The 131369-nt window shown below is 40.4% G+C and overlaps 2 protein-coding genes across 2 annotated transcripts; both read left to right on the forward strand.

Moving 5' to 3' along the window:
• The first annotated feature begins 618 nt into the window (after positions 1–618).
• RFX4 (regulatory factor X4) lies at positions 619–75310 on the forward strand. Its single transcript, XM_063394862.1, has 19 exons — positions 619–795; positions 5385–5472; positions 7967–8053; positions 14771–14831; positions 20899–21022; positions 31967–32028; positions 36667–36880; positions 37723–37800; positions 39625–39788; positions 41765–41865; positions 43713–43771; positions 45321–45465; positions 48749–48843; positions 50291–50408; positions 54966–55085; positions 56326–56487; positions 62637–62799; positions 65199–65337; positions 73920–75310. The coding sequence occupies exons 1-19, from the start codon at positions 619–621 to the stop codon at positions 74190–74192; spliced, it is 2430 nt and encodes an 809-aa protein (XP_063250932.1). The 3' UTR covers positions 74193–75310.
• A 3451-nt stretch (positions 75311–78761) lies between these two features.
• Positions 78762–110597, forward strand: RIC8B (RIC8 guanine nucleotide exchange factor B). Its single transcript, XM_063395751.1, has 10 exons — positions 78762–78955; positions 81938–81985; positions 89644–90252; positions 92777–92871; positions 97365–97518; positions 97843–97938; positions 100321–100465; positions 100626–100770; positions 102535–102654; positions 109528–110597. The coding sequence occupies exons 1-10, from the start codon at positions 78842–78844 to the stop codon at positions 109637–109639; spliced, it is 1638 nt and encodes a 545-aa protein (XP_063251821.1). The 5' UTR covers positions 78762–78841; the 3' UTR covers positions 109640–110597.
• The last annotated feature ends 20772 nt before the right edge of the window (positions 110598–131369 follow it).

The following is a 131369-nucleotide window of genomic DNA, read 5'->3' on the forward strand; positions in this document are numbered from 1 at the left end:
ACTTAAACGAAAGCGTCACATTCAGATGAACTTCTGCACAGTGCACAGCATAAGAAGAATAGCACATCTCATAAATTCCAGCTTTCCTGCCCAAGTATTCTGGAGGAGTTAAAAAATTATTAACTGTGGTGCTTTTTGTTATTAGTTTAAGCATGGCACGTCAATTTTTAATATGCTTTATCAAATAGTTTAGTAGAAAAATCAATCCTAGGTCTGAAGATCTGGCTAAACAAAACAAAAGAGCTCTCTCACACTCAAGAGAGCTATTCTTTGCATTCTTATGGTATCATGGAGAATCTTTACAATGCTTTACCAGAATCATGAGTCAAAGAAAAAGAACAAAAACATTCCTGCCAACATCTACAAAGTGCCCTGGACCAATGTCCATTAACCCTGAAGTAGTTCCAATAGAATTGTATGCCAAGAAATGAGAACAAAAGAAAGGACTGCAACAAGAGTGCCTGACATTTTCCCCTGTTGGAAATGGAATAAAAAGTTAGATTAGCAAACAAAACACCAAGGTATCTGGCAGCTTGTCAGGGTAGCAGCTCTGCCATCTGCACCAAGGCCATGTGTCACTGTCATCCCTGAGGAGCAGGTCTCTTGGAAGAACAGAAGATGGCTATGCAGGACCAGGGAGGACACTGGCATGATTTCCTGTGGAGCTTGAGGATGTTCCTGACAGCTTGCACGCACTGGCTGAAGGGAGTGTGCCTTGCCAGCCCATGGCACCGAATGAGGCAGCAAGGAGCAAACCCGGGCTCTGTGTGGCAGGTTCTCCTCGATGGAGAGAAGGTTGGAGAGAAGCTGGTTTTGGGAACTAGGAGTGTCTGTGTGCTGAAGCAGTCACAGGGAACAGCAGCTGGACAGTGACCCTTGTGTGGTCTCACAAACCTTTCATTTGGCAGTGGAAAGGAGGAACATTTTGATTGCATCACTATGAAAACCTAAATCTTAGAAAATTATCATGTGATTTGCTGTCCCAAGTAATGTTTATGGCTTGATTTTAGTTGATTTTGGTAAGTTTAATGCCCTCAATGGGAGCCAGTGGCTGCCAAGCCCTGTTTGCTTTCTTTCAAGCAGTGTGGTTCTTTAAAAGCTTTAAATGTGCCAAACCTGTAACCAACCTGCACAGCACTCCAGCAGTATTACACTTCTGAGGTGGCAGATGTGCCTGCAGCCAGCAGTGCTGTGCTGCAAGGTGTGAGAGAGATACAGAACACAAATCTTTGCTTCTGCTCAGACCAGATGTTGTACACAGCAGGTACTAGAATACGTGTTTAGTAGTTTGATGGTCAGACTTCAGGTTTATCTCCTAATCATTACTCCCAAGAGAAAGGGATCCTCTCTTTTGCCTGTAAGGGACTGTTCTAAAGTAGTGATTTCTCTTATAAGCTTATATGACCAATTGCTCCAAGACATTGACATGTTAGAAGTCTTCACTTGAATTTGTCAAAATGTTGCATACACTGGCTCATTTTTCCTTACTTTCGTTCAGATAACATTTAGAAATTAGATCTGCAGCACACTAAGGGATGGCCAAAGCAGGCAGGCTGCTCAGACATTATGAATTTAACAGCTGGGGAGGTTAGAAGTTCTCTGTCCACAGGAGTGGTGCAACATGAAGAACACGAACAGAGAGGTTTTGTGGTGCTGACATATCTCAGGCCATGTTCAGCAAGATCAGCTCAGCAGAGAAAAGCTCAATGGATTGTGCAAACCTCAGCACTTACTCTGAGACAGACCACAGAAGAAGCTGTCAGGGCAATGATGGTTTCTTTAATAAGAAAAGATATAGAATGTCATCCCATCAACTCTCCTGTTGGCACCATGGGCTATCTAAATAGAAATGGGAGGTTCCATGACCTTCAGTCAGCCTCTTGAGATTTTGTGTTACTGCATCTACTGGCTAAATCTGCTGTTAGCAACCATTTTGTCTTGGCCTAACAGATCAGATGAGCAGCTAGACAGGGTTGCTGGCCAGCTTGGTACTGAGACACTTGGCAAAGAGATGCTGCCAGAAGAGATGAGTAACTCTTCCCTCTGAGAACATCGAACAAATAGCTCAGAGGGGTGCTGTGACTCCGTATGCGTGAGAGGAGTTTCTCCTCTGTCACCGGAACTGTAAAATTAAGTCTGTTCTCACTGCTAAATATCAGTTTTTCCAGCAGGTCCTCTTATAAATACATTAAAATTGGGTAGTTCCTTTATGTTTGCATTATCTACTTTTAGATACCTCTGTTCACAGTTACTTACAACTCTCTTAAAATTTGCCTTGAGAAAGTGGGGCAAAAAATTACAAGAGCAATCATGAATAAAAGAGCTGGACTATTGCAGCTATGCCATCCAAGTTGTTATGTAGCTCAGGCAGTGGTTTGGGTCCTAGCAAACCTTATATTCTTTTCCAGTGACTATTTCAGTGATGAGCAAACTTATGTGGAAGAAGTGCTGGGCTGTGCGTAGCTCCCCAAGTAAATTGTCATGCTTGTTGATGACTTGAAAATTTGGAGTATGAGAGCCAGTCTAGAGCTGAAAGCACATGAGAGGGTTTTTCATACAATTGCTACGGCTTTGGTGAAATAAATGGTTGTGGAAATATTGTCATTACCAAAGCCTTGGCTATCTCTCTAGGTCATGGGGATTCTCATCTCACACACTTCCACAAAAATAGTGGTTCCCAATTATGCCAGTGATAATACCCCATCCAGATCAGATGGATCAGAGGATGTGGCACAACTGTGGAAAACCAGAACTGTTTGTACTGCTCTAGGGAATGAGGTAGAGCAGCTCAGATCTGGGTGACCACAGAGCTTTATTCTGCCCATAAAACCTCTTAATCTCCCTTCAGGACACACACACATGCCCACAGGGCTGTAGCCAGCAGCTCTGGGTACACTCAGTCCTAAGCTGTGTGGCACAGCCCCCAGTGCCTGTGGCCACAGTGGCTCACAAAGGCCAGAAGAGCCGTGAGTACAGGTGGTGCTGTCACTGCAGCTACTCTTGACCCTCCTGGCAGGACAGCGGGAGCAGAAGCCACTATGGCTGTGATCAGACCCATCTCCTCTTTTCTGCAGAGAGAAGCCCCAGTGGCTCTGGCTATGGCATGCCCATGTGTGAGTAATGAGGGTTTTGGGCTGCAAAGATACTTAGCTAATAACAATTACACAAACAGGGAGTAATTATCTCATTAAATGTACTGGCAATACACAGGCTCCTCTGCTGCATCACCTCAACTCAAGCTCTGGGGGGGAAAGCCTTTCAAAGATGTATTCCAGAAGCAAGCCTTACCTTCTGAAGGAGATAACATGTCAAAATAATTTGTCAAAAAAATATTTAAAGAACGTTTCTCCTTCTCATTTCTGACAGTTCATGGAAGTTCCTGCCCCGAGCAGCTCTTGTGTGTTTCTGTCTCGAAACTCCCAGGCCTGCCTCCCCAGCTCAATCTTTGAAACACCATACAAATGAAAATACACTGTTTGTTAAAAAGAAGTGGCTTGGTAGGGGTAGGGTAAAGCTTCACAGGCTTCTGCTCTGCCCAGTTTTGAAAACAACTTCAGTTGAAACGTCTGTTGGTAAAAGTGTGATGGACACAGAATGGAAGTGAAATACTCTGGTGCTTGAGTCTCCATGGGTGTGTCAGCTTTAGAAAGAATGGGATCAAAAAGAAAGAGGCAAAATTAGAGCCAGAAATACTTCCATAAGTATTTTAAATTCATCTTTCAGCATTTAATATGGAATTTTTTTTTTTTTTTTTTTTTTTTTTTTTTTTTTTTTTGGTGGTGGTGCTGGTGGTGTAATAGTAAGGTATTCTGTCAGAAAATTTACACTGGGAAAATTATTGTAATTTGAATAATGATTTCCTGTCCCTCATGCAGGAATCCCACAGCAGACACAGTGTATTTATATTTAGTGGTATGCAAAATTATATAACAAAAATTTTAAGGCTGAGGAACACAGTTGTGCATTTCACTACAGTTCACTCTCAACCTGCGTGAAATTAAATAGCCGCTATATTTGAAGATGAATCTTCAAAATGTCATTAAAAACATTATTTTCTTTCTTTGCTAGTAAGATTATGATAGTTTCCATCCTGTATCACAGTTATGAGTAAGTGATTATACTACATTTTACTACTAGCTATTCCTAATCTGTTTTTTTGCCTTTTCACTAGTGCTGATCCTTGTTGTTTTAGTACAATTGAGGGTACAGTGTGCTGGGGCTTCTGATGGGAAGGAGTCCCAGAGGGGGAGAGGAAATGCCTTAAGGCTTGATACACTAAAAACACAGTGAGTTACATATAAAAAAAATACATATAAAAATACAGCCTGTATTAGGATGTAGTTTCTTCTGTTCTCACAAGCAGTTCCCATTAGAAATTCAGGGGTTCTCATGTTGTGTTAATGATTCATCATTGTTATCAGGTCTGATGTGCTTTTCTGCTTAATCACTGCCCGAACTCTCCATCATTCTGTGAGTTTTCCTCCTGTGAAATCCTGCCTGTGAAAACTTTATAAGGTCTAAGTGCAAGAATTAAGCTTTAATCTTAAATAATTTCCATCCCACATGACTCAATGTGTGTTTAGAACAGTGGAGTGATGTGGTTGGTGCCAGCCTTGGGAGAGAGCCACAGCTTCGAGACACCGAGGGTTCTCCATGGGTCTTTTCTTGCAGCCCTGCCTGGGACAGGCACACCCATGTGTCCTGAGGACAAGAGCATTCAACGTGTAGAGGGCTCTACCCAGTGGGTTCCTTAGCTCTGGAACAAGATCTAATGCTATTTACTCTGAAAGAGCTTGTAAAAGTCAAACTAATTTTGACTTTTGATTTTGTTCACTCTGCCTCTGTCTCCTTTTGTTTCAACTGGGGCAGGTGTTACCATGTCTGGGACCTGTGGGCTCCTGATGAGAATATTTAAAATTTTAGAAAAACTGTAGTTGTGTTTTCTTTTAATACCTCAAGATACTGTTATTAATATTGGCAGTTTAAAGCCTTGTAAAAATGTTTTTCTTTATACAAACTGTAGAAAAATAACTACTTGTTAAATGAAGTTACATATTGGAATATTTATTTATACTTGCATAGTTTAATTTGTGAGATAATACAACTTTTAAATAGTTAATTGATTTTGTCACATTTTTTCATCTGCCAAATAATTTGACAAATTTGCCACTCCCTGATATTTTTGCTCAAAAGAGTTAGTTTTCTTCATTCTTTGCTGCCAGACAGGTCATGTATCTCTTCAGGCCTGAAGAATTTCTATCAGTTATTTAAATGCAAGGCCACAAAGAGAAAGCCAGACTCAGGCTGCAGCAGGCTGAACCGGGGTGATTCAGGACCAAAGGAGCTGCAGCACATAATTAAACAGTAACTGCACCCTGCTCCAGGCTTTAGATGTGGCGGTGTACACTGGCTGCTTTTCTGTCAGAAAGGGGAACGCGCGCAGCTATCCGAGACACTGCGAGGACAGAGATGGTGAGAATGGTTACTGAGTGACACTTAAAAAGTTGAGGTTTTTTCCACTACTTAGGCAGGGAATTTGACTAAAGATGGCTGCTGCCAGTTCCCTGCTGCCGAGAGAAGGGGATGCATCCCAGCTTCCCAGCTCCCAGTGCCGGCAGGGAAAGAAAGGGCAGCGCTGGGCATCGGTCTCCCCTTGGCGCTAATGGCAGCCGCCTTTGCTTGTACTCTCTGCGGCTGGGCTCAGAGCCAAGGGAATTATATACAGCCATGGCTGTGTGCTGAAAGGAGGAGGGTGTAGGGTAATCTTTCCCAAGGCTTCTTGCACCTCTGCCTGATGTTGCCCTCAGCAGCAAGTTTCTCTTCACCTGTAAGACAGCTCACAGTACTAAAATGGGACCGGAGAGATGCTATGAGCTCATTTTTAGGGTAGCAAAAGAAATCTAGCACACAGCAGCCATATCGTTGTCTTGGCCCTTGGACAAGAAGGTGATAGATCCCCACCCCATGCAGCTGAGCAGCACAAGCAGGGAAAGCCTCCGAGTTGGAGCTGTCACCGGCTTGTGGGTTTGTAACTGAGCGGGGGCTGATTTCATAGCACAGGCCCTGCTGGCAGGTTTTATGGCGTGGTGTCAGCAGCCTCAGCGTGATTTTTAAACAATCAATGTGTTGAATTTGATGGGAGAAGAAATATCCTTTAAAAATCTATTGCAAACAAGTGGATTGTTTGATGGTTTTCAGAGAAGTACCTCAAAGGAGCAGGCTGTGTGGCTGTGAGGCTTTTAGGCACAAGTGTGATGATGAATGAGGAAGATGAACACAGAGATGTGCTTGTATTGATGAAGGCAGCACTGCAGCATGTTCCTAATGTGAATATGTGGGGAGGGGAATAGCCTGGAGCTGCCACAACACTGCCTGAAATCCCCAGGCACACAAAGCAACAGTACCTGGAGTCTTGTGGCAGGGTCTGGAAACCAGCTCTGAAGGGTTCTCAGCACACCCTTTCTTTCTGAGGTTCTGCACAGGCCCTGTTGTCCTTTTGTTTACATGGCAGTGAGGGGGATGTGTACAGAGGAATATGCACAAGTTTATTCAACTGCCTGGGTTTAAAAGCATTTTTCCTGCAGGATGTATTCGGCCATGACTATTCATTTATTTGTTTATTGGCATCTAGTGCTGAAATGAAGTCATACCAACTTTTATCTTCTATAAACCAGATGAGCAGCTTTCCCAAGACACTGGGCTCCTGCTTTCCCTTCAAGCGTGCTGCTGTGATGGGCTTTTGCTGGCTGGCAGACTACTGCCTGTGCTGTGCAGGTATCCTGGTGTCTGGTGAGGGACTTATGGAAAGGAATCTGGAGCCATTTCCATGTCTTTGAAGGTGTTTCTGGCTCTGGCAGTTTGCTGACAGCCAGGCCTGTTTCCCCTTATTTCTTGTGCATCTCTTCAGTCAGTGGGGTTGTTTCCTGTTGTAACTGCATGCTTGCCTTGCAGCCTTCCCATCTATCCCTTCCTTTTCTTGCCTTGACCACAGGGAGCTCTCTGAGCATAAACTCATTTCTGCTCATGTTCATGCCCTTGAAAAATAATCCTATGAGGGAGGTCAGTTTATTGTAGCAATATGCAGGGATTTAGGCAAACTCAAGAACCTGTATTTCATACTTTGTCCAAGGAAACACATAAGGTGTAACTTTTGCCCTGAAGACCTGTAACAGTATATTCTGCTGAGCTTGGTGCATCCTCTAAAGTCATCAGGGGATGTAAGTTATAGCTTCCAGGAAGAACAGCAGATTCAAATCAATATATGGCTGTAGGTAACTCATCTGACTGGTGGGAATGAATTGGAAAACACGGAGGAACGGGAGTGGTTGCATTTGCACTGCAGAGTGATGAAGGTTTGGGCAGCTCAGTGGCTGCTGTGATGCTACGTTGGACTTACACCAGTGAGAAAAAGATCTCAGGAATGCCTGGGACTCCACCAGTGTGAACGAGATTGTAGGACTGGGCTTCACAGAGCAGAGAGTTTGATCCTCAATTTAACCAAAATTTACATGAATGATTGATTTCATATCCATTAAGATTTCATCCAAAACCAGCAGGAATATTCAAGGATATAAACCTTTGCCAGACTAAGACTTGGAAGCTAGTGCAATTTCCATGTTTCACTTGATTTTTATTTTGTAAGGTATCATGTGATGGGGGACAGAATATCCCGAGGACATTTGTTTTGTACACAGGAGAGTTTCAGCCTCTCTAGTTTAAAAGCAAAAAAAAACCCCAAATGAACAACAACAACAACAAAAACCCAAAAATGACACAAGAAAGCAACAGTTAAGTTTGAAAGCAAGAAAGGATTTTCTTGCTAAATATCCTCAGACCAAGCATATTTTAATAGAAATGCTAAAGATCACCATCTGTTGATTGCTGGCACTTTATTTAGATTTATCTGTTGCAAATTTATATTTTATGCAAAGACAATCAAACAAAAGAGCTTTTTTTTTTTTTTCAGAGAGTTGGATTGAACGATGTCTCAATGAAAGTGAAAACAAACGTTATTCCAGTCACACCTCTCTGGGGAATGTTTCTAACGATGAAAGTAAGTAACTTGTCTTTCCTTTAAAGTGAGTGTGAACATGTCCAAGTGCTCGTTTCCGGCTGTAAATGTTGCTACAGCTCGATTAAAATTTTTAGTACTGTGTATTTTAAAGAGTCAACTCACTTGACATACCCAATAGTTTTATTACATTTTTTTTCTGGGTTATTTGCATTTTTTAAAAGGAAATAATACTTTTTATTGGTTAAAACAATCGGAAGAATTTGTGTGTCTCTGGATAAAGGTTGTACCACTAAAATACGCTGTTAGTTTCAGCTTAGAAGAAAAACCACCTGATTTGTGCTTTTCACTGGCAAACACCATGTGGTCAAAATATGGGAAAAAATGTGCTGTTTTCCAATACTACTCTATCAAAACACAAAAAAAAATTCTTTCCATTAAGAATGAAACAATCATGAGATTAAAAAAATCACTTACTAAAACATGATATTGCTTTCTTTTTTAGTCACACAGACAAAACAATTATTAATCTATCTGATTTAAAAATAGCTATTTTTTTTCTTTTCTAGTGATAGTAATTTTAGATCTTGATTTTTAACAATAGCAGGTAATCAAAATTACTTCAAAGTAATTTAAAATAACCACATTGATTATTTTCAACATTGCAAGAGAATTGTTAGCTTACCATTTAGTTTTCCCTGTTTATGGAATTTCTGTTCTGCTTAATTTGCCTAAAGCAAAATACTCTTCATACTACTTTTCCTCTCAGGACTTCATATATTCACATTATAAACATTAATGCAGGTTGAATTCTTTAATTCAGTAACTAGTAATTTATATTTTAAATAACTTCATTGCTGCAATTCCCTTTTACTTTTTTTTGCATTTTAAGAGAATTATTTATTTTGATGTCATAGTAAAATTGCATGCCTCGTTGCACAATGTTGTAATGGATCATTAAATTTGCTGTATTGGGGTTTTACTATTTGATAGTGATATCTTTTGAGGAAATATTTCTGAAGGAGAAGGAAGATGTTAGTAGAAAAATGGTATTTATTCATGACTCTTAAGCTAAGAACAGTGGACAAGAATCTTTAAAGGTAGACAATGAAACTGGGAGAGGTTTGGGGTTTTCTGTTTTTAAAAAAATAAGGAATAGAAATTAATTTATCTTCTAAAAATTATAGTGGATTGTAGTGAAAATACAAACAACAGCTTGTTATTTTCAATTTTTGAGATCCTGCGAGATACACAAAATTAATTTTGCTCTGATGCTACTGAGAAAGTGATGGAAGAAATCTGTAATGAATGAGATGTGTATTCAGACTCCTAATAGGGCCAGAATTCAGGACTGTTAAATGTGCTTTAAATATGAGCATGAGAAACTTCCACATAGCTGGGGCTGGTAAAACAAGGACCTGTGTGGTTAATAAGAGCAGGTGTTTCAGACAGTGGCATTGAGAGGATAGGATGGAGGCTCATCCTCTTTTCTGGTTCTGGAATTAAGGGGTAAGCAATGATAATGAAAGGCAGTGAATTTAGAACAGATAAAACAAATACATAAATGAATGTGTTCTACTATTTGTGTGCAGAAGACATTGTCACAGCGTATAATGGAAACCCAAATGAGAGGCAGAGTTGATTTTATCTTGCTTCCTTCTTAATAGCCAGTTCTTCCAGATGCTTCCTTTGCACAGATTACCAGCATTTCTGCAGTGCAGATAAGAGAATTAATCCACCTGGAAAGTCATCCTTGTTTTGAGGAGGAGATGAGGGAGGGGAGAAGGTGAAGAGGAAGAAGTAGGAAAATAAGCCACAGCAATAATCTGAAATCCAGAACAAACCAGAAGTTTTACTGTGGAAATCATTATCTTACATGCTCCTTTCTAGACCTCGAGTCCTTTCTAACATTTTTCTAAACTGCCTAAACATCATCCAAGAAATTTCCAAACCATTGTGTCATTCTTTGTCCAGCCTCTGCCATACATTTACAAACAAAGCAGGAGGCAAAATGTTTTGAGAAAACCCACATAACCCTATTTGAATTTTTCAGAATGGTGGTCAAATTGCTGTTGTCAGTGTAGGCCCAATTTTCTTCTGCAACCAAAATAAAGCTTAATCCACCTTTCTCTTGACTAGTTTTTTGTCTCTACATACATGAGGTAGCTGTTGGCTGGACTACCAGAGAAAATGTGGGTTTGGTTTTCAGTTGGGGTGGGCTTTGTTTTTGGCCTTGTCTCCACTGAAGATTATGAGAACTTGTGCTGTGAACTGATAATGTTCTTACTGGGCATAATGCTCGCTCTTGTCACTGTGGTTTTTTTCCTGGATGATTTTAGAGTTCATGGAGTTTTAGGACAGGAATAATAGTTTTGCTGATCTCCTCTTCTACAGCTGAAGTATGTCATAGAACCATACTTGAGGCCACAGGGGTCCTTTGCAGTCTGCCATTCTTACCCCGCTATGCCCAGGCCTCTTGAACCTGCATTACACTGGGAAAGGAAGCAATGACTCATAGCCATGGATTCACATCTTCTCTGTGCTTCCTGGGGTGCTTCTTACCCTTTTGGAACATTTTATGACCTCTTCCAAACCACAACTTTTACATTCTAATACAAAGATTATCATTAAATTTTATTTCACTTTCTAGCTTTTAAAACATTTTTCCTGATGCCACTTCCACATTCCACGTTAGTCAAAAGATTCACAGAAAAAGGGAACGGTACAACCTTGTAGCCAAGAATTAAAAAGAAACCAACTCAATACATTTTCTATGTACTGTGCATTGAACCAGATTATCCAAATTGAAATAGAGATCTGAAGAACACAAATAAAGATTTACCACAGTTTCGACTTCAGTTCCGTGGGGAAGGAATCATGATGTTTCTTGATGAAGTGGAAGAGTTGCTTGTCCAAATTTTCTTGCTTATTTGGAAATGTGAGTGTGTAGGCTTCCTAGGAGATAAAAGGAAATATTCAGACTACTTTTTGTGCTTCAAAAGTGGTGTTCAAAATCCACGTTCATGCTGGCTGTAATGGACTTATCCAGCAGCTTTGGTTTTTGTTTGAACTAAACCTCTTATTTTTCCATTAAAAAATGTTTAAAAAGAGCTACTTGTTTTCACTGAAACTTTCCTTGGAGAAAATTCTTTCTTTTTCAGTCATACCTACTCAGTGAGAATTATGCCCCTATGTTTCTGAGAGGATTTTAAAAAATCCCACTATTCTAAAAGCATGGAATACATGCTAATGAGCCCGAGTCTCATTTATGGCTACATGTAACTAAGAGACAAGACAGCTTTGTACTATAATTTAATTTTGACTAAGGCCAAATCACTTCTAAGAAGTCAGAATCTGGCTTGCAGGGGGTACGGAGGAAGAAGATATTCTTCTGAAAAATGTGCAGCTACCTGAACTAAAGGATGGATTTTATCTATATAAAGACACTAACGGCATATTGCTCCTTAACGGTTTTGAGAAACATGCAGGCAGCACTGGGACATACAGGGCTCTCCAATTACCTCCACAGCAGAAAGAAGGGCTTAGCTCTATTTTAGTTAGGATAAACAGACACCAACACTTTACAAAAAAGGTGTGTCTTTGCTTTGGGTTGTTCCACTCTCTGTGTTTAAGGCAGCAGGCTCAAAGCCTCTGAGCACAGCTCCTGCTGTCTCCATGTCTTGCACCAAGAAGTAAGAAATCCCTTGAGCTGTACCTAGAATCAGACAGCAAAAGTTAGAGGATACCACTGAGAGCTTTGGGAAAGCCACAAAGATACAAACAGAACTCTACCGGGGTGGCTTTGAAACAAAATTTTGGAAGTAAGATGGAGCAGGTAGCAAAGAAACTTCCTTGGAGTTTGGGACCAAAGGATTTTCTGATATCTCTGGGAGCCAACAAATACTATTTTTTCTAGAACATCATTGATTCCTGGTTTTATGATGTTTAAAGACCCCTTCTATGCTGAGAGCTTTATTTGCAATTATCTGCATTTACTAAGCTATTATCTGCATTCAGTTTGGGATGAATACCAAGTTTTCCACCTAATCAGGGACCTTGAAGACACCTTTCCTCAGAACGCTGGTAGTCCTCCTCCTAGCAGTGGAGTGAGCACACTAGATGGGTTTCTCCCTGAGGTGCTGTGTGGGAACACTTGCAGCTGTGAATTCGAAACAAGATTTTTCCTTCAAGCCCTTTGGGATTTGGCCCAGTAGAATTGTCATGTCTCTTCTTTGACAGTGCCTCCCAGCAGGACTTCTTTTCAGTGACTTTTCCTTCCTTTCAGTGACTTATTTCCTTTTCCCACAAAATAGGTCGGATTTTAAAAGTATTGACTTTTAAAAGACATGACTATTTTAATCTACAGTGTTCATGTGAATTGGTAAAGTTACAGGCCAAAAAGTAAGAAATGCTGTTTTCCCTTCTCTCTTTCATTCTAGACAAGGTGATCTGGTATCAGACCAAGTCAGTAGTTAAACATTCTCTGTTTGATATGGACACCATTAGGTGCCCTCCTGCCAGCTAAAATATTAAGTATAGCGATATTTAATATTTTATGCTAGTCAATTTTCTGATGAGATTATATTTTAAACTAGACAAGGTAGAATTAAGAGCTCGTATATGTAATACTGAAGGTTTGTATTTCTAGGTCCCATCTATTCCTGTACCATCTCCTTTGCATCTTTATAATAGAAAAGTGAAACTTGGCTGGCAGCTGGTGCATTGGCAGAAAACGAAGTTGAACTATTTTCTTGTACAGAGAACTGATTTTGGAGCAACAAGCAGTAACTCTGAAAAATTTAGCTTTGTTGAAAATCCAGTTGTTCAAAGGAAATTAATGCTTAAAGAAATTTTCTGAGTTACAGTTGAAGTCTGTTGTTCCCCTTCTTGGTTTTAAGGGACAGTTATGGGAAGATGCTGAGGAGCCTTTAAGAAGGATCCCCGGGAAGCAAACATACCTGAGGAAGGAGACATAAATTGCAGTTTATGACCTAATTGTCAGTTTGTGTTGTTAGAACAAATCCTTACGTGCCAGGAGCTGAGTATGGCTGGCGTGAAGCGTGTCTGAGCGCAGGTTAGGTAAGGCACCGGCCCACAGGAGCCCACTCTAAACGCAAGTGAAAAACAGCTGTGGGGGGAATGGACAGAGTGTAGAGATGTTGTGTAACTTCGATATTGACTCGATGTTTGCTGTCTGCAGCTATCCGGAGGGGAATTCAGCCCCGTTAGCACAGGTGGAAGGCCCCCCGTGCCAGGTCCACAGCGTGAGGGGCGGCAGCCGCGGCCGCTCGGCATCCGGCCCCGTGTGCTGCGCGCCGACCGCCTGCTCAGGAAAAACAAACGAAACCCACGATTTAAAAGCGATTTGAGATGTGTATGTTGGTCCTGTGCGCTGAATAAAAGCGGGCCCTGAAAGGCAGGGAGGGAGTGTGCGGCCCAATAATTAGGGGCTCATTGTCATGCAGATGCGGAGGGGGTTGCGCAGTGGGATTTCCCGGCGCTCAGGGGAGCGGCCGCAGGGTGAGGGATGTTCGGGCGGCACAGCTTCCCTGGGGACGGCACAGCTTCCCTGGGGACGGCACAGCTTCCCTGGGGTCGGCACAGCTTCCCTGGGGACGGCAGAAAATCCTGGGCTGCACACAGAGCCCTCCAAGCTGGGGTGCGCTATTTGTTGTGTGCTTGTGTGCGCGGGTTCCCGGGACAGCACAGAAGGCCTCCCAAGAGGGCCTGATGTTCAGAGGAGATAGCCCGGCCCCCGTAAGATCCAGCATTCTACAGGCTGCTTAAACAACTTCTAAAAGTTAATTACGTGGAGCAATGCGACTTGCAGCGTGGTGTACAGTTTACCTCATTGTTTAGATATCAAAGCCATCTATGCTGAATGCTTTCATCGGGGACAAAGCTGTTAAAAATCTCAAAATGTGTTGGATACAACACTGTTTCCTAAAGAATACCCTTCTGGAGCTGCTGACCGTGCTTCAGTCGGCTTTCACCCAGGAATGTTTTAGCAAAACACGATTAGTTGGAATTATTCTGTACGTATTTCTAAATTATTTCAAAAGATGAAATGCAAACTAGGAAGAATCCGATATTTGAAGTTTTATCTTGATTACCTTTTTCTTTATTAATCTTTTATCCAAATTTTTGGAAAGTCAGCAAATCAGTTGCCCTGGAAACAGTTAATGGGGAAAATTATCAGAGAAATCACCTGAAATAAAGTATATTACAGAATATACATTTCTCCCCGTTCAGAATTAATCTCTGTGAATTTATAAACATCTAACACTTACCTTATGTTAGGATCAAACAATCGGTGTACCCCATTATTTTAAAAGCCTTATCTAATATAAAACTTGTGGAAGGCAACCATTCCCTTTTAGCGAGTGAAACTGTTTACATGTTCTGACATGCTAGTAGAGATCTAAGAGTTGCTTTTTTTCGATATGAATTTATCCTTTTCAATGCCCACAGTCCTAGGCACCATTCTTCTCCTGCCATCAGTGATATTTGCAGGGTTTACTGCTTTAAGCAGTATCTACAGATGGTAGTTTAGGGAACATCATTTCCATATTTAGCAACATTTCCAAAATTTAGCCAAAATTGAGAAAGATTTAGCTCTTGAGCACATTTAATTTTTTTTAAAAATTATTTTTATTAGTTTTTTTAAAAAAATCATACCATTCAAAATTATTTCTTTTTAAAAAACAGATCACAAATTCCTGATGAAATTACATACCTTTTTTGTTTGTTTCTTAACAGATGAGGAAAAAGAAAATAATAGAGCATCAAAACCGCATTCAACTCCAGCTACATTGCAATGGTAAGATGCCTTTAAGAAAAATCAAGAAAATCTATTAGTGTTTTTTCTTATGCATTTTCCAGATGAAGGAATAGAGCTCTTGACCATTTTAGAGTTCTAAAGATACTTTCACTGTAAGTGTTTAATGTGCCTGTTCATAACCTGTACAGCATTTCGCAACAAATGTCTCACAGGATTTGTTTGAACAGAGGAAACTGCTGATACAGTTTAGAAAATCTACTTATCATATTTATTTGCCACCTCGCCAGCCAATTATTTGTGGTTTGTCATCATTGTTACATTTATTACAAAAAGAAAACTAGTATTGAGATTTTTTGAGGGGACTCTCATTTGTTTCAGTATCTGATGAAGCCCACTCTTACCAACTGTTTTACTGACATGAGATCTCTGTAATTTAATGTAGAAGACAAAAGGAAAGAGTTTGAGGTTTGATTAATTTGTCAAAATCCCCTTGCTAAGTTAGTGAGGAGAAAAAAAAAGGAAAGGTAATTAGGAAGAGAGAGAGGGTAGTTGGAGGATTGGTCTACAGTGCTATGAAAATAAACAAGTGCTGTTCCCTGTGATTTGCAGCAGTATTTTAGTCTGCCTGCTTTGTAATGTGTACCTGTAATTCTGACATCCTTTGCTATAGGTCATCTCTTAGACTTTTGCCTCTGTTAAGGTTTTTTAATTCTTCTTTAGATTTCTTCATATTGTAAGTGATCAAGTATCTTTTGAGAGGTTCCATGTATCTGGCAGAACACAGCTTTTACAGTGAAGCCTCTGAGCACACTTATCTGAAATCCCATACTCTTTAGCTTAAGTCTTTTTAAAGAAAGGCCTTTATTCTTAAGAACCTGAAGTACTTCTTGTACCTTCTGGATGAAAAGATAAGATTATTGGTAAAAATGTGAATTTTTTAAAGCAAAATGTTAGCAAACTTTTTTCTCTGCTTCTGTCAGTCTCTTGGGAGATTTCACTGAAAAAAACAGCAAAGAATAATTAATTCAGTGTATTTTACTTCATTTTTTCTGCCTGTGAAATTACATGACTCTGTGAAATATGCATAAAGATGATTTGGATTATTTCTTCTATATTTGCTTTTTAAATTTGATTGGTGAGGTTTTTTGACTAAAAAAGACCTGCGGGTTGATTTTGAATAGGTTGCTGCCAGTATTCAGAAACTTACAGACACTTACAATGCAAATAATGAGATGGTCAAATATAAATAAAGGCATTTAGTTTGGAGCTATTGTTTCTTTGTACCCATTTGTATCACAAAAGTCCTGTTTTTCAGAAGTTTCAGAAAAGTGAATGACTTTTCTTTAACAGACACTCAAGAAAGGGAATAATTACAGACAGAGAGAAAATAAAATAATAATGAAATGTCATAATGGTATTTCGTTATTTTTTATTACTCGTTCCCACAGCTTCAACACAGTTCAAACAGGATAATAAAGAACTATCTAGCTAAAATAAAATAGCAAGTAGGTCTTACCAGTCCCAGATTCAGAGCAGTGTTTATTTTGTAATGAAGTCAGTTAAGAGCCTTTTCCACGGGATCAAATAATGTCGTAGCCAAGAAGCCAGCGTTAATTAGAACATCCAGCGATACAGTTCCCAACAGAAAACGTGCAAATACAGTAAACAGTCTTTTTTGCCAAATACTTTCAAGCTTCATCAGTCATAAAGGTTAGTAAATCCCTAAACTCCTGGGATATTGAGCCCTGCTGGAATGTAGTGTGCACACTAATGCTCATTTAGCAGTGTTTGCAGTAGAATCCTAGAATTTTGGTTTTGAAAAGGTTGCTTGCAACTTCTTCCCTTCTCTCTTGAAAGTGTACTGGCTTACTAGCTGTCTGTTGTATTAGGTGTCTTACATTTTGAGGTAGGTCAAATATTTGAGTCCTTTGAGTCCTTTGGAGCATCTGCCATTTCCTCCATTCATCTTCCACTGAGTTCCATGAGTTAGCAGAAAACAAAGAAGTTTCATGTTTAAAATCTTCAGCTGCTGTCAAACTGAATTATACAATTGGCTGAATTTATTAACAGGCATGTAGGTAAAAAGTTTCCCAGCTTACTAGTCATACCTACAGAACAGATTTCTGGTAGTTTCCATACACTTTTCAACATATGTGCTGCAGCTTTGAGATGGTATTTCCTGGAGAAGTTGATATACTAAATAAAATAAGAAGCTCAAAAGTTAGGGTCAAACTGCTAAAGTGGCAAGCTTATTTTGAGTGAAGCTGTGCGGTTTCCACTGTTCTGGAAAGTCAGACTTTAGTGTTGGGTTATTTGTACAGCAGTAACACCCAGCAATGCATGGGTTGGTAAACTGTTGTGATCAGCACTGCAGAGTTGCTGCACAGAGAACTTCCTGGAGGTGGAGCTTTACATGTTGGACAGTTTTGCTTGCTCAGGTGTGGTGGTTAAACCTCAGCCAACAAATAAATACCACACAGATGCTCACTCCTTCCCTGCTCTCATTGGGATGGTGAGGAGAGTCGGAAAAAGGTAAAACCCGTAGGCTCAGATAAGGACAGATGAATAATTAAAGTAAAAGAACATAATAATAGTAGTAGTGCTAATGAAAAGGAAAAAGAGTCAGAAAAAGAGTCATAAAAAAGTCATAAAAGAGTCAAAAAAGAGTCAAAAAAGAGTCAAAAAGAAAAAACAAGTGATGCACAATGCAGTTGCTCACCACCCATTGACCAAGGCCCAGCCCATCCCTGAGCAGTGATGAGCATCTCAGAGCCAACTCCCCCCCCAACTATTTACTGGGTATGATGTCCTGTGGTATGGAATATTCCTTTGGCCTGTTCAGGTCAGCTGGTCTGGTTATGGGCACCCCCAGCTTCTGTGCAGCTCCTCTCTGGCACAACGTGGGAGACTGGGGAGTCCTTGACTTGGGGTAAGCACAACTTGGCACCACCTGAAAGTGTTATCAACATTATTCTCATACTAAACCCAAAACACAGCACAGTGCCAGCCACTAGGAAAAACAAAAATAACCCTTTCCCAGACAAAAGCAGAGCATCAGGCCTCACACCAAGTATTTGCATGCTCAGGGAAGACTAAAAAATGTATCTGAGTGTTCCTTGGGCAAGCATGTGTCCTGTCTTCTGGATTCAAGAGGTGGAATTGGTGGGGTAAACTATTGACCAGTTTTCAGGATACAGTACCAAACTGCCCTTGTTCTGGCAAATGGAAACCTAGCAATTGCCTGCAGCATCTGGTGTCTGCCAAGTTAAAACTGGTGTTTGAAACTTGTTTTTTTTCTGTTAGATGCTACCAGCATTTAGAGCTAGTGAAGGCAACAGTGTCAAAAAACAGAAACAGCAGAAATGTCAGGTGGAATGAAAAAGAAGAAGAAAGCAGTAGGGAAAGTATAGCAGAGACATAAGGGAAATATGTGCATTTTGTCACATGGTTCATATTGCCATCAGGTTTATTAGTTATTCTTTGTCTGGAATCTTGCTGTAAAAAGCAAATTATATCAACCCCATGGGGAAATATCCTTAATGTTTGTGCCTCTCCAAAAGTGAAATGTGTTGAACATTTTAAATGTGGATGATGAAGAATAGCTGAAGAAGCCAAGAATCATGTCTGGATGACTGTCAGCCTGGCTAAATAGCCTTTTCCTGGAAACAGGAATGATGCTTTTGTTTTGTTTTGTTGATGACACGAAATGAAGTGAAAGGCCTGGTAAATGTAGCATTACTGCCAAACACATCATAATTGAGGAAACTGCCAAATACATCATAATTTGGGAAACTACACAAGCTTGAATGTAACTGTTAAGGCATGAATATAGCAATACCTGGTATTCTGTGCTTATCCCATGTTCCTGTGCTCATTATCATCTGTAAAGCTACAGCTTAGCTCTAAAATGCACATGTTTATTGAGCATAAATAAAGTGGTGAACCAGCTGACCAAGCTGGTATAAGTGTGAAACTTTGTTTTACTTCATTTTGATGTGTGTATGTGTGTTTACTTCCCCAAACAAAGAATTATTACACAGGAATTGTTTGAAGTAAAGACAACCTCATCCCACACAGTTTGCTTGCTTACAGTGTTGGTTCTCTGAATAATAACAGTATTGTCAAACTAAAGTCAACAAAACCATCCTATTTTCTGCAACATTTATAAAAAGACTTTAAAAAGAGCAGGGTAAAGCATAGCTAGGGAATGGATTTTCCCCATATTTGTAATTCCTTATATGTTGTTTTATTCCATCAAAATTAATCTATTCTAGAATCTTCTACGTGATTAACAGGGGTTAACATCACAGTTGTTCTGTGGTCTTGAGATATAAAAATAAATCTGTAACAACACTACAGACTTGAGTCTGATATCTAATCAGAAATCTAATTTAATCTAGAACTATGTAAGTGTATGTGGAGGGAAGCAGTAATGGAGACAGATAAAATTGTCATTCCTGTGGAAGGATTAGGGGCTTTATTCCTGTACTGTAGTGGTACAAAAGGTCTCATTGTGAGATACTGGATTTCACATGGCTTTATTACTACACTGCATAAAATGTATATTTATATATATATATATATTCTATAACTGGTAATCATTTGTTAGGTAGGAGATTGCATTCATTATTTTTCTACAATACTGTAGAATGAACCTGGATTCAAAACATGATAAAGTTGTTAAATAAAAGACAGGAAAATAAAAGAAGTGGAGCAAGATGGGGTTTTGATCATTAAAAAAAAAGTTCAGGTATAAATGGGGTATTGTTCAGTGTCAGACTAATGACTCTCTGTGAAAGAGAGGAGAAAAAGAGAAAAATTCATCAGATATGAAGAGAAATAATTAACTGCTTTTCTTTCTGTCCTGTCTTGGTCACGGAAGCTGACATTCCAATTAGCAGCTATAGTATACAAACGAACTCTCCAGGTTTTGAAAGGAGGTTTTGTTACAGCACTATGAAATTGAGGAAAGATGCCATGATGATATTTCTGTAGAAACCAGGGAAGAGTAGATGTTGCCCATACAAACCGATTCCATTCATCTAGCCGGATATCTTATTAAAATACTTTGCAGTCACAAATGATCACGATAACTGAAATGGAAGGTACGCAGGTCCTGAAAAAGGCAATGAAGGAGAGAAACAAGATATTTGGAAGGTGTTGTACAGCTATCAAATGGCAGGGGATTATTTGATGTAAAACTGGGGGTTTTTGAGACTGCATATTTATTATTAATACAATTAAGAGTAAGTTAACTTCTTCCCTTACCCAGCAAGGCAGACAAGCACCCACGTGACCGTAGATGCCTATGATTGACACTATCAATGACAAGATTAATTATGGCTTAATGTTAAGTGTGTATGTAAATATCTCTTGATCATTTTTGGGTCAGCAATCATAAAAATGGCACTTCAAAGGAATGTTTATTCTAATCTACAGAATTATAATGACACCAGTTTCAAGCTTTAAAGATGAAGCATATGCCTGCTCATATATTTGACATATAATTTAAAATTTTATAGTTGTATATTTCTGAAAGGTAGAAGAGGATGTTATTTCACTGGAGTTTTTTCAGCATTGTATTCAGATTGTGGTTTCTTTTTGTTTTTTCACTTTGCCCATAAACAATAGCCAGAAAATAAGATTTGCACAATAAGATTTTGTGGGCATTCTTGAGTATTAGCAAATTATTTGCTTTAGCCATACCTGCTTCCTCAAGATAAGAAATTTTTCAGCTGGATAGGTGTAAAAAGAGTGTCATGAACCAAAGGTGATGTGTTCTGTAAAGGAGAGAATGCTTCCCCTCAGTGAATATTTACTGTTTTGTAGTTGTACATATGTTTGTTTACTGCAGGATGCTATTAGGGTATAACAGATTGCTGGCAACTCACAGCCTATGGTTTTGATAGCAAGTGTGAACCAAACGAAGCAAGTAAGTATTATGGGAATGAGATGGAAGGAGCACTTAGGAACAAAGCATACAAAATTTAGTAGACAAGAGGAAGTCAGAATGTAGGGTCTTAAAAGGTGAAGCTTTTTATACTGTTTACCATGCAGGACATCCAACATACTTGCAGTTCTCTCTGTTTGATATTTGCTTTTTAAGGCTGGAGGAGAACTATGAGATTGCAGAAGGTGTTTGCATTCCTCGAAGTGCTCTCTACATGCATTACTTGGACTTCTGTGAGAAAAATGACACACAACCTGTTAATGCTGCCAGCTTTGGGAAGGTAAGTCTAAACTGCAATGACACCTTCAAATGTCATCTGGTTCAGGTGAACTTGTATTACTGAAAATAACGGAATCTTTTACTGTTAGAGACAGAGGTGTATGAATGAAATCTCCTGTGTATTCAAGTTATAGGACAAAGGCTGAGACTATAAGTATTTTGATGGTTGGAATAATTTCTAACCATGGCTAGGCTCCAGAGTACATCAGTCCCCAGCCTAGCTGATGGTGCATGGTACAAAAAATTGGCAGGTAAAATTGAATTGGAAGTTGAATACAAGCCAGCATAAACACATCTGCATTATGACCTGCACTGCTTAAACAAATGTATAATTTTTAAAAACAGAAGAGTAAAATTGAGTTCTGGAGCATATCTGTGCCATTCTTGTAAGCATGATATGGAGATCCATGAATTAATGATATCAAATGATGCGGCAAATTCACGTAGTGGAGTACAATGCCTCCAGGTGTGAAAGCCCAGAAAGCATCCAGCTGCTTTTGTGTGTGCACTGCAGGTACAGGCTGCCAAGCTATCCAAGTTATCTTTTCACTGTGATTCCTCGTGCTTCCCTTTCCAGTCCTGCCCTAGGAAGAGCCACCCTGGTTAAGTCCAGATTCACAGTGGAGATGCACTCCTAGCCCAGACACAGCTGGGCATCATCTGGGTGTGAGCAGTAAAGCTCTGCACGGGTAGCAGACGTTAATAACTGGCTAGAAGGTTACGTAAAGTTTGTATTTTGGATTTGCTGGTCAGGTAATATTTTCCTCTCAGTGAAAAACAGGATGATATTTAAAACTGAAATTCTACCATAGATTGTGTCACAGACCTTTAAAACCTGTGGGCTGTGAAAAAATCAAACCATAGAGTTTGCCACTGTTTTTGAAATGCTTGCAAACATGAATCTGAAGCCCACTGTCCCGCAAGCTGTTCTCTTTCAGTATTTGCAACACTTATTCTATAGAAGTTCTGGGCATTTAAAAAAGGAAAAATGTTTCTAGGGTAAGTGCCTGTGTAAAGAGTAGGTGAAGGATGTATTTAATTAAGTGACATTTTCTGTAGTGCATCTTCAGGCAGGCAGTTTGGCAAGGAAAATGAAGTGTGCCATGTTGTAACATCATTATTATGTTTGTTGTGTCTTGAAGACCTGCATAACTCAGTAGATTCTGTGTCAGGTTTCTGTTTAAATACACTGCAGAATTGTGAATGAAGTTGTTCATTGTACATATTATTGCTACCAAGTGATAAGTGTAGTGGCAACATGTAATTTAAGAACAGTGAAAATAAGAAACAGATTTCATGCAGGCTCACACATTTAGAACATGGCTCAAATTTACACAATGCTATTTCTGCTGCTGCTAAAAACTTCCGCAAATTGTAAGGTGTAAATATTCCAGAATTATCCCATCAGAACATAAATTTACCAGGGATTTCACCATTTATCTGTATGTAGCAGTTTTATTACACTTTTCGATACTTCATCCCCCTTCTCTCCTGCCTCTCATACATAGACCTGTTCACAGGTAGGAGTCTCTTGACCTAGCAGAACAGGTACTATGACTTCCATCTAAAAATCACAGCATTCCAATGTGTTTTTCATGTGCTGTGGTCCAAGTGTTTTCCTCTCTGTTGCAAAGGAGTTCTGAAGAAGTGTTGCATGGAAATTTTCACCTTTTTTTGTGGAGAGGAAGGAAGCCAAACACAATCATCATGGTACTGTTTCACACTGGTACTTTGGGTGGCCATAACTTCTGCATCTGGGAACTTGCACTTCTGCACTAATGTATGTCCAGCAACTTCAGACAACAGGGGGGCAAATATTGATGTGGAACCAGCTTCTCCACGTGCAGAAACCTGAGCAGACCCCCACTGATTATTTCCAGCCTGTTACTACTAACAAAATGTACTGCACAGGTACAGAGATCTGCAAGGCACATCTGAATTCTCTCAATAGCTTGCAGTCAGCTTCTCCTTTGGAGCACATACATGTATGAAGTTTGTGACTCAAATACAATATTGGCAAGGTGAGTTGCATGGATGCCTTGAAGGCAGTTGAAGCAGTGAAATAGGTGCTATTGAAGGCATTCTGCACTTAGCTGCTGCAACAGAGACCCTAGGCATGTTTGTCCTCATTGGGAAACATCAGGAGCCCTGCAGCTGTCATCTCCTCTACAGAAAGGAGCCAGTTGTTTCGTGAAATTTTAGACAGCTTGCCTTTCAGTAGACCACATTGAATTTATAATTAATTTCTGAACTTTAGCTCTGTGGGCAATGTTAAATATTAAGGCTTTTTCTTTAACAAACTGGCAGTTTGTAGAAAGAGACATGGGGTTCAGCACATTAAAACAAACTGTAATAAGTAACAGCTTTTTCTATTAAACTTCTAGGACATGGACTAGACCTCAGACACTTTGTAATATTGCATTAATGATACCGAAATTGGTCTGGGGAGTAGCAAGATTAGCAGAGAGACAGTAATAAGGACTGTTTTTTGAGGAAACCAAGCTAATAGCAATTAAAGGAACAAGAAGAGCAAAGAACAGAAATACTGCATAAGTAAACACCTTTAGAAAAGCAACCTGTACTCCTAAGCCACATAAAGAATATATATAAAATCAGGAATACTCTAATATGGCTATTAATGGGATATTAATATCATATTTCTCATATGACAAAGGGAGCTGTAACTTTGTTAGTCAAGATTTTAGTGTTTTACTCACTCATTTAACATGCAAAAATTACAGGCAGTTTTATCTACACCAGCATTTGCCAATCTGCTATCCTACCTAGTCTGTCATTATAGTACTTATTTTCTGCTAAAGACAGGACCCATCATTCTTTTATATACCTTAACTAAATAGTAATTAGGGAGGGCCCTGTAATTCGGTGGTTACAGCTCAGGATCAAGTGCTGAGTCCAGCTATAGACTCCTGCTCTTGCTGTAGACATCCAAGCATATTATATTTTGGTTTTGTGCAAAAGTGAGGCAGAAAAAGTAAAGATGTTCCATGGAACCAGTGAGAAGGCAGGGCAGGTGTGTCACTGAGTTATTAACAATTACATGTTGCATATGAGAACAAGCTCTCTCGCAGTGAACGTGCTGAGACTGTGAATTAGTCTGCAGGCAGAAGGAGTGAAAGCCCTGTTGCTGAGGTCACTTAGAAAGGACAGCAGCCTTGTGCCCCTCAGCCCTGTGCTGCAAACGCCTTGGACTCTGCACTGGGACTTTGGGGCTCTTGAGAGCAGTTTAAGGTGTTTCCAGCTGAAAGTTCTGGCACTGCCTGCTGCAGGGAAGGTTTTGGATGTATGTTTGGTTTGTATGTTTGTTTTGGGTTTTATCTGAGTAACATGTTAACATTAAATGCTGGTGATTATTAACACACTGTGCAAAGAATTATGGTGGATGATGATTCTGACTTCTCATTCTTACTGGGTTTAATTGCAAAACCTATATAATTCTGAATAAGGGCCCTCATCAAATCAAAAAGCAGGAATGTTTTGAGCATTTCCAAAGCCCTCAGTAGCTATTGTGTAGGGGTGGCTGCCATAAGACTCTCCTGGCTCCACCACTCTGCCCAGCTGTTAGCTGGATTGGCAGGTTTTTGAGCTTCTCTTTCACTTTTATTTCCAACACTGATTTTTGTTCTTGTTTCTTTAGTGACCCTGTGTGTACACTTTTTTTTTTAGTCAGGACCCTTGAAGGGCCCTCATAATCTTCCTCATGTGCAGCGATCTCTCCCATCTCCACGTCCTCAGTTCACTGCTTCAAATTTACTGGGCAGTGCTGCTTTCCCTGCCGTGCCCTGCCATAGCTCTCTCCCGGAACACGGAGTGACTCCTGCTGAAACCGCTTTGCATCCTCATGATGCCGAGTTCTTCCCAACTCCCATGTGCCCCCTGGAGGATAAATACTTTCCTCTTCTGGTTTTTGTGGGTTTTCCCCTTTTCTTTTGGGGCTTTCCTGCCATGTCTTTTGACAAGCAATAGTAAATTAATAATTGAAAAGGAAGGTTGCTGACACTTCTCAGGGTGGTTCTCCCCCAGTCTGAAGTCTCTTTACATCATTTTGGCATCTTAAAGAGGTTTAATATGGATGCATGCTCACGCAGATTTTGTTGCTCCCTGACTGGCTTTGCTGTAAGTGAAAATTACATTCCAGTGAATGCATTTCAGTACATAAAGGGCAAAGTCCGCAACAGACTTGTAATGTTGGTTAGGAAAGAACATTCTTTTTCCCAATAGTTTACTTTGCTCCAGGGAGGTACAAGCTGTACCAGCCAGACTGCTTTTTCATCAGGATGCACTGTCTCTATGCCCAGAAGTTTTGCTTGCAGGACTGTTCTCCAAGTATGACTAGGATAAACAAGATTTATAGTCTCTTGCTGTCATACTATATGATTTTAAAGTTTGAAAAGGGCAGAAAAGACCTTTATTGAAACCTCTTTGATAATGACATTGCAAATGTGATTGCATTCTGATTTGTCTTTGTATTGAAATGTACATATCAGGGAATTGCTGGCTGTTGTTCCTAATGAGATACTTCTCCTGAAGATGTGGTTTTTATTTCTTTACTCTCAATTTGCTCTTAAGCAGCCTCAATAGTAACTGGTATAGCAAAGCCAAATTTACTCCTAGTACTCTCTTCTGATAGATTAAAGCAGCACTTGCTCTATTATGAGCAATTTCTGCAACACTGAATGCAAAAATAGAACTGGGGCAAAAATCAACTTAAATGTGAGGATGTGATGTCTCTTATTGCACTGAATCAGTCTGTCAGTGCTATCTGAGCAGTCCCCAGTTTTCCTTCATCCCTTTTCAACAGCTAGGATTCCTGACTGAAGAACAATTACCCCAGTATGAGTTTTCTTCCCAATTCTGAATCTTCTAGGCCAAGCTCCTCTAACGAGACCATAATAGCACAAGTCCTGCAGAAGCAAGCAGTCATGCTGGTGTGGGGAATGGTGATCCTGCAGTGTAGCTGGAAAGGTCTTTGCTCCCCTGGCTCTACTCAGCTGATTCTTGTATTATTGAATGTTGCTGACTATTGCCTTTTTCTTCTTGAGCTTGAGGAGTGAGCAAACCAGTAAGGACACCTCGGTTTCTCTGGAGAGACTTTTCTTTTCTCAATGCCCTACAGCAGTGGGATTTCTAGTGTCTTTGCCACTTCAGGCATCTGGCTTCCAGTTAGGCCTTAAGCATGAAGTGGCCCCAGGGCTGCTTTACCTCAGCCTTGTCTACACGTCCCAGAGGCCGTGCTTACAGCACAGGGTCTGCCAGGGTGCAGGGATCCTGGCACTCAGCCTTTTCCCACAGATAGGCTGGGGGATGGCAGGCAGTGTGCTGGCACCAGTACAGAGCAGGGCGAGTTGGGCAGGGTTTGAGTTCTGCTTGGCTTCAGCAAGTCAGCACCAAAAATGGCTGCACCTCAGCTAAGGACTGAGGCAGAACACTCAGTGCTTGCAGCTTTGTTGGGATGCAGTAATCTGTTTGATCATGCCTTAGGCTGAATTCTGCCTGGCCAGAGGAACTGCTGAAGGATATTGTTTGACATGGATGAATTTGAGGAGAGGTCTTGTGAGCTTCATTGTAGCATCCAGTTCAGTTGGAGTTTCTCACAGGATCTAATCTCCGTAGCAGACAGTTGGGCACAGACACTAGAAAAAAGGCCAGAAGATTTTTCTGCCTTGCTTTGCAGTTTCAGTTGAGCCGTATCAGTGCTAGAAACAAGTTCTTATCCTAGAGCTAGACCATGCCCTATTCTAAAACTTAGGAAAGTAAGTGGAAAGAAATGGGAAGGTTATTGAATCTTAACAGACAACAGGTCTGCAGTCAAGAGTACCGAGCCTGTACATTGCAGACTTCCCTCCTGGCCATGCAAATAAACAATCAAGGGGCAGAGAAGGTACAGACACAGTCACGCCTCTTCTCCACAGTTTGGTGGATTTGAGAGACAGAAATGGTGTTTTGAACTACTTTGATTATCCCTATCAGTGGATATTTCTTGGTGCAATTTTTCTTGACCATTTCCTCAAGGCTATATGATGTTGAATCAGCCCCAAGCCTCTTTGAGCTGAAAGGAACCTCAACACAGGTGTTAATAATAACACGTGTCTCAGAACAGGATTTTGAAAAGCACTGAAGCAGATGGGGAAACCCTGGAACAACCCAGCTGGAACATTCAAAGACGAATGAGCCAAAACCCCTTTCACATGTAAGGTTGAGGACATCAGTGTTGCCTGTGTTTCACAGCAATGAGAATAAGGAAAGCATATCTCTGTAAGAATATAACTGTTTGGTATCACTGACTTCTTTGCTGCTGCCATGGCAAAACACCACAATAGAAGCTGGTAAATAAACACATCTTCTATACCTGACTTCATAAAAGAAAAGCATGCTGTCTACATATGGGACCTGAAACCTGAATTGAGAGAAACAGAACCAGCCCTGTTATGAAGAATTGTTATGGGAGGAAAGAGAATTTATTCCATGGCATGCAGAATCTCTCTAGAATCTCATAGCGCTAGTAAGTGCAGAGCCAGGGATCCGTTTCTCATTCTGGGACTGTGCAATTGCTGGGCTGCAACCTAATTTGATCTTATTTCTCTGCTTTGTGAAGTTCTGGAAGCAAGGCTAGAATTATGTCAAGTAGAAAGGAATGTGAGTAATGAAGAATAACATCCCTCCAGATCAGGTGCACTAACAAAATGATCATGCCTTTTGAAAGGCAGAAATTTAAATTATTCAGCAAAAAGACTTCTAAAAGCCATCCTCTGCCTTTTGTCCCAGAGGAAAACTCAATATTTTGACAAAGGAGGAAGGAAAAAAGTTACTTCAGAAGTTTCCAGGTGTCTCTGGTTTCTTCCATCCTTTTTTGTTTGCGTGAAGACAGACACATAAGTTGCTTTATAAGATTTCTTTTCCCTGATTAGTTTTAACTATCATAGATGATTTTAGATGGAATAACTGGGAAACATAGAGTTCAGAGTTTGATAGTGAATGCGATGAGGAGTGATGGGTCACAGCGTAGTGGTGAAAGCAGAATCCCCATGCACATGGCAGAATGTTTGGAATAAGGTGATCTTTAAGGTCCTTCCCAACTCAAGCCATTCTGTGATTCTGTATTTCCTCATTTTAACGCTAAGCCTGGATCTGCTTTCATTGTAATGTTACAGTTCTGGAGATATGGGGGGAAAGGCAGTGGCAGAAATGACAGCTGGCAGTAATCAGGTTGAAGGAATGCACCCTTGGAGCCATTTGTGTGTAACAGAACAGCTCCTGCAGGTAGCAGTGCCCAAGGTTAAAAGATTGTGCAGACTCTAATACAGACCCTTACAGAAGAATTTTTCTAGTTGTTGCTCATAAAGTTTTCTGTGTTTTACATGGATGTTCAAGTAACCTATTTCATTTTTATTGCCGTAAGAATGACCAAAAATACAAGTAACTAGATATTTGAGTTTATACAGACACTTCTGCTAGGTCTAAAAAGCTGAAATGGGATAAAAATCCCGTTATCTCCCCATGTGATCTACCTGCACATTCCAAAAACCATTTGTCAGGATTGCCTGCAGCAATATTAAACAAATCCTGACCTGGATATACTAGTCCTCTGAAAACGGTAAACTATCTATATGTTGTTCTATAATGTAATGGCTTCTGTCTGCATCTTATGTATGCAGTAGGCACTCACCAGAGGATGAAGCAGTTCTTAATATTATTGATTTTAATCAAGAAAGGCATAGAAGATCTTCTGTAGGCAGAAGGCAAGATCATGTCTTAAGCAGAGTACAGAGAAAAGAGAGAGAGAACACACTAAAGTTCAGTAATTGAGAAAGAAATTTGAGGCACATTTTTTTCTGAGGCTAATGTAGTAGGAACAGAAGCTATTTCCATGTGAAATTCCTGGTCTACCTCTGTTTCAAAACCAGAAAGCCGGGTAGCCTAAAATAATGCCCAACAGTCAAAACAGCCATGTAACTTAGGTGAAATTGTACTTAGAAAATGTAAAACCTCCACCATTTTACTCAGCAGATCTTACAGGGCAGCTGGAATTATGGTCACTTTGGAGAAGTGTGAGATGAAATTTTAGCTCTACTGAAGAACAATGGTAAAAGCTCTGTTCACTCCAAAATTCCCTTGAATACCACCCATGAGATCTTTTTACCACAGTTTCTGTTGAGAAGCCAGAACTGCTGTGAGAACAGGGACTTTCCATTCAGAAAGCAGCTCAGACTGCGTGGTCTGGTCTTGATTCATTTGCTTGTGCAAACCTCACTGCACTGATGGGAGGAAGATGATCCAATTTGGTTTTCAGATCCAAACCTAGATTTCCACGTCTGACAATTAGAACCCACTTCCCTCCCCACACAACTGTAAAATTAACACATTTTGTCTATAGGTTTTTAAAAGTTAATAAACATTAAACCAAGTATGACATATTTGTGCAGTGATTTTTCAGGTTGACAATGATTTAAATTTTTAAAACCCCACATACTGGGTTCTCTGCCTTTTCCACTGATTTCAGTACACAGTGAACTCCACTTTGTCCTGCCTGATCTGACTTCTTCTCCCTTTTCAGGGTAATATTTCTGCCTTTACCAGTATCATTGCACAGAGATTTGCATAAGCATAGCTGAATGTAAACACTTATATGAACAGAGAGTTCTTTTAGTACTTGACTTGTTTTATTTCAAACACAGACATTAACAACCATGCATATGTGTACAAGCACCTAGGTGTAAGTATACCATGTTATATTTTACATAAGCAGCATTAGATTAAAAAGTCCTGATTTTTTTTCCAAAGCTTTGCTTTGGAAAAATTATTCTCTTGTTTTGTTTTGTTTTGTAAATTACTGGGAAATAATGTTTTAAGTGATGCATACTTTTAAGATACATTCTGAGGGGTGTATCTCCTTTCAAATGTGCTGGATTTGAAAAAGAAACAAAGAAAAGAAAAAGGGATCATCTGATCAACTGCTTCATTATTATTCTCTTTTCCTGATCACCTCTGCCCTGGTATGTAGAAAATTGGCTGATTTATTTAAATTCCAGTAACTCCCATGGCATATGGTTCATAAAGTAGCATTTACAGTGTGCATTGTAACACTTCACTGTTACTAGAAAGACTTGAAAGTAATATGGTTTGATGCTGTTCCAAAAGGAAAAATAGAGCAAAACTATCTTTAATATTAAGTCAACTGCTGTAAGAGCAGCTTTTGGAGAGGGGTAGTATTTTCTGAATGACAACTGACACAAAAAACACTCCCAAAAAACCAATCAAAAAACTAACACAACCAACCTTTAAAAAATCCCCTAGCCCAAAAAAACCCTCATCCTCAGAAAATAGTTCTTCAACACTGCCTTTTTTCCCACAGCCTTGTGGAGCCCCCAACCCTGTCTGCAGAAAATGAAAGAGAGAGGGGTGGGATTAATGTGTAATTAAAGGGAATTTGGAAGGCTGAGATGTTGCGGAATGTTAGATCAGTAGCTGGAACAGCATGTGGTGTTCTTTAGGCAGGCTTCATTGAATCCATACAAAAAAAGAAAGAAGGGCTGCTTGCCTGTCTGCTCATTTATCAAACAGCTAGGCTGAACTTTCACAGCTCCACAAAAGTGTTTTACTGTTTGCTGAAGTTTTGCTCCAGAAATTAAAGCTGAACAACTTAGTGACTCTGAGTCTTTGCTGCATTTTTGACATCAGCCACCCTGTGCAAAGCTCTTGGAAACCAACACAGGTCAATTTTTACATTACTCTAAGGGAAGATGGTTGTACCTTTGCTAAAGCCCCTCAAAAAGTACTGAAGAAATGGTCAAATATGTGACATTGTAATGTCTTTATTTATATAGTACCTTTTGATCTAAATACATGTTCCAAAGCTTTCAGTCATCAATCAGGATTAAATATTTATCATGGTGGGAAAATGGCTAATAGAAAAAAATCTATATTATTTAATCAATTGAAATTGACTTTGTTCCTAGTTGAACAGTTATATTCCATCTTGCAGGCTTGTCTTCCTCTAATCTTAGCTGGTGTTACCCCCAAATAGGAAGCATTTATCAATTTATGTAAGAAAACCACAATTAGAATAGATTACAAACTTTGAAAGGGAGTGACTCCTTCGCAAGTAAATCTTCAAGGCTTACTGCAGTTTTTATTGCATCGCTGTTCTCACAGAAAACTTTCCCTCCTACTGCAGGACCCCAGTGAGAATGTGGTTCAATCCTGTGAGGTGCTGAGCATCTCCTTTCTAGCAACAACTGCAAAGCTTTTCCATCAGGATTAGCCTGGTTGATAGAGGCTCTGATGACTCAAGGCACAATCTACATTCATTGATTTATTTCTTTAAATGCAACTGGCACTGAAGGAATTGTTCTTTTAATGTCTGCTAACACACTAGAGGTTGGATTCTTGGTGATATCCTGCTGTTTCTGAGATCCACTTGTTTTCCATAGAGGATAAACTGATTATGAGGTATCTTTAAAAATGCCATGATGGGTTTTCCTTGGTAGAAATGATGCCCCTGTCAAATACCAAAATCTTTTCAGGGAATCATCTTTGAGAAAAATAAGGGTTTCATGGCAGGTTTGTGAAGGTCTGTAGAGAACTTTGTTGATCCCCCCAAGTGACATAAATAAGTAGTAAGGCAATTCTAATTACAGTCTTCCTTAGTTTAGAGGCAGAACTGATCTTAGATTTTTAAAGAAATATGTTATACTCAAATAACTTCTGAAAGCATTTAAATTAATAGTAGTTAATGGAATTATAGTGAAGTTTAAAATCTCTTTCCCCTCTTTCAGTAATGGAAAAAAATCAAGAGCTTTGTTTCTGGTTTCTCCTATCACATATTTTATTGGTTTTTCTGCTTTTCTGTCTTAAAAGTCCATATTAAATTGAGTGTTGGTAAATGTGCTTTTCTATTACTGTTAATATCAGTTCTATTTATTTGCAGATAATAAGACAACAGTTTCCACAACTAACTACAAGAAGACTTGGAACAAGAGGCCAGTCAAAGTAAGCAGTGTATGGTTTTATCATCTCTGACAGGGCCCCATCTGGCTCTGGCTTTCCAGAATGGGGAATAAGAACAGGGAATTATTTGTGCAGTTGAGGACTTAAAAACAACTTTGATGGAGGTTCTATTGTAGTCTTTATAGACTCAGCAGTCTTTATAGATTCAGCAGTGATCCTGCAAAGGTGGTCTAATGGAGCCCTTTGACTGATTTGATTTGCAGTATTTTCCATACAGTTTTTCATCTCAATTCACTTTACACAATGTAGAGGACATTCACACTCAGGAGTAATGGAGCCACTGTTGGAGGCTGGGAAATAACAACTGGTTAGCATCATGTTTTAGGCTAGAGAACAAGTGTCAGAATGCACTTTAGAATTCAGGTAGGAACTGAAATTGTCCACCTAAACTGAAATAAACCACCATTTAACCACTGTATTTAACCACCATTTCCCCCATGTAACAAAATCCAACATACCTTTAGGTGATTAAATAACTAGCTTATTGCCTTGCCCAAAAGATGGTATTTTCTGAAAACACTTCATCCTAATTCCAGACTGAGAAACTGATTCAGAATGCACTTCCTGGGGTATTTGACTTTTTCCTGTTGTTGATAAGATGTGATTCTACCAATTTATGTAGAGGATACAGTGATGTTTTTACACTTTTTTCTGCTTGTGGACCCCAAGAAATTTTTCCAGGGGAGCTTTGAATCTTTTGGTGGCAAGTATAAAGCCCCTCACATAATAAAATCTGCTTTTCTTGATTAGCTTTCACAGAATCCTACAGAGTAGCAAAAGTGGAGTGTCTTGGATCACAAGTGAAAAAATGTGGAAGGGGGCATGAAAATGTGAGATGGTGTGTTTGCAAAATTTTGTTGGTAAAGCTTCTCTTTCAAAGTAAAGCCTGAAAACCACAGTATGGCTAAATGCTGAGAATGAAATATGCTATTAAGACTGTGCTTACATACTAAAGTTAGAATGACCTGCTTTTTAAAGAATAAAGAAACTGAGATGCTAAAAGAAATGCCATTAAAGACAAATTTACTGTGCTCTTCTAGTAAGTGGTCCATACCAAGCAGTATTTCTTTGATGAGACAAAATTCTTCCACCCAGCTTGATATTTTCGTGGTTTTCATAATTATGTTTTCTTTTTCTAGGGCAGACATATTTAAGCAGCTAATTGAAGATTTGATTTTGGGAATGGTCCCAAATGCAAATTCAGAGTTGCCATAACATCACTCCTCAAAGCCACCAGAAATCTCTCAGGTGGAAATTCTGAGCTAGCCCAACAGTACACTAGGAAAGTGTGATAGGACCATAATCAGAGAGACAGGATTTAGTACTGAATAGAAGTTTTGTGGAGATTCATAAAGACAGAGTGAAAGTGTGTACAGGTTGCTTTGTGGACACATTTATATGAGTACTCTGTATTGGCTATCAAATCATCCTGGCACCAGCTACAACTTTTGTTACTTGTCCTTCCATTTAATATAAGGAGTGAGTGCTGCTTTATTCCCAAAGTGGAGCTCCTCCCACAGCTCCAGGAGTCTCTCAGAGGGCAAGATGCTCTTGATCTGTTGACTAGGGGTGTCTTGCACCTCCAAAAGCTGTCTCTTTACTCTCACTGGGACTTAAAATTTCTTGCATAATTTCCCCCAACCTGCCTGCCTGTCAGAGCAGCTTTCATGTCACATACTCCTTTCATGCTTGTGCAGTGGTTCTGCTCCCTATCTAGCAAGTAAGGGGTTTCTGTCATATACACAGAGACTACCTGCATGCTATATTTTAAGATAAATACTCTCCTTGGTAGACCCAGCACAGCTGTAACTGAGCTCTGGTTTTGTTTTCAGAAACATCTGACTGCATTCCAGTTAAGTGTTACGTAAAGAAATTACTTTAGGCATTAACACTTCAGTCCCTTTATCACCAGCTGTGCTGACCAATTGCTGCCAGTATTATTTTCATTCTGCTTCCCTGCTACTGCCAAAGGAAATTCATCCGTAGATGTGGTTAAGATTATCTGACTTCACAATGTTCTGCCTTCAGTCTTTTTATAGCATGGCTGCCCTGTAACATTACAAAGTTCAGAGCTACAATGTGCTGTAGTCTTGCTCATCAGTTCTGAGCTTTCTGTTTTGCAGCTGGTTTATTGATGTGAGCATGCAGCTGTTCTCTGTCATACTGAGCTTAAAAACAGTTCCACCACAGGTGAGCCGTGAGAAGGCAGCTGAACATAAAAGCCAATTTCTTTCTGTACTGTAGTCTGCAGCTCTGCAATTTGGTACACGAGGTGTGAGTTAAACCAGTGGAAGCCACATGATGTGAAGGGAATTTTGCTTTTCTTTAAAGGATTGCTGTATATAACAGATCAATGAGAGTAAAAAGCATTTAACACAAAAACTATTTTGTTGTTATTCTTCTACATATCAAACTTTCAAGCCCTGTTTATTGAGCTAAGTTGATTTTTTTTCCTGATAAAAAAAAAAAAAAAAAAAAAAAAAAAAAAAAGGAAAAGAATCTGTGTAAACTACTCCAGTGAGTTTTTGCCCTTTGGGATAGTAAAATTACTGAAAGAAGCAGCTATGTAGAAAAATTTTGGAGTCAATTTTGCTACTGCTGTCTGTATGGTTTTGAAGCTACATGGAAACCTCTTTTATGCAGTTTACTACCAAGTGAAATATACCAGGAATTAAACGCTGCCCAGTGAAATTCTACTACATTTTCCAGGCTTGATTTTTTTTTAAGACAAAACTTGATACAAGACTGACTCCTGTTCAAATGATACAAGCCTTTCAGTCCTGGTTGCTCAGACTTTTTCCCTCTTCCTGCCTTTCCCTGAGCAATTTGTGCTGCTGGCTCCCTAGAGCATTTCCTTTTGGGTTCCCCAGGTGTAGCACACAGGTCATGAGTGAGTTTTATGGCTCTTATGTGCAGTGCTGGCCTGGCAGCTGCCAGGGACTAAACTGGGCACTTAAACCAAGAGCTGGAGGTGTTACCATTCAAGCTAAAAAAACAAAGCCAAACTTCCACAGTGGTGTTCTAACAACTTGCTATTAGTTACCTGTAACAGGTTAGGAACAGTCTGGAGCCCAGTTTCTTGTATAGAATGCATATTCTGCCCTAAGCTCTGATGGCAAAATTTGGAGCCAATACTGTTGCTTTCTCAGGTATTGAAGCTAGGAAATTCCACTCATACCATGTCAGTGTAATGTTTTAAGTTATGTCACTTGGATTATTCAATATAAAGTTCAAGATAGCTTTTATTTTTAAGAGAAAATAGGGAATGTCCTTGGTGGGTATGGCCAGGAGCCATGTACTAAAAATTTGCTCCAACGCCTCAGGCCTCCTCTCAGCCCATGTCTGCTGATAGAAAAGTTTGGGCTTCCAGCTCTTTGCCACGGTTTTCTGCTGGGGATTATGACATGCACTGGTCTATGAGTGAATGACTGTGAGTGGAAAAAGGGAAAAGTCACTGGTTAGTTTAAACTACCATCACTTACATGCTACTCTTTAATTAATTTGATTGATGACCTTTGTAAAACTGCCTCAAGTGAATTTGTGTCTATTTGAATGAACACAGGTGGTGGCAGCACTCTGGAATTTTAAGTGACTGAAGAGTCAAAGAAGCATCCAGAGAGGGAAACTTCTTGTGCCATCATAGGGGGATCCAGAAGAAAGTGTCTCATGATGATCTGATAGGCTTTTGATAGGCTATAAGGAGAAAAGTGGAGGACCATTGAAAAGTCTGTGTAGGATTTGGCTGAAGCAAAAGTATACCAGCAATGCAATCTCATGATGCCTTTTGTAATCACTATTAATTTAGCTGATGAGTTGAGTGCCTGCAGCTAAGAAACTGAAATAAAAGTTAGGAAATTACAGAAGGACTAAGATAAAATATCTGCTGCTTTGATGCAAGAGTTTCTCTTGATAACCAGTGCTTCCACCAGCACCTGTAATAAAGCTGATAGCTTTAAAGAGTGGTAGCTCAAGCTTGTGCCCCAGAGACAGAGTTATTGCTGTGTCCTCTCCCTTGCCGACCAAAGCCCAGTGCTGATGCTAGGGTATGAGGCAAATAATTGGAACTGTACATTTCCTGCCACTCATTTCTTTCCAGGACAAGCCTTTCCCCTGCCTTCTTGCTGAAGTGCTTTCAAATTTTGAAACATTTCTCATCAACTCGTTTACAGTAACAACTTACAATTTTCAGGGACCAAACCAGCCCTCAACAGCCTGAGAATCAGGGAGCTGAAATAAGAGAGCGGCCAGTCCAGAGGCTCTGTACCTCTGCTTATTGGTGAACTAAAGGAGCAGCTGCACAGCAGAGCTCTGCCAACACGTAGCTTTAGGATGGGTTTTTATTAAGAAGTTAAAAAATGGAAGTACATCATTTTCCTGCCCTAAAACAGAGTCACCTTACTTTAGCACCAGGAATGAAGATTTGAAGCTCAGTATATTACGACAGTATTCTGCTGCTGAATCAATGCTTGTTAATAATGTATAAACTATTGCTCTGTCTATTTTGCTGTAGAAATTGTTTGCTGTAGAAATCATTTGCATTATCAGTTTCCCTTGCCTCTGTATATTTTTCTTTAATTTTCAAACAATCTGCTTTATAAAATATACATCTCTATGTATCAGGTACCATTATTATGGAATTGCAGTGAAAGAAAACTCCCAGTATTATGATGTGATGTATTCTAAAAAAGGAGCAGCCTGGGTCAATGAAACAGGAAAAAAAGAAGTAACCAAACAGACAGTGGCATATTCACCACGATCCAAACTGGGAACATTGCTGCCAGAGTTTCCAAATGTCAAAGATCTAAATCTGCCAGCCAGTCTGCCAGAGGAGAAGGTAACGCTTTGGAAATCTTTTCTCAGCTTGTCTTGGTTTCTTTTTTTCCCCTGCTCTGGATGAAAGCTCTGTCTAATATATAAAGACTTTAAACTAGAGTAAGTTTAATAATGCTTTGACTTGATTTATGGGGGGCTGAATTACTTCATCTAATAGGAAGAAATACCTTCCCTTAAAAAGGGGAGCTGACATTATCAGCTGTACAATATTTCTAATGCACATGCACTTTTTACAAAAGTTACACTACATACAGTAGGGCAGCTTTTAAAATTAAGTGATGTTTGAGGGCAACTTTTAAAATATGTTACAGCCCTCTAATCTGTGAACACACTCGATGGCAAACTGGCAAACAGTTCTAATGCTTTCTTGAGCAGAGAGGGATTTAGTGCATTTCTTATTCTTCTAGACTAGACATTCAGAGAGTCTATCTGCACGTATGACAAAAATTCTCTGGCTCCTGTTGGCTGAGCTTGCTAGGTTTCTGGTTCTATTCACATGTGTAGTATCAATGTGAAGTAGACAAAAGAATAGGGGTTTTTAGTTCTTTATGTCCTAATTAGGGCCACATTCTCGTCTTTGATCTCACTGAGGCTTTTTGCTCCTCTTACATTTGAAGAATCCTATTGACAGAAAAATCCATGAATTCAAAGGGAGAATTTACTTTTGAGAAGAAAACTCATCTTACAGCTAATCTATGTACATTTTAACTGATTTTGTTATTTTTGCAGTTGTGCATAGATAAGAAGAAAAGTTGCTTTTTCTGTGCTCTGCGTTCTGATATTTTAGAAGTGGATTTCTTAAAGCAGAATGATCTTTTGCGTGTCTCCCTCATTCTTTTTCAGGTTTCGACCTTTATTATGATGTATAGGACTCACTGTCAGAGGATACTAGACACTGTAATAAGAGCAAACTTTGATGAGGTATGGTTAGAAACTGCAGTTGCAGTTTAATGATACATAAGGTATCAATGGATTTGAGAGCTTATTTTGTATGTTATATTACAGACTTAGGGGTTTGTAGTGCTCAATGCTTTTCAGGAGCAAGGAACAATAGCTGACTTGGGTATCTAATATGTGACTGATAGCACTAAATCTCACTTATAATGCTGGGTGAGTTGGAGCAACAAAAGCAATGAGAATGTTTTTCCCTCTGTTCTCCAGCAGGATTAAGGTAGCAATATCCCCTTACAAGATGTTGGACAATCCAGTTCTTACAACTTGAGAAGTGTGTCCACCACAGCTTTTCAAAGCTTTTTGTTGGGACTGAGCCATCTGAAGGAATTCCTCTGAGTGCTCCGCAGAGCCAGGGCAGGTGTCACAGCAACAACAGTGGGCTCTGCTGGTCTGTTAACAACGATGCAGAGTGGTGGGGGGATTACAGCCTCCCAGATATCCCAGAGAGCCATGGCTAAAGTGTCCAGTTGCTCAGCTGTACTGCAGTGCAGCTAGGAACTCACACATACCACTCAGCAGTTAAAACCACCCCTTAGAGATGGATAAGGCTTGTACCTGCTCATACCTGACTGAATCTGAGGGGGTTCTGGCAGTGCACGCAGACAGCTCTACAATTAGAGCTGAAAAATGAAACATGACTGTAATGCAAGCAGGTTTGTATTACATGGGAAGATGGCTCCTTATCTAGGATAACAAATCTGGCTGTAGAGATACTGAGGACCTGATTCAAATACGATACTCAGATCGTGGGGAAAAAAAATCAAAAGAAATGGGTCTTTTGACTCTGTGTTCTGAGCAATAGGAAAAATTCCTTGCTTTTCTTCTTCTTACTGCTTAATTCTTACACTCTTCTGGTTCAAAGCTGGTTTTGTACCTTTGTACTGAGTCTAGAAGTTTCTGTGTAAGAAAAATACCTGACACATTCAGGAAATTTAGCTGGGTGAGTCTCAGAATAGTTTCTTAAGAGCAAGACGCTATATTTTATGAGGCTTATCAGGATCTATAGTAGGGAAGGGGCTGAGCAGCAACAATATATAAATGGCAAATACTCTTTGCTACATGTGGTGTGGTTGCTTACTTCACTACAGATTGCATGCAGAAAGTTATCATTCGGAGCCCTGTGGAACTGATCATATTATTCTCTGAATAACATCATTATTTCCTACATTAAAATTTTCAGAGTTATATTTTGCTGTGTCTGAAGTCTCTCCCTTATTTTCTTTTTTTTCTTTTATTTTGCCACTTTTTCTCCACTTTCCTTCATAGTGGAAGAAAGATAAAATCCAAAAGTGTAGTGTTTCTTTCCGAAGTAAAGACAGAAAATGGTATATTGACCCTAGTAACCATTTGCTAGCCTCCTCTCCCTCCCTCCCTCCCTCCCTCGCTCCCTCCCTCCACCAAGGCCTAGATTGCATTCCTTTGTAAGGAGGGACAGAGTGCAAAGAGAGAGAAAAAGACTTGCCATGTGGAAACCAAAGAGTTAAACTCATCAGCCACTGATGGAAGGTAAAAAGGCAGAGACTCCCATGGGTGTCTCTACTGTAGTGACACAAAGACTCCCTGTCACCAACCCCAAGTGTCTCCTCACCCTTTGGTTGATTATCCCTTTGTGTGCTGTGTTACAGCACGAGCCTGTCTAGTTAAGGAACATGCCTTGCCTGTGTTGCACCCCATTAGTCCAGCTCTGGGATTAAAACAAATACTGTGTAAGCAGGATCATGTAAAGAGAATGGCATTTGTGGCCTTTGATTATTTTAATTTTAACATTCCTGCTTCTTCTTGTGATTGCAGGTTCAAAGTTTTCTTCTGCACTTTTGGCAAGGGATGCCTCCTCACATGCTGCCCGTTCTGGGTTCTTCAACTGTAGTGAATATAGTGGGAGTTTGTGACTCAATTCTGTACAAGGCAATTTCTGGAGTTTTGATGCCAACGGTACTACAAGCCTTACCTGACAGGTAATGACCCCCTCTAGCTCTGCTGTCTTTGTTATATTTCTTTTCTTCAAGAATGACACCAGTTCTCGGAGACCTGCTTGCTGCCACCCATTTTCTGACTTTAAATCACAGTGTCATTTGAAAGGAGTTGATGAGCTTACATGTTCCTGAAAAGATGTTCAGATTTTAACAAGACTTGTATTATGAAAAACTTGGGGAGTTAGGGGTTTTTATGTGATGAAGGATACCACCTTCTTTTTTTTTTTTCTTAAAGTTCAGCTAAACCCAAACTAAATTCACTTTTCCAATCTGTGTGGTAAATTTCAGCTGCTCTCTTCCTACCTGACATTCACGTGAGTCCAAGAATCCTTGTTTGTAGAGTAAAGCAGGACAGAGATCACCAATCCATAGCAAAAATAGTAGTCACTGAGTGCAGTCAACTTATTTTCCCATCTGGTTTTACATATATGCACATCAGGAAGCCATCTTTTTCTAAATAGTCTTGTACACCTTTAATATTATTTGACTGATATGTTCTTGACATTGAGAAATTTGTTAAGAATATTGTTCTAGGAGTTTTTTACTGGTACTATGTGTTAGTCCTTAAGATTTTAAAATGCCTCTAGTCAAGTAAAATGTTATACTGATGTTACTCTGCTCTCTTACCTGCATTTCATGATTGCTGAAGTGAAAGTATTTTAAACAAGAAATCTGCTAGAAGCATGGGTTGTTCTTGATAGGACATGTACATTTTTACAGGCTTTGCCCCTCACCCCCCCCCAAATCTATTTCATTGGAAGGATTAAACAGAACAGCAGTCCTTTTCTCAAGCTGCTTAGTTCTTTCATAGCAAATAAGGAGAGACTTGAGTGTGAATATAGACTTTTGTAATGCATATAAAGGGCCAGATTGTGGCTATTAAGCCATAGCCTGCACTGGAGGGGGTGAAGAAGGGTCTCATTGCGATGGAAGCTCCTGAAGGAAATCTTGCTGACTCAGCCAGAATCCTCTGAGATACTTCCTGGGAACAAATTCTGACTATCCAGAAAAGGCACTTTTTAGTGAGCCCAGCAGTTGTCATCCATGCCCTGTTCTCTTTGCGTGTTTTTGTGGAGCAGAGCAGGCTGATGGCCATGTTTATTTTACCACCTCTGTTGTCCGTGTAGTGTGCTAGGAGTACAAACAGAAAAAGCTTCTTGGTTGAAAGGGGGAAATTCCTTGTATCTTTTCTCTCTCGTTTGTGCATTTCTAACAGTGCTGCAGGCAGTGCAGCATTGTCTGTCAGAACCAACTCTTAGGACCCTCTGCACAACACTCTGCAACTCTTCCTGGTAACTGTCATTTTTTACTGAGGATTCCAAAGAGAAGAGCAGAATGAGCTGCCTACCAAGTTTAACAGGAAATGCTGGAACCATCAGGAAAGGGTATCAAGAGAGAGGAGAGAAATTTCACTTGTCTGGGGAAGTTCCAGTCCTGTGCAGGGCTAAGCAGGCAGGTCCTGCTCCACCTCCAGCTCCCCGACCTGTGTGGGCTTGGCCTGAGAATTCCTCCTCTCCACCACCATCACTCACTAACTGGCTCTGGCCTGCAGCAGAGTTGGTTGTTGCTCCACTTGAATATCTCCTTGCACATCTGTATAAATGTGGACACAGCCGAGCTGAAATCCAAAGTTTGATTTATTGTCTTCTTTAAACGGTTGTGAATTCATATTTATAGAGAGCGAGAATGATTTTATTTAAAATAAAAATACTGTTTGTAAGTATCAAAGCAATGCTGTACAGAGATGTGAGGTTTTGAACACGATGATAAATTTTGCTTTTCTTGCAAAAGTTGAAAGAAGTTTCAGAAGTCTTTCTTCATGCCTACAAACTGAAATATGTTAGCAGCTCTGCATAATAATGAGCTGTAAATAAACGACTCATGGTCTTCACCACATTCACAGCTTTTATGGTACAATTCACAGAGTAAACATGATGTGACGTGATTCCTTTTTTCAGTTTGACGCAGGTGATCCGAAAGTTTGCAAAACAACTGGATGAGTGGCTGAAAGTAGCTCTCCACGATTTACCAGAAAACCTACGAAATATCAAATTTGAGTGTATGTATTGCCCAATCTCTCTCCTGTTGAACTGGGATGGACAATGTTTATTGATTCCAAATGAACTGGAAGTGAGACTAGTATTCTTTCAGGAGTTAAAACCTGTCATCATTATAAATCTTGCATTCACTTAGAATCTCCCCTTGTTCATGAGAACCAATCTCATTCAGTGAAACGAGTCACCACACAAAATGAGATTTTCTTTTCCTTTCTTGTGGGTTCTGATAAGAAATTAATTTTGTTGATAGTAAGCAAATATTAAGGATGATATTAGGCAAAGAAAATTATTAAACCTTTAGGCTAGCAGAATTTGAATACAGCTTGAGGCCCTTGCTCAAAAAAGTGCCAGAGTTAGAAATGAAGGAGATCAAATTACCCTGTCACCACAGGAAAGGGCACTAGTCCTTTTCAGACGTGCTTTGTAGATGCCTGCAGTGCACATCACCTATTGATAAAGCCTGCTTTATTTCACAGCTCTCAATTCTTTGCCTTTCATGAGCACTAAATTCCACACCACAAAGTTAAAGGGAAAAAAAAAACCTAATTTAGGAGAAGGATTAACTATTTTGATCAGCGTGGAAAATTAGGTGTATATGTTACTGAGAGCAGTCAGGATGGAAGTTGGAACAACTAATTTCAGGGTGGTTTGAATTGTTTACTAATTTATTTTAAAAATTAAACAGTCTGAACTGAAAATATGCTTTACCGCATCCTTTTTCAGTTCAAAAATATTGAGAATCTTCAACAGCAAAATCTTTGCCAATCTTACAGGCAGACAGAAAGAGATGGACAGTGCACTATCTAGTCATCCTCAATCTATACTTTTTAACTGCCTTTATGTACAGTATGGAGAGAAAGCTCACTCTGTGACCACATCTAACATCTCTTTGGATAGATCTGAAAATCTGGTCCTTTTGATATAAGAAAAATATCGTATGCAGCCTGCCTTTTACATGAGCCTTTGTTGTTTCTGCAGCTGTTTCCTCCTCATCAGAATTTGTGATAGGGTACACAGCCAGTGGAGGCACTGACAGGAGGAACTGCAAGCTTTGGTCATTTTTGCAGTTCACAAGTCACTGATTTCAGACAAAAAAAAAAAAAAAAAAAAAAAAAAAAAAAAAAAAAAAAAAAAAAAAAAAAAAAAAAAAAGTACAATACAACATTTTAAAAGCTCATTTTCCAAGAATAGGAAATATCTTAATACAAAGACCATATCACTTGCAAAGAGCTGAACTGGGAACAGAGGACTGGCAAGTACCTTCTGGACCATTTCAGCTCGTAATGTATTAGTATGTCATGCAATTGCTTTTAGAAACTTTGATCAAATACCTGAAACTGAATCAGAGTTTAGCCCTTACTAGTCCAGTTACAAGACTCCACCAAAACATGATTGCACGAAGATTTAGCAACCTTTTCTCATTTCCACACATAATGTAGCTATTGTTATTTTATGTGCACTTACTCTTGCACCAACATTTTTCTTTCTATTAAATAGTTCTTTCTGTTCTCCAGTTCCTTTGTGTAGCAAGAGAAAATTTGCTATGCTGAACAAGCAAAGCTTTTCCATTGTCCTCTGTTTCTCTTGTCATCTCATTATTCACAGCATTTATAAATAATTGCTTGTAATATGCCTCTGTAAAACTGATTGAGCATCCAGATTTAAGGGTTTAGGTCAAGGTTTAAAATAAGTTAAAACTGGGCTAGTTGAGTACATTTTAGGTAGCGACAATTTTGTATAGGAAACTGGATATAGTTTTTTGTTGTTGTTCTTGTTTAATTTAATACTTTCTGAAGTAATTATCCTTATTTAGCACAGTACATGAATATTTATCTGTTCTTTCCTGTAGTGTCCAGAAGATTCTCACAAATATTGCGGCGACAGACGTCCCTAAATCATCTCTGCCAAGTAAGTATTTCAGTTACCCAACTTTACTCAATGCCATTTTTACTGACTTTTCAAATATTTTTATGAATTGATAGGTTGGACTTTATTCAGGGGAGGAGATCACATTAGCAATTTGTCTTCAACATTTGTTGTGGCCACCTCTACAAAATCAAAAAGTAATCACTGAAAAAAGCTTTTCTAGACAACTGGCAACCCCATATCATTAAATTCAGCAGGGTACTTTCATGAAACAAAATTGTTATTTGATTTGAAGAGATGGTTCATTTCCAGGGAATAAATGAGAGACATTCCATTGCTTTCATAGCAGTTTGCATTAGGCCAGTTGCAAAGGAAGAAAATTTTCTACATGCCCAACAATACATTCCAAGTCTAATTGTAAATTATAAATCAAATGCGAATTAGTAAAAGGGAAAACAGCTAAACTGGGTTTTAAATAGACATGTTCCTGTAACCATAGCAAGTGAATATAGAAGCTGCTCCAAAGTGTTTGGTTTTCAACAGTTTACATCAGAATTATGTGTAAAAAGTCATGAAGACAAATTCTGTGTAGTATAAAAAGGGAGAGAATGCATTGAATTCATTAATGTTTCATCCATGTATTGGAGAGGATAGGTTTTTTTCCCTGTCACCTGAAAGCTCCACTTTTGGAAGGTGTATCCAAAACCCCAGGTTAACCCTATGAGCTCACAGAAAGAAGCCCTAGGGAAATAAAAAAATACTCCTGCGAGGAATTTTTGGTAGGTTTCTTCTGCCATTATTTTAGTGGTGGAGACAGAGATACCTGTGCTACCTTTCCCAAATATCATAGACCATCACTGAATTCTGGACGACCATGGCGATTCAGAGGACATCGAGATAAAGAAACCACAACTTTCTGCATCAAACCTGGGATCAAATCTCCTGGGTGAAGGACTCTTCAAGTGCATCACTCCCTTGGGGAAGCTGACAACCTTGGTGTGTGTTATCATCTCTGCTTAACGTACAGAGATCTGTGTACATGACCATGGCCTTGTGTCACTTCCTTTACCCTCAGTCCATCCCCCCATTACCAACAGCAGATCCCTGTCTCAACCAGCCAAGACATGGATCTGATGAGGAGGCCAAGGAGCTTTAACCTTTTCATGGTGGCTGAAGGAGGAATGAGTCTTCATAGATCCAGAGAGGGGAGGGTACACACCTGAGTGGGGTTTATTTGTTTGGTATTGGTTTTTCTTGTTGCTTTTTTGTTCTGAACTGAAGCTTGAAATGAAAACCAGCAGAGCTGTTAGAGATTGAGGGCTCTAGCAATGGCAGCATCAGATTAGTGTTGCTCATTAGGTTTTGTGGTGGATGCGGTCAAAATACTTGCAGTTGATTAAAGTAGGCAAAATGACTGAAGAGTTCTCTTGTTAGAGGGCCCTGTAATATCCATAAGACATCAAGCTGGTGGGCGGGGGTCCATGAGGAGAATCAGCTTAGTGAGCCCAGCTAAGGAAGCGTAAAAGGGGATAAAGCCTATTTTTTAACCTAATAAAGCATGAACTAATGAATAGATTGGATTGGATTACAGGCATCAAGAACAGTGATCCACAGTGCAGACATCACATTTCAAATGCTGGAGGACTGGAGGAATGTGGATCTGAATAGCATTACCAAACAAACCCTCTATACTATGGAGGACTCACGGGAGGAACACAGAAAGCTCATCATACAATGTAAGAGCAGAACCTTCAAATAAAGCCAGGTGAACTTGGCTTCCTGCTGCAAACAAAGCTCAGAGAAAGTAGTGCTGGTTTTGCAGCCATTGGTTTGCTTGGAGGCTTAAATATAGAGACATTTACCAAAATGTCAGGCAAAGCTCTGTCAAAGTCTTATGTTTTGGGGCATAGATCTGGGCACCATTCCCTGATGCATTTCTTTTGAGTGCCCAGAACAGCCAATGGCACAAAACTTGCACCCAGATTCAGGAGGATTTTTCCATGAACCTGAGCAAACTAAATCTGTGAGTTAACCACTGAATGCATGAAAATCCAATCTTTCCTGCTGTAGAATTGCAGGAGAATTGTCCTTTGAATGGCTTTGACACTTCAGCGGCTGTGTATTTGAGTCCCTTTTCAACTTGTTTATAAAAAGCTCCTTTTTACACAGTGCTTTCATAACCAAGAGCATTTGATGGGATAAACTTTTGCCCTGAACTTTTAGGAGTAAGTAGAAGTCCTATATCTGACAAGCTCATTAATTTAGCTTCTGTCTAGTATAGTGAAAGGTATGGACTTGAAAGTGACTTTGGAGATATTGGCAAATACAATTAAAGATCTTTTGCAAATACAAAATATCCCTTCCATCATCCAGCAAGTATTGCATAGTTATAAGCTCAGGTGTAACCCGAAGCACACTGAGTTTTGTTGTTTTGAGGCAACAGAGCTTTGTCTTTGGCATCCATCACACAACCTCACTTCCTGTGAACCCACCTGTTGTATTGCCATCTCTGTCCTGAGGAGGACCAGTCATCTTTTACCCAGAATCTGCCTGAACAGGGCACAACCCAGGCAACCCTTTGTGGGAGCCCAGCAAGGGTAGCTTTGCTAGCAAGGTAACTTTCAGGGGGTGGCTGGGAACACAAGGGGTGACACCTTCACATGTACCCTGGACTCTACAGGGTTGACTTTGGCAGTCATCCCACTGTGCTAACAACTTCAGTTCTTCTGCTTGGTTCAGGGATGGGCCTTGCATTCTCTGCTACCTCTGGTTTCCAGGGAGAGGTTCTTGATATTCTTTCTTCTCTTTCTTAACCCTTGATTCATTTCACGGCCCTCTTCCCTTTTGCGGAGATAGGAACTCGGCATGGCAGCAAAGGAGGTAGCACACAGTGAGACTGAAGTCCTGAACCCGAGTGAATCCTTCTGTCATCTGTTATGTTTTCAAGATCTATCCAGCATCCTACCACCAGTCAAAAAAGAGAGTTTTCAAAGATATATTCCCTAGTAGCAGCATCATTTTTGGCTGCCATTCAGAACACCCTTAATGTTTAAGGAATCTTCCTGTGTATGTGCTATTAATGTAATAAAATCAAACAGATTTTTCCTGAATGCTGTTGGTATTGTGCAAGTTTTTCTATATTTTAGACCTATATAGCCCAATAAGCAGTTAGTCAGAAATGGTAAGCTAATAGCTCATGAGACGGGATGCCAGTGAAGTGTTAAGATACACATAGAGAATATTCTAGAACCTAGATTTTACCTTCCATCTTTGATGTTTATTCTACTTGATCAAAGATTTTTTCACTGTGCCTTGTATGACTTATATGGCATCGATTAAAGGCCCGTTTTCATACTCTATTATACTCATCATACTCTATCATACTCATTCTCCATTATTGTTACTAATAACCAAGGAAGTACAATTTCAGCTACTATAACTAGAGAAAAAGCAGAGTTTATAAGCCTATACAAACTTAGAGAGAAACAGAGAAAAATCACCGGGTATAAGAGAACCTCTTTCCTGTTCTGCTGGACTACCTATCTCTGACATGATTTCTGCTTTATTCCCTCATTCTCCAATCCTGTTGAGGTATTTTTAACAATCACTAAGGCTAAACATCTAATTTTCTCAAATAGGTCATTGTACACAGTTGCATTGCTCCAGCAGCAAAGCAGGCAACTGATTTGTTTTTCTGCTCTTGCTCCCCTCTTTGCACAGCATATGAATTACTTCATCTGTTGTATCAGGCAGTTTTTGTCCAGCCAAATACTCAGGTAAGGAGACAACATTTAGATTTCTCTGTGATCCTGCTCTGAATAAAGGGAGGTTGCCCATTCAATAAAAGAATGAAAGAAGATCAGGGTGGCCCAAACATCATTCCCCTTCTTCCTCAATTAATGTTTCTGGTAACACAGCCTTTCCAAGTCTCAGTTAAACAAAGTTGTTGTCAGGTGTTCAGCAAATGCATTCCTGCTCATCCTCCTGATCTAACAGAATCAGGGAGGCTGTTTTTTGCATTATTTTTGGATAGCCTCTCTGGCTCATTTCCCTAGCTATCATCTCTATGCTTTGCCTCCTCCACCTCCTTCACTATCTTTCCTAAGGAGAGAAATTCCTTTCTCCTGATATTTATAACTAGTTGTAAATTGAAATAGCACATTGAAATCATCCTGTAACACAGCAGATAGAAAGTATCTTTCTTCTTGACCTACTGAGCCTTATATCTTAGCTGAGTTGAAGAACACTTTGTTGAGGTGTCAAAGCACATGATTCTTTGTCTTCCACCCATTGGTTGTCATATATAAATGAACTTGAAGTTTTAAGGGCTGCAGCTGAAAGACTTGCTTTAACTTTTTGTATTAAAACATTAACATGTGTACTTGGAAAAGATCAAAAAGAATACAGGTTGCTTTTTGCAACTCTTGTTGAAAATAAGCAGAACATTTCTGCACTGATAGCAATTTGTTTTGAAGAAGGAGAAGTTTATGGACATTGTGTGTGTGTCTGGCATTGCAAATAGATGATTTGCAGCAGTTAAATCATGTTTTTGCAACCAAAGCATTATACAGATGAGCACCCTATCAACAATACTCATTCACTTGGTGCCTAGAAAATTCTTTATGCATTCCTAAATCAATTTCATGCATGACATTTTTTCATCACTGGGGTCAAGGCCTAGTTTCTCACTCTTCATAGAGAACACCATAAACGTTTCACTTCTGGGCACACCAGACAACTTAAATAAAAACACTGATTTTAAAAAATAGGTTTTGATTGGTTCACATTAAAACAACACTTTCGATGATTGCATCACTTTCAGTAGCAACAAAATAAGAGACCCAACAAATTTTTGGGTCAGCACCAAGATGCATTTGTTTCAGTTAAGCAATCTATTACAAAAAAACCACAGTAAACTTGTGATTCGTTTGATAGCCTTTTGTGATTTGTCTGTGGGTTTTTTTGAAACAGAATCCAAGTTCTGAGGTGGGCTTTTTTTTTGTTTGTTTTGTGTGCCAGTGTATCAGGAGTTTGATCACCTTCTGGAGGAGCAGTCCCCCATTGAGTCGTACATTGAGTGGCTGGACTCCATGGTGGACAGATGTGTTGTAAAGGTTGGTACGGAGGAGTGAGTCACTGGTGTGCATTATGAGCTCTATTCAGGTAATATATTTTTAGAAAAAGTAAAAACAATTACAACAACAAAAAAGTGAGTTTGTAATGAGCAAGACTAAAGCAGTAGTGGGCAAAATCTCACCAGATTTCATAGAGAATTGCTCGCATTCAGGATTTTGCTTTATTCTGCTCTTGTTTATTTTATTCCAAAAGATGGTATTCAAAAATGAACAGGGTTGAGCTTTCCGATCAAATCAATATTTCAGGGATTTGGAGAGATGAATTTGGAGTCATCCTAATGGTATAGTGCAAAGAAAAACATAATCTGGCCTCTTAAGATTTTAATGAAAATGATATTTAAGATAGCTAATTCATTTATATACAGTCAAATGTAAGGATGAAAGTCTACGTTACCATTCCGTAAAGGACACATTTATGTTCCTTTTGAGCTGATATGGAATAGCAAGGACTTGTGTTTTATTTTAAGTGAATTCAGAAACCTACTAACAAAGCTTTAAAATGTATTTTCAAAAGCAATCTGGCATCACCATAATTTTACATTGAGTATGAAAACATATGACCGACTATTTTAACTTCTGTTACTTCTTTGTATTAGCATGTTCTGTTAGAAATTCAACTCTTCATTCCAGTTGTTAGAGCTCAGAAGTAAAACCAAACCAAACCAAAATACGTTGCCTCTCTGCTATAAAATGGCCATATAGAAACCAGATAATTCTCCAGATTACTTGAAATACTTCGATTGTTTTGGGGAACTTCTTGTGTAGTCAGTGGAATGCAATTAGAAATTCAGGCCAGAGCAGTCAATTTTAATGAAGAACTTGACATGAATTTTAATAAATGAATTTTAATAGCTGATTGAGTGAACCTAATCCTCTAACTCACATATGGCTATAATAAATACATTTTTGAAGAGTTAATGCCTCAAGTGGGCTTTTTGGAAAGTATCTTTCCTAGTAAAATGACTAAGTGAATTCACAAAAATAAAACTGAGAAGGAACTAAAAACTTTATATTCAGTATTAAATCTCGTTTGAAATAGTAATATAAATTTGCAGTGTAGATCAAACATTATTGATTATTAATTGCTTTCTTGACTAGGAAGAAAGAAGGAACATTTTAGTAATTAGGTTAAGATGAAGATCAGAGCAATTTTTTTGCAGTCTTTTTATCATGTAGAAAGGAGATCAAGTCTTGAATAATACTTTATCATTTCCTTTTCCTGAAGGTTGTCCATGGTTATAAGGTGGTTTTCTGTATAAGGCCATTTTGAGTTTGGGTTTTCTAATCTGTAGTGTATATTTTAATGTGAGGATGGCAGTAAGTGGTTTTTCAATACAAAACGAGAAGGTGGATATATGCATCATTCAGCTGTATTGCTGGTAGAAATGAAAGATTCTCCATGTCAGACACATCTCTCTTCTTGCAGGTAGCTGCCAAGAGACAAGGCTCTTTGAAGAAAGTAGCTCAGCAGTTCCTCCTGATGTGGTCCTGTTTTGGCACTCGAGTGATTCGGGATATGACTTTGCACAGCGCCCCCAGCTTCGGTACTTGGATTTTGTTGTAATAATTGCATGCCCCAGTCAAAAAAATCTGTATCCTAGCTTTAATGGACATTTTAAATGAAAACATAACCAATTTTCAAATGCCCAGTGCTCTCTTGAAAAATAGGTTGGGGCTGTTGTCATTTGGAAATAATGCTCAGACAGATGTCTGTCTGCAAGCCGCAGTCAGGGGAGATGAAAACGTTGCTACTTCCTTGTGTTTGCATTTAGGAGCTGCAGGGATCAGTCTCAGGGCGGCTGGGGGGGGTCCATTACAGGAGCATTACCTAATGCACTTCAGTGCAAAGTGAGCCTGCTTACCCAAACCACTCTGGGCACGCGTTGAGCCAAGAGAGATGACTTTGTGCTGAAGTGGATGAAAAGCTCTCCAGTGAAACACTTTGCCAGCTCTCCTCTTAAAGGACATAGCATTTGAAAATGGTCTTTGCAAAGTGAGTGTGCTTCTATAACCTGGAGAGAGTCTCTTCCATTTCTTAAGAAGTTGGTCAGGATGAAAAAATAGATTTTTACTTTTTAAATGAAAAATCATGTTGCTTTTCCACACTGTTTGAAAGGGGGCTTTGTCCTCACATACAAGAAGTTCAGATTAAAATCAGTTAAAAGGAAGAATGACTCGACTAGTGTGCCATGAGTGTGAACATTCAGTCACTTGGGACAAGACTTTGCATGAGAGATGCTTTCTATAAATGCACATTTGTCCAAATAGGTTTCTAGAAAAATCAATAAAGAATGGTTTTATATGAGTATTGCATTGAACAACTGCAAGGTTTTCTGCAGGCTGATCTTTGATGTCCTTTATGCTTTTAGAACCATCTAATAGCATAAATTTGGATACTGTCAGTGAGATAAAATATATTAAAATATGTTTTCTATATTTATAATTCATGTAATATCTATTTATATGACATGTTTATGTTTTAATTTGAAACTACTTTAATTTCCATTGTAAAAGAGTTTTCCAAACAGGTGTTAATGACATCAGGGTAGTGAGTGTCCCCAAGGTGATTACAATTTTCAGCAAAAAACACAAGCCTGTTCAGGTGCAATGCTAGTGGAGGCAGGAGGAGCCCTGAAGTTTTGAATATCCTATCAGGCCTAGGTTATCCTTACCCAAGTGTCATAAATTTTATTTAGCCACAGGACACAAATTTGTAGTAATCTACATGAATGATGCTATTCTTTTACTGCAAAGCCATTTGACATATTATTCGTGAATTAGAGTTGGGCCAGTTCCAAGAGAATAACCCCTGAATGTAAACAGCTCAGAGCTAGATGGCAGAAACTTCTCTGCACTTAATTTATACAGTTCTTTCTAGCTTTTCAGAATTAGATATCCATGAAGTGAGTTCTATGGAGAGAAACAAAAACTAATTTACTGTTCTAAATATTTACATCTATATACCTTTGTTCTTAACTTAGATAAAAAGTTTTGCATTTTTACTGCACTGGGAACTGTTTCAGTGGAGTGATTTTTAATTATTTTTTCCACCTCAAACAATATGTGGATGCAGATGCACACAGTGTAATATTTTTTAAAGTGAAATAATGTGTTAGATGACAGGATTTTTTCTATGTACAGGACAGTAGATTTTTACCTTTGAAATAGACGATTCCAAAATCTGATTGAAGGAAGTTGTAACACCTGGCACTGGAGTGACGGCACAAAGATTTGACTGCAAAGCTTTTAAGCATGGTGACATGGACAGGTTAAAAGAATCTCTGGCAGAAAAAAAAAAGCTGCTCTCTCTCTTGCTCTATTTTCTCTCTGCCTGCCTCCCTCCCTCCCTGCCTCTCTTTCCTGCTTATGCATATCAAAGGCACAGTCGGTGGCAATGTTTGGGTAATGCACCCAGTGTATAAAGTAACTAATTAGTAACAGAAAGTCCATTATTTTCTCCAGATTTGGAAATCTCACTGTTGTTTACTTACACATAGTTGCTGTATCTCTTAATAGATGCTGATACTTACTGTGATTTAGCTGGGCATTGCCATGATTTCTGTTAACCCCTGAAAATTAGAGCCAAATGCTATTTAGTCTTGTAACTACAGTCTCTTGAATGACTTCTTACCTTTTCCTAAAGAAGTGATTGATTTGCTGGCTACAACTGGATCAATTTCTGTGCTTAAATATAGACTTGAAAGAACTCAACAGTTTCATGTGAGAAACAGTAGGTTGCAAACACAGAATAAATTATGGCACATTGTGCTGAATAGCCATTCACTGCGAGGCTGAAATGCATGCCCTGATATCAGTTTCACTCTATATCTTACACTTTGTTTGACTTATTTAAAAATATAAAAATATTGCATTCATTGCATTCAGTGTCAAAACCTTGTTTGTCTGGTGTCTTTCATGCAAATTCTGGGCTCAAAAACTCTATGTAGAGCTTAAAAATACACAGTGGGAGAAATAATAGGAGAGGAAGAGAGAAATTCAAAAGAGTGACAAGGGCACTGGAGTGTTTTTAAATGCTGCATTCAGCATTGCCAACCCCAAGTCTTCAAAATAAAGTGTTAGACCCCCCAAAAACAAAGACATTTTTTAAAACAGCATATCTTGGGTTCTTGTTGTTTCCTTGCTAGCACTACAATGTTTAGAGTTCGTACTTCCAAATATTTTTTATGAAACTACAAGCAACTTTCCTTTTTTATTAATGAAGGCTGAGTAAGGAGTTTGATGAAAAATAGTAAATACCCTGAGCTTTATACAACTACATGAAGTTTTGCCAGCATTTTAGCCTGTTTTTCTTACCTTGAAGTTACTTATCAGGAGTAACTACGCTAGAGTCAATAGAAAAACGGAAAAACTGTAGTCAGGAGAAGAGTGAGCATTTTGTGGAGATTCTTGAAAATCTAGGTTTCCACTGGGGAAATCCTAGGTCACCTAACAAGGTGCTCAGCCATGTCTGCTGTCTTGATTGCACTGCTAAATCGAATAGGACTTTATTTAACAAGACTTTGAGCCCAAAGGATTTTTTGAAAACAAGTTCTCTGCAGTAGTTAAGTGAAGATCCCCACTTTTTACCCTGGGAAGTGTGGGGAAACCTGTTACCATTTTGATCTGCTTAGTCACATGAAACAAACTAAGAACTGGATGCTTCAGGTTCACCAGAAGCCAGAGATTTCCTCCCCACAGCAAAGGTGTTGCAGTCAGCTGTGCCCTGTTTCTGTGCTGCCTTGCCCAAGAGCACAGGGGCACAGGTTCACCTCCCAGGGTGTGTGTCCAGCTCGTATCAGTGACAACAAAACCATGCAGGCATGGAGGGAGAGAATCAAACACAAAGACCATCGGGGTCACAAAAAAAGAGAATGTGCTCAGAGTCACTCTAAAAGCTGAACTGCCAGCTAGAATTGAATAAGGGTATTGGGTCTTTCAAACCTCTTCTGCCCTCCAGCAGCATGTTTGAGTAGAGAAGGAGTAGGGGTAGTTATGCTTCATTGGGATAAAAGCTAATATTTCAAGATAAACCTAAGTTTCTTGTGAGGAAACCAGTCATTATGAAATTCAATTGAATTTGAAACTTGTTTGATCTTTTGCCCATGAAAGTTTTTCTCCTCAAATGCAATAATGGAATTTCCAAAGAAATACTTCCACATGAAGTATTTTGGGGGAGTTTTTGTCTGGAAGTAGTTGTTTCTATCTCAGATGATTATTTTTCTCTGATTTAAGCTAGCTGCTGGATGAGCTATTATTTTAACCTTACCATACTTGTACTTGTCAGAGTTACTCAATGATTTAAATGAACACTTGTTAACTACTCTGTGCAAGTCTAAATGAACAAAGAAGCTTTAAAAAAACCAAACCCACGGTATGATAAAGTCCTGTCTGGAACTATTACAGGTACTTGATGTCATGGAGTCTATTGCATAAATTGAACAAAATCCACCTTGATACTTGTCAGTGTCTCCCTGCAGATGGGTGTTAGTCCTTAGGAGGACATGGCACAAGGTCTCAGCTCTGGTGTTTTGCTCCTCTTACTTTCCCTCCCCAAAATGCATCTGTGGTCTCTTGCACATCTTTTTTTCTTGTGATTTGTGATCTAGGGCAAACATTTCTTCACCACCCCTGATATGTATTTTTTATAAATTATGGGAAGCAACTCACTTCCTTTTTGTGCAGGTAGTTCAGAAAATTCATACCAGGATGTGTCACTAAGACAGCCAATCTGAGATTCTGCTACTGACAGAAAATGATATGTCCTTTAGACAATAGGAAACCATTCTAGTGTAGTGCAAGTGTCAAAAATGACTTTCAGTGTTAGTTTAGGAGAAGAAGAATCCTTCAAGTTCCAGCTCTCAGCTGGGTAGTTTTCTTGCACCCTAAACCACAACTGGTTGTAGAAGCCCGTATAAATCCAGGAATGAACAGTTTGCTACTCCCTGGTTTTAATTTGACCTCTCTTACCTTGAGTTAGAGAGATATTTCAGTACATGGAGGCAGTTTTACTCAGGGCTGTTTGTGCTGAGTACCGTAATAATTGGTTTAATGAGTGTATTGAGACAATCAATGGCTTTTTTGTTTGTTCACTTTATTACCAGGGTCTTTTCACCTTATTCACTTGATGTTCGATGACTATGTATTGTACCTGCTAGAATCACTCCATTGTCAGGAGAAAGCTAACGAGTTAATGAGGGCAATGAAGGGAGAAGGAAGCACAGGTGAGTATGTTCTTTTATTCATTAGTTGTTTTATTCCACTGGTTTCTCTATTTTTTATGTTAGGACATATCTTTATCCTTATCTAACTTGCTGAGACTTATCTGGGAGCAATGAGGTTTTTACCTCTATCATGATGTGAAATAAATCATTTGGGAGGCATCCCTGGTTAATGCGTTCTGACTGCCTGCTTCACAATGTCACTCTGGATGTCTCCAACTCCATTCCTAAGCACTCACTTGGTGTTCCAGTAAGAAATTTTTTTACTGAACCTTTTATGTTAGTTAATCTTTCTAATTGAAAGAATTGAATTTCACTGAACTTGGTGTTATTTGTTTACTGATATCAGTGGATTTCTACCAGTGTAAATAAGAGGAAGAGATAGCATGAATGAGAAAAGACACATGGCAAAGCTGTTGTTTCTGGTACACTTATGTTCTGAGTGCCTGTACAGAAGCAGGTTGAGTCCACACTGCCTTGCCAGAACAGAAGCAAGCAGGAATTGCCTTTAATTTTCCTACTCTGGTCAACTCCTTGTAATGAGAGGTCCTCAGTGATCTTTCTTACTTGCGTCTCACATTAATTTTGGCAAATTAAACCTCTCACCATTGAAAGTTTCATTCTCCATTTTAGCTGTGGCTTAATTTATTGCCCTGGAGATTTATGGGAAGAAAAACATTTCAGTGATTAAGGTACTATCTCCTGTATGGTGAAAGCTTTGAATTTAATTCATTGCCCTGCCCCAGCCTCTTGGGGTTTTGAGGAACAAGTTGCTTATTCTTGCATATTTTCCACATACCTTTAGCAGCTAAAACTATCCAGAATATTCTCCTTTTCTAGTCAAGAAAGAAAGAATATCATGGCCCAAAGCCACAGGAATGCTCCTGGAGACTCCTATTTCTTCCTAGAAGGTGTTGGAATGTCTAACTCAGACTGGACTCTTCATTTTAGATATGTAATAGTACATTATAGGAGTAGAACACTTAAGCTGTCTATGCACCAGTTTCCTGCCTATGCAACAGGAAAAATATCACTTTCCTTTAAGAGGTCTTCTGAAGGTACACTGAAGGTTGTAATGGTAAATGTTCTAGAAGTACTTATTTCAAAGATTTGTGGTTCCTGCTCTGTATTTCTTGAAATACACTATACAGAACCTAACTGCTTACATTATTTTTTTTAAGTTTCTCAGTGTTCCTTGACTCTGCCTTTAGCTATGTTTGATGGGTTTTCTCTCATTCTGCAGCAGAAATACGAGAAGAAATTATTCTGAGTGAACCAGCTGCTCCAACTCCTTCCCCAGCACCGTTCTCCCCAGCTAAATCTGCCACCTCTGTGGAAGTGCCCTCTGCCCCATCACCCATCAGCAACCAGTCCCCAGAGTATGGTGGCATAACAGCTACTACAGGTGGGTTGGCTTCTGGCAGATAAATCTGCTTGAAGGTGGCTTTTACGCTTGGTCTCCTAAAATTGAGCCTCAGAGCATGATGTACTGGCTTGCAAGATATAAGAAGCCTTTCCAAGCCATCCAAGAAATCTGTTCTCACCGTATCCACATATGATATGCAGCCTACCAGGAAAAGGATCTGATGTTTGGATGTTTTATATGCCTGAAGGAAGTGTGCCAAATATTTCCAATTTATTGAGGTTTGCAAAATCCCAAATAACTAGTGGTTTAGGAATTCCTAGCTGGTAAAGTGGGAGATGGGTCTCTTTCAACATATTTAACACCCAAATATGCTTAAATAGCTGTGCAAGTTTCTCTTGGGAATCTTTTACACATTGCTGATAACTTTCATCAATCAATGTTAGAGATTAGGAATTACATGTTTGAAGCCTATTTTCAGTGTTGTACTCTATTATGGTAACAGATAAGGTTGTTGCCTTCTGGTGGGCCCACAAATTTAAAAAATCTGCACTTAAGGGACAGCTTAAACTTGTGGGTAGGATTGACAGAAAACAATAAGCATAAAACTAGCTCCTTGTTTGGGCTGCACAAATGGCCAACATCCTCTGTGCTCTAGAGCAAAACTCATTACCTTTTGGATGTGAGCAGGACAATCTGTCTGTATGATCAAAAGACAGTGTTCTCTTATTCTTGGAAAGAAAGGCAGAAGTGTGAGTGACTTTCAGATGACATTTCACCTTTGCTGCTCCTCATTGAATAGGATGAACAATCAGAATGTGGAAACTATCACTTTTGTGATGTTCTAGAAAAGTTACAAAATCTTCTTGAAAAATGTCATAAAGTGATGATTTACCACACTAGAGAATTTGGCAGTGGCTAAAGAACTAATAAATCTTTCTGAAAGATGTTTTTCATGTTTTCAAAAGCGCCACGGGGAAGCACAATGCGTGTTGTGCTGGAAAGAGATTTAAAAATATTTGTCCCTACATCACAACTTGAGATTTTTCACTGTTGGAGGCAATACAATAGTTAGGAGGGAAACAGGAAGTTCTTACCCCTCAGGAAAATTAGACAAGAGACAGATGATTCCTAGACAGGGTAGGCTACCACACGGCCTCAGTCCAGGTGACAGTGGAGGTGGTGAGGATCTTTGACTCTTGTTGAAACATTGATGTTGTGTGGAACTTGACCTGTAGGAATTGTGGGATGCCAGAACCAAAACTTAGACTGATGCAGGGCTGTACACAGAAATAAAAGACTGAAAATGAGGAAACTGTGTGTTCTCCAGGGCCACTGGCTGGAATGGAGGCCTGAGGGACTTGTGTTGGGGCTGCAGATACAGTAACTCCATGTGACTGTCATATAACAGTTAACCAAAAGCCTTTTGCCCTTGTCCTGTCACTACAGGTCCTTGTAAGAAGTCCCTTTCCATCTTTCCCTCCAAGTACTGAAATACCACAATTGTTCCCATACTATACCTTTTTACCCAAGAAAGCTATTTCTGATTATTTTAGTTCTTTTTTCTCAGCTTTTCATTTTTAGGTTGTTTTAAAGGCTTTCATTTGGTCGAATTGTATTTTATTCTTATGGTCTGGTGCAGTCTCACTTTTGAGTATGTGAAAATCATCTTTGTCTTGCACAAGCCAAATTTGCCAACGCAAGCAATGCTCTGGTTAACATTAAATATGAATATGTAGCTATTTCTTTTTTCTTAATTTGAACAATTAGTAATACCTCTGCTTCCCATGTTCATCATGTAGATGGACTAGTTTTAGTTTGGTTTTTAGTTTGCTAACCATTACAGGGAGGAATACAGTGTTTATTCACTTAAAGCAACACAAAATAACAACTGTGTCTCAGCTAAAGGAAATTGCTACACTTTAAAATAGGAGTCCTGAAGACGTATTACATACACTCAAACTACTTTACACAGATCTATACCATTACATAGAATATTTTGAAACAGGAACCTCTATTCTGGAAAGAACACACTATTGATTTCCTTATGGGTCTTTTAGGAGATAAATGTAAAATTCTACAAATGCTTTGCAGATCTTGAGAACTGGTTCTATTGGTCACCATTAGCTCTCAGTTCCCCAGTTTAGGGCATCATTAACTCTTTCTTGCTTGTGGCATTAGCAATAAAAGTTAACTATTAAACTTGTATTTTAACCTTTTTGCCTTCAGTCAGTGGTAGGTACAAAACCAGCAAATTAAACTTTTGCAATGCCATGATACTGAGCCAAAGAAAGGGAAATCCTATGTATCACGCTCTGGCATCTGTTGTGGCACCAGTAACATTTTATTTAAAACTTTTTGTTAGGTTATACAGTTAAAAGGCTAATTAGCCTCCATCCTTTCTAAATCACAAAGGCCAGATTAATGATTGCTCAAACTGCAACAATATTGTAATAAAAGTGATAGCTATATGGCTGACTATGCTGTTGCCTCTTAAAGCCCCTCTTAAAGCTGGGATTACTCATTTGCCAATGCAATTGTTTTTAGACAACCCAAAATGAACTCTAAATTGTTAGCTCCTAATATCTTAGTAAAATACTGAGTTTGCTGTTCAGTTTTAAGATAACTATCCATGAAATAAGTCGTCAGATCAGCAGTGGTCATTAAAAGCCACTGTTCTTCCAAGTCTGGGCTTGGTATTAAAGTTCTGGGAATACTGGTGCAGATCTAGCACCTCTCATATCTGTGTGTATGAGTAGAACAAATTTTTGGTTCTTTTCCTAAAGCTTCAGCTCTTGGACCCATAAGAGTATTTGAGAAGATCAGCTCTTGCTCAACAATCAGAATTTAATTCTCATAGTAGAGTGCAAAACTCAAAGGTTTCAATTTCAAAAGGCAATTCTTCCCTTCAAATGGAAGGGCTTGTGTTTGTCTAAAGCTTTATAGGTAAAGTGATCTGTTTGTCATGTGGGGACAGAACGGGGACCTGACTCCAGATTGCTGACTGCTTGTGGTTGACAGTACTGCTGACTATCAGACTCAATGCACAGTGCTGGGAGTGTCTCACTGTGTCGTGGTGGTCGTTTGCTCCAGGCTAAAGCAGATACAAAATGCAGCATCGTGAAGAATCTTCTGGGATTCTTCTGCACTGGTGTGTGTTGATATCAATGACAACAGGGCTGTTGTAGGACTAATAGCAGTTCCATTTATATTTGGCTCCCCTACAGATCAGATGGCCTCTTGGTTAGTATCCTCAAAAATCACTTTTTTTTTTTATGAAAAAGGAAAAAAGGAGTGATAATAAATGAATTTCCCTATTTTAATCAAACCCTGCATGTTCAGAACACAAAGCAGAGCAAATCGTTGCTCAATCACTATTGTTTTTGCTTATTTCAAAAAAGCAGTTCAGTTGAGTTCAGTCATATCTAAAAGAGACTTCATCTCTTGGAGTTCAATGCTGCAAAGCTGAAGAAATTAATCATAAAGGACTGGAACCTAGGCAGGCATTAGAAAGCTAACTATGAAAACCTTTCCCACTTAACTCATTCCACCACAACATTGGCATTATCCTGGTTGAGCTCATACATTCTTACACACAGTCTGCAAATCTGTTGTCATCTTTCATCCTTCCTCCCTGTCTTTGTAATTAGGTCACTGAAAATAATAGCATCCTTTCCACAAAGGCAAAGAGAAGTGAGGCAACTCTAAGTTCCTCAGAACATTCTGGAAAAAAATATTTGCACTGCTTTCTGTCATTCTGTAAATCTAGAGTAAAACCCAACATACTTTTGTTTCTAAACTCTAACCTGTAAAAGAAAGGGAGGATTCCTTCGAGCAGCTGTGTGAGGTACTGTTCTGTAGTACCTCAGACAATTCTTGGTTAGGAGAATTAAACAAAGGTATTCACAGCTCTCCCAGTGCAAGTCCTACTTTCTACATTTGTTTCTGTGACATCTGGACAAGTACAAAGCTTGTTACTCTCCAACCATTTATTTTAAAGTTGAACTGAGGTGGCTGCAGTTAGATTTGAATACCAGGAGTGGCATCTCTCATCCAAGGAATTTGACTTCCCACAGGGAGCACATGAAACAACTTGCTGTCCTGGACTCACTCATTTTCATCAGATAAGATCCCTACTATATTTTGTAAAAAAGAAAAGGAGATTGTCACGATATCTGAGGCCAGTCAAATCACTATATTTTATAAAATGCAAAGGGTCTTTTGGCTCTGTTATTATTACTTCTTATTAGACTAGGAAGATAATGAGATTTTTTGGATCAATGGCTAATTTTTTGATGGAAAAAATAATATCAGGTCAAAGTAAAACTTTTGTTTTATAGTGAAGTGAAAAAGTGGAAAAAAATTGCCAAACAATAAGTTACCTAAAAATAAGTATTTGGGGTTTTTCACCCTCTTTGTCCTTTCTTTTCTCTTTGTTTTTTCCTTTTGCATTTAGGCCTGTTTTGAAAGAACATTGCAAATTTTCTTTTGGAAGATAACACTGGGAAAATATGTTGACCTTTTGAAATTGAAATGTTTCATTAAAATATTCTGTAGACAAGTTGTTGATATTTTCAAAACTCTTTTGTTTTCAAATGAAGCTATTTGGTAACTGCATGAGTACTTCTGGTCCCTTCCATCTAAACTGTATTTTTTAGTAAAGGCAGGTTTCCTTAAACATTTTCCCAAGTCAAGGAACCATGAATGTTTATTTGTCCATGTCAAGAGAAGTGAGATTTTTTTGGGGTCTTTGGGATCTCAGTGGTCCTCTACACCGGGAAGAGATGAAGACAGAAAATTCAAGAGTCAGTGGCAGCAAATGCAGGCATGTGAAAACAGACCTATCACAAATACTCATGGCCATAACACATCCAAGGATTTCTGTTGTAAGAGCACCAAATCACACCCTGCTGAAGTATTTCAAGTTGGACTTACCTTGAAAACCTCAGAATGCCTTCACTCAGTTGCAGAACTAAGCATTTCCCACAAAAAAAATTGCCTGATTTTGCCATATAAAATCACATACACCTGAAGAAAATCATGCACATTTGAAATAGGCTTTTCATTTCCCAAAGCCATGGAGGGGACACAGACCTGGGACTACAATCACGTCCCCCTCTGAATTAAGCCCTTTCATGCTACAGGAAGTCCTAGAATCCATACTGAAAAAAACTGAGTCACCTCCTGCAATTCCTTTTAGCTGAAGAAAAAGAGTCAAGAGTGCCCAGAGCCCCCCAAACCAGTGTTCTTATTGGGTTAAATTCAGTGTTCTGGTCCTCATTTGCAGGGTAATCTCAGCCAGTATGGTCATGACCTCCAGCAAGAGCTATGTTATACTGGAACAATAGATCTGTCAGCCTTCTGAGTGAAAGGGGTGTGTGCAAAGGACAAAGGTTTCTCAGCAGCTGGCTCATGAAACTGGAGTTCCTGCCTGGAAGGGATCAGGATGATTAAAAAACTCAGCACCTTCCAAGCAAAATGAAAAACCCACTTCTTTGCTTTGCTCTTCCCACAAATGCTCTACATGACAAAAATAAATTAAGTCCAGTCTCTGCTGCCACTAAAAAAAAGAAAGAAACCTTATTTGCAGGAAGGAAATGACTAGGCTATTTCTGTCTATCTACTGGTCATAATTTGGGGATCTTTGTAGTGTTGCCACTACAAGGGCTGGTACCTAGTTAGGTGGAACAGGTACAAACTGCAAAAGGATTCACGACATTTATTTGCATAACATTCATTCTTTTTTCTAATCCTTCATAGTTCTGATCACACCTCCTGCCTCAGTATAGGCCCAAGAGCTGAGAAGCTCTCTCTGCAGCCCTCTCTGTGTGAGAAATACCTCAGGGTTTGGCGCATCATACCTGAGAAATTATAGCACTGGTGTTCTTCGATTTCTAAGTCCTATTTCAGTGTTTTGGGTTTTTCTGCAAAATTATCTCAACACCACACTGGAAGTCCACTGTGTGAGCCATTCCAGAAATGTTTCATTCTTCTGGATCCTTGCATGCTCCAAATGACCTGTATGTGTTGATATTTATGCCTCAGATACGACTGGTGTGCTCACTTTGGTCAGTGCACTTTCCGTGATCGTTGCCTGTTCGGTGGTTTTCCCATAACTGTCTCAAGGCATGGCACCTCTGTGGATGACAGCCCGTGCTAACTGTGTTCCTTTGGCTCCTCCCTGCCTGCAGGGGCTATGCAATCCTACACATGGTCACTCACCTACACTGTGACAACAGCTGCTGGGTCACCTGCTGAGAACTCCCAACAGCTGCCCTGCATGAGGAGCCCACACGTCCCCTCATCGTCCGTCACACACCGGATACCTGTTTATCCCCACAGAGAAGAGCACGGGTAAGGCACTTCTCAGAGGGTTTTTGGTGGATTTGGATGAACTTCTGCTTAGGTGGTTTTTTGAAACACAGTACAAGCTGTTTCTTGATGTAATTAAGTCTGTATTGCAAAGATGCTGGTATCATAATTCTTTGGCTGTTGTTGGTATTCTATAATTACATTATGTCTTAGTTTTATAATCTCATTTAATTCTATTCAAAACCACAGTAGGCCTGGAGGATATTTTCTAAAAGAGAAGGCTTAAGTAGATTTCTTCTCTGATTCCTGTTTTCCTGTGCCATGTTTGAAAAAACTAGATGTGCCCAGAGAACAAACCTATTACACCATGTGTCAGGAGAGGTGATCCTTCTCTCTTGCTCAGCATTGCTGAGACCAAATCTGGATCCAATTCTGTGCTCCCCTGTACCAGACAGACCCAGGCATAATGGAGTAAGTCCAGAAAAGGGCCACTTTGATGACAGTTGTGGGACTGGATTAGCTGACATACAAAGAGAGGCTGAGAGAGCTGAGGTTATTTAGCATCAGGCAGAGGGGGTTCAGGGAGGGTCTTATCAGTGCGTATAAATACCTGCTGGGGGAGTAAAGAAGACAGAGACAGGTTCTTTTCAGTGGTATTTAATGACAGGACAAGCACAAATAGAAGTACAAGAAATTCTGTTTAAACATAAATTAACAAAACCCTGGTTCTACTGTAAGTGTGATCAAACACTGGGGCAGGTTGCCCAGAAAAGCTATGGAGTCTCCACCCCTGCTGATGTACAGACTCCAGCTGGACACAATCCTTGGCAGGCTGCTCTCATGGACCCTGCTTTGAGCAGGGGGCTTAGACTAGATAAACTCCACAGGCCCCTTCCAACCTCAGTGATTCAATGACTGCTGTTAACCCGCAGATGAAAAAATGTCCACAGTTTGAAGATATAGACAAAGTATCACCATAAGATCACTCTAATATTCTCCATCACCAAAATTTGCTCAAGGCTCTCAATTAAAATAATTACAGGTATAAATTTATGTAACATTATTTCATCTGGGAAAACTTCAGACACTTGCTAAAGCTCCCAGTGCTGTTTTCATTAAGCAACACTTCTTCTGTGCCATCCTCATCTGATTCAGTGCATAACTCACAGATGTCCATAACTAAAAAAAACAATCACAAGCTATTTGGTAGAGAAGGAATAGACAATATAGCAAGATCAGCAAATGCCCAGGTGCTGCTATGATGCAAGGGGTTCAAAAGGTTTTACTGTGTTCCTCAGTCTTGTTCCAAACTCATTAACTTTGCAGAAGTGCTTTCCCTGTGTGAAAGACTCTAAACAGTTTGGAAGGGTATCAGTAGATAAATTAGAATCCTGTATCTTCTTCCATGCTGGATGTGATCAGGTTTAGATACCTGTTTGAATGTCACTGCTAAGCCCTTACTGGGAAAACCTGGATAAGGAGAAAGGGAACATCTCTGTTATCCAGAAATACGACTGTTAGATGGAGACAGAAATAGAGCAGCACAGAGGTTCAGGAGCTAAGAGTATTCCAGACTTGGAACAGACCACAGTAAGGCAGGGTCTATGTTATATATATGTGTCTCTATATATGAGAATTTGTTGTTTCTGCAGGAATCTCTTGCCTCTGGTGTTGGATTATGGCGATTTTGAAACATTCTAAGATAGGTGAATCAGCTTTTCTTAAAGACAACAATAACCAGATGTTCACAAAAATGGGGAGATTGCAGAAAGTGTTCATGCATCTTCTGCGAGTGAATGGTCCAAACAATGGTGGCCAGGCCAACAAACACTGACTCAATAGCTAAGGAAATGGCTCCCTCCTTTGCCTCAGGATGTCCCTAGACAGGAGGTTGGGATTCAATAAAGAAAGTAGACAGGTTCTCCAGCCTCACATCCCACTCTTCCATTGAGTTGGCTGCACTAAAGCTGAAAATTGTATGCTTGAGATTCAAACAAATTAATTTCTCTCCCTCCCAAAAAAGGAACATCTGACTGCAGTACAAGGAGATAGCTGAACTCATTGTAGTTCTTCAAGTCAGGGCTTACCATACTTCCTCAGCCTGGATAGTAATTTACTGGGAACATGGCATTAGATAATAATAAAAGGGAAAGACTCCTTCTCAGAAAGTGCAGAGCCGAGTCTGCAGTTTAAAATTAGTCACAGAAACATGCTGGATCTCTCAATTTGATGTTGTGCTGGACACACTTTCACTCATGGCACTTGCTTCCTATCTGAGCTGGAAAATGTATTTTTGAAAAAGATTTAAAATATCATCCTCCTATTAAAAAAACCCCAAAACACCAAAACCCAAAAACAATGGTATGTTTCATAAAAGCTGTGGAATGATTAGTGGGAATAAATTATTGTGCATACTAAAAGTGGTTTTTGATGTATTTCAGATATACAGGAAGTTACAACTATGGTAGCTACGGCAACCAGCATCCCCATCCCATGCAGAGTCAGTATCCATCCTTACCACATGATACTGCTATTTCTGGACCACTTCACTACTCAGCTTACCACAGAAGCTCTTCACAGGTAATCTGCATTTATTACTCAATGATAGTTGCTATAACATTTAAAATTATTCAGTTTGTAAATTTAACAGCATATTAGCTGTCTGAATCAATAAGCTGTCTAGATATTGATGGCTTCTATTTTTTTTTATTTTCTAATATTACCTAGGTATTTATTAATTTTAGTGGAGGTCAGAAGTAGCTTTAGATTGTCAGTATAAAGTCTTAACTCTAAAATCCAACCTTCTGGATCATGGAAAGTGTTTCTGTTCTAAGGAGTAGCTAAAGCAAAAACGAATATAACTATTGTATGATTCTTAGGTGTTGGGAACAGGAAGAGATCCCTAAGAAGAAATAGAAGTGTTTTCATTTAGCTGAAGAGGCCATAATGAATTCTTGCGGGGTCTCTGCTTTTGAGGATACCCATGTTTAGGAATTTGCCGAAGCAGTGAGTTCTGCATACAGTTTGAATAACTTCAGGACACCACTGCAGAGGTTGTTTAAGTTGTATCCTATAGTCTCCTACTACAATGCTGAGAAATATATCAGTAACTCTTCCACCTCACAAAACTGAGCCAGTAGGAGCCAGCACAGATTAGGTGTGAAGATCAGGTCTGGCAAGAGTTCCAAAGCAGTGCCGCTGTCGGAGGGCTTTAGTGCCTCATGCAGCTGGTGCCTCCTCAGCGTAAGCAGCTGCTCTCTGGGCTCTGCTGGAAGATTAGCAACGGGCAGATACAGGGAGGAGGTGATGGCGTTGGGGTATTCCACCCACATGGCACCACTTACCCTTTTCTGGAAATTTATAAAAGTGTATCAGGGGCTGCCATGCTGAACTATCATCACTGGGCTGCAACAGTTTCATACCAGATGCAAAGATGTCAGTTTGGTAGTGTTTTGAAACTGAGCACACAAAAGCTGCATCTCATTCTGCTCTTTGGAATCAGTCTGCCACATGACCTTAGAGGAGTAGTTCCTGCTTTTTATGCTTCATTTTCCTTAGCTGTAAGGTAAGAATCACAGTATTGATCTGTTTAAAGCTTTTTGAGATCTGTACAAACCCAAGATGCTCATTTGGAGCAGCTCAACAATGGCTCTCTGGCTTATGGAAAGGACAAGCTACAACTTCTCACCCATTTGTGTAGCACTTGGTCTGGCAGACTACATGAGGTGTCCAGCTTTGTCTGAGGGTTTTTGCAGCTGCTCTATCTTCAGCAGGAAAGTGAATGAACATTTTAGTGCAGTGTCCTGGGACAGGTTTGTTTCCCTTCATTTTTCAGTATAAGTCTTACCCTGTTATCTCAAGAAACACTAAAGCAAATCAAGATCAATACATTTTCGTTTACTCATATCCTGCTTAACATACTGTATTCAAGCAGTAGCAAACATTGAACTCAGGCAGATATCTTTTATGCTGTAGTAGACTGTCTCTACAAGAGCAAATGTCAGATCATTTTTTCCTCTCTTGTTAGTCTTTGAGCTGTCCTGAACACATGAAGAACAGCTACACTTTAATGATCACAATTTAAAGGAAAATTATTTCAGTTTCTATGTGGCATGTTCTTTCTCATGCTGCTTATAAACTGAGATGGAATTGCACAGCAGGAGACAGCCAACAAAGCCCTATCAGTGTGCTTGTTCTGTATTGAGATGAGCTACAAAATGGAACCTTACTTTAGAAAAATGATCTAAAAGTCTTAAACAGTTTGATATAGAATTTGTTGACAGTCTTTTAAAAGCTAAGTTAGCATCTTTAAAATGTCTGCCCTGATAATGAGTCCTTTCTTAGCCACTTTTAACAAAAGTTTGTTAGGTATCCCCAATAGGATGTTAGGGAACTCTTATTTTTCTAGTGGTCTTTGTGAGGGGTCTATGTTGCAAGGAGTTGCAGTAGAACTCATGACGTTGCAAAATAAAAATAAAGGAAGCCAAATTTACAATGAATATATCAACAGCTGCCACTATACTGAAACCAAAGGAGCTGCAATGTGCAGAGCTCTGGGAGTATAATCAGCTGGGAAGAGGAGGAATTAACCATAACTTTCAAAAGAACTCTTTGTTGTAATCTACATTCTGGCCAAACATAGAACTTTGGCTCAGCTTTAGCAACTATTCAATCGTCCTCTTTAGGACAGCGTCGAGGGATTAACTCCTATGAAAAAAGCCCAAACATCTGTGTGTGTGGTAAATTCTCTGCAAACGTGGATTCGGGAAGAGCCCTTGTCCCAGACAAGGGTCTGAGCCAAAGCAGGTGATATCTAATTGTGGTGAGGTTTAAGCTGAGCTATTAATAACTATTTTGGTCTTGAAGAACATCATATCCAACCTCTTTCTATGGAAGAGTGTGACGCTCCAGGTTTTATCAGCTACTTCAAGAGTTTTAATTTTGTCATTGGAATCTTTAGAGTGAGGCTGTGCTGAGGAAGAAGTCACATAGATATAGATATTTTAATTTTTACTATTAACTATTACTTTATAGCTCTCAAAAAGAGCAGTTGGGGATCTGGCATTATAGACTAATTCCCACTGATCTTTTTGATGACGGGGACAGTCTGTTCAAATCTTGGTCTTAATCTGATTATTTTTTTCTTTCACCATCTGTGAATAATTTTCAGAACACTTCCTTACTTGTTATTCCAGGCCTGATTGCTCATATCTTGTCTTGGCTTACTGGCCAGGAGTCTGGCAGACAAATAAAAAATTATCTACAGATTGACCTGTTACCACCTAATTCTCTAAGCCATAGTCCAGGAGTGTGTACAGTACTCTGATGCTACTCCACCATCACATAGAAGGGGACTGCTTAGTGAGTGTGTGTGTGTGTACATAAACACATCTATACTTAGACTTTATTTATCAGTTCTTTATTTCATCTGCTTCTGCAGTTTTAGGCATTTTCTACCCAGATGCCAGGGTAGAAAATAGGCAACAACTCTGTCCAAAAGCCTCTGAGAGGTCTCATCAACCTATGCTGAGTTTAGCAGAGAGTCGCAATACCTTCACAGAGTCACACCTGATCCACCTCCACAGTGTAGCCTTGACTGACTTCTGAGCACAGCTTTTATCTGCAAAATTCAGCCTGGCTGGACAGGTTTTAATTGTCTTACAGGCTATCCAAAATATTTCAATTCACGTACTTCTACCTTTTCCTTAGATACAAACTAATTCATGCTGCAGTAATTTTTCTTTGTAAATTTCAAATCTAATACTTTTAATAGGAAGAATAATTAGAGCAATCTGCAGCAGTATACATTTTAACATATCTGGTAACATATAAAGATACACCTCTTTAACTGTAAGTATCCAACGTGTAGCTGTAGTAAATCACACTGTAGGTTCAGCTATCCAGGTCTTATCTATAGCAATGACCAGAAACAGATGTGTGGAGGAAGAGTCTTGGAAGTAGGGTAAGTAGAAGGTGGTTCTTTCACCAGCAGAGCTATGATGCCTTTGGCAAGAGCTAACCTAGGGATATCCTGAGTAGGAAGCAGCAGTTGGAATGCTGTCTTTTGTTGCAAAGCACTCTCCCTTATCCTTTCTTTGAGCTTTTTGTGCATATAGACTTTGTCAGGGTTTGCATGAAACACTCGTTTTCTTGTTAATTATAAGTCTATTATCTCATAATTGCATTGGGTGCCCTACGGCAATTTTTTTTGGTGATAAGGAATAGTGAATATCCATTCCTTGTTTATCTACTCTCACCATTCAAGACATTGTCTGTCTGCGTCATTCCTTCCTCACCTCCTCCCTGTCATCTCTCTTGCAGAATTAAGTTTTATCATCTCTTTAATTTCTGTTGTGACAGGTGCTCTGTGCACAGGAGTTGTCGAAGGACTGCAGAGCCGGTGTAGTCTGGGGAGGGTGTGAATGTCCTGTTCTCTTAGTTGTTCTGAGCAGGGAACCTGATGGAGCTGGAGCTCCCCTCCAGTCTTTCTGTGCAAACCTGAGCTCAGAGTAGGCAGAAGGGACTCAGCCAAGAAGCTGCTGGATCAGCCACCTAGATCTGAGAATCCCTCCTAGATGCCACAGTAAACACAGCCTCATTTTACCTTTTCTCCTTCGCCACTTCCAAAACGGAACAACCATCTCAAACAGTCAATCTCATGTCACAGAGAGCCATAGAAGTAGCATAGCAATGTTGCTCCTTTTGTACCATGCAGGTCCTACCATAAAGACAAGAATGAATCTATTTTTAATTTTTTTTTCTGCCTTCAACCTGCATTTATGAAGATCAAAGTTTACTTCCATGGTCTGGACAGAACAAATCACTCTGGAAAATGCTGCAGCAGTACTGTCTGCTGTTAAGCAGTAGCTCAGATCTGCACTTCTCAGAGGCCCAGAGCACAGTGTTTGGGCCTAGTTAAAGGAAATTAAAGCAGTGTTTGTACTCTGACTCTCCTGAACTGCTCTGGGGAGTGCAGTGGTCTCATAAAACTTCTCAGGGTGCAGCATGCAGCCCTACTCAGTTTTTCTGTAAAATACTGCATGCCAGTCCACTAAACCATGTCTTCCTTTCATATACCTCTGCAGCAGGATTTGCTAGAAGCAGTATTGGAAGACAGTAGTAACTCTTTTTGTCACAGTGGGGGAGCCAAGGAAATCTTCTCTCAGACAGAGCCCACACTTTAGTGTCCATTCACGTTGTTCTGGCTCATCCATCTACTTTGGAAAATAAAAAGATGGGGAAAAGTTCTCAATCCTCCAGCATATACACATTATAAACTCATGGCTATACCAGTGCAGTAAGAATAACACCCTCCCTAATAACCACTCTGTCATCAAACAGCTGGTAATGACAGAAAGACAAAAATACTGCCCAAATCCCACCCATGCAGCAAGAGTCATTGTTCCCAACTGTATGGCTTCATAAGGGCCTCGAGACTGTTAGCATGTAATTGAAGTAATTATGCATTGAATGCAACAGGAAACAGATGTCTAAACTTCTTTTGAGATAATTACAAATAGCATTTTCCAAAGGCTCCAAATGCCACTCCCAAAAGTACCAAAATCACTTAGATGGACTTCAAAGTTTCACTCAGCTTAATTACCAGATTTGATAAGGTTCAATTTGTGGAGAAAAGGATCAGATCAAGGGTTATAAAGATGCAATTAATCAATAGCTTCAATTATGTCATTTTATAAGATTTAAGTATGTTTTATGAAATTAATTTATAGCCAGCTCTCCACAATTCAGTAGTTTCTGGCATGTGTTATTTGCTAATCCTAAAGTAATGGCTAACAGGCAACATTGATTTACGACACTCAGCAAAAGTGGGAACTAATACAATATAAAGTCAGAGCCACATTCATAAGGAAAATATTTTGCTCTTTGGAATTGAAATCTTTCACTTCCATGTATAATTGGTTGGTGAGTTGAAAATAAGGATAAAGAGATTATTCGCCATCTTTTGCTGCAGAAGTTCAGCCATCATTTCACATTGTATTTTCTAAAATAATACTAAAAGAAATTGAATTAATTTTACTTTTTTGGGCAAGGTCTTAATAATCTGCTCAAAGTCTCACAGGCTTAAAGGACTTCTTGTCTAGGTCTAATGGCAGCAGTATTAACAAGTGTGAGTCAACCCAGAAAATGGTAATTTCCTGTCAAGAGTCCTCCAACAAATGTCGCTTTTATATCTGGCAAAGATCACTAGGCCCCAGTGTTTTGAGTTCAGCTTAAGCACTCTTCATTGAACCGGATGCAGAGTGTGAAAGGTGATTCAGGCAGCATGGGCAGGCATCCGCCCAGATGGCTCTGCTTTGGACACTCCAACAAGGCTGAATAGATGCTTCATTGGGTGAGTTAATAGTCAGGCAGGGGCCAATGAGTACTTTAAAAATATTGTCTTTCAATAGTCTCTTCACTGTAGGGAAAAAGAAGCCACTGAGTCATTTGCGATTAGCTGACCTACCGTTACAAAACTTTCCATCTTGCATTCAGTCATAACAGAATTTATTGTAAAATACTGGATATTTAGAGTGCATGTTATTTTCAAGCCATTACTCTTTTTACATTCATAACACATTCATAACACAGCTGCATCGGGTGTGCTTGATGAAAAGGAAAAGCAGCACACTGTATCCTGTCCCCTCATGCACAGCCATCCCCCTGCCTTCTCAGCAAGCCTAAGCATGGCCTCTGGGCTGCACACTGGAGGAGGAAGAGCTTTCTTTTCCCTGTGCATCCTGAAGTTCACTCTGGGAGCTGAGATTTCATTCACTCAGTGGCACAAGTTTTGTGGTTCCAAACAACCAAAAAGACAATGTGGCTTCCCCCCATAGTGCTGTGTACAACAAGGAGACCCACGGCAATATTCCCGGAGTTCATTTTCTTCTTCTTGATGATAGGTGAAACTTTTTGTAATCTACAAATTTTCAAACAGCAAATTATCCTGGCTGAAGACAGGGATTTCTCTTGGCATTTGTAAGGGATATGAAAGCAAGTAATTCCCCTGTTGGAAGTCACAACCTTTGTTTCAAAACCTCAAAGGAAAATTGCACTGAGTCAGGATGGCAAAGACTTCTCTTATGGTTAACAACAGAACAGATCAATTATCTCACTGGGAAGAAGACAAGAGAGAATCACTGGAGTATTCTGGCAGAAGTCTAGAGTAACCCTGTTGTAAGTACACCCTTTAGTACAAGAATCTACAGTGATTTCAAGTGTAGATCAATGGCTAATAAAGGCAAAGACCATAAACTTATTGTTTTACATCAAGTAAAACAATACTGAAGACAAAGAAGAAGGTGTTTAGCTTGGGCCACATATTGCTTCAAAGCTTGAGTTTCATTGCTGCTGATCACTGGAAGTTCTCATCTTCAATAAAAGCTTTTGGAAAGTCACCAAGTCTGAAAACTTGATTCTCCTTCAAAGGAATATAAGGCTTTTTACACTCAGTACGTAAGCCCTGCTGAACTTTCCTACGAAAAAAACCTTTCTCTAGGGTGAAAATGGAAATTTAGATAGCGTATAGACCTGTTGTCAGTGTTGCGAAGACAGCTTATTCCAGCAGCTGGATTAGCAGAACAGCATTGAAATGTCGAGGTTCCAGGGTGGTGCTGCAGTTTAGCACTCTGTTTCAGCAGCTGGGATGGCACAGGGAGATTCAGCCTGTGTGAGGATGGGAAGTAGAGGCTAGATACCTTTGATGTCTTCCCTGTCATCTGCCTCCTGGCCTGTCTCCCCAGGACACACAGAGATGTGCTAAATCATTAACTACAGTATGTTGGTCAAAAAGTCTTCTTTTTCTCCTCTCTAGTTAAGAGTGGCCAGCATGTGGCTCTGAGCTGCCTGAGGCTTGTGAACTGTTCAAATACATTTGCCAAAGCTGGGCTGCCTTCCTGGCTGTGGTCCGAAGGGAGACAGCCCAAACTGCTCATGGAGACACTCCTGCAGTTGCCTTGGGCTTATGTAACAGTTGCTTATGCAACTGATTAACCCCAGGCCCATCCACAGTGCAGTAATGTAATGAGACCCCTTGGGAATCTCTGCTACCTCCCTCCTTGGAACACCAACTCCAGCTGTTCTCTCCACAAGCCTCCAAAATATAAGGAAGGAGTTTTGCAGCCACAGAAAGCTTTGGCATGCAGCTTCCAAGGTTTGCATACATCAGCAGTGATAGTCCTACTTCGGTGACAGCTTTCTAGTTAAAGAAATACCACAGTGTCAAACAACCAGGATTTGAAAATTTTAAATGTGAAATTCTTGCAGAAAAGGTCAGATGTAAAAGATGTAAAATGTATAAGCTCTGAAGATACATGTCTGGCCAAGAGTAACGGGGATCCTCACGATCTCTGTGATGCACATGGATAACAGGGACAAGACAGGGAGAGCCGTTCCTCAGACAGAGCACACAGATGATCTGCATCTGCAGGACAGGCAATAAGATAAATACATGCTAAGCAAGGCCTCATAAGCACAATTTACTTTCTCTTCCTGGGCAGCCTGTGGCTATAGAGGGCAAAAGCTGTTCTGTTTTCCTTCCTATCTTGTCCTTCCTTAGTGGAAGCCGTTTGTCACACTTCTTTGATATCTAGTTTCCAAGTGCCACTGTGAACAGCTGGGGACTAGAAGGATTCTTTTCCTGCCTGTCTCTTTCCATAAGTTCTCCAATTAGCTGCTGGCTCTGAGGCCAGACCACACCATTTTCCTGCAGAAACTGTCAGGATGTCTTGTAAACACTTTAGAGGCAAAGCACCTTCCCAGAAATATTCTTTTGCTTTCCTCCCTCAAAATTCACTTGAGTGAAGAAGAGTGGGGACATTTTATTTTCTGATTTTTAGTAAAGTTTCTGAGTAAAAGTGAGAGACAAAAAATTAAATTAATTCAATTAATTTTTCTCCTCCCAGATACACCTAGCACTTTGATAAATAAATTCAATATTTAAAATCAGTGACTCTTTTGCAGAACTTTCCCTGAAGCTTTGGTTAACAGCAGATCCTGGTTATCTGATTATTTCACCTTCAGTATGATACCTTGTTGTTGGATAGCTGCTAATTATCATGATTTTGGCTTTTTTAAACACAGAATCGTGACACCACCAGCACTTATTTTAAAACAAAGTATGTGACAGATGATTCTTCAATTTAATTTTTTTTAAATTGTAGTACCCTTTCAATGGCCCAACATCAAGAATGGAGCCCTGTTTGATGAGCAGTACTCCCAGGCTGCATCCCACACCAGTGACTCCACGCTGGCCAGAGGTCCCAGCTGCCAACTCCTGCTACACCAGCTCCTCCATGCACTCCACGAGATACGGGAATTCCAGTGACATGTACACGCCCCTGACAACACGCAGGAATTCTGAGTACGAGCACATGCAACACTTTCCCGGCTTTGCCTACATCAATGGGGAAGCCACCACAGGCTGGGCTAAATGAAGATGACTGGTATCAGCCAAGCCCGCACACTTAGAAGAGTTATAAAAACCTCATGCCGTGTGGGACTTTTCATGGATGTTCTTCAAGAGAGGTGAAAGGGGGAAAGATCCTGGGCAGATAAATGTAGTTCTTAAGGTGGGCAGATTGCAGACCAGTATGACTGAATGTTCCTGTAGCCGAAAAATACTTTTGTGCTGTTCTAGACCACTTTTTGGGCTGATCTGTGCCTTTTTTAATTCTGGGCCAACCCTGTGTGCTCTCAGCTTGAGTGAGCCATTTTTACCCTCTCTCTTATTGACAAATGTTAATGAGTCTTACAAGAAAAAGTACTGAAACGGGACCTATTTATAATTTGAATTAAGGACAGCAAATTTACCCTGAGCAAAACTCCGTCATCTGTTTGTTTTTTAAGCTCTTAATGCATTCCTTAAAAACCATTCTGCCAAGTCATCACTTACGCATATCAAATCTTCTGTCTGGTTCCTTAAAAGGACATGTGTTGCTGTAGGCTTCAGTTTACACCTAACTTTGTATATTGATGCACCTTTCTGTTGATCCAGTAAGTTTGATCTTTACAAAAGAGAAGAAAAGACATGTAGCATTGAATTATACACTGCCTTAAGTTGACTATTGTTCTTATTATATATGTATTTGTGTTGAGTTTGCACAATTTGGAAAAATCTAACTTCTCTGGTCAGTAATGACAAGGTAAGAAGGGACTTGGGGATTGGGAAGATATTGGATTCAGAGCCACATATGTTAAATATGATGATATGAAGCAATTATATAAAGAAAATAAAAATGCAAACATGATTATTCACTTAATAATCTGTTGACAGGTATGAAACTGTTCTCTCAATTCCTTCACATGGTGATAATTCTCTATACGTCTACAAAAGCAAAATTCAAAGCTGTGCCTTTGAAGTTATTCTGTACTGTGTATGTGTGGAAAAATGTATTGTATTTTGGGGAGAATTTTTCTTAGACATTTTCCGTCAGATTTGTAGCTGTTTGTGAGTTTTTGTTAGTTTTTATTAACATAGCTTTTTCTTCTGTATTATAAAACACACCAAGCGATTATGGTGGACCTATTACCCTATGGGTAAGAAATAAATAAATGGAAATATGACAACAGGCATTTTAGTAATTGTTTTGTAAATAAAATCTTTGATAGCACCCAGTGTGACGATAACCATGTTTATGCCAAAAATGGACATAAGTGTTATTTGTACAGTTGGGCAAGATATATGAGGGATTTTCATACCCAAATGAAAAAAGTAAAAGTAAATAAATGCCAGTTAAATTTACTTAAATACAAAAACTTCTACAAGCTGCAGACCCTCAAAAAATGTTAGCTGTCATCATGTATGTTCTTATCCAAGGAAGGACTGAAGAACAGGTACAACTCATGGCCAATGGCTGATGCACCTCCACTTGCCTGATGGGCGGGTGATCATGACCTGCCGCTGTCCCTCCAAGGACCAGGTGCCTCGGTGAGATGTCTGTGGCTAGAACTGACCAGTAACTCAAGGCTGGGTCTTTGGAAGGATCAGGATGGAGGTGAACCCAAGCTCCATTCAAGGGAAGCCAGAAGTGCTTCCTCTCTTTTTCACAATAAATTATGAAACCAAAAGAAGCCTAATCCCCATTGACTGAAAGAGAGGAGAAAATGAGACTATTTGCCTACAAATATCTCATATCCTTCAACATCTTTGGGGACAACTCTGTTACCCTGATTTCAAGAGCTCAGGCAGACTGCTCAGGAAAGAGGAGGGATATTGGACACAGTGTAAGACCCAGAAATAATAAAACCTTTCTGAGTGCAGAACTGCAACATCCTGGACGTCCTGGAAGAGGGAATTCTGACTAACAGCGGCGCCACAAAGCTGCTCATAAAAAAGAGCCAAGAACATCATCAGTCAGACAGGGCTTGGAAAGTCTTATACAAAAAAAACCCTCCACAGTCCTTTTTCCCCCCTTTTAAAAATTAATTTAGAAGTTTGTGTTAATGCCTCAGGAGTGTGAATGTGCACTTCCAACTACGTTTGAACTGCTTCCTGATGGGGGCTTTGATATTTAAAGTAGACATTAATGGGGGTAGTGTATAGATTGGTGAAACAGAGCCCCCGCCTGCATGAGAAGAGCTGTGAGGGAAAGCAGGACTCCTCCTGGGCCACTGCAGCTCAAACCCAGCTCAGCAGTGTGAAGCAGGGCAGCTCTCAGGTCCCAGCGTGTGCGCCAGGCCGGGGAGCGCAGCAGCTTGGGAGAGCACCGTAACCTCGTGGTACATTGTCTGGTGAGGGGGAACAAGGCCTTAAATCATCCCAGTACAGACTGCCAAACCTCCCCAATCAGAGTCTGCAGGCTGTTATTTAATCCTCTCCCTTGACCATGGAAATTAAAAGTTGGGGTTTCTTGCCTAGCCATGCATTTATGTGCATATAAAGTAAATATGTGACTATGCAAATGTTGCTGAAGAAAGTTTTATACCACATTCCAAAATATTCAGTCTCAATTGCAGTTACTCTTCTGTTATTTTTTCCTATTTTCATCTCTTTCCTCTCTTTTTTCTGTTTTTTCTCTTTTCCTTTTCTCTTTTGGTTTTTTTTTTAATTTCTTGCTTACATTCGCTTTTTTCCTAACAACAAATACACATTTTTATAAAGACGTGATCTTTTTCATGGAGTAAAACATAAAATGAATTATAGATATATAATATATATAGTAGAATAGAAACTAGTATTACATATTACAGCTTAACTGACTTAACACATTTAATATTTTTAAATAGATTTACACACACACAAATATATATGTGTATGTATGCCTATAAAAACCCATCACAATTCTTCAAGATTTTTCATTACCAGGTAGAAAAAAGACTCAGCGGGGGAAGAGCAGTGAGAACTCCATTCAGTAGCATGAATCCTGTTTTTGTCAGGCTACCTCTTGCTGCTAAGGTCACTACCCTTTGACAAAAATGGCCTCTGACCTCCCCAGCCCCACAGTTCTGTTGTGACTGACCCTGAAACCCATTAAATTCAGGGGCAGACATTGCTTTGGAAGGTTTAGATAAAGCTGACTAACATGGGAAGGGCTCATGGTATGCACCCATCTGAAAAGGTCTGGCAGTTCTTTGGTAGAGGATGCAATTTATTCTGTCCCCCTCTTTCACTGAAATCCTAATCCTTCATATGCTACATAAAGTGGAAACTAAAACGCGCTGATGATGAATAACAATGTGCCTTTAAAGGGCAGTAACAGTTTCCTATCTTTATTTTACAGGTTTTGTAATTTAAAAAAAAATTGGCTATGTGCAAGTAAAGTGAGTGTTTTGCTGTGCTGTGAAGTAAATCTAAGCAAGCTTATACTTTATTATAGAGTTGTAAATCTAACAAGCAAAATATTTTTTCATCGGGTTTCTCTGCAAAGCTGCATTAGTTTACAGATGGATCTGACTCAGAAGAAATGGCTGCACACTGGATGGCTGGATTTTGTTACTCCTTGCAATCCAGTGACTGTGCTGTTCTGATCGATATCTCAGTTCCTGCCGCAAGAAACCCCTAAGGAGGAAATTCAGGTTGTGGTTTGGGTCTGCATCTCGAGCACTGCAGACACGTTCCGTCACATCTGAGCACCTCTGGGCCCTGTCCATCTGCAGGTGCAACCTCCCTGGCGTTCTCCACTTTGGAACCGGTCACCTGTGAGATGAAAGGTTCCCCTTTCTCACAGAAAGGTTTCTCGTCCTCACAGATTCCTGAATTGAAAGAATAAAGATTCCAAGGAAAGACCGGCCACAGCTCCGGGTTTTTTTGTTGGTTTTTTAGTTTGGGTGGGTTGTTTTTTTTGGGGGGGTGGGGGGAGGGGGAGTGTTAACTTGAATATATCATTTTCTGCTATCTGGACAATGAATTTCGGTTATAGGGAAATACTGTGTATCTGCTCGGTGTGGTTTAAACCTACGATGTTGCAAAACCTTTATAGAGACAAGGTTCACCTTTGCCCGACTCCGCCGATGCAGCCCACCTTCCCCTGTTGCCACCTCCTGAACAAAACGGGGAATTTTCGTGTACCACCATTGCTCTGGTGGGTTAGACTTGAGAAAAACGGGGTTGGTTTTGCTGCCAGACGCCGTGGCGAAGCCCCGCTTCACGGAACACGCTGACTTCGCCCGCGGCGGGTGCCCAATTCCTAAAAGCTTAAGAAAAAGCGGTCAGCCCTAGTTGTGGCACCCTTCGCCTTGTGACAGACACGGTGTGCACAGGGCAGGTCGCACAGAGCGCACAGTCGGGCAAGTCTAAGGAGGAGGTTCGGATGTGCCGAGCAGTGTCCCGAGAGCGCGCTATCGCCGCTCTTCCCGGCGGGAGCCCTCGGCGCTGCGGGAACAGACTACAACACCCATCGTGCCCTGCGGCAGGAAAGCCGGCGCGCAGCGCCACTGGGCATGCTGGGAGATGGAGTCCTTTCTCCGCACCAGCGGAGGAGGGAGGCAGCCAATAGGAAGGCTCGGGGCGCGCGCCGCCGGCCCCTCCAGCCAATGGCGCTGCCTGCCAGTCCGGGCGGCTTCCGCGGGCGCGTCAGGGGGCGCGGGGCGCGCGGGCGGGGCGCGGCCGCTGCCGGCGGCGCCGGGCGGGGCGGCACGGTCGGGCATGGAGCCGGGCGCGGAGCCGGGCCCGGAGCTGGGCGCGGTGCTGGAGGCCGTGGAGGGGCGCGGCGGCGGCGCCGAGGCGATGGAGCGCGTCCTGGCGCGGTACAACGAGGAGGTAACGGGTCCCATCCCCCTCCCTTCTGCGCCGCCCCGCCCGCGTCGGCAGCGCCGCCAGCATCGTCCTCGTCCCCCCCGGGCTGGGCTCCGCAGCGGGCCCCCAGCGCTCCCCGCTTCGCCGCCGTGCCCCTGTCCCCCACAGCCCTGCCCGGCGCAGCCTCCCGGCCTTCCCGTGCGCTCCCCCCCGCAGGCCGTGCAGGGCACCGCGGCACTGCCGGGGCGGAGAGCCAGGGCAGTGTCCAGAGGAGAGCGGACCTCCGAGGGAGCACAGAGCCCATTGCCAGGCTCGGCCCCCGGCACCTTCGCTCTTGGTTCTACGCGCCCAGTGGGTAGTGTGGGTTATCCGTGATCGGGCTGTAAAAGGAGCTATTTGATAGCGTACATTTGCCTCATAAGTCTTTTAACCAACGCCTAGCACTGGACAGGGGCTGGACAGAAGAACACTGAAGTCTCTTGGTACCTGCCCACCTGCCTGAGGTGCTGCGCTTTGTGGGCAGCCCTTTGTCACGGGGAGTAGAGAGGCGTTCCATCACCTGGACAGTGACCGTATCAGTGTGCAGGGGCGGGGGTTGTGTGAAATGGGCTGACACACCTCGCTTCATTTTATATTCCCCCTCCCCCCGCTTCTGCCAGGGGCATTTTGACACTTAGATTGTAGTAGAGCAGTACAGTCCATTCTGAAAGACTGCGTCTCAACCCGTCAGGTGTCTGCCCTCTGTAGAGGTGCTTCTGTGACTGGTACACAAGTCTCTAAAGCTGGTACTGACTCAGAGTTTGGTTTTGGCTGTAATTTAAATGCAGTCGTGTTGATCTAATTATTGACTGAAAATTCAGAATCTGTTACAGGAACGAACATTCAGAGCTTTGTGAGTAGGGGAGAAGCCAAATAAGTGTGGATGTGATGTGGGTATTCTTCAGCCTCCAAGAGCTGTCTTGACATTTGCTATCTTAAGTGCAATATGTTTTACATCTAACAATGGCAGTAACTGATTTCTTCACTCAGACTTGGGCTTGTAGAAGAACCTTGACTAACAGTCTTGACATTGGCTGCCTTTGTGCACATGAAGTCAAAGGTAGAGATTGATGCAGCTGCAGGCCTGAAGGATTGGTAGATCAGGAGTTCATGAGACACATCTGTTTTAACTTGCTGACCTCTGAGGCACAGAGGAAGGATTCTGATTGAAGGAACCATCTGTCTCCATCCTTACTCTTCAAAATGACCCCGTGTTAAATGTGTTCTGTCAAAAAGCATGCACAAGCATGATTTCTTAATTTTGCTGTACTGGATTTTATGCCTTCTCAGCAGCTTTCCCAGATGAATTATTTAGGCTTTGAGTCGAGTTCTCAAGGATGGAGTTGGAGCTCATGCAGTTTCTATTCTGACATTTCAAGTATTTGCATGAAGTCTTAGAGTTAAAGGTGTAGCTAAATACTTCTTTTGGAGTGGGATGAGAAAGTTTAATGCTGTCCCAGTATGACATTGCTCTTATTGCATTTCCTGTTCAAACTTTTTATTCATATTTCCTCCATCTCTTTTTTATACATTTTGTTACTGACACTTTGTCTATGGGCCAGCAAAGGCTGGGCAGAGTACTCCAGGTTCCCGAGCTTTAAGTTTTCTTAGTTTTTTTCCAAATAACAAATTAAATATGTTTTAATTGAAAAGAAAGGATGGATCAAGTGTAGTTCCAAGGTGCAGGTACCTGTAGAACAGGCATCATGAGTGGAATGAATAGGTCTGTTGGTGCTTCTCTGTGCTGTCCCATTTGCAGTGATTATTCCAAATCTGTTCTTCTACTGCTTAGGCTTGTTCTCACTACATTGCTTTTGTAAATTTGCAAAAATGTTCATGTGCAAACATGAAGGTTGCATTCTCTTGATTAATTGCTTATCATTCAATGCTCACCTGCTTTTGATTCGCATGTTGCTGAACTCCTGAGATCCAGTTGGGAGCCCTGTAAGAGAGAGGAAGGGAATAATGTGCCTACTGTTGAGAGAGGAAGGGAATAATTTTCCTACCATCCTCAAGACTCTAACTGATGTTGCTAACCTTTGGTGGTTGGGTAGATGTCCAAGGCCTTTCTGTGTAATTGTGAGCTTGGGTCATGAAAGGTAAGAAGGGCCATGAATGTGCTTTGAAAAATCACTTTTGTTTTCCAGTCACTTGCATGATGTACCAAGTTGCATATTAGAAGTAGAAATTGAGATTTTTTTTGTTTTTTGGAAGCTATTCATCATGCTTGATCATTTCGATTTTAAGCTCTAAAATGTTAAGAGAACTTTCTGGTATTAGTGCTATTTTTTTGTCTGGCAGAAGAACTTTTGCCATATGAGTAATATTTCACGAATAGCATTCTTCAGGGTACCAACATAGAACTGGACCCAGTTGCTATTTGACACCCAAATACTATTTGAAGTGTTTAATAAAAGATAAGGACTTGTTGTTAGGCATGTCTTATCTTGTGTTTAACTGTACTGGAGAAACAAATAGCTTGGTAAGGTGTTTTGGAAACTGCCAGAGCACAGAAACTGGTCGTTTTTGTAGCAAGGCTTATTTGATTTGTACTACTTGTTTTCTGGGCAAGGTGATGCTGTGGTGTTTCTGGTTTGGAACAGTCAGAGCAGTCAAAAGCTTGTAAGCAAGATCTGCTTGGGGAAGAATCTGGGTAATGAGGTATGTGTAAAACACAAGGCAATCTCTCTCATTTTTCACCCTGTCAAGAGCCATGTGTGATGTAGTTGATTCACATCCCACAGATAAAAGCTTGCTCTGTACCAGTAGTAATTGTGAAACTCTTCATTGGAGTCACTTACTGAAGCTTTTGCTGTTGAGGATGGGAAAAGGATGACAGTTGTAGCCCCATTATCTGAGGCTGGGTTTAACCAGACCCCTGAAATTTTGAATAGTTTTGCAGGTATTACATCCTCAGCAGCTGCTGTGCATGTAATAACAAACACAAACTCTTGTTTTCACTTACAGAATCGGGCCACTTTCAGATTTGACCCTGCAGATGAAGACAAAAGAAAGGTGAGTATGATAGGCTGTTGAGCTGCATACCTCAATGTAAAAGTATAAAAGAGTAAAGGCAATCTCTTAACTTAGCTGCCACTGTGAAATGATGCAAGCAATGAGTATAAAGTTACATTTTAATTTTTGCATCTTCAGTCCAACAGACATGACAACTACACATTCCTTTTTTTTTTCTGAAAGAGAAATTCCCCATGTAAAGTCCTCAGTCTTGAATGAAAGTAGTTACAGAAAAGTCTATAAATTACTTTGCTGGGTATAGGTTTAAGATGAGGTGGAGGAATAAGGGTAAAGTTACTCTTCTATATCTACTGAGGTAAAATTTTGCAATAGATTTTTCAATTTTCTCTCTTCTCAGCAGGTGACAATATGACAGATGTATTTCTTGTCTATGTGAGATGGTTAAAGAACACTAGGGATTCAGATGAAGGGATGAGTGCAGAAGAAAGCTGCTAAGCTGTAAAGAGGACAGGGTTACAGAAACCTATTTTTCCAAAGATGGCTGGAATCAGTGAGATGTGGTACGTGCATGTCAGGTGTCAAAGCTGGGAAATGTGAATTGAGCTGTGCAGGTGTGGTAGGACTTAACACATCCCTTGAGATCCATCCACAGACTCGCACTTAAAGCTTGGACATGGGATTTTTTATTTTTTCCTGTTGTTATTTTTAGGGTGTAATATACAATAACAAGCCCCTTCCTTTCTGTTGTGTGATTAGCTTTGGGGCTGATTTGCATATTTATTCAGAAAACATTCATTAGTGAATGAGGCTGTATGTTTCTGCTACTTCTGGAATAAACTCAAAGCTTGAAATTAGAATTGCAAGGTTCCTACAAGGATAGCTTGTCTGAAATTGAGCACACATCATTTCATTCCATGATCTTATGCTAAATCTAAATATTTTAAGGTGTTATGTTTTTTTCTGGTAGAAATGGGTGGGATGATAAGTCTGCCAGTCTTCTGAATTTGCAAACACATCGGTTTGTTCAGTTGCAATTCCTTGTTACACATGGGACTCAAAGACCTCTTTGCTTTATCTATGGCTTTACTCAAAGCTGACACTCAGTGATGTGGTGACGGACTGTGTGTGTCCTTTCTGATGTGTAGAAGTACTCGGCTGGGATCTGGACTTGGTGTTCTTACCTCTGTTCCCTCATCATCCTACCATCCTTTTTTACATTGTGAATCAGCAAATGTTTAGTCAGAAAAATAAATTGCCAACTACAGAACACAGGAAAGGAGAAGAGAGCAGAAGCCAAATTGGCAAAAGCCAAATAAAGACAATGAGTTTGGAGAGGTGAATGTAAGTTACACAGTATAAGGATTTTTTTTTTTTAAATGACAGTGACATGATGAAAATACAGCAGATAGAAGGGCCAAAACTATGGTTTGATTAGAAGCTGGGTCAGCTTTATTGAGTAAATTGTTCTGCAGTGATATACGACTATCAAAGCATGGTGCTTTTAGGCTATAACCTAACTAAATCAGCAGTGAGTTTGTGATACTGAATTCCAGGAGGATAGTAGGTTGTGTCCTCTAGAAGACAGGAAGAGAGGTAATGCTATCAAGCTTGTCTATCTGGACATAGCTACAGGACTCTAATACATCACTGGGTGATGATAACGCAAGATTGTAATTAGAGCTGTCCTTGTATTTTCCTGGTTGGTTGTTTAATGATGTATGTGTCTGCCTTGGCATATCTGTAGTGAGTGTTCTGGATATAAATCAGATGGCAATCTGTGTTGTACTGTAAGATCCACTCAGATACCAAGCACATCAAGTCAGTGCCAGTCTTTCCTAACTTGTTATACACTAATAAAAAGTATGAATTTCTGGAAGCCTGTTTTCAGTTTCTGTGTGTAAACAGTATAAAAATTGCCAAGCAGAGGTAAATGTGTTCTGGAATAGCAGTTGAAATTAAGGCAGTGGTATTGTTTCTGAGGAGCTTAACAAGCTCTTAGAAATCTGAAATATTTGTCTCAAGCAGTTAAGAAGTTGCAGACAGTGTTTTGCAGGGAAAAGTTGAGTCTTCAGAACTGCAACACTTCACAGAACCATAGCATGGTTGAGACAACCAGTCGGTTCTTTAGGTCTGTTCTGGAATCCACTCCAGAATAGTAATACCTGTTAACTTGACCAGGTGGTCACGTTGGAGAGAATTGTCGGGTGTAGTTTCTCCCTCTCTGTGGCACAGCAGGTGCTTTAGCTCAAGCTCACGTCCTATTACAAAAAGGAAAGGATTTTTTGGACCACTTGATCCTTATTTAATCGTTTTGTTCTCCATGATTTATACTTTGTCAGGGCCAAATACTGTTTCTGAAGTAGCAACACCTTTGTGCTGTTTACAGACTTCAAATAGTAAGAAAATTACAGTACTGTTTGTGCCCTGGAAATGTCTCTCAGCACCGATTGCCTGGTTGGTCATGGCATTCCACAGCTAGAAGTTGCCACAGCACCATTTGCTGTGATATATCAGATGAAGTAAATTTTTCCAAAGATTGCAAGTAAAGATGGCAAGTAAGGCTTTTTAATTTGGATGAAGGCACGGAGTTTGCCAGAGGAAGGGGAAAAAAGGGAAGCAGTAGCCAAATGTAAGAATATAACTTACAAGCCATATTCTTACCTGACATGATTGAACTCTTTCCTCTTCAGCTCCATACCTTTCTGTCTGCTTCATCTTTTGTAGTATTTGCAGCATCTGGTTTCTCTGTATTAGGTCCAGCTTACTGTGTTCTTTTAAGAGAAATCTTCAGAATTTGAGACCAGTGTTCTTGAGTTATTGTCTAGGTTCAATTTGAACATGATGGATCTAAAACTCAGTGGGAAGAACATCACCAAAACAGTTTTTTCCCCTTGCATCACCAAGTGTTTTCAAGGTGTTGAAACAGCTGGTGGTAAATCATGTCAAATGTATTTTGGGACTTTCTCTATCAGTTAAATTTATGATGTGGGGAGATTCTCCAAGTTTGGACATATTTTAACTCTGGAAGGATGGAAGGAGTGAAGTGTATTGATGGAGCAAGATGCTGTCATGCTCTAAATCTTAGAAGAATCTCTTTCCTAGTGCGGTTGATGCTGTGATGTTTCAGGGAGGTCTGAAGGTTCCTGCAGCCACCAAGGCACAGTTTTTCTCCTCAGTAAATTTGAAGCAAGCTTTTAAAGTCCGTTAGTGTCCTGTAAAAATATTAAGCTCAGGTTCTTCTCTAGGTACACTGTGTAATATCTTAGTATTAGTTGCTGTTGTTCTGACTTCACCAAAACCCCTTAAGGGAGTACCAGTCTGCAAGAGAAAAAATGTATTAAGTACCCTTTATTAATACTGAGCATTTGTTCCAATTCCCTCTGGTCCTGCCCATTCCCATCCAGCATTTTTCAGCTTTTACTGAAACCTCTTAAGGTTCATAAAACCCATCTGTCCTTTTAACATCCTTCTTTCACCATAGAATTACGGAGGATAAAAGGCTTCTCCCTCTCCCTGTCCAGTGAGGTGAGCTGGAGCTGCTATGAGTGCAGCTTTGTAGGATTTCACCTTTCTGTGACTCTGAACAAGTGTTTAATCCACCAGTTCTGACAACAGGGATTGCTCAGTGTGTTCCTCACCTCACCTGCAGAACTGCTGTGCTCTCACGTGTTCAAACCTTCAGCTTGGAGCGGTGCCATGTCAGAGCTGGCAGCTCCTGCCAAACAGCCAACCTCCCGCTGTCAGTGTGGGCTCAACAATGAAGCGCTCGAAATAAAGCAGGCTGGATCCTCAAGGAATGCAGCTGTACACCTTCCCTCCCCACCCACATCTGTCCAGAGACTAGGCAAAAATTTGGCACAGCCTTCTCAGGGGAGGTTAGCTAATTGTCCTGTTATTCAGCACACTTGATGATACGTGTTATGTAAATGTCTTGGCTTCCAGAGAAATGAAAGTTGCAACTAGCATTTCAAATATTCTTGGGCTTACTTTCTCACTGTCATGGATGCTTAGCTCTGGAACCTACTAGACACTTAAACACAGAAACTGAAGAGTTGTGCTTCCCTGTTGTTCCCCTCCCCCAGCCTAATCAGCCTGCAAACAAAGATAGTGGAAGATAATGGAAGTAAAGAAATCATGTTGGCCCAAAGCCACACAGCAGGTCTGTGGCTAAGCAAGGGAGAAAACACAGGTCTGTTGTATCTCTTTTTCTACTGGACTGTGTTGCTTCTTAGCATCAAGACTTTATGCTAAAGGACCAAAACAGGTTAATAGTTTATTTGTCAAAACAAGATGACAAATGGGTTTTTCTGGCCTTCATGTTTTAACACCAGATTTAACACTACAGCATAGACAAAAGGAAGGGTGTGCATTGTTCTGTGTTAATCTTAGTATTAGCACAAAAGCTGAGAAGTCTTGAATTTCAGAGAAATTAATGGATTTTACAATAAAAAAAGTTAAAACTAGAAACTGCCTTGAGTCTTTGAAAAAGTATATGAAAAACACTTCTTGCTGTAGCATGGTTGATGAAAATCAAAATGTTATCTGGATGTTGCAAGGATAGAACCCTAAGCAAAGAAATGTTAAAATCTTACAGTGACCTAAAGGGTAGCAACAAAGTCCCTGAAACAGGAACAACCATCATACCTGTTGTGGAAGAATGAGGTACCCTCCTGTCTGAGTTTTCACTTGCTTTCATTTCCAACCATATAAATGAAATCTGTGCCTCTTAGTTTATGCCATGCTAATGGCCTACAGGGTGGTAAAAAGAGCACCACCTAAAGAAGATGAAAAGCATAATAATGTCGTTGTGGTCACATCTCTTCCTGTTTCTCTTCTCTCTTTGCATCATTTCCCTTGTACCATCAAGGCCAAAACAGAAGATGTGAAAATGTGCAGTATGGCATTTGGTGTTAGTTGTCTCCAGGGCAATTTCCTAATGGGATGAATCTTTCTGTGGTTAGCTCTGCAATTACAATCAGATGCTCTAGCTTTTTCTGAGCTGCTGATAGGTCTTTGGATTTGTCAGCAGTGGTTCACTGTCAAAGATATCCTAACTGATTGCTGATTCCTCTAAAATCACTCTTGATGGCTCCCTGGGTCTTTACTCCAGATAATTTTGTCAACAGGTAAGCTGTAAACAGGTTGCTAAATCTTAAAAAAAAAAAAAGTTTAATATCTATCTTTAGTACAGCTATTCAGAGTTAAGACTCTTGTGGTGCTGCGTTTCACTAAGATTTGAAGCTAAGAGGTGATTTTAATTTTTGAACTAAATTGTGTATCATTTACTGTATGGAGGGAAGGTTAGACATTCACCTCTCATAGCAAGTCAGCAGGAGGTTGGTGCCCTTTGGGGTCCCTCCTGCAGTACTTTTGACATTTTGCAGTGACACTTTCATAACAGCAGGTGGGTAAAACCTATGGGAAAAAAAATTGGATTTGAGGATTTGAGCGACTTGATCTCTTTGTAATCAAATGAGTGTTCAGAATTTGGATAAATTGTTACAGGCCACCTTGTAGCAGTTGTTACCAACAAGGAAGACAGTAACTGCTAAAGTCTAGTTGAAAAGTGCTTAAAGACAGAATAAACTAGCATTTTTCTGAAGTTCTATGAACTGACCATTCAGTTATGTGTTATTCCTCAAAACCAATTAGACTCCACGCTTCATCTTGCAAAGCAGAGTTAATTATATGGAAAACTCTCAGCAGTAGAAAGGTTAGAAAGAAGTCAAGCTGTGGCTAATTTGACTGTGGATCTGGACTAGTCATTTTTTGTTTTGGGCAATTTTAAAAACCCTTCAAGGATGCCACTTTCAGAAACATTTAGTACAAGTCTAGCATACCGTGCTGAAGTCAGGAAGTTGTGCAGATCTGTGTGCACAGCATTAGGTTAGTGGTGAGGAATCCTGAGAACTCTGTACTTGAGTGTCTTTTTCCAGCCACAGTAAGTACCTATATGCCTGTACAGGTAGTCACGTGTGGGGTTTATAGTGTTGTGGTGTCTCTAATATTCTGATAAAGATTTCTTATGTTACCTCTGTGATAAGAGGTGGGGTTCATTCCTTGTTTCCAAACTCTTACTGGGTTAGTCTAGCCAGGGCAGTCAAGATCTTGGTTGTCTGGGTGGTGCTTTTGGGTGGGCTTAACCCCAGGACAGGCATACTAGAAATCATATTGTGAGTTCCTGCTGTTTGGCTTTGTTTACAGATTTTCTTTTAACATTGTTGAAGTCAAAAGAAGTTAAAGTCTTCTGTTGTTTTCTCCCATATTCTTCTGTAGGTTCTGTTTGAGATGTGCTTTAAACTTAATGTTTGTTGTTGGTAAATTTTTTTGGGTTTGATTTTAATTGTAAGTCATCACAGTAGTAATATTGACTTAGATGTCTCAAGTGGAACCTTTTGAACTTTGTGTCAGGGTCATGGGCTTCTGTGCTCCTCACCTTTTCATTGTGGTGGTGATGATGAAAAGTGGAATTCCAGAGACCATTCCTCAAGAACCATTTTATACTTTCCTAGTATTCCTGTCCTTTTTGTAATCACTTTCTTGGCACAGACTGAGATCACAGTGTGAATTTTGGGTCCTAAGTAGACTTCTTGCACTAGGGCTCTTCCACTCAGTGGCTGCTCTGGCTTCTTTGGTAATTTATTCATGCTGATGGTCAAGACACCAAGCTGGGGAGGAGAGGAGCATGGAGGAACTGTGTCCTAGGAGGTACAGTGCAGTTTCTATGGTATTGGGAACTTCTTTGTGACTGTACTTCTGACTCTAGTACCCATGAGTAGTGGTGTTGTCTTGAGCGTAAGGCATAAAAACCCATTGGAGTCCTCTCACATCAAGCAATCTCTTCTGGCCTCTCATTTCTCACCTTTGATTATTTGACTGTCCATTTCTGTTTTATAAAAGCTAATACTTCTGTAATTCAGATATTATAGTTCTGACCTGCAGATTACTGGAGTGTTGTATGTTCTTGTGCTGCATTTATGTGATTATTTACCCCTACAGTCCTGTTGGTATAAGGAACCCGTGAACTGTTTTGACATCAAGAACAATCTGTGTTGATAAAGCAGCAGCTTTACACAGTTTGGTAAAAAAAGTTTTGGTAAAACTGCTACAGTCTGCCTTCAAGTAAAACTGCATTATGTTTCTGTGTCAGAGGTGTTATTTCTGAGAGTTGTACTTAAAATGGGAGAAGTCTGTCAATTAGGTTGAAGTGGCCACACAAATTATGGCTGTTACCATACATGGAGTACTAATCCTTGTATGTAAAGCAGCAAGTTATTTTGGTTTCTTTTTGTCCTAGCTTCCTGACTGAAACAACCTTAACTTAAAGTTCTGCAGGTGCTATAGGTGACTGTTTTACTTTGACATATTTTTAAAAGCTTTCACTTCTCTCTAGCTTTACTATTCTTCTGGAGTTTTTAGTCCTGATATTGTAACTGGCAGTGGTGGGTAACAGCTGCTGTTGTGGCTTAATGCTTTTGCAAATGTTGATTTGGATTGTGTCCATGAGGAAAGCTGCTTTTGGTGCTCTGCAGGGCCTTGGTAACAGTTCCTATTTTGAAGCGCTAATATGGAATACCTAGATTCTCAAATCAGATTAAACCTCAAAAGTTATGTGGAAGCTTAGCAAAGTAGTTTCTTATTGCCACCAATATTTTGACACTAAAACTGCTGCCTTTTTCTTTGCTGTGTTTGCCTAGAAACTGTGCGAGGGAATTCTAAACATCCTTGAAAAAGACACAAAAACTTCATGTCAAGTTGCCTGCCTGGAGGCCCTCCGGATTCTCTCCAGGGACAAGAAAGTTTTAGTGCCTGTAACCACAAAGAGGAACATGCAGATCCTTATGAAGCTAGCAAAGCTGGACACTGTGGAAGATCCTCTGGAGAGAGTATCTGAATTTCCTGTGATAGTAGAAGCCTTAAAATGCCTCTGTAACATAATTTTTAATAGTTCAGTTGCACAGAAGCTCAGTTTGGAACTGAATCTGGCAGCAATGCTCTGCAATCTCCTGCAGGAATGTAAGGACCGGCCGCTGGTTGATGACATTAAATGCTTTGATTTGCGTCTCCTCTTCCTCCTGTCACTTCTGCACACAGATATTCGAGCACAGCTGCGTCAGGAGCTGCAAGGGGTGCAAGTTTTGACTCAGGCTTTGGAGAGTTCCCTGAGTATCAGATGGACAGAAGAATATAAAGCAGCTGAAGATCGTGACAGGCCTCCTCTGTCTTTGCAAGAGACAGATTGTGCCATTGAGGCACTAAAGGCTCTATTTAATGTAACACTTGACAGTTGGAATGTCCACAGCAAGGTAAGACTTAGCTGAAGTGCTTTTTTCAATTGATTTTGTTCATCCTGCAAGAACCAGCGGGTAGATACACAGGAGGCAGTTGTTGTTCCTGTTACTACTTGGGCAGAAAATCTTACCCACGCATTTTCTGTGTAATGGGAGAACAGCTTGGCTTGCCTAATGCAAGTTAAAACTCTGTGTTTTAGAATACAAAAATATAAGAAATACTATTTCATAGAAGTCTTAGATTTCCAAAAGAAAATAAGTGTTGTTCACTAATAATTAGCTGACTAGGAAAAACTTCTTTATCTGAGTGTACCAGACGGCTGCATCTCTGGAGGTTGTGAACTATGGCAATAGGGCAGTAGACAGAGCTGAGAGGACACCCTGGTTTTTGTCTCTTGCGTGTTAAGTACCTCAACTCTCATTTTAAACAAATAACTCTGATGAAAGAGTGCCACTGTTGTTAATGTCTTTGTCCCATCCCCCCAACACCAGCTTTGGACTTAAACATGATCTTTTAAGATGAGATCAAGGACAAGAACCATATACACTTTCATTGTTATGTCTTATGAATAAGGTTTATCTTGGTTTGGTTTTGTTATTATGTCAGATATTTCTTTTTTCTGTAGATAAATATGCTTCCTCTGTGTTGCATCCGTAAATTTATAAACAGAAATTACAAGGGTAACTTTGCCGAATAACCTGAGTCTGTGCTAAAGCAGGAGAATTATACAGTGAACCTTTATTTTTAGTCCACATCATAGTCTCTAGAACAGTGTTATTTACTTTCCACTGGGCAAAGTAAATATGCAGCATATAAAGCTGATCAAAATTCTGCAGTAGTTAAAACTTGCAAATAATTGTTCTCTTTAGTGCATTGGACTAAACAGCCAATCAGACATTAATTATAACTTTAAGGAATGTGAAACTTGAGCAAAGTTGGAACTTTATTCTTTGCTTTAATGTGTCAAGGATATGTTGAATAAGAAATCCTGAAATTTAAGATTAAGCGTTGAAGGGGTCAGAGAAGCTAATATTTGAGTTTCAAGAAAATACAAAGAAAGTGAAGTTTCTTCTGTTTATATTTCTGACTTAGACTCTTATTAAAAGTATCTTTAACTTTGTCAAAGTTCTTTGTATAGACAAGTGATTGTTCTGGAGGTAAAAAAGCATGTAACACAGTTATATGAAAAGTTGGAAAAGAAACTGTATTGCATGTTCACCTCTTGAGGGGTAAACTCTTGATATCTGGAAGTTGGTTTACTCTTACAAAATACTGAATCTGGAGAGATGTAAAACCCAGCCCACTGTCTTTTCCTCCTTAGTATCCCTAGCATGCATACGGCCTTTTTTTTTTTTATAATGAAGTTTAAGACATCTCAGGGCAGGAGAAGCTTATTTGCATTTTGAGATAAAGCTTAGATAATATCTCTTTACTAGAAATTCCTAAAAAATCTCTTTACTAGAAATTCCTAAAAAATATTTTAAATTAAAGAACTTTTTAGTGGTGTTAGCTGTTAGCCAGATATGTTAGGTGGCATTCTGGTTAATGAATATTCCAGTGGTAATTTTAATGGTCTGGAAGAAGAGTGAAAGGCATGTTAATGCAGTGGGTTGAAGATGCAGAATTTGAAGAGATTCCAAACAGCAGAACACATGAAAAATAAAAGGAGAGCAGAGAGGTCTGGCATGTGGGTAGAAAGCTAAACAAGATCCATCCTAATGTGGAAAGAAGCATTTGAAACACCAGTATTTAATGAGTGGAGATGGTTTCAAAGTAGCAAAGTCAGACAAGAGCTGCAGGTGGTACAGTTGGCAGATTTGGATGCCCATGTTACAAAAGCTGCATTGGGTGCTTTGTACTAGGTCAAACACTCCAGAACATATGATAGAGGCCAAGAAGAGCTGTGGAAAAAGGATGAGGACAATGATAAACAGTTAAATGGTTGCAGTTACTGGAGTGCTTTTGTGTGGCTCCTGTCTTGTGGGAGATGGGAAGGGGGGATTGCTTGGAGAGAGGAAAGGGAAGGGCAAGTAAGGTTGCAGAGAAGTTACTAATGGAATGGAGGAAAGTTATCAAGGGAGCAGACCCAAGAGAGTTAGTTAAAAAAAGGAATGAAACTTGGCAGCGAAAGGCCTATATGAGGAGAAGACAAATTAAATTAGGAACATGCATAATCTAAATGGATGAAGGGGTGGCCTGGTATAAGAAGGGAGTGATATATTAGGAATGGAATTGGATATGTTAGTGGTATGGAATTGAGCAAACACTTGTAACTGGGTTTTCTAGTAATGAAGGCTGATTTATCTGGGTAAAACCTCCTCAATGAGTTTTACAAGGCCTGGTTCAAAGTCAACTTATGAGACTTATGTAGCATTAAGCATTCAGTGAACACTAAGGTATAGTCCTTTTATTCTTAGGGATGGATGTTGTGATCTAATAGGTATTTTCCATCTTTAACTTTTATTATTCTAGTGACCTGAAACCCTCACTTGCAATCTTCAAAATGAAAAAATATCTTCATAATTTATATTTATATAGAATGAATCTCATCAATTTCGTTACATGGCTGCCATCCTTCGACACTGCTTATTAACCACGGGCCCTACTGAAGAAAAAACTGAAGAGTTGCACAGGTTGGTAGAATTGCAGAACCAATCTATGTTAAAAGGTTTTTGTTTGATTGGTTTTCCTAAATAGATATTACTTTGCCTAAAACCCAAAGTGGAAATCTGAGAAACAATGAAAAGTTAATTTATTTTGGGTTAATATTGTTAATCTTTTTTAAATGAAAAAACGTTTATTTTTTATGTTTTCCTCAAACATTGGCTAAACGTATCTAGTTTTCTGGAGAGAAGGTGGCTGGCAAGATAGTTATTTTCTATCACTGATAATGAAGTTCATCCTTTTTAAATTTTGTTTTTATGTTCACGTGTGTGTATCTGAGATGAAAATACATATGGAAGTTCTAAGTGTAGTTCAAATTGAAGTGGAATGCAGCTTCTGTTGTTTTGCACAGAAGCTGATGGAAACACTACATTTTGAGATTTCTGTATATAAGTTTTGCAATTCTAATGGATTGGGGTGGAAGTAACAAGTTGGTATTTTATCCCAATAGTTCTAGGCTGCTTTATTGGAAGTAGCAATAATTTTCCTTGGTAATAATATTTTTTTCAAGGTTGAGTGAATCATACAATTTTAGGTGTGTGGTTTGTTTCTTTTCCCTCAGTCCTGCACCCAGCTGTTGTGTATTGGCAGTCAGTAATTCAATCAAAATTCAAATTATTTGTGGTGAGGTGGTGATTCTTTGTTTAGTGTTACTGTTCTTTCTCTCTGACACCCTTATTTTTACCAAGTAGGTCAGCTGTTCACTGGGCCTGACAATACAGTAGCTTCCCTCAGCACTGAAATGTTGCCATTTTCTTCTTCAGAGATGTCTGTATATCTAACTGTAGGATCTTTTGAAGATCTCCTGAGCCAGTGTCTAGGAAGATAGATACAGCTTTTCACACTCAGCAATTTTGAAAGTGTTAAATGACCTTGATTAAAATCTTGGAAAGCTCTTAGAGGTCAACAGTCTTAGGAGGTAAATACTAAAATCCTACATCAGAACCCTTCTCAGTTGGTGCAGACTAGTTTGGAATCATTTAGGATACTGCTGCAGTAGTTGCCATGACTGAAGTTAGTGCTGTGTCCTGAAGGGAAGTTAGTGTTTTCTCGTGGGTGCTTTGTGCTCTCAGCCTCCTTTAAGGGAGGGACTGGAAGGAATAAAATCCCTACTGCTGGGAGAATTTAACAGTTTTGGATAAAATCAACAATTATGAGAGAGTTACAAGAATTCTGATAAGCTGGTACTCTTCCCAAGATCTGTTCCCTTGTCCATAAATCTGACTAATCTGATCACCCTGTTAGATATATTGCCCTGTAAAATTTAATTGTTTTGTGCTATTGCAAAAGGATGCAAATTATGCAGGTCCTTTTGGTTTTCGCTTTTGCAAACACTTGCAGCTGAGATCCAGAAAGGGCTTTCCATAAAGAAGTAGGCAGCTGTGAAGATGATGTAGTGTTGGTGTGATTTCTGTCCTTTTTTCAATTGCAAGGGAGATTTTTTGTAGCAGTGCTGCACATGTGGGCCTTATGGAGACCAGTGAAAGCAGAGGTTCTCCGTAATTCTGAGAGGGATAATCAGGAAAGAAATGAGGACACCCATCACTGCCCTATATCACTTCAGCTGTTCCCCCTTCTCCAGCAGACTCACTGTAGCACTGCATTACTTTCTGCTATGCTGAGAAAACAACTTTTTCCCCTCGGTGTAGCTGGTTAAGTTAGCTGAAGAGTAAAGAATGAAAGTGTAGCATCGTTGCTTGTGGTATTGGATCTTGGTTTACATGCTGCAAGAGCACCGTGCAGGACTTGACTGCTGCACTTCAAATATATCAGCCTTTTTGCTGAACCTGAGTTTTGTCTTTGAATGCTAGAAGGATGCAAAAAAAAGCTAAATATTTGAATACATTTTTCCACCAAGACTGTTCATCACAAGGCAACTCTGGAATAGAAAAGCTATACTCAGAAGTAATGCTCCTACAAATCCTCAAAGGCCTTGGAGCCTGCATCAGAGGGCCCCACTTCAGTCCACTGATTTATTTGGACAAGCAAAATTTAATTCCTGATAGGAGCTGCAGTAACAAATGAGTGAACTGTTGTTAGCAGTCTGTACTAACGAAGAGAGTCTGTGTCATCATTTGGGCTGTTCAGCATGCTGGACTCTGACCATGCAATCTTTATTGCTAGAGATGTGGTGTGAGTCAGAGAGCAGAGCACAGCTTCCAGCTCTGCTTTCCTCCTGGAGCCTATCAGTAAGGCAAGTATGAAAACTCTGTTAAAAATAAAATAAAATAAAATAAAATAAAATAAAATATAAAACAAAACAAAACTTTATGAAGCATTAGGGAGATATAAACGTATTTCTTAAGATTGCTGATCACTTGTACTTCCCTAAGTTTGTGAACATGCAGAACCGAAGATGCTTCAGCGAAAGGTTTGGGCAGCCTGTTAAAGCTGTCACATCATTTGAATGCCTGTAAATTGAGGATTTATTTAGGTGAACACTGAGTGTTGGATATATGCCCTGAGCCGTGATGTACTGATTGTCAGTGTGACTATTTCTAATAAAAAAGTAGAAGTTAGCCATAAAAATATCTTAACTACTTTCGTACCCAGTATTGTCATTGTGGTTCTGTTGCATCATTACTTAATGTTTGAATATGAACAATTTAAAGTACCACATGTTAGAGTTAGTGTCATTTTTGCCCACTAACAAGGTTTTAATCAAGGCATTCACTGGCTCTAAATAGGCCTTTGATTCTGAATTTGCATATCAGGAGGGGGCTGGGAGTATGAGTGGGTGGATGTCATGTCCCAGTGATTAATGATCTCTAGGAAGCCGAAAAGGGGAGAGTAATATACGCAGTATTTCTACCCCCTGGAGTAGGAATGCAAACACTATTGTGCATATCTGTGCATAGTCACTGACTTCCTGGTAGCTGGAGAATTTCATACACTCCTCTGCCACAAATAAAACTGTCAGTGGAGTGACAAAGATCAGAAAGCCGGGCTTCATTTATTGAAAAGAATAGCTCAGGCACAGTGATCCAGAAAATTAATTTTGTAGGTGTTTGGGAACTTGGTTGTTTAATAAGAAACTGGTAAAAAGAGAACTTTTGATGAAAGGCCTGAACCCACCAAATATTTGTTGAATTTCTTCTGTTTTGTTTCTGACTATTCCTGAATTATTGAAGAGGAATAACTTCCATGATATAAAAGACATACCTTGAACAGGATTTAGAGACAAGACAAAGAGAACAAGCGTTCCCAAAAGTACTAGTGGTCTGAATTTCAATTACTAAAAGAGCAAAAGGGAGATGGCACAGTGTGGAACAGCCACCCAGTCTGATCAAACCAGAACCAGCACATTTGTTAGAAATCCTGCTATGGTCTAATGGCCATGGTTTGCTTTCTCTTTTGCTAATTCTTTGTTAGAATTGTATTAATAACTTAGAAACAGAGAGCAGCTTCTAAATAGATAGTATTAAAAACTCTTAAAATGAAGTTGTTTGAAAAGTTTTCTCATTCTTGGAACATTTCACCAGTCCTTTAAACATCAATGCTCATTGGTTCATTGATAGCTTTGAGGTCTGCATGGGTAAACCTGAATAGTTTTGTGCTATTTCTAAATGCATCCATTTATAAGTTTAGTTGGATATCAGCAAGTAAATAATGACAGAATTGTAAATTTTGCAGCATCTGTGTAATTTCTCCCAGTGTTCAGGAGCAGTACAAGCCCAAGTCTGTGCACTGAGAACAGGGTAGATAGCAAACTCAAGGCATGTGTGCCCTGCAAGAGATCCTTGCAAAGTAAGTTCCACCGTACTCCGTTAAAGAGGAGGGAGGGACCCTGTGGCCTAATTGAAATCACTTAATGGCTCTTTGGAAATGCTCCTCTTTGTGGTGTAGAATGAGAACAATGCTAGTTACTGAAGGGTAGTGCTTGGTAAATAAACCTGAATCTTTTTTTAGGGTGCTGAAAGCCTTCTGTATTTCATATATACTGCAAGCTAAATAAAAATGAGAATATTTCAGGGGACCTAAGAAATGGCCACTTTGGCCCCCCATCACTGCAGGAGAAAATGTTGTCCATATTGTATTTTGCCACACTAAGGTTGGTAGTGTGATGTGTGGTAAAATGTTTTAAGTTTCAAGGAGGAAAAAACTCTGATTACTTCAAATCAATGTGAGAGTTCCCCCTGCTGTCCTGCAAGATCAGCTGCTGTTGCTTGCTGCTGGAAGCTGTGCCTTATCCATGGGATGGGATACTGTGGGGGCTGGAAGTAATCCTGCACTGCTGCTTGTGGAACGTTTTGTCTTTCTTTTTCCTTGTTTGTTCTAAGAGCCAGCACTCAGGCGATAATGCAGGCCACCTTCTTTAAAACCCAGAGAAAAGAAAATAAAGCATTGTTTGAATTGTAGGGCCTCTTTTTGATTGCAGTTGTACAAGCAGTTTATGGTGAGTTGTACTCTGTTTCTAATTCTTTCTTCCAAATGAATAATGAATTTTTAAAATCTGTTTCAGCAATACAATCAACCTCTTAAGCAATGTTCCTGTTTCTTGCTTGGATGTTCTTATTAATCCATCGTCCCAAGAGGAAACAGATATAAAATACAATGGTATGAATATGAGAGCTATTCAGATTTTACTGGATTTCATGGAGAAGAGAATAGACAAGGTATGGACTGCAGCGATTTTTCACAAAAGAGCCCTCTTTCACTAAAGCAGAAAGTGCACATATATCAAGCTTTGTATAAACCTTTCAACCAGTATTTAGCACAAATATGGATGTCCTACTAAACTATGAAATACTTCAAAATAAAGAACAAATTCCTGTGAATAGCTGAAGCTATTTGCTTATGTGGATTGGAGAGTGAGCATTTGGCTCTTTATGTAAAGTTCATATTTTGGCTGTCATAGAGAACTTTATTGAAGTGTTCATGGAATTTGAAAAGGAAAGTTTGTTTGTAAAATGCTTTATTTGTATTTGGTTTTATTTTAGGGAAGCAGCTATAGAGAAGGTCTGACTCCAGTTCTCAGTTTATTAACTGAGTGCTGCCGAACTCACAGGAATATCAGGAAGTTTATCAAAGCTCAGGTAAGTAAAATATTGATTGAAATTTGAATATGAAGCTAATGATGAACTTTGATGTTTGTACATCAGTGCAGGACTGTGCTGTAGAAATAATTTTTCAGCCCTGTAAATCAATAGGTATTATGGCCTGAGTTCCAGGATACATTCTGTAGAGCTGTTACATAATAACATCAGGGCTACTCTAAACTGTGTTAATGTGAGTCACCATGGATCCTGTGAGATAAAAAACTCAGTAAGGTTTGTTCCCTTACACTCAACAAATAAGAAACATTTCAGCGAAGTTAATTAAACTTTGCAGAGCTGTGTGGTGGCCACTGAGAAAAAAGGTGTTTTGATGGGTTCTGCTTGAGGTGTAGTTTCACCTCAGCAGGAAGGAGTTGCTGGGATTAAGACTTGTGTATCCACTGTCCTGTCAGAGTGAAAGTGTCCCTGGACAGAGGCACACTTTATCACTTTGTCTATTAAAAGAGTTTTTTTATTGCAGTATGGACTGTGGCTTTTAACAGGAAAAAGATTTCTCTGCCATGGTTAAAGACCTAAAGGATCTGTGTAGCTTGGTGGTTGAATGTGGTGTTTTCTATTTGTTTTGCTGCTTTTCCTGAGGTCAAGTGGAAAGAAGTTAAAAGATGAACAAGAGAAAGAAATTGCTCCTCTAGTTTCTGCTGTTCTTCTCCTAAGCTGCAGTGACTTTTGAGTTGCATCCTAGATGCTGCTCCCATATCAAAGCTGTGCCTGAATTTATAAATGGAATTTAAAATGAAAAAGAGCATGTATTTTCTGGCTCTTCCATCTATACTGGAAAAAGTGTTTTTGAGGAATTTAAGAAACTTCTTGTTTATTTGTTTTTGTTCACAGCAGTTAGTTTTAGGATACTTTGCTGATCTGTTAACTTCAAAAAAAAGTTGCAGAGCCAAGTGTTCAAAAGCTAGAAAATGAAGTTGTCTGCATGTTTTTACGACATCTGGGCATCTCGATGTCAGGATATAATTGCATGCTGACTCCTGCCACAGGACCACTGCCTCATATAGTGCAGAGAATGGATGGATGTTGCTAGTTGCATGACTGGATGTTTGATATTTTGAATTACCCTCATTGTTAAGTGCTGGCCTTGGGCTTTATTTATTGTGTGCTATTCAAATTGTGATCCGAAGACAGGGTGATTGATTTCCTCATGGACTGTCCTATGGCACTCATCACTGTATTAGTATTAGAGTACTCTAAAAACATTAATTCATTCTTACAACACACTGGGAAATGGCAGTCATGGTACTATCCCCATTGTGGGGAGTAAGCAGGGACAAAGTAAAATGTTTTTGCTAATTGTTTGAATACTTGGTTTGAAAAAGACAGGGTCTGTTTTATCCAAAGCAGTCAATGCTGTAGCATTCATGTAAGGAACAGTTCCCAGTGAGTCAAATTTCAGTAGTAATTGTGCTGTAATTTTGCATAGGACATGACACTTTACATTAGACACCCAGAAGACAAAGGACTTGGAATCCCTTATGATAATTAGTAACATACTTTGTTTTATTCCCTAATAAATATTGAAGATCCCTAATTCCTCAGATCATTACATATTTCATATTATGGCCCAGATTTGTTTGTAGATCATATCATATATCCTTTGAATGTGAAAAAATTTACATAATTTTGAGTCTGAAGGCATCCACACAAAGTTAGTTTGCCAAAAAAGCCAAAATTTGTGCACTACCTGCCTTTCTTGAGGATTGAAGTTAACAATATTAATGACCTCTAATGAGAAAATAGTGTGCTTGAGGAAATGTTAAGTAGTGATTTCTCCAAAATATTTCTGAAATTTAGCTTGAGCTTAAAAAAGTATTCTGTAGTTGAAGTATGCATTTCCTTTATATGTAGAGCACATTTTTGAAATTTAGTAGTAGAAACTTGTAGTTGAACTTGCAATGTACTTATTTTCCTACTTTTTAATTAAGCACATCATTGTTCTATATAAACCACACAGCATTTTAAGAGTGTAAGTTTCCTTAAACTGGTATTTGTAATACTTTTACAAGATACATGAGAAAAACAGAAGAGACAGAATATGAGGTTATGGCTGCCTGTTGACCAACTCTCCTGGGACACCTATTTGTGCTCATAAACTCCTAATAATTGTATTTTTAAAGTCTGCATTTGAGACTGAGTATTTTTCTGCCCAAAATGACAGACCAGAAAAATTAAATATATTAAGAAGCAAGAGTGATTATTAATGCATGTGGGCATAGTTGTCTGATTTTATTGCCTTTCTTTTTTTTAAGGACAGAGTATTTTTTTGTTCTGTTAACTACATTTGTTTTTGTAGATATTGGTTTTGCAAGATATTTCCATGCATTTTATGCTGTTCTTCCCTTTCTTTTGTTCTGCCAGGTACTGCCTCCTTTAAGAGATGTCTCAAACCGTCCTGAGGTTGGCACAACAGTGAGGAACAAACTCGTGCGCCTTATGACACACGTTGACCTTGGAGTAAAGCAAATTGCAGCAGAATTTCTTTTTGTTCTTTGTAAAGAGAGAGGTAAAAATTACTTTGTCTTCTCCCTTTTGTATAAGGTCTTGCTGTAATTGGCATATTTGCTCTTACTGTAACTCTCAATTCTTGTCGTACTTTGGTGGGGTTTGTGGGGTTTGTTTTGTATCTGATTACAGCTGAATAATTTTCTGTATCCTCTTTGCAGTTGATAGCTTGTTGAAATACACAGGCTATGGTAACGCAGCAGGACTGCTGGCAGCCAGGGGCCTGCTAGCAGGAGGGAGAGGAGATCATTGGTACTCAGATGATGAAGACACAGACACAGAAGAATACAAATCTGCAAAGCCAAAGTATAGTACTGTTTTCAATTTCACGTATCCTGTTGCATTTTGGATTCTTTTGACATAATTTTGGTGGTTTTTTACCTTTTTCAGAGAGGGTTTGTAATATGTGCTTATATTAACTCCTGTCTTCTGCTGATTTCATGGTCTAATTATTGAGAAATCAGCTTCTAATAGTGACCATCATGTAGTCAGATGTGGTTGCAGGGGGAAAAAAATAAAAAAAAATTACTATGAGACTAATTTAACATCTTGAAATTCAAATGTGGAGAAGGAAGTGATAGGAAAAAAATTAGTAGCAAACTTATCAAGGATGGATTTTGTCACAGATTTTTGAGGAACTCACATGAAGTTTGCCAAGCTGCTAACTATTGTTTGTGGGGTATATCTCTGTAACGGAGTAAGTAATGGTGTCAAATATATCTAAAGGTTTTAGCCGGAACTTTGTTAAAATGGAGAAAAACACTGGGTTTAGTTTCAGTTTTGACTGAGTTTCAGATTGCCTGGTAGTAAAATTTTCCTAAAGAACCAAGTAGGTCACATTTGTAAATATGGAAGGAGCAAAAGAACTTCTATAGAAGTCATGAAGCAGAATCCAGTATATTTGATTGAAGGATTCAGTGACCACGTAGAAGCTCTGTTGATTTTTATTAGTTGTAATTGATTGGGTGTTAAAGGTTTTAGTTTGTGGTGTTACATATAAGATTTGATGCCCTTTTAAAAATGTTCTGAAGTTGTTGATAGTGAAGATCTGAAGTGTTAAAATTATTTTTCTGTTTTACTCTGTTTTCCTTGAATTACACAGACATGGTTAGGTATATGGTGGGTGCTTGTGGTTTATTGAAAGATTCTTATTAAGGTACCTGAACAAAGGACAGGATTAAATGTATGAGATTGAGGAGTTATGCTGCTTCTATGCTAAGAAATTAACTCTAAGCCAGGATGTTTCTTTTATTTCTGCACTTCAGATTTTTTTTTCTTGCTGTTTTCTTTCTGCTCTTCTTTCAAAAGCCTGACATTCAGTTATATGCATATAAGTAAAACTATAACATCCATTTAGTTAAAAACTAACACTGAAATGAAACATTCAAGATAACTGTCTGTTGATTTATGCATCTGATTTTCTGTATTGCTGTTAAATGTTTGTGATTAAAATGTTTGAAAGGATAATGTGCCCAGAAAGTTTTCTTAAAAACTACTTCTGTGCTTTTGTTACCATTTAGGTATCACGGTTCACTTGTATTAACAGTGAAAATAAGGCTGGCTTTATAAATGCTCAAAGTAAAGTAAATTAATCTGGTTTGAGCAAAAAGTCGTCATCAAAGAAAGGCAGCAGTTAAGTAATGTAATGGAAAACTGGAACCTGTTTGTATTTTTAAAATGAAGCCTGTACAGAATTAGTTTCAGACATGTATCTGTCATTCAGTTCCCTATTTATGTCATTAGTACTAATGACATTGTCACTGTTACCATCATCATTCCCCTGGTTTCAAACTGTTCCTCTCTGGGTTCCAACAACAGGAACAACCAGCCTGTGCATTTTTGAGCACTGACAAGACATTAATACAATGAATCAACACAAAGATACAGTCACGATTCATGAGAAAATATGGTATAAATATGAACCTTGTCTATTTATAACAAAACCTTTTGTGTGCAGTTCAGACAGTTTTACACTTGATGGTTTCTGTGAGTTCTTCCTGTTTCCTGCTATTAATAAGATAGAAAATGTACTTATTCCAGAAATGTGAAGTGTTGTTTTTTCACCTCCAGCATTAACCTTATCACTGGTCACTTAGAAGAACCAATGCCCAATCCAATGGATGAAATGACAGAAGAACAAAAAGAATATGAAGCTATGAAGCTTGTCAACATGTTTGATAAACTTTCCAGGTATTGTATTATAGCTGCTTTTGAGAAGCAGCTTGTATCCTGGCTCTTTACTAAGGTCTAGTGCTTCAAAATAGTGCTAGAATCAACTTCTTTATAGGATTAGGACTGCTTGAAATGCAGAGAAAAATGTTTAGCACTTCAAAGAAAAGAGTGATATGTTGCAGGACTTCAGAGAAAACCTCTTTTGGAGAAGATTGGACAGAATTGGGAAGATCTGGTGGTGAGTGGACCTGCCTCCTGAATAGTTAGGCTGCTAGTAATGAAGAGAGTTTCTTCTGTTAAAGTATGGGACACAGTCCAGGCCCAAGGCAAGCGTGCTTGTTTTCCCCAAGTTAATGAGCAGCATCTCATTGTAACTACTTCTGCCTGCTGCTTATATGAAAAACAAATACAGTGTGAAAATAGTTGTTGTCAGAAACAATAAATTGTATAATGGAGCAATTAAAAGGGAATTTACAGTTAAGTGTGGACTGGATTACAAATCAGCTGTTGTAATTTGTTTTATGTGACGAAGGTAATGCCATGAAAGAAACATGTTACACCATTGATACAGAGAGTTGATCTTCAGTTCATAACTTTCTATGTACAAAAGACATAGGCCTGTGCTGTTATCTCTAGCTTTTTCTCTTTGGCTCAGTGTGCCTAGAATTTACTGGTTTTTCTTTCCCCATACTTCTAACCATATTGGAGCAATTGTTTGTAGTGTTTTTTTTTTTAATTCATAAGCAAAGTTACATTCTTGAGAAACAACTTATGTAATACTAATTGAACTGAGCTGTAGGAGGTAAATATATAAGTGCATCCATTCTTCAAACATAGAAAATACTCAGCAGCTGGAAATGTGCTTGTTTTGTGAGAGTCTATAGATAGTCAGCAAGATCTATCAAGAGAAATTCAGCAAAACAAGTATGTTTTATGTGTCTGTTAAAGATTAGGAGTATAGCAAAAGATACAGGAGAATCTGGATTAGCTGTCAAAAACTGAATTACAAGCAGGATTGAAAGCAGGGAAGGAACTTAGAACAACTGATCTGAGACTGTCAATTAAGTAATTGAATATTTTTTCACATTATTTGCATGGAAAGCAAGTGTAGTATGTCATAGTTTTCTTAGGAAAGAGAAGAAAATGCAATGCACATGTAATCTTAATTGAACTACTCTGTAAAATGGAATTATTGCTATGTTAAGCTGGAGAATTAAGATGCTGAGCATCAAGGGTACCTCAATAAAATGACTAAATGGTCTAAAACATTCTTTGAAAGAAAGATTGAGGCTGCAGATAAGCTGAGACTGAAGACAAGTTAGTTGCTGTCACTGCAGCAGTTATACAAAAACTCCCAATGGTTCCTGTGGCACAAGAGCCCTTTCAGTTTGGAGGGTCGGAGGCACCTGCTGCAGTGCCTGCCACAGGCTGACAATAACTGAGCAGCTGCTGCTCTGTGTCACCACTTATCCTCTTGGCCAGCAGCATTGCTGTCACCTTGGGCTTTCTGTGCCCCTTACATCCACCTGCAGTTTATTCTATAGCACTTACGCTGCTTCAGGGCTGGCACTCCTTGTGGCAGGGCTTTTGTTTGTTTGTTTAGTATTGTGGTTACTGTGGGACAGTGTTGTTGATATGACCTCTTTAGGTGCTCTGATAACATTAATAAAATCATTTCACTGTTTTTCCCACACTTCTTGTTTCACTAAAAACTGGGGAGGAGGGAAATGCTGCCAGGATGGAAAAAGAACATAAAGCTTGGGATGGGGAGGCCGTGGGATATTTACAATGAATGTAATTGAGTGCAATTGTGGGCCCTGTAGATACTAAATAACACAGGAAATTGCCAGTCTTGCATACAAGAAGGAGTTAATACCATGCTGATCATAGTTGGGAGTCCCTGCATGGTTTTGGAACAGGACACTTGTGTTGCCTCCAGCTTGAGCTCTTCAGTGCTGGGAGTTGGCAGACTTAAATCTACATGGAATGCACTGCTTACCCTTGGTTTGCACCCTGTAGATGCAAAGCAGAGGTTGCCTGCTTGGAGTTTTTGGTTGATTCTGGGGTCTGAGTCTTCCTTTGAGACCGAGTGCTCGTGGCAGGTTTCCTGCTTCTGCTGCTGTCTCATCATCATAGGAGGGAAAATGCGCCATAAAGAGCTCCAGTTGGATGCAGTGCTTTGCTTATAGAGGAGAGGAAGCACAACAGGAACAACTTCTTCTCATCTTAAGCAAGTTTATATAACTTTGTGTAACTTGAACAGGAGCTTAGAGTAAACTTGTGTGATGTACAGCAAAACAGGTTTGCTTAGTTCACAGGTATTGTCCCAGCAGTGGAAGCTAAGCTTTGAAGAGCTGCCACACTTTTACTAGAGAAGTACAAAAAGTTTTTGTAAAGAAGTACAAAAAAGAAGAAAAATTTGTACAAAATTTGTACAAAGAAGTACAAAAGAAGAAAAATTTGTCAAATTCTGTCCCTGATTGATGAGGATAATCAGGCTAGTTTGTCACTGGGGCACTCCAGATTTGGCTTTGACTGGCTGAGTATGAGAGCTCGGGAAACAAATTTGTCAGGCAGTGCTACTTCATTGGGAAATTATAGCCTTCATTAAAGGCTGCTGAATGTTTGCAATGTACCCTTTGTAAAGCTTCAGTGAAGCTATAAGTACAAAGGAACATCTTTTTCCTAATTCCGTAATATGCCAGTGGATTTTTGCTTTTCACATTTCTCTTTATTTTCAGCATTGGCACTGAAAAATTGAAACTTTTTCAGGTCATGTAAAACTGATGGATGGTCATTTTGGTCATTGCAGCTTTTCTACTCTTTTAGCTTGTTGGTGTTTGGGCCTGTTCATGAGGTAATTGACCATCAACGAGGCTAAATTAAAATTAATCACCCAGTTTTGATTTCTCAAAATAGCTGTAGGAAAGCTGAATATTATTGTGAACCCATTTCCCCTGTTCCAATATTTTAACATAGACTCAGATTCTACAAAATTAGCATTTTGATCAAATTTGGCTGAGATGACTTTTTTAAAATCATTAAATATATACAAATTATAAGTTTAACTGAACATGACAAATCTTGATTATTGCATTTCTTGGGAGATATATGTACTACTTAGGCTGATCCTGGATGCCTGAACTTGGCCCTGATGTACCTCTGTGGGTTTTGTCTGCAGTAAGTGTCTTGGTTCTTTGAGAACTGTTTGGTGACTGTAAATCAGTATCCTCTGCACATGATGCCCACCTTTGAGCTTTGAAAAACTCCCCAGATCTGCAAGGATTTAGCTCAGCCTTCCATTTTTTTTGCAAAACATCCAGTTAGCCACCTTAAGTTAGAGTCGTGTGATAATTCTGTCTATATAATAGATTACTGAAGATACTTCGTGTTAATTAAAATTTCTGGAAAAAATGCTAACATTTTTTCTATTATAAATGGTAGGTAGAATTGTATATTAATTGACTAATTTAGAAAGTCAGGATGCTTTTTCCAAGCCAACCTTGTATTAATAGCAAGAATCCTTTTGCTGATAAAATGGTCTCCAATTATCACAGCTTGGGCTTTGTTGTACATTGAACAGAAGTCAACAAAATGAGTAAGAGAACCTGTCTAAATAAGGTACCCTACTCATTAAAAACACAAAGTTAATCATAGGATCAATGAAGAAGGCAATGCTACATCGAGTTTGATTTTTTTCTTCCCCTTTCTAATCATAGAACAAAATAATGTTCCCTGAAAGGACTGGAACTATTATGTGGCACTCAATTATAAGGAGGTGAATAGGTCCCCAAGACGCTGTTTTATCAAAGGGGCAGGCTGGTGTTTACATGATGGCTGTTTGATTACAGACACCATCATTAATTCTGTGTGGCAGTGCTGCCCTGCAGCACAGACAGCAGGCAGAAGAGAGTCACCCTTCAAAACAGGCAGTGATTTTTGAGTCGTTATCAAGCTAAATGGCAAGCAGGAAGGCAGAACTTATATGGATGTGTTTGAAGGGACTCTTGGGAGATCTGCAAGTGGAAGAAGAGAATGCATTTTACCAACTGTTTAATTATGGTGTGTTTCTAAGTACACTTGAATAGAATGCTTTGTTTGCATTAGAGAAATGGGTGTTACAAGGTGCATCTGAGTATGTGGAAGGTCACCTAAGGATGTTCAAACATTTATAAATACACACATTGTGTGCTTGTATAGAACTTCATTGATATGGAAGAATTCCCACTGCCATCTGCTGGGCTGAGGCCAGTGATGTTCTGCCCTGTGGATGTGCTATAAACATCCAGTTTCTGGACAGTGACCTGTTTTCTGAGGCTCTGCCTGTCAGTTCCTGGCACTTCCCTGCCCACCTTGTCTCTCCTCGTGGGCTCTGAGCACTTCCTTAGGTAGCCCAGGGTGTCAAAGCACAATTGAGGTCTAGATTGTGGTTAGAAACAAAATTGGCTAATCCTTGCTTCTCCTCCTTCTTGCGTTGGTGGTTTGGCATATTTCTGTCTTCAGCCAGTTCAATTGTACTGGGTAGCACTTGCATGAGGAAGGATGTGTGGAATTCAGCCTTCTTATGTGGAGAACAGCAAACCCCTACCAGCCCTCTTCCATCCTGCTCAGGAACTTGTACAGCAGCAAGCTCAGGCAGGAACAGAAAGGTACTTGATAAACATCCTTGTTATTCCATGCAATGTGAGCTCAGCCTGGCTCCTACCATTAAAGCCTAAAGCTAAAGTGGGATGTGAAAGTGAGGCTGGAAAAGGGAAGCCTCAGAGAAAGAGCTTTGCCTTTATAATTGACAAATTATGAGATAGGACTTCTTGACAATATTTAAAGACCAAAGAATTGTTGAGAGGAGAGGGAGGGCCCCACATAAAGGGACCTTGTGGCCTTGTTTTCCTGTGTTTCTCTTTCCTTTTTCATGAACAAATTCTTTATCCTTTATTAGCCTTTATAATTAATTTATTACCAAAATAAATGGTAAATTACTAGAAAATGATGTGATTCCTTGACTTGTGGCTGCAGTATTAAGTGTTGCAACTTAAGAATATGCCTTGGGATTTTTAAAACAAAAATCTAGGATCCTTTCAGCTTAAAGGGCAAGCAATGGTGATTTTGTTCTTGGTGGCTGTATTTTTACATTTTTGAGGATACTTGTTTTATATGATGTTTAAAGCTGGAAAATCAAAAAGACCTTAGATGTATAGGATTTTTTCTGTGTGGAAAAAAAGTCTTTGCTATTACACGCAACTCCAGAGCACTCCAGCTTTGCCTTTGGGGGACCCCTACAGCAGGCAGGGTTCTGATCCCCTTTGGACACCAGATTTGCAGTCTTCATGTTTTAATCCCATTTGAATCTGATTTCAAGGGCTCAGAGGTGGCTTTTCCACACATCTCCAAGAGATTCTCTGAGTGCTGTCCCTTGGGCAGAATCTGCACACTGTGGATTGCACTGCCGGAAGGGAGGGGTCTCACTGGCAGTCCTGAAGTGATGGCAAGCCCTCTCCAGTCTGTTGAAAGATGGATCCTATTCTTCCACACACGCTGAGGGGAGAGCCTGGCCTGTGCTCTTTGATCTGGTCTTGCAAACCTCCTTCCCTGGCCTCAGTTTACCATCAGACCTGGTCAGCCAAGCTACAGCAATTGTTTCTTATGTAGCATTTGTGAGTTAATCACTGTAGGATCTGATTGTCACATCTGCACAAACAGCTGCATTTGTATTGCTGGTCTCTTTTGGAGAGTTGATTTAACTGCATCTGGACTGTGCAGTGTCTGGCATGTGCATGCAATGTGACTCAGATGTTGCCTTTCTTGCTGTTCCTGTGGGTGTGTAAGGTTGGATTGATTGCCAGCTGTGTTCAAGGAACTGTTGTTCCTTTTTTCAGTCAAGGTAGTGCAGCCCAGGCAGAGAGCTGGTGAGATGCCTTTGCTCCCCTACTGAGGGATGCAGTTTTATTGTCTGTGGCTTGGGAGGGTGGTAGATGTATGTTAAACTGACAGTTTTACTGGTCTGCCTTTCAATCAAAGGGTAAATTAACATCAAACCTCTGCTCCTTTATTTAAGGTGACTCCTGAATATTTAGAGGTATTTTCCCTTTTTTTTCCAGTGTAAAATCAAAATGTTATCTTCGTCCTTACAGCTTTTGCCATAATCCACATATAAATGAGGTGATAAAAAGTAAGGATTAAATAAATCTTTGCTAATACTTTTTGATTGGCTTAATCAATAATTAATCATCTCTTAGATGAGGCTGTAGCTTGTGGAGTAGATATAATTGGATTAACTGCTGGGCGGCCTTTGGAGCTTTGAAGAGATTAAAATGCCTGTAAATCCTGTAATTAAACTGCCAGAAACAAAGGCAATAGTATTAGAATCAGTCAGCTTTTTTTAAATGAATCAGCAAGTCCTTACCACACCCCTAGTAGTGGTGTAGGGAGAGTCCATTCTCTTAACTGATTTATTTCCTTCAACAAGATGAATATGTATCAAATCATTGTTTTAATTGCTTGGGCATATATTAACCAGAATGGCAGGTGAAATTTTAGGAAGAATTGGCTGTCAAAGAACTCTCAGAAGAAAAGCTAGTTTGTGTAACCAAAACAGTGAACCTGCTCCTTGTCTTGAGCCTATTAGGCACTGACTTTTCATGGTGTCTTTAATTGGCTAAGTAGGTTTGGCCTATATGAATGAAGTCTTTATCTGTCCTGCTCTTCCCCTCCCACCTATTTGGGAAGGGTTTTTGTGCCTTTTTCTTCAAAACAGAGAGCTTTAGCAGGAATAACTTCCTTTTAGAGGCTCATTAAGTATCGAAGCATGTACTGTATGTGACTCTGTTATACACATGGGAGCTGATACATGTGCACATGCTAATATGGGTTCTTCTCTTCAATGTCTCACAGGGATGAGCTCATAAAGCCAATGGGAGTGCGGCCGGATGGGACAATGGCTCCTTTGGAGGAAGCTGTCAGCCAGTACCACACCAGCAAGCAAGAGAGCTCAGATTCAGACTAAGGCATTACCTGCTTCACTCTCAATTCTCCTCTAATCCACACTTCTCTTTAGAGCCTCTTTTATGCTCACATTAGCCAGCATCACTTTAACTGTTCTCTTATTGGTATATTTAAATGATGGGTCCTGTGCTGTAATGTCTGAATTTTTATTATGTCTGTTTAGAGAACATATCAATTTATTAGTTTCTGATCTTTGTTCAAGATTAAACGTATTTCAAAAGGATAAAAAGTGAAAGCCTACAGTGTAAAATAAAGTCCACTTTCATTTTCCAGAATCCTGTTTTCTGAACTCTGTAGGTTTTCTCATTCTTGATAATCTTTTGTATTGTCTTGCCAGTCTTCCTCTTTATATAATTGTATTAATGAAGTGTGTTTACTTAATGGCATTAGAAGCAGAGGATATTTAGACTTAGAAGTCTGATTGACCTTGTGAGGCTGCTTTAGCTGGTGTTGAGCAGTGATTTCAAAGGTCCTGTTTTTAAAGTGCCCTGGGGTTTCTTACTGCTACCAACTTCTCCAGTTAAGCTCCTGCTTAAGATTTTAACAATGTGTCAGTGACAGACTGCTTCTACAACTGCCTTTAAATTGGGAACAAGATGATGTATGTCTTCCCTCCCTCCCTGCTTAAGACCACACCGATATACCCCTCCTCCCTTCTTTAGTTACATAAAAACATCCCTATTGAAAATGGTGTTCAAGTATTGCTCTTAAATGTTGCCATGAATGGGAGGGCCTGAAGTGCATGTGCCAGTGTTTCACTGAATTGGGGCCTACTCTTGGAGATTAACTTCTATGCCTCACTTGAAGGAAAGTCAAACTAATCAACAAAGAAATATTTCCCCTTAGAGAGAACTTAGGAAGCAATGGGATAGAGAATGGGTGGGTGGAAAGGAGAAGAAAGTGTCACTTTCAATTCTGTACTCTTTAAAAACAAAGATTAAAGTTTTAGGCGTGCTGCACTGCTGTTGTTGCCTCTTTGCCTGCTTGGTTTCTTTCTGTGTGTTTCTCCCAGCATGAAGAATAATCCATGCCCCAGCTCCTAATTCCGTATTTTGTACAGCAGTTTAAACATGCCATTCACTGGGAATGTTTCAGAGATTGGTGATGGTTCTCCAGTTTGTTTCCTATGACTTGACACTGGTTCTCTGAGCTAAGGAAGTTGGTGTTCAAAGACCCTGTAAAGGGGGATTTGGTATGAAATTGTACTGTGGTTGCTCATGTGAGGAGCTTCTACAGATGATCTTAGTCTTCCAAAAGAACTGAAAAGAAAAAAAAATAATGCTCTGCTGCCCTCTCAGTGGTTCATTTTGTTTTTCTGAAGGATACTGCCCAGCTACAGCAATGTCTTTCCTGGTACATGTGTAACATGTAATGTCATACCTCCTCTGTATGACTTCTGAAGTGGAAGGGACATCAGTTGTCCAAGAGCAAGAAATATGTCTGGCTGCATCTAAGCTGGGTCTCAAAAATGTAATTCCGGGTTTAGCATCATGCACTGACTACTCTGAGCTCAGCACAGGCAAGTATTTTGAGCTCTACAGGTGCAGAGAATTTGTGATCCCTCCCCAAGGAGCAAAACTTCCCATGTCCTATAAATGAGGTCTTGGTGTTAGCTGGGGCTGGGGAAGGAGTTGTTTCAGTCATGAGCTTCTTTAAGGGCTTCTTGCTGTAGAGCACTAAGTGCAGAGCATGAAAAAGAGCTAAATCTCAATTGTTGCTTTACAAGCTGTAGAATATGCTCCTACAATTAGCTGGCTATAGAGATTAATAAAACAATAATGGCTCTAGGGACCTTGTTACAAGCAATGTAGCATGAAGCTCTTGTGCTGTGCCTCCTGTCATTTGTCACAGGGCAGCAACATTTGCAATAAATAGTTCTGTTTAGTTTATCTTGGAAACCAGATGCTTGTAGAACGTTCTATAGACATGAGATGCTGCTTCAATTAAAAAGAAAAAAGTGAATACCAAGCATACGAGGTTCTGCCTGAATTCTCCAGCTCAAGAGTGGCTTGTAGCTGGGTTGCCTGTAGTGCAGACTAATGTAGATAAATCAACTTGCAGTACTGCAGTGACCCAGAGCAGCTCTTGTTCCAAGGGGATAGTTTGTGAAAAGGCTGCTGCAGACCTTTTGGCTGATCTTTGCAATGTAGCATAGGTCCAACCTTAGCTGCACTGGCTGGAGATCTGGGAATATCTTGGGACAAAGGTCCTTCAAATCAGCAGTGCCTCTGCTTCCTTTTGTGCTGGCTGGTGTTTTCAGAGTAACCGAGCACGTAGTAGGTTTTCTCTTGAATGGGAGTCTGGAGAAAAGTGAGGTTAAAAAAGGGAGCTCCCTGGAATTTTTTGTGTACTGTGTAAGTTTTGCTCCTGAATTTATTTTCAAAGTTGAACCTCCGAAACTGGAGGCTTGGGCAGCTGAATCTTGCTTAAACTGACAAACTGGGCAGTGTGGGGAAGGGTCTTTAAGTGAAATATCTCATTTTACACCCTTCTCAGTAAAATGTCAGTAGGTTTTCTAGTGGTGACTGTAAAGGTGTTACCCAGTGGGTTTTGGGGCCATGTACCTTTCACTCCCAAAAAGTCTTCTACAGTCAGTCCCAAACCCAAGATCTTGTGTTTCAGTCTTTACTTTCAAAAGTCCAAAGCAACACAGTTCTTATTAAAGCTCATCAATGATTTGGAAGCTTTGCTTCTCTTTGTTTCCCATTAGAGTTACGAAACAAAAGATGATGGGAAATTGCTGAAATTCAGAATACTTTGTTCTTTTGCAAAATAATACAGATATATTTGTTTAAATGTTCATGAAAACTTTCTGGCAGGTATTCCCAAATGCTAATTGAAACTTCATGTGCCCCAAAAGTGGTTTTCAGGAAAAAGGGTCATTTACAATCTGTTAAAAATGTTGTGAGAAATTACCAGAACTTTAAAGAAATTTGCCAAAGAGACATTAGCTTTGATGTTTTTGAATGTACAACATTGCTGTATATGTGTGTGGCCAAAGCAGATTTTTACCCTGTATCTTGAGTTTTTCCAAGTACCTGAAAATCTGCAAAGGCTAAAAAAAAAAAAAAGGAACAACTAGGCAATAGCCTATTTTTCTTACAGGTCTTCAAATCGTAACTTTCTTCTTCCTGGGTGAAAAATCAGTTGTCAAAGGTGGCTTTAAGGAAGAGAACATTACAATAAAGCTGTAGCATTAGTGGGTTGCCAAGCACCCTAGTCAGAAAGAGGAAAGTAAACCCCAAAGTACACAAGATCCCAAATCTCCTGAAACAGCATTCCACAACAGTGTACTTCAACTTATTACCACAAAACAGCTAATAAAATCCTGTGCTTTAATAAGGCTGGCTGTAAAAAGACTCTTGCACTGTTCAAACAGCTGAGAGCCAGACTTTGCTGGTCTTTGAGCAGCAAGTTAAACAGCTGCCCAGGTCAGATTCTTTTCTGCTCAAGCATGGAAAAGCAGTGATTTAGTAGTAGTGCAAAGATGTGGCTCACTTTTAGACAGGAAAAAAAGAGCAGCTATTTAATCCTACAAATGAAAATCCTTCTTGCATTAACATCTTAGTTACTTGCATGGGTCTGGCCCTTATGGAAAGAGTCAGGGAACGTTTCTTGTTCTCCGTGCAAAAGATACATGTCACTCTGGTGATGCAATATTTAGACCCGGAATTTTGGGGGAAATGGATGTCCTTTTGGTTTTTCCATGCTATGCCTGGACAGCAGCTCCCCCAGCACTGAAGGAAGAGCGTGGCAGGGTGTGCTGGCGGTCGCTCCCGAGCCGTGGTGCCAGCCTGGGGTGAGCCGGGCCGGGGGCAGAGGTGGGGCCCGGGAGCCCGTCCGGCCTTCCCCGCCGCCTGAGGCTGCCGGGAGCCCAGGTGGATATCAGGTGAGGGAAAAGGTAGTGGCGGTAGTAAAGCTCAGTATTTTTCAGGGCTCCTCCTCTCAGCACAGCAGTGCAGGTGAGTTCTGTTAATCCTCTGCTTTTCCCTGTTGCTCGGTCTCCTGGAAGGCTGTGCCTGCCTGAGGTTATCGCCCGCGGGTGGAGGCCTCGGGAACGCTGTGGGTGTTGCACCTCAGTCCCTCACGCGTGGGAGCTGCCCTGTGCTGCCACCCCTTGCTGTCCTCCTAGGGAGAAAGCCCCTCTTCCTCGCTCTGTGTGAGTGAGGAGGAGGAGGGGGTCCCTCAAGAAGGCACCAAACTAATTTCTTCGGAAGGGAGGAGGAGCAGCCCTGTCTCCTCTCTATGGAGCATTGGAGCCACGTTCAATTCCACCATGATACAACTCCAAGGGCCAGGCTGACTTGGAGCTACTCCCATCCCAGTGGCCTCTGGCCAGGCTTGAGGACAGCAGATGCTGTCTGGCAGGTAGGGAAAAAACCGCAAACCCCAAATCTGACCATTGCCACGAGCAGTCCTACAGCATCATCTGACAGCACGTGGGTCAGCTCAGCTCTCTGTCCTGGCTGGGAGCTACAGGCTCCGACAGGACCAGGTCAGTTCCTCGAGCATCCCGGCTTTCTCCAGAGCAGGCGAGAGCGCAGATCACTGAGCTGCGGACGTGCCTGGGACTCGATCCCTCCGACAGCGTGCCAATCTCTGTGGGGTACCTAGGCAGGCTTTTAGAGGTTGGTGGGGAAGGAATTATTCAGACCACCCATCTTAACTGGCTAAATTACCCGGGTAGTCTCTTCTAACTCCTTTTCCAGTCACGGATGAGAGAGAGGACAATTCAGAGTAAGGCTAATTTGGGTGCACTGAATGACCCTCCGCAGGAGCTTTGCTTTCCCTCCCTCGACTACAGAGGGAGCCTGGGGAGACCAGCTGGTTACATTTAACTGCTAAATTGGTTGCCAAAAGATGGGTGGTGAGAATTCCTTCCAGTTTCCCCTTTGCCATGGACCACACTCTTCCCACGGCAGGATGCTCTCTTGCTCTCTCCTGCAAATTTGGAAATTGCTTGGTGCAGTGGGATACAGGCCCCAACGAGCCACCACAAGACAAAAGCTGCATCACACCCCTTGGCAGGTACTGCATAGTGCTGTGTGCAGGATTTCATGGGCTTCCTGCTTAAACAGGTTCTTTAAAGCAGCTTTGCTTTTGAGAGCCTGTTTAACAACTTGCCTTGGTATAAGCCAAGTTTTACATACACTCTGAAATTTGAAAAACAAAGTGAAACCTCCAGCAAAAATTGTAACTAGAGAGGGACAGATAACAGAAAAGACTTCTAAGTTCACTCCAGCTGTTAGAAATTGAGAGGAAGGTGAAGCTATTCAAAATAAACCCTGCTGAGATTGCCCCTTCCTCTTTGCCTGATAAACCCATTACAAATTAAAAGAAAAGCAGCCAAGATCATCAGGCATCAGGACATCCATTAGTCCTCTTTTACATTTTAGAGCTTGTAACAGATACTGACCGTGGGTGCTAGTCCTTGTCTAATCAAAAAACCCAATTTTTCATTCTAGAAGCTTAAAATACAAGTTTCTGCCAACAAGAATTCAAGTCTGAACATAAACTACCAGAATTCTCAGGCTTCAGGATTATTTTATACTCAAGAAGTGAGTTTGCCTGGTAAATCACAGTGCTGTGGCATGTCACACTTCCAAAGGCATTTGAAAAAAACAGTCGTTCATTAGTGGTTTTTTTTCCTTTTTGAGAAGAAACTAGTGACTGTCTGGATTCTCTCCTGTTTTCTCAGTCCCCAAATGTTCATAACACCCTGTTGGGGAGCAATAATTCCCATCCCAGTTGTAAAATACACTTATAAGTAGACGGGAAAAGCATGAACAGAGCTGTAAAGAAAACAAAACGACCAGGAACAAGATCTTATTTTGCATGCTTCTCACTGTTGTATTTTTGCCCCAATTTGCATATTTTAAAGACAAACCGTTTTTTAAAAAAAATTCTGCTATCTGCCTGAACTGTTCTCAAGCTTTGAACTTTTCCATCCTTTCTATTGATTATGGCCAAGTGACCCATATTTAAAAAGCATTTACAATAAAATTATAGCACTTTCTTTTGTGCTGCTGGCTTTCCCAGTGAAAAGCTAAAATGTTTTAAAATTGTCACTTTTTGACAGAGGTAATGGCTGTAATATATTTAGTCTCTTCCCCCTTGTTGTGCTTAAAATGGCTATGCTAATAAAGGGCACAGCTGTCGATACTTTATGGCCTACTGGGGGGAAGAGGGGGAACGAAGGCAAAAAACAGATTGACTGTGTGTCAACAAATGCAGCTGGGAAAGAAAAAAAGAAGCCCCTTGAAGGCCCCTGCAACTTAAAGTCCAAGATAAATGATGTCCCTATGCTTAAAAAAAAAAATGGAGGTTGGAATTCAATAAAGGGGAACTGAAAAGGAAACTGCTTAAAACTGAAAGCCTTTTCTCTGCCTCTAGACAGCTTACAAGAGAAATGAGCAAAACTGACCACAGAAAGAGGGTGAGCGGCCAAGAAAGAAAACAAAAGCCTATCCTGGAAAATATATTGCATCAAAGAATTATCTGAAGTGCACTGTGGCCGGCGGGTGGATCGCGTACAGTTTAATGGAGATGCAACAACTTTTACACGCCGCCGCCACCTTTGGGGGAGCAGGCAGCTTGGTGCCAGGGAGGGAAAAGGGGAGCTGGAATTATTCATATCAAAGAGTAAGAGTGGGGCACGAGGGCAGTGGGGTGATGGTCCTTCCCTGGGGAGGGCTGGGCTGTCCCTATGGCTTGTGCTTCTCTACTGAGACTCACGGCTTGGGGCTGCTTCTGAGGCAAGGAGAGACTAACAGCAGGGCTGGAAGAGGTTCAGGGATGGGCAGTTGGAAGTAATGCAGTGAAGAAATGACAATATTGGGTGCAAACCTGCAAGAATCAGGCAGTTTTCATTCCACGGGTCATGAGGCAGCTGGTTTGCATGGAGGCAAACTCCTAACAAAATAACAAGTGGCAGGGAGCCATCTGTTCATTGTCATTTCTTGGACAATTATGGAAGATGAGGACAGCTTTTCCCAGCCTAAGGCAAAACGCCTCTGTAAGTGTGACTTGTGTTTCCCAGACGTGTCCTGAGAGCATGGCCTGGGCTGCACCAGTGCCACCAGAGCTGCTGTATCCACCTGCTGTGAACCAGGGTCCAGGCATTCCTAGGCCTGTTCTGGGCTGGGGAAGAGGCTTCCTGGAAAATAAACCCCTGGCAGCAGGCAAGGCCAGGAGAACTGGTGAACCTACAAATAACCTCTGCTTCTGCAGTGGGAAGAGATGCAGTCTGGGGTGGGACATCCTGCTCTGGGGAACTGTCTGCTCTTCTCTTTCACTTTCTCACTTCTGTCATCGTTTACTCCCACCACTTTTTAAAATTTATGTTTCATTCAAGGCCTTTTTTTCCTGGTGTGTTGTTCCCATTGTTGTTCCCTTCTGGAAAAGGAAGTCAAATGGAAAGAAAGAGTTATCTGTTTTCTCAGTTCCTCAGTTTTGCATGTGTGTATGTGTTCCCCTAAACGTCTGCAAATTCTTTAAAAATAGGAGGAAGGAAAAATAAGTAACTGAAGACAAGAAAAAAATCAGGAAATTGAAAAAAATCCTAAAATGAAATGGAGCAGTAATGTCAAAATTTTACTAAAGCAGCAGGACATTAAAATGGCATAGAAAGTTCTCATTTCCTTCTGTAATTGTTTGAAAGAGTTTTAAAAGGCCATATTTTTTTCTATTTTTGCTAGATTTCATGCGGTTAAACTCTTGCACCATTAGAGATCAATATCTCCCAGTGATGCTGTGTTTGTGGGAAGACCAGTTTGGCTTTGGTTTTCTCCAGACAAGAGTGGAATTTAGTATGGCCGATGTGCAAGAGGAAAAACTGAAAGGTTGCTGTGCCCAAGGACAGCAGAGTTAAGAGATTCTCACACCCACAACTGGGACTGACTTAGGGAAGCAAACCTCCTTGCCTGTGACAGTGACTCATTGTGTGTCCCACTGCCACTTTGTAGTTGACAACTAACTTCTTTTTCTCCCAAAAAATGGAGAAAAAGATGAGAGAAATACCTGAACTGTGAGTGTGTGATACAACTGATGTGTTCAGTGGTGTGGGTTCGGGTGATTCCACAGGCAAAGGTTCCCCTGCAGCTGGGCTGAAGGTGGGAACACACGAGCCCTGCTGGACTAAGAGGTCATGTTATGAGAAGTAATGCTCAAGCTGTGTGGCACATGTAGCACGACTGTAAAGTAACCCAGCAGTGTCTGAGCTGGAGCTGCTGTTGGAGAACATTCTCCACAGGAAAACGTCCAACAGGGTTCTGTAAGACCTGTGGCCCTAGGGGACTTATGTCACATGTACCCATGATTTGGAAAACAATCTGAAGGGGCTGCAGATATCGCAGAGTGGGTATGTGATGGTCAAAGCCAACAAGTTATGTAGAGGCAGCACAGCCCCTGCACAGGGAGTGTGTGAAAGTGCCACTTGCCATGAGGAGCTTGATCCCTCCATGAGTGCTGGAGAGACCATGGCTGTGGCCAGCTCCTTGCCCATAAGCCACGGATCTGTAGAGGCCTGGAAAACCCAGGGAGATGATTTATGATCGTGCTGCTCAGCACACTCAGGGGAAGGCTGAGAGGAGGCTGTGTGGGGGCCAGAGTAGATGGGGTTTTGTAACTTTTTCTTTGCAGACCAGCACAATTTTCCAGGGGAGATGCAAGCCCAGGATAGTGGCTGTTGAGCTCACTGACTTGCTTTGTTTCATTATAATTTGCAAACTGTTTTATTAGGGGCCTGGAGACACCAAGAACCACCAAGAGCCAGAGGTCAACAACCACCGAATATCTCTGTAGGAAGAAGGTATATAAAATTTTCATTTATTTAATGGAGCTGAAAAATGCTCAAAGTGCAATTTCGTGTGCATAATTGGGCATTGAAGTGACAGACTGTGAGCTCTGGTGGGCTTTGCTGTCATCTGAAGCTCTTTACTTGGTCAACTCACTTTTGAACCTGGCAGCCCTGCCTGCTGCTGTCACTGGTGTTCTATGTGCTGTGAGGGGTCTGGAGACCCTCAAAATGCCTGTGCTTTGGACCAGCTACTTCTAATGCAGGTTTTCATGTTAAAGCCATTCACATATGGTGTCTCCCACAGTCCTTCTAAACAAAAAAACTACTCAGCAAGCAGCAAATGAAACTTTACCTCTTGTTTTTAATATTTATTTATAATTTCAGGCACCTTTGGATGCTGTCCTCATTTCTGGGCCTATCACTTTTACTGGTTAAGGTTGTCAAGATATTGTGTCTCAGCCAGAGCCTGACCTTTGGGACTGTGTTAGTTCTGGTATTTTCAACCCCTGTGGTGAGTGGGTGCCTCTGCCTCCCTCCAGGCTCTGCTGCTCTCTGCTGGTCTCCTTCCACTGCATGTGGGTTTCTCAGAGGTGTCAGGTCCCCTAAGATTTAACTAAAGGAGGCAGAGACAGGGGAGGGAAGGGTTCAAGTGTGCCCTTTGCCTTTATAAAATGGGAGAAAGGGTTTGGGGTCAAGCTGGTACTTCTTATGTGCTATCAGGACCTGGGCACAGATGTGTAGGAAACGGGGTTTGCTTATTCTTGTGTGCAGGAGCAGAGGGTCTTTTTCAACAGTTCCTTCAGTAATTGTTTGATTCTTCTCATAACACCTGCACTGCGTGGAGGCACATGAGTGTTCCCATCCTTTCCCTTATGCCTTCTGATGGTTTTAAACCTGCTGGCCAGTTTAAAATGCATCTGTCAGCACAGTGAGGGTGGCAGAGATACATCAATCCCACATTTAATGAAAGTCTGTGCCCTAGAAGAAAAGGGAGGTGCAAAATAGGCCCCCTCCAAGGGAAAGGCTCCAGTACATGCTTGCAGTTTGCTGGAGAATTTCCTTTGCAAATACCCCAGCTCAACCAGCCCCCTGGTCCCCGTAAGACAAACATCTGCAGGAGGCCAGATGTTAACCCTTCCAATGTACCTCAGCAGGTTTTCTCTACTTCCTCCCTGCTCCTTTTTCCTTCACTCCCACAAACACAGTCACTGGCTTTACCTTGCCAGATGATGTTTGGAGGTGAGTTTACGGATGCTCAGAGGACATCTGGGGGATGTGCTAGAGCTCAGGGCTGCACCTAAGGCAGGCATCTCCTGGCTTCTTTGCTCTAGAAAGCAGGTCAGCCTATCTGGGAGACCTGTCTTGGGAGGAATCACTCATCATCCAGGGCTTCCCATCTCTACACTGATTCCAGAGCAACCTGCAGCAGATGATAGGTGTGTTTTTCTGACAATCAAATCCTCAAGTTTAATTTTAATATTGCCTCTAACTGTGGTAGTTAGATCCCAAGGCCTGCTCCCAGCAGATGTTTTTCCAGATGAACAAGGAGGGCTGTTCTGCCCTGCAGCAACCCCTGAGCTGCCTGGTGAGGTGTGAGATGCTGCAGTCAAGGAGCCCAGAGTGACTGTGCCAACCTTGCCCCCACTGTGACCATGATCACCCCATGTTTCCAGCTGGGAAGGGAGCCCCCGTACACAGAACTGAGAGAGACACACACTTCACACATGGGTGCCCAGGTGTACTTCTAGCTCTGCTGCCAACCCTTCACAGTGAGTTATGAGATGGCTAAGAGGGCTTTGCTCCAGAGCTGTGTCTCTGCCGCAATGGCAGGCTCTGGATCAGCACCGGGCGGGCTCTTCCACCTTCAGCCCGCCCTTAGGTGGGGACAGAAGCTGCAGGAGCAATCTGTGTGTGAGTAACTGCAGCCTGCAGCTCTGAAATACCTCCTGCTTGCAGTTGTATTGCCCCAAAGGAAGCTGAGCAGATTGCCAAGGCAGGATGTCACAGTGCAGGATCCCAGAACGGATTTAATCCAAACATGTGAAGGAGTCACCCAGTTTGATCCTGAAGGAGGGACACTGGTGCAAAGCCCTTGCTGGGTCTCTGATGCTCAATCTTCCTAACAATCCCTGTGTCATGAATGTTTTGGTGAGGAACTATATAAAAATATCAAAAGTATGTTATACAATAAGGTGTTTGGGGTCACAGGGGAGACCTTGCAAATCTAGAAATTAGGCATTTGCATGTCAAAACCCCAAAATTAAAAAAAATGTAGCTTCTTTCAGCTGCAACCTAAACTTTATGCTAAGTTAAATCTCCCCAGCCCTGGGCTGATCCCTGTAGCCCCTCCAGGGTTTTCAATGCATTCAACAATGAAAGTGAAATCCAATCCCATCCAATTAGAGGAAAATGAATGGCTCATCTACAATAAATGGGCTCTGAATAACAATAAGCCAACAAGAGAGCAATGAACTGGAGACAGAGTACAATCTTCCTGAATGTTAATCGACAACTAACTCCACAAGCTTTTTAGAGGTGGAAAGAATTGGAGGAAAATAGATTAGGGAGGCTTTAGAGCACATTGCCTCTTAACTGCTTAGGCCTCACATTTTTACCTAAATACCAGAATGTTTCTAATGCTGCCTTTTGCAGGGTGAAGGGTGTGTGTATTTTGATGGGGTGTTTGTTCTCAAAGTTAAATGTTTTCAATTAATTTATAATTTGACATGGTAGGTCCTACTGTATAGCCTTTAGTATTGTTTCATTGTTTCACTTATTCAGAAGGCCATTTTTTAAATTGCAAAGTAAAATGACAGAAGCCTTGGAAAATGCTCTCTGTAGATCTGAGGATCTAAGGAATGGGGCTGAATGAATCCAGGAGTTAGCTTGAGACTGAAAAGAAGCTGGAGAGGTGAAAGGATAAGGAAAACCCTGCAGTTCAGTGGTTGAAGAGCTGTCTGTACACACAACTCCCCCAGTGCTGCTTGTTGGTCCTTTTCACCTTTTCCTAGGTCCTAGACACCTTTTCACCTGTCAAGGCCTGAAATACCTGCAGAGCAGCTCAGCTGCTGCTTTCCACTGCCCTCAACCCCACAGGTAATTTTTGTAAAGACAGGGAAGATGCCAGGTGTCCTGACCCATCACTAAGAAGCTCCCACAGCCACGCAGGCTCCATATCCAAGGCAATAAGGTCTCACGTGGCTGAGTTGTGTTGCCCATCCTCTCTACTCAGCCTATTAAATCCCTAATAACCTTTGGGTTTTTATCCCCTCCAGACAGGCAGAGAGTTTATTCAGCTTGCCCAGCCCTGCCATCCTCTCCTGGCAGCCTTCATCCACAGGAGCCAACTCAAAGGCCACAGAGACCAGGTGAGAGCAGGCTCACCTCACTGCAGGCTGGGCGCCCACCTCAGCTGTGGGGGTAGAGGGTTGATCCTCTGGGAAGCAAAGTTCCCCAGTGCTGGTGCTGCCACGAAAGATGGTGTGGAGAGGTCCATGCAAAAAACAGGACAGAGTAACTTTTAAGGTGAGTGATGCTTTAAGTTTTATCTTTTTAATTTATTATATTAGCAGGGTTTCATGTGTCACATTCTTTATCACAAAGGTCTTCCCAGAAGCAGCTCCTAATCTGCTGTCTTGTGGCCTAAAAAGCTGGTAAACAGGTCCATAGGAAACCAAAGTCTGACCTTTCTCTGTGAGGTGGGAACGAAGAGAGGAGCCATAGCCCCCTTTCCCTCTCCTGGTCTGCTGTACAAGCAAAGGGTCATTTGTTGTACTCTTTCAGAGCAGTAGGAATTTGATAGGCATATAGATAGGCCATTAAGTAATATACATGCAGAGCTAAAGGGGATTTGGAAGGGAGAATTATTAATTTGTAAATTAAATTACAGTTTTGTCTTGGCAGCATTAAAATAAATTTCCAAAGACCATTGTCTTCTTGAACAAAGAAAGGAAGGGAACTGTTAGAAGCAGTTTACACAGCTCAGATATGAGGGGCTGTGTGTGTAAATAAGACCAGTGTTGGTGCCCAGCATGTAGCACAGAGAACACATTTGCTGCAGTGTGCTGGGCATGCTCTGGCCAGCACTTGGGAATAACAACACACCCTGCTAAAGCTTAGCAGAGAGAGGAAGAGATGCCAAGGGGAATTTCAAATTTCACAAATGCATTTTTTCTAAAAACTAATTTTAACTGTGAGGCAGGACAAGGCAGTGGCCAATAGAAACTGCTGGGTTTGGCCATTTTGGGACAAAATACTGTTCCTTTCCCTTTGAGCATCTTCAAAGCACCGTGATCCTTCCCCCATCCTGCCTCATTCCCTCAGCAGTAAACACAGAGATTTTGCTGGAGTCTCCCACCTTATTTTGTTTTTCAGCATTGGCTGCCACTAACTGCCAAAATGATTCTTTGGTTCGTTGGGGATTTTCAATGCCAGAGGGTTCTTCTTCAAGTCCTGGAAAAAGTTAGGAGTGCTTTGTTCCCCAGATAAGGTGCAGTATAACATTTACACCAGACCCAGGCACCTTAAGAAGCATTAAAAATCTCAGCACTTTAGCCTTATTGTGCAAAACTGCATAGCTTTATGCTCATTGTATGACAAAAAGGGAATGGCACCAACAGGTTAAATTGTTGGTCTATAAAACCAGATTCTGGTAACTCAGTTTACCCCAAAGAGCAGCATCTGTTCCTCATGGTTGTGCCTGTGGAGACTGGGGCACTGCTTGTGTAACTGCTGCTCATTGTGGGGGGGTCACACTGAAGCTACAAGGTAAGGACAATTCTGATGAAAAAACCCTAGATTCTGTGAGAGTTTCAGACAAGTCATTTAGAAGAGCAGTATCCTGTGAAAACAAATTCCCTTTTCATAGAAGCACATCACATTTTCATTTTGTGGCAGAACCAGCTCCATGTGCTCCTGTGACTATAATACCTGCAAAGCATTGTGGCCCAAGGGCTGATGTCCATTTTCTTTTGGCACTGGACAGCCTCTCCCATGAGGATCTGCACCAGGAGCTCCTAGGAAGCTCCTGCCCCTGCTTCACACAGTGGGCAGCTGAGATGCCCGATGGATGGACAATCTTCTCTCAGCCTGGAGTAGTTCCCCACTGGAGACTTTGACTTCAGCCCTGGGGTAAGGTTGGCTAAGGTTTGGAGGCTTAGGGCTGTCCCCATGTCCCCATCTCCCTGTGACCTCTGAGTGACAGCCTGGCCTGCAGCAAGCTGGCTGTGACATTGGCAGAAAAGCACTTAGAACTCGCTTACAGCATAAAGCTTAGCCTTGCTTGGATATAGAGGGAGCTCTCTGCTGAGATCTATGCCCGTGGGATTGATATTCCCAGTCATATTTTGTATTCCCAACCTGCTGAAGAGGCTGATGCCCAGAGCAGGGAGCAAGGCCAGCACTACCCTGGCACTCTTACAGGACTGCTCCCCCTGGAACAAAGCGTTGTTTGAGATCAGTTTGGGCGGCCCATGGCTCCCTATGGGGATCTCGTTCATTTCAGAGAAAAATCTGGCAAATTTTTGCCTTTTCTGTCCTGACATTTGTGACTGTTCCCATGTCAGGAGGGGTAAGTCAGGGACAGAACGAGTTGGATCCTGCAGCTCCCAGCACAGTGCTAAGGCCAGACACCTTTCTCTTGACAAGCTTTATGGATGTTGCATAATTTGTAGATTAATAATTAATAACAAACTCCTCTTATTTGAACCCGCTTTCGTTTCCCTCTCTGTTGTTGACTGTCTGGGAAACCAAGCTGGGTGAAAAAGCATTATTAATAAGGTAAAAATTGTGCTTGGGTAGTTCTTGGAGGTGATGAATGTTCAGATGATTTTTCTAATACTGACATGAACACTTTTACTGACACCAGGAATATCAGTAGTCTGAAAGGGAGTTCTTACTGAGAAGCATATTGTTTACTAAGTAATACTTAGAAAGAAAAGGATCTGTTTTAGAAAAACACTGGTCTGGATGGAGGTTTTATGTGATGAACTGCCTTGTACACATGGGAACAAAAGTGGCCTTATGAGGACGGGAGATATTGCTCTTCCATGAGAGCAGATGTACCTGTCATGGCATCTATGCCCAGGAGAGGGTGGGGTTTAACATTTCTCACTTCAGTTATCCCTCTGAAAATGGAAGCAAATTTCTGTCTCTGATTCCCAGAAGGCCTTACAAATGGAGCCAAGGCTCAGAGGTGGACCTTGGGCTGAGGTGTAAAACAGTCATTGCAGTGGCCAGCTCTTTTCTTAACTTCAGGCATCTCCCACATTTCTCTTATAAACCCATGTTGTTTAGATGCAGATTTATTCCTGATACTGTATTTCAAAGTCTCTAGATAAACCTTTCTGCAATCAGCTCACTTATTCATGTGACTGACACTACAAACAGTGGCAGACACTTGTTCCCTAGGATCTCGTAGGGAAGCTCAGCATCTATATCCAGTGTGTCCATCTCCCTCCCAAAATTCAGGAACTACTATAACACTGTAACACTCCTACAGCACCATCATCAGCAGGAAGCTCAAACTCAGACCCAGCTTTTCTAACATGCAGCTCTCTACTGCATCTTTATTAGCTGTAGCACAGCAGGAAGGAACATCTCAGATCTTGATGTGCACTTTTTCTCTGCTCGGCTTGCCTGGAAAGAGAGATTTTAGAATATCTTTGTCCTGGGGCAGCCAGGATTTAATCTGCAAGCTCCTGCTGCCCCCTCCACTTTCTGAGGTGTTGCAGGCCTGCCACTTCCTTAGAGGCTGCCAGAGCATAGCACAGTTCATTTGAATTTGAATAAAGTACTGAACTTTATTTTGAGCCCTAAAATTCAAATCAGAATGCAATGAGCGCACGCCCGGAGGATGTGCATTTCAGAAAGAGCCACTAAGCCCTTTTTTAGAGCTGTCCATGTTTCCCATCTCTCCGGTTTAATCATCTGGAGAACAAATACTGGGAAAAAAAAAGCTTCTGCATTAAAACATTTCCCAAAACATGAACCTCACTGACAGATTTTCACTGGCATTTTTCTGTGACAGGGAAAAAGAGACTTAGACAATATATCCTTGTTTCTTTTTCATCAGAATAAAATTTTGGTTAACTCAGAGAGGCTACCCTAAATATCTTAGGTTTAAGAAAAAAAAAAAAAAAAAAAGAAAGAAAAAAAAAAGGGACAACCCCCCCACACCCCCCAAACCAGTAAAGTTTAATCCCAACTGAGATTTTGACAATTTGGGCACAGCTACATTGTTTTGGAAACACAGTCAAAACTGAAAATTTTCTCAAAGTTTGCTATAGGAAAATGGCTGCCACATTTAGTGGGTCTGTGAAAAATCCTCAGTAGTTCATTAGAGAGAGGGAGGAAAAAAACCATCCTGTCCCTGGAGTTATCCAGGGCTCCAAATAGGCAAGGCTCACCAGGTAATCCTTTTTCAGCAGAGGTTTGCAGAGAAACTATCAAGCCAATCAAAGAAAAATAAAAACGTTAATTATAGGCTTTGTCTCCCTACAGAACATATGGACTTTAATGCCTCTTGCAGGGATTTATCACACATGAGAATGTGGTATATTTTTACTGCTCCTTCTTGCTCTTTTATCCATCAAATAGTGGGGTTTTCCAAACAGGATGCTCTGAAGGACTAAATACTTAGCTGGTAGAAAATGGGATCATGCTAATTCCCTCTGCAGCTATACAGATTTGCACTGGCTGCAGATCAGTCCTGTTATATTACCAAGGTACAGAGTAGAGTTGCTTTGATTCTTTATTCTTGTTTGATTTCAATTTCAAAAATAAAACTTTCTTACAAAGTACATGCTTACAAGTGAGTCAAAACCCATTACATGGAAACTATTTAATTGTAAGCAGGTTAGATCAGCTTTCCTGTGATAACATCTTCTGATATTGGTGTCTCTTTCTTGTTCTGGCTTAAAACTTCACTTGCAAAATCTCCTTGTATTCCTTTGAACTCCCCTGGGAGATTAAAAAAAAAAACAAAACAAAAAACCTCCAGTTAACACTCCGTCATTTCATTTTTAAAGGTCATGCTTAGAGCTGGCAGTTGTTATAAGAGCTGTCCTCTGTAAAGAAAAGTCTTAACTAGCCAGGCACAGACTTAACCTCAACATGGAAAAACTAACATTGTCACTAGGATATGGAGAAACCATGGTGAAGAGCTAGCAACAGCCAGACCACGGCAGAATGAGCAGTCGGCATCTGCTCGGTGGGCCTTTATCATGCAGTGTTGTATGTACGATTCAAAATACACAGGACGATTGTTGAAATGATGTAGACAAATTGACTCAAATTAGTTTAGCATGGGCCATGCAAAGTTTAAGCTTGTTGAGCCCAGACACATAGCAACAGCTCCGCGAGGCCCCGCGCTTGCGGCGCAGCACACAACGGGCACTGCAGCCCACGTTCGCGGCGTTCGCTTTTGTGCCTGCCTGCCTCTTTTCTTTCCATTTTGCCCGGCTCTAGACAGCCTTGGCAGAAGCAAACCCTGCTGAAGACTACACTAGCACTGATAATTTTATAGAAGTACTTGTGAGCTTTAATGTTATTTTATACTTCCTTAATCTTTTGACTGTTACTTAATGACAAACAAATCCCCAAGGATCTGGGGAGGTGGGGGAAGATTAAAAGGATTTTGAGATTGTATTCTCTGCTTTCAGTCAAACTGTCCCAAATCCTGCCAACACAATTCTCCAGTGCCCTATGACACTCCTCCCCAGACCACCAGGAGTGAGTTTCTTATTGTATTTACAGTAATCTAATTACAACTGTTCCTCAATTCAAAGCCAGCTTTGGTATACAGACTTTAGCAAGAACTCTCCTCTAGTGCAGATGGCAAACTTTAATCTTTTAAACTAACACAGAACACCCCCTTCCCCCAAAAAAATTTCTGAAATGCCTGTGTAAGCTACTAAGATGTATTCCCCCTCCCACACCCGCCAACACTTTGCTCATCTTTTTGTTAAGTTTCTTTTGTGCCAATTTACTGCCTGAGGTAATAATAGAGTTCCTGAGAGATAATATTCTGCAAGGTTATAAATGATGGTAAAAGCAGGTTGCCTGCCAGAAAATTCCTGTTAAAAAATATACTTCTCAAAATATGTGTAGTTACCTTATTTTTTTAACTTTTCTCTGTTCTTTGTAGTTAAAGAAGGAGCTATGTAGAAAAAATATAGACTGAACATTTTACTTGAAAATTAAATAGTCTCGGCTTAAAATTGTCATTACTCAAAGCCATTGATGGAAATCTTAAAGCTGATTAACTTTATTTAGAAGAAAAAGAGGACAAAAGTAGATGGAGTTTGTACATAATAAAAATGTCAAGAAAATGAAGACAGAAAAGATTGTTTTACATGAAACAAAATACAAAACAAAAATACATCCACGATGAATTAGCAACTCTGGGCATTCTTAGTGTGCCACTGCAGCCATCTAGCTCTATACACAAGTATTGCACTGTACACTTTCAGTTCCATCTCAGGTTTTCACATAGGGCTTTTACAGTAACACTGGGTTTACCAAGACGCATCTTTGGCGAGTTTGAGGCAGCTTTTCTCTTTTTCCTGTCTGGCATTTGGCTTTGTAAGTTGTGCTCATGTACAGTCTAACCTGGAACTCGCTCAAGTTAGTGAAATCTTCACTCTCAAAAAGATTAGGAATCATTTAAGTCTCCCTCATTATTGTGTTCTTTTGGAGATATACAGAGGGCAGAAATAATGTATTCTCATATTACATATACGAGTATTTCAAATACTCAGTTTGTCCTTTGGAATCCGTCTGGTTTCTGTGAGATCCATTAATCATTTTGCTTTCAAGTATGTTATCGGCAGTCCTTGTCATGTCAAAGTTGTTTTAATATTTAATTCCTCTTGTTGAGATTCATTGCTCTGCAAGTAGCAATCCACTGGCCAGTCAAACCTCAGCTAATTCCTGCTGTTTTCTGTGAACCTTGAAAAACTAGGAACACCATAGTATCCTTTCTGGTCTCACATTCAGTCTTGAAAAACTACTTCTAAAGCACCTTTGTGCTGAAAAACTATTTCTAAAGCACCTTTGTGCTGAAAAACTACTTCTAAAGCACCTTTGTGCTGTTTTCTTCCAAGCAAACTGTCCATGGCAGTGCTTGATAAATGATGCAATTATTAGGCTTGTAAAAATCTTTGGATTTCTAGATAATATCTATACTCTGCTTAATCCAAAGAACACAGAATAATGATATAGCTCAGAAAAGTTCATATTGGAAGAGCAAGAAAGAGCAGCTGCATGAAAACCTCCCAACTTCCATCAAAGTGTGTTGCACATGACAGATCGTACGTAGTAGTTAATTTCTGTGAGATTAACTTCAATTTTAATCTCCGAGATAATAAATCTAATCCTCACAGTCCACCAGTTTATCAGGTTGGAAAGTGTACAAAAAATATTCCGACTCTTATGAAAAAAAAGTTCTTTAGCAGTTTTGGAGATACTCTCATGTGAGGAACTCGGGCTCCTCCAATGAAAGGAAAATGTTGCTTTGCAGCAGAGGGAAGTGTGGAGCAGGCATCCCGAAGTGTATGGATGCCATCTGCTGGCAGTAAAGAATATGAACCCTCCATCCTCCCTCCACCTCTGACATGGATGCGGCGGGTCAGATCCCATTTTACATATTGGCATGAGCCACTCACGTTATTTTATGTCTAAACTCACATCAGCAGAAGAATTAAATTGAGATTATATAAACTCTCCTTTAATGGGTACCTCTGTGCTTCAGCATTAGGTTTTTCTAATGTTTTACGTCATCAGGGTGTAGTGATTTAGGAATAAAAAGGCATCTCTGCTTGCAGTTTTGCTGAATATCATGTTTAGATGTATTAATACTCATGTAAGTGTATTAGATCATTGTTTCACATGCTGTGCTACATGGAAAGAGTTCTGCCAGCAAAGCTAGGTTTAGCCCAGGGGATTTAATCTCTCTGAGTTTGTGACCTTTATTGCACCAGTGCAAGGCACAACCTTTCCAAATTTGACACAGACCTCCAATCTCACAGGACCTGAAAAACACCAAATATCAAATGGGTTTATCTTGCCCTTGTATGCCTTCTGGCTCCTGAGGAATTAAGATTTACAGGCAACTCATTCTCTCTCTCCATAGCATTACTCCAGACTCTGTAACATGTCAGCATGGATGGAACAGTTGGCAGGAGAAACTTCCCAAAGAGAAAGGTGTGTGACCAGGGTGTGTGATTTAATCTGTATAGAAATGGGACTGATTTGGGTGGTTTTGCCTAGAAATGCTAGAGTGAATTTAGAGAGTGTGGTTTTATTTATAATGAGAATTATCATATTGTTATTTCATAATCAACAAGTAGAACATTCCTTTCTACATGTTTGATTTATTGTCTTGGGTCTATGCATGAAGAAAGGGCACCACCTCTGTCATACTCCCCATAATGCACACTGACATGATATACTGTATTTTTTCCAAGGATGATCCATTCTTGTGAGGCTTTCCCCATTCCACAGTTCTTCTTAGAAAGATATCTTCTCTTTCTAGGCTCTTCATGTTGTTAGAGATGACCTGGAGCCAAGCTGACTGAGAAGCTTGTCATTATTTAGTGCCTGAACTCTAAAACAGGGTCAGAGTCAACAGTGTAGCTAATGATGGGAAGTGTTTAATGAGAGGTCAGCAGAGGGATATGACTAATGAAGGCAAAAGGACTGCAGAACTGCAAAGTCACTGAGTGCATTGCATGGCAGATAAAAATTCTCTGAGTCCTTGTAACCCCAAGCCCACAGCCATGTTTTCTCCCTCCCACTTGTCATCCTCCTAGCACTGCAAGAATTTCCAAATCACCCATGGCAGGACCTGGCAAAGCTGCAGCTCCCACCTCTAGAGTTCAGGCTGACTGCACACACACACACCTCTGACACCCTGCCTGTCCCTGCTCCACACAGAGCCCAACAGAGAGTTGTACTGGAAAGTCCCCTAAGCCAGGACACCAATCCCATCATTTCCCCCCACCCACCCCCCAAAAAGGTGTTCTGTGTCTTCTACAGACTGTTAACTGCATTACAGGAGTGAGTCAGTGCTTTAAAATGTAAGTAATTAATTATGCTGCCATCATCATCACTGGTATTATTTTTATAATTTTCTTAAATAGGAAAAGGAATTAAAGGAAGTGTAGGGTTTGATTTGAAAAATCAGGAGAAAGAAGAAAACTATACTCCACACAGAGAAGAAGGGTTCAAAACCATTGTGCAGAATTTATATCTAGTTGTGTAGGGGATTGTATTTGATGAAGATGAAGCTCAGAGGACTGAGTCCGTGGTTTGTGAAATCACACGGTTTCCTTTACTTCTGAATGTTCCTTTCATCCACTCATTATGCCAGCTGTCAGTGTGGAGTGGTCAGGCAGAGATGAGGCACAGCATTAGAAAGCTCTGTCATCAAGTATTCACTCCTTAGCACTATCAATAGGATCTTACATTGTATTTGAAGTAGGTGACTTGTAGTTCAAAATAGACTTGAAGGTACTTCCTGTGAGTGTTCCCACACCTGTTTTACAATTCTTTGTTTCATATTTGTCTTTTCATTTGTAGGAATAAACATGGTAACAGCAAAAAGAATCTCTGGTATGCCACTACTGTGATATGCCCAACTTGAGAGCCAGTGGCAAGCTGATGGCTCTCCTGATTAGGAGCTGGCAATGATCAGACCATTTACTGGACCTTAGGATATCATGGAGTAGTTTATTGTTTATGCTGCCACTTCTGAAAGGTACCAAGAGTACATGAAAGCATTTGCATAGCTGTAACCTAGTAATTAAATAGCTGTAACAAAGTCTGGAGGTCCCTCCCGATTTTCCAAATGCTTGTGTGTTTCATCAGTCCACTGGGAAGAACAAGGAAGCAGAGCAGGGAGTTGAATGTCTAATTAAACTGCTGGAAGGCATCC

Source organism: Prinia subflava, chromosome 4 (genome assembly GCF_021018805.1).
Source record: "Prinia subflava isolate CZ2003 ecotype Zambia chromosome 4, Cam_Psub_1.2, whole genome shotgun sequence".
Taxonomy (NCBI): domain Eukaryota; kingdom Metazoa; phylum Chordata; class Aves; order Passeriformes; family Cisticolidae; genus Prinia; species Prinia subflava.

Coding starts and splice junctions, on each gene's coding strand:
- RFX4 (XM_063394862.1), top strand. CDS start 619: ATGGCTATGCAGGACCAGGGAGGACACTGGCATGATTTCCTGTGGAGC. Junction 21,023..31,966: donor ATGCTGCCAGCTTTGGGAAG/GTAAGTCTAAAC, acceptor ATTTATTTGCAG/ATAATAAGACAACAGTTTCC. Junction 43,772..45,320: donor CCCTAAATCATCTCTGCCAA/GTAAGTATTTCA, acceptor ATTGGATTACAG/GCATCAAGAACAGTGATCCA.
- RIC8B (XM_063395751.1), top strand. CDS start 78,842: ATGGAGCCGGGCGCGGAGCCGGGCCCGGAGCTGGGCGCGGTGCTGGAG. Junction 81,986..89,643: donor CAGATGAAGACAAAAGAAAG/GTGAGTATGATA, acceptor GTGTTTGCCTAG/AAACTGTGCGAGGGAATTCT. Junction 92,872..97,364: donor AAAACTGAAGAGTTGCACAG/GTTGGTAGAATT, acceptor AATCTGTTTCAG/CAATACAATCAACCTCTTAA.